Source organism: Mchenga conophoros, linkage group LG3 (genome assembly GCF_057382185.1).
Source record: "Mchenga conophoros isolate Kocher_MC1m ecotype Shallow Benthic linkage group LG3, M_conophoros_male_GT1.1, whole genome shotgun sequence".
NCBI lineage: Eukaryota > Metazoa > Chordata > Actinopteri > Cichliformes > Cichlidae > Mchenga > Mchenga conophoros.
In genome coordinates this window covers 13,317,563-13,446,690 of record NC_140528.1, presented here as the reverse complement: position 1 = coordinate 13,446,690, position 129,128 = coordinate 13,317,563, and the positions used below count along the sequence as shown (strand labels likewise).

At 42.2% G+C, this 129,128-nt stretch overlaps 3 protein-coding genes and 2 long non-coding RNA genes across 9 annotated transcripts in view; 2 read left to right on the top strand and 3 right to left on the bottom strand.

Annotated features, from left to right (window-relative positions):
- Nucleotides 1–1,711, top strand: part of LOC146577325 (NACHT, LRR and PYD domains-containing protein 12-like) — a 39,089-nt gene extending 37,378 nt beyond the window's left edge. Inside the window, exon 14 of the mRNA XM_085253223.1 lies at nt 1–1,711. This exon is cut by the window's left edge and continues 948 nt beyond it. The gene's annotated coding sequence lies outside the window, so the exon portion shown is untranslated.
- Nucleotides 1,712–7,774: 6,063 nt separating this feature from the next.
- On the bottom strand, nt 7,775–113,697 carry LOC146577322 (uncharacterized). Of its 3 annotated transcripts, XR_014889390.1 has the most exons (4): nt 113,683–113,697; nt 111,476–111,581; nt 8,164–8,349; nt 7,775–8,029 (listed from the first exon to the last, which is right to left on the bottom strand). XR_014889390.1 is itself a non-coding variant. In XM_085253279.1 (3 exons), the coding sequence occupies exons 1-3, from the start codon at nt 36,815–36,817 to the stop codon at nt 7,989–7,991; spliced, it is 333 nt and encodes a 110-aa protein (XP_085109405.1). In that variant the 5' UTR covers nt 36,818–36,887; the 3' UTR covers nt 7,775–7,988. The 3 variants fall into 3 exon arrangements, 2 of the variants coding, with proteins under 2 accessions (XP_085109405.1, XP_085109414.1); XM_085253279.1 differs by lacking the exons at nt 111,476–111,581; nt 113,683–113,697 and adding an exon at nt 36,731–36,887 and having other exon boundaries at nt 8,145–8,349; XM_085253288.1 differs by lacking the exons at nt 111,476–111,581; nt 113,683–113,697 and adding an exon at nt 36,731–36,881.
- Nucleotides 63,788–86,834, top strand: LOC146577324 (protein NLRC3-like). Of its 3 annotated transcripts, XM_085253229.1 has the most exons (11): nt 63,813–63,880; nt 65,382–65,452; nt 65,514–65,643; nt 65,899–66,000; nt 66,993–67,071; nt 67,233–67,419; nt 67,548–69,369; nt 69,865–70,038; nt 82,417–82,590; nt 85,725–85,771; nt 85,920–86,834. In XM_085253229.1, exons 3-11 carry the CDS (start codon nt 65,525–65,527, stop codon nt 86,453–86,455), a joined length of 3,240 nt encoding a protein of 1,079 aa, XP_085109355.1. In that variant the 5' UTR covers nt 63,813–63,880; nt 65,382–65,452; nt 65,514–65,524; the 3' UTR covers nt 86,456–86,834. The 3 variants fall into 3 exon arrangements, with proteins under 3 accessions (XP_085109359.1, XP_085109355.1, XP_085109364.1); XM_085253233.1 differs by lacking the exon at nt 65,382–65,452 and having other exon boundaries at nt 63,788–63,880; XM_085253238.1 differs by lacking the exons at nt 69,865–70,038; nt 82,417–82,590; nt 85,725–85,771; nt 85,920–86,834 and having other exon boundaries at nt 67,548–69,373.
- On the bottom strand, nt 105,681–106,193 carry LOC146577323 (uncharacterized). The gene is made up of 2 exons (XR_014891646.1): nt 106,110–106,193; nt 105,681–105,784 (listed from the first exon to the last, which is right to left on the bottom strand). It is a non-coding gene; the product is annotated as an uncharacterized LOC146577323 (long non-coding RNA).
- Nucleotides 113,698–126,744: 13,047 nt separating the features above from the next.
- Nucleotides 126,745–129,128, bottom strand: part of LOC146577321 (uncharacterized) — a 4,001-nt gene continuing 1,617 nt past the window's right edge. The window contains exons 4-8 of the long non-coding RNA XR_014889382.1: nt 128,864–128,908; nt 127,996–128,025; nt 127,474–127,542; nt 127,192–127,266; nt 126,745–126,796 (exon numbers count right to left, since the gene is read on the bottom strand). This is a non-coding gene — a long non-coding RNA (uncharacterized LOC146577321). The remainder of the gene's footprint in view (nt 126,797–127,191; nt 127,267–127,473; nt 127,543–127,995; nt 128,026–128,863; nt 128,909–129,128) is intronic.

The window sequence follows — 129,128 nt, the reverse complement described above, 5'->3', positions numbered from 1 at the left end:
GCTGTTTGTAAGCTTGTAAAGCTGCAGTCAGCTGAGACTGAAGAAGTCACCTGATCAGTGAGCAAACGTTTCTGAAAACGTCCAGATGAACAGAATCAACCTTTTGGGATCAGCCAGCAATGCAGCATCATTGTTGTTCAGCTTCAGAGGTTTGCAGGAATGAACTGATGACCAGAAACAGCTGCAAAGTCCAAGAAAATACCAGCTGGAGTTCAGCTGCATTTGAAGAAGTCAAAGAAAAGTAAGGATGGCAAAGGGCGACGTTTTCTTCCAAAGAGCTGCAAACATGGTCGACGCCTCATTAGAAGAATCATCTGGACATTTGTGAGGAACTCTAACCAAGAAAGCAACGTCACACAGATCCAACAGACAGTTTCCATGACTGCAAGTGTTGAGTGGAAAAATGCTACATTGCATTATTGCATCCTCTCACCACAGGAGGCGCTGTTGGCACCACTGATTGCTGATCAGCTGTTCTCTGATGATCTGATTGATACTGTGAATAACGGGACTCACTGAACTCTGTGACACAGTGGAGATTACAGAGTTTAACTTCACCCTTTAAGACTGACCACAGAACCAAGTCCGCCAGAGCTTTTGTTATATTTTTACATGCTGTGGAGCCATTTGTGGGAGCATTTCAAGTTGCTATACATCAATACAACTGTTATAGCCCTAATTTTAATAATATGTATGCATTAAGTCCATAGTAACTACATAAACTGCAAAAAAAACCTCTGCTCATCCATCTCTGTGTGTATCAGGATACATTTGGTTCATAATACACAGAAAAATCAGAGTTATTACCTGTAATAAATGTGAAAGATTCCTGCAGTGATAACCAGGCAGGACTGAAACACATCCAAGCTGTCACCACGGTAACAGCACCGTCCATCCACGGGTGAGGGTGGAGCAAAAAGAGGGACTTTGACCATTTTATACTAAAAACACTTGTAGAATAAGGAGGGGATGTTTTTCTCATTATTAGTTCATTAGAAGTATATAACCAGCTTTGCATTAAGCATAAATTGAAGTTTTTGACCTTACATTATTCTTTGCATTACAGTGATGGTGATAACTTTAGTTTGATCTTTTCTTACAGGTACCAGAATAATAACATGATTTTTCATTGCAGATGTAACCATGATCATTCCATACACATTGCAGTTTGTTGCTTATTCTAGAGTTGTGCTCAAGGTAATTAAAGGTTAAAAGCTACAGCCAGCGTGATGTCTGGCTGATCTATGGAAAGGCTTTGAGCTTGGAAGGCCACACGCGCTTACACAGCACTTATAAGATGTTATTCTTGGTGATTTTGTGCTTAGTCATGTTTTAATATGTTTTAAGTAGAAGTAGCTGATCCAGCAATATTCATTTAATATTATATACTTGATTTAGAGCAATACACACTGATGGTCTTAACAAATGAAAGAGTCCTTGTAGCTGCCATGTTGTGTCTTAGCAGGGTACAGACAGTTCCAGGAGACGGGGGCAGCGTCTGCCCTCGGGAAGGAGACAATGTTATTCTTTGTGTTAAATAAAATTGTCAACATTGATTGTATTACACCTGTCACTACGCATGAGGGGGCGTTCTAATACCCTGATTTCATAAAACTATGGTGATGTGTTTTTTGAGATGAGATCTGAGACTGTCTGCATACAGTGTCCATCTCCCACGTGTGTGTGATCATTAAATCATCGTTTGACTCAACCCGACCGGACCAGTGTTGTTATTGTGGGTTTTTCCTCTGGTGTCCATCTCCAATATTTTGAACCTTAACACACTCAACTAATGTTTCTAATATGAAACAAATAAGCCCACATTAATGTGAGCGTTTATTAAATAATAATAATGATGATTTCCTCCTGATCTCATTTCCACAGCAGAGAAAACTGTGGTGTATATTGAGGTGGAGGGTGTGGTCTGTGGCTCAGGTGTAGAGTGAGGGTGGGGTGCACCACAGCAGCATGCTGGGACTGCTGAGGGTGGAGGAGGGAGTGATGATGACATCAGAGCTGCAGCACAGAGACCAGTGAACACACAGTCTGTTCATCTTTGCATAGATACAATATACAGCACAATATTGAATGACAGACACGCTGTGGGAGCTTCCACAGATACACTGACGTCAGCATCCAGAGTCCTCCTGCTGCTCCCCCCTCAGAGCCCCGTGATCAGCACCAACACATTCAGTTAGATGACAGAGTCCAGCTGCAGCTAGAATCAGCTCCCCTCTGTGAACAACAGCACAGCGTCAGTGTTTCACACTCAGTGAAAGGAGGAAACAGCAGAAGAACACCATGTGTGCTACGTTTCCCAGGACACACTACAAACTGCACAAATACAGAGCAGCACGTGGAAGGACCTGGAGCTGCATTTACAGAGCTGCAGACAGCGTGATGTCCTGTATGGACAGGTGGAAGGAAGCAAGTCCTCAGCTGGAACACTCGTGTTTGTCCACAGACAGGAAACACAGCAGGAAACTTCCTCACAGAAGTGCAGCTCATGGATAACACACTTCCTGTCAGTCAGAATGAGGCTGCAGCCAAACACAGAAAGGTGTTTTTGTCCAGATGAGCCCAGAGAAGAAACACGAGTGTTCACAGACATCAGAAGCTCAGAGAGGTGAAACATGAGGTTGGAGTCCTCGTCAGCATCCAGAAGAGCTGCTGTGAAACCCTGAGTACTCATGACAGACTCTGATGGCACAAACACATCATGATTCAAACAGAAAGACAAACATGGAGCTCCTGATCCTCCTGCATGAGAACAAGCTGACATGAGCGCTGTGTCTGAGAGTGTCTCCCTGTCACAGTGACAATAACACAGCTGCTGCTCACAGTCATTAAACTGACCTGAGGTCAGCTGTGCTCCTTACATATGAACCATGTGACCTCACATCAGTGCTGTGGATGACTGTAGTCATAGAAGAGTAGAGCTGTAGCAGGTGGTGTGAGGAGGAGGTGGTGTATTCTAGTTAACGCAGTACTGAAACACTCCAGCAGAGGGCGCTGTTAAGTCCTTATTGTAACACAGTTACTGTGTGCAGTTAGACTTCATACATAATCTGCACTTATTTCCATCAGACATGCTGTCAGTAAATGATTGGTTTCTATTGATTCTACTTCCTGTTGACTGGTTTGATGACAGTGAAACAATCACAGCTGATTGTGTGATGATGTAAACTGTCACTGTTACATTCAGTGTGTGTGACATAATGTTAGTGCAGGCTGATAACAGCCTGGTTCTGTTAGAAACACATGAACGTGTCCATAGATCAGTGTGTGTTTAACATGAGAGCTTCAGCCCTGCTGATGTGTTAAATAAAGACATGCAGGAAAACTGATGAGACTCTGAAATAACTCTTTATATTTATAATGTAACTCTGCATCAAAAGAACAACAAAGGATCCCAGACAGGTTTCTGTCAACAAAGACCATTCTGATGTTTCTGTGTTTCTAACACTTTGACATTATTAGTAAACAGACTGCAGTGAGCAGCATTTATAAAGAGCTTCTATATAAAGATATGACAGCTGTTTGACAAGTTTATCACTCTGTGTTTGGACCTGATCAGTCCAGCTGTTTACTTGAAACATGTTCATTTACCTGTTCTGTTATATTCATGTTCTTGTCTCTGTTGAAAACACATTTTAATGTCCCTCAGATTTTTCTCCCAGATGAATAAATATAAAAATGACACAAACTGACTGCAGCTACTTTTTGTCCTTTCTGTCAAAAACCTTCATGTGACTCATGAGAGACACGTTTCAGCTGTTTGTGACAGATCAGAGGCCAACAAGTCATTTATAACACTTTCCATCATTGTTTAAAGTTCTCAGTGTTTCTGTGTTGCTGCGTATAGGATCTCCCAGCATCATCACTGTGCTGTCCAATCATTGTGTGCGAGGTTACCCTTATAGTGCGATGTGTGTTTGCACAAAGAGAAGCATGTGTGTCAAATATAAATAAGCACAGAACAGAAACAGCTGCTCGTTTCTTCTGTTTAGAGTCAAGTTAGTGTTTTGTGTCTTTGTTTGAGGCCTGATGTCGAGCAGAGGTGTGTGTAACTGCACTGCTCTGTTATATGTGTGAAGTGTGTGCTTCTCTTCAGCATCATCTTTGTCACTGCTGATTCCTTTGTGTCATCATGTGTTGAGAAGAGAGAACAGTTATAACGGAGGAGCAAAAGGAAGCCCTGAAATCTGCATCAACAAGGAAGTGTTGGCTCACCAGTGATCCCAGCAGAGCCACTGGTTTGGCTCCAGTTGTTCTAGATTCAATGATGTTGTTGCTACAGATACATGTCAGCATCTTTATTGAATTTAATATGAAGCAGAAATGGTGTCATTAGGAGAAGAAGAGGAGAACAAGTCCGGCGAGGAGGCAGCAGCTCTTAAAGATGAAACAGCAGCTCAGCCCTGAGCTCAGAGAGCTGCACATGAAAAAGCTCCTCAAGCAGATCCTGTCAGAGGTTTGTCATCAACAGGAGGAACTGTTCACATCATAGGATGAAGATGCTGTCAGCTGGATGAAGAAGGTTATTTAATGCAAACGTTCACACTGAAGTCAAATTGTTGTCGTGTTGAACAGATTCATGTACTGATCGTCTCCAGAATGTTAGAAGAGCTTCAATGAATCATTAGAAACAACTTACAGCTGCACAGCTGTGTCAAACACATCTGTGTGTCATTGTGGGATTGTTGTGTTTCTACATGTGACACACGTCTAAAACATGCACACAATCTGAACACAAACAGGGACTCATGTGTTCCCACAGCCAGATGCTGAGAGCCATTTCCTTGTAGTCCTGTGTCTACATACATGAACCATTAGATGTTATTGGAATGATTGTCAGCTCTGATAGTTTCATGTGTGTTTAGCTGGACGCTGTTTGATCCTCGACATGTTTAAAGGTGTCCAGTCCTGAGACACTGGGGCTGGAAACAGCTGTGATGTCATTGGACTGTCACACAGACAGAAGTGCATGAAGCGAGCAGCCGAGGAGCCGCTGATGTTTTGGATTCAACAGCATTTGAAAGGTCGACACAGACACATTTGCACACAGAAAGCTGAATCTGTCATATGCCACAGTGAACTCACTGTTCAGTGTTTTTCAGGAAGCTTCTTAACTGCCTCTGCTGCCAAACAAGCAGCTGATGTCCTCGAGAAGAAGCTGAAGAAGTCTTCAACAACAAATACAGGAAGTGGACTTTCAAATACTAGATTCACTTTAGACTCACAGAGAAATGACTCAACCAGCTGTGTTTGACTCTATGAAAGGTCAGTGTGTGTCTGCACACAGACTGTTGTGTTGGACTGTTATTCAGTTGTCTGCTGAATGTTTTCAAATGTCTGCATCTCAGCTGTGATGAGGCTGGGGGTCATGGGAGGCCACCGTAGCAGCCTCTTCAACATCATGACATCATCATAAATGCTGCTGGACTGTCTGATGGGCTGACGGTGAAAAAGCCGTCGGGAAGGAAACAGAAGACATTTCAGAGGCTGCAGCAGATTTCTTTGATTCGGGGCCTTTTTCAGCTTTATTGGACAGAGCAGTGAAGATAAGTGACAGCAAAGCAGAGAGAAAGGGGGCGTGGCCCGGGTCAAAGCCAGGCCAGCTGCTCTCCACCTCGTGGTCACCTGCTCATCCTAGTGAGCTCCACCAGCAGCCCTTTCACACACTTTACACTGTCAAACACTGTGTGTGGACCTCAGCTAACAACAGGCTACATTTAAGTCTGGACTACATGCTTTTATATTGTTTTTATTCCATCAGCAGCTCAACATCATGAGCAGCTTTGACATAAAGACATCAAACTCAAGCTGACTTTAAACTACTTTTAATACAGGGGCTCAAAAACAACAACATCTTTATTATATATCAGGACACAAAGTCATTTCATCTCAAAGGGAAACAGCTTTATTTGGAATAACCAGCACTATCAACTGGTTTGGGATCTCCACCAGTTTCATGTCTTTGCAGCTTCTCCAACAAAGTTCCTGTAAAATCAGCATGTTTGTCTTTATTGGTTTGATAGTGATTGATTATTCAGTCCCAATCTGCTGTCATCGAAAGAACAAAATGATGTTTCTATGAGTCACAAAGCTCCAGATGTTGTCGGCTTCACAAAGAAAACAAAGAACTTAAACACAAAGTGTTTGGAGCCAAAATGTTCCCAAGCTGCTCTTTTTGAAATGGCAGAGGTACAGTGGTGTCTAACAGCACACTGTGGAAGGCAAACATGTTATTGTTGGATGAAACTTCATGAATCCTTTGTAGATTTGAGCTGTTGGAGCCTTTCTTTTCTCTTCAGGTGTACAGATGCTGAGGAGGCAGGTGAAGCAGGTGGAGCTGTTGTGATGCTGGCAGAGGGTGTGTCTTAGTAACTCTGTGAGGCAGAACTGGATCCAACATTGTGGATGTGTTGATGTTGGAGCCATTAAGAGTCTCTGGCCACACTGTAGGATTTCCCTTTGATCCACTGTGGGGGCATTTTGGAGTCTGTCAGTGAAACTCTTCATGTTTGTGTTTGACTCCAGTTTATAGAAACAGAGAAATGTGTCATGCTTTTGTTCGGCCTCCACAAATACACACATTTGTTCATTGGTTGGACTTTTTGGAAGGAGACACATTGAAAACCATGTTAATAAGATCTTGTTGTTTCCTGTGGATCCGACACAGAGAGTGGACTTCAGACAGAAAGCGTGGAAGAGATTTTAGAGGCCGTGTGTGGCAACAGGAAGTTTCTGTGTGTTTGCTGATCTTACATGTGGAAAACAACACGTGATGTTTGTGAAGTTCTACAATGATCATTGTTCTCACAGCATTTTGAGTGGGAACAGTTCAAACTGGGAGTAGTGGGAGTTATTTACTGATTGAAACAAGCTGAATGTTTCTGTGACGATGAAGATCAGCAGCTCAGCTGATCAATGAACTGACATCTATCAGTCGTTTCATGAGATGAAGTCATCAGCAGACATTTGTTCTGACTGTGTGATGAATGTCAGAACGTCAGGGCTCTGCTTTAGTCACTGCTTGATGATCATTGGCTCATTGTTGAATCCAGGGCCCAGTCTGACCTCTGACCTTTGCTGCAGGTCTTCTGTGTTATCTCCACTTTCATGTCTGATCTTCTGCTGTATCGTCCAAAATAAACATCTGGATCATTTCCAACACTTCAGCAGATCTTTAGTTTGGGCAGTGCAGCACAGAATAACACATATTGTACTATACTGCCCACTTCCTGATCTTATTGGATCTGTGTGTGAGGTTGGTGAAGGAAACACATGTTTACTGAGTGAGTCGCTGCCATTAGGAACTAGTTTTTATATCACAGCCTGGAAATCACACAGGACCATTTCTGCAAGTGAAAAGTCGTCATTGGAGGAAAATGATTATGTAGTTTGTGCGACTGAAGAATTGTCCCAACTACATGTGCTGCTGACCCTTGACCTTTTCTTTAGGTTCACAGAGGAGTCTGTGGGAACATCCAGAACTGAGGCATCTTGTGTACAAACGTGTTCAGACCAGATGTCAAATGATGTCAGATGTCATCCGTGAATGGATGCAACTGTGGATCGTTCCAATAAAATGAGGCAGTTTTGTAAGTACAAGCCCACTACAACCCATCATCAACATTTTAAATTACATTATACATCTTCACTGATATAAAGCACCACTATTTTAACCTGATTCACTTTTTCCACCCTAACAGTTCATTCCTCAAATCAAACAAGATATTTGACCCTAAAAAAATGCATCAACAAATAATTTTGTAATAAAATATTTATTCTTCAACTTTTACAAGTGAAATCAAACAAGTGTGTTTAAGAGTGAAACCAGAGTGGAAGCTGCTCATATAGAGTCCAACCCAGGCTAAAGTAAGCTGAGTAGAGCAGCACCATCAAAGTGTCGGCTCTCTGAACACGGTGCAAGATCGCCATCTGCAGGACAAAACTAGTTTTTCTCGCCCTCCTCGTCAACATCAAGATGATGTCATCGTACAGCAACTGATTCCCTGTCCGTCTGGAACAAAGCATTTACATTAAAAAAGACATTTACAGAAAATACAAACACCAACAACACATCTCATCATCACATGATATTTTATTATTTATTATATTATGTATTTTTATTGTACCATCAACATCAACAAACACCAGCATATTTTCTTTGAGATTGAGTAGAGTGGACCTTTCCCTTGGTTCACTTCCTGCTCGCAGCATCAGCTGACCTCTGACTTCCTGGTTAAGGTCTCTCAGCGTTGACTGGAATATCAAATCGGACTCACACCATGTTCTTGTAATGTGGTCATGTCTGTCCGCTGTTTGAAGAGCATCTCTGGCCTAAACACAATAGGAAGAACAACAACACGGCAAAAAAAACAACACATTTCCATATTAGATGAAGGGCACCGTAACTGGAAATGGTAACATTCATCTGATGCTGCTTTGGATTTATCTTCTGTTTTAGATCAACTTTGATCACTTCGACCCATCTTAAGTCCATTTGTTCTAACTTCTCACTAACATCTCGTATGATTTCAGATCCCTGCTGTTCCCCAGCTGCCCTGTAGGTGGCCTCAGTGTGTCTCACACCATTTACAGATGATTACAGGTCGTTTACAGTTCAAACAGGTCCAACATAAGAAATATGCAGAAAATATCCTGCTATAACAGTTTGGGTCAAAGTGCAGATGTTCCAGATGTTCTGAGTCTGTCTGTGTTTCATGTTAACATGTAGATGTTGGACCAAAGTGAAGCTTTTTGATGTGACAGCAGGAATGTGAAGTGTAACTCTGAGCTGTAGGAAATGAAACTAAACGGACTTTTTCTCCTTTATTTATAGGAAAGTGTAGGAGAGCAACAGATGAACAAGCGTTACTGTAACAGGAAACATCAGAGGACCTTTATGTTCATCATCATCACTGTTTCCTTGTTCTGTCACAAACACACAACACTTCCTGCTCTCTCTCTGATGGATCTGATTGGCTGTTTCATTCACAGGAGGTCAGGGCGTCACACAAACAGCTTTAACTGCACAACGACACACTTTAAATCATCTGCAGACAAACCTGTGTGTTTGATTTATGAAGAAATAATAAAGACGTGTGTACAGCTGTCCATGAAGCAGCTTCTCACACAAACTCTGACACTTCAGCCACTTTAATTCCTGCAAAGCTGCGTAATAAAGAGCTGTGACTGCTATGAGCTGCTGATGATGACTGCATGAAGCTCTCAGCTGAAGCTTCTTTCATTTATTTTAATGTTAATGTCGCCTTTTTAAGTCTGTGTGAGGATTTTAATGACACACATTAAAGGAGCTTCTTTGATTAGAACCAAATTCATGTTGATTTTCAGCCTGAAATGATAAAAACTTTAATAATTCTGTTTATAATCATCAACCTGGAGACTAATGAAAAGTATAATAGTGAAAGAAAGCCTTTATTATTTGAGTAATGCCTGAATCTGCTCAGAGACAACACAGAGGTGTTGATGACAGTTTGACATTAACTGAATTAAAAACAAAGTGCTCTTATTGTGAAAATCTGCCTCCTACTTCTTTAAATCATTTTTATGTATTTTTTAACCTCACAGTGAAACATTGAGGCATTAATCTGACACAGTTTGATCAGCAGCTGTGTTTTCACTGACGTTTCACTTTGATTTGTTCAGACTGAGCAGAGAGGATCGGTTCTCTGTGTGCGCACTGCTGAGAAACACAAGCTCATTTCTGCTGCTTCATGAAAAGTGTTATGGAGGAACAAGAAGTTCAGCCTCTAAACTCTCAGCGTGAGGACTGAGTGAAGAGTTTCAGAGCAGAGAGTTTTGGCTCACAGCTTTTAGCGTCTACACAAAGAGACGATTACGCACTTGATCTGAGAACATCTCCACCTCCTACAAACAAACTCTCCTACGAGCAGCTGTCACAACCACAACAGGCAGAAGACTGGATTTCTTCAGGTCAGATTTCATGCAGTTTGCATAAATTGTGTGTCACAGACTTTGTAGTTCACATTTGTGTGACTCGTTTAAATCTTCTCCTCCTGAAAGTGAAACTCTTACAAACACATCAGGCCACAACCTGCTGCAGGTTAATGATTGATCTGAAGGCAGCTGACCTTTGAGCAGGAACTTGTGAGTCTTTTATTGTGTTTAGCACTGCCAAGTGCTGGCCTCTGCTTCCACCATCACATTTACACTGGTAGGTTCAGCACTGCTGCCTGCTTCAGACTGAATCCAGCAGCACAAAGACACAAGTTGAAATGAATAAAATCAGCATCTATTCCTTTATCACTGCTTTGTTACAGAGGAGAACAACGCTCCAGTAACGCGTAATCCCATTATTTTTTTGAAGTAACGAGTAAAGTAAGGGATTACTATTGCAAAATCAGTAATTAGATTCAACCCATCACAACATAATAGTAACAATAAAACAAAGGCAGTGGAGCGTTCACCACGAGCTTCTACAAAAGTGCACGTTCATTTTAATAAAACTGTTTTTACAGCAGTGTGTGAACATTAATATGTTGTAACCAAACGTTTTGTTACACCAGCTGCACTGAACCTGTGGAGACTGGAAGTTATTTGCTGCTGGTTTGTTCAGACCTGTTACTGCACACCTTGCATAGTTTGCATAGTTTCCTTCACTGCATGCAAAGAGACGAGGCGGGTGGAAACCTGCGACCCTGATCACATCACCAGTCCATCACAGTCAAACACTCACGGCTGTAATCTATTTCAAATCAAAGTGTTTGCACGGTGAGAAGAAGCTGGCGTCGCTGGGGGAGCGTGCGCCCGGCTGCACTTAAACACAATCTTCATTGGTGCTGTGAAACATCCACGTCTCACTTCATCTGCAAAGAAACCTGATGCATCGCTTTGGAAATATTTGAAATCCCTCATTTGTCACTATGCACGACGAGTCGACCGGCTGACCAACCTCAGGTTACGCAGCGAGTGCTGAGAAGCAGCTAAATGGCTGCAGTGACTTTATTCCCTGAGTGGGTGTGTGTGAAAGCCAAAGGGGGGCTGTGTAAGAAACAAGGGGAGTCTCTGTTGTGCTCACAAAGAGGAAACCAAGATCTGGATTTTATGGCCGAAAGAAGAAAACATCTTTTCAAAGTTTCCCAGGCCCACTGTGGAGACGCCCACAGCTCCCAGTGACACTGACCCACACTGACACCACCTCCATTCCTCACTGTGATAGGCCGGGAGGAGAAGATCCACACACACGGGGTCAGCTTCCAGCAGGGGCCACGATTATGCACAGAAGGAAGACGGGACACGGCCGGTCCTTCAACCATCGTATGGATGTAAGAGCCTAACACAGGTAACACAGGTCACAGCAGCAGAGCTGGTAGCAGCTTTGTGCGCTTGTAGAAAACTCAGCGGTACTGCAGAGGTTGTGTACTTTACCAGGGAAACGTATGTATTTTGTGTGTGGTTGAAGATTTCCAGGTTGTGTGTTCTCCTGTTTTATTCAGTTTATCAGAAGTCAGCAACTAAAATGTAAAAGCAGCTAAAAAGAAAAGACAATGATAGCATTGTGTGCACAGTGTGTTACAGAGCTGTTGGTGGCAGTCCAATCCAATCCAATCTTATTTATAAAGCACTTTAAAATAGCCAGCACAGGAACAAAGTGCTGCACGGAAAATAAGTTAAAACAATAGAACAACAGAAAACAGCAAAATAAATAAATAAAACACATAAAACATCAAATGAAAACAAAACAAGATAAAACAGCATCGAATCACCTAAAAACAACTGAAATAAAAACCAACATCTCACGTGGTGTCAAAGCTCAGGGTAAAGAGGCGGGTTTTCAAGACTTAAAAACAGGTAAAGAAGAGGCCTGTCTGATCTCCAAAGGAAGCTCGCTCCACAGTTTGCAGCTGCTACAGCAAAAGCAGGATCTCCTCTAAGTTTACGCCCAGTCCTGGGTACATGCAGGAGCAGCTGATCAGCTGGCCTGTATGAGGCTGTCGCAGCTCAGAGAGATGAGATGGGGCGAGGCCATGGAGAGCTTTAAAAGTAAATAAAAGAATTTTAAAATGAATCCTAAAAGAAATGGGCAGCCAGTGACGTGAAGCTAAAACAGGGGAAATGTGCTCAAACTTTCGAGTGCCAGTTAAAAGACGAGCTGCAGCATTTTGACTAATATATGATGCGCTGACCCCAACATGAAGGTCATCACAGTAATGCAGCCGAGTGCTGACAAAGGCGTGGATCACTGTCTCAAAGTGCTGCCGTGAAAGAATTGGCTTTGTTTTTGCAGCTGCCTGAGCTGAAAGAAGCTAGATTTGACCACTGCCTTGATTTGACCACTGCAGGTAGAATGAAATGCCAGCATGTTGTTCACACTTCTTACCCGAGCTGTTCTCCAGCGCATCCGTGAGTGTGGCTGTGAACAGAGGAAGCACTCGAGCAGAAAGTGCTCGTGTGAATGAGTTCAGAGTAGAGCAGCAACAACTCGTGGCGTTCATTTAGAGAACGAATATGTTCATGGTTACTGTATCTCCTCAGCCGAGCCGCCCTTCGTGCCCCTCCCACAGCCACATGCTCCGTCAGCCTGCCTGGCAGAGAGGGAGGGGGGCGTCTGGCCTAGTGCCAGGCTCTCTCAATATTTTATGAGAGGGAGGGGAGGGAGGAGGTGCAGCGGGTTGGTTGGGGGTTAAGAGACTAGCTACACTGAACTACGACGGGGAAACAATTATCCTCCCTGCTGAATTTATAAGTTTGCTCACTTACAGAGAAATGAACAGTCTCTGATTTTTACCTGAGTTTAGAAACATCGAACAAAAAACATATCAGTTATGAACAGATCTGCATGTCCCTGAATGAAGTGTGTGATCCTCTACAACCCTGGATCCCACAGACTGGCTGTGGGACTCTCAGCATATAGATGCAAAGGGCGTCAGCATGAAGCTCGGTGACTGTGGGTGCAGCAGTTCTGACCATGATGTGATCAGTCAGCCTCATGGGCGGAGGATGATCACAGGAAAGGTGCTGGATGGGCCCAAACTCACACAGGAGGAGCTGGTTAATGGTGAGAAGGCAGGTGGATGACAGTCACCACATACTGGTAACACTGGTACAGGATTGAACTACTGCAGCACCCACGCGGTTTAGCATGTACAAGCCCGTCTGAGGTTTGACCGTCTGGATGATTGGCTGAAGGCTGAGAAATGCTGAGTGTGACACGCCAACATCCCCACAGTCAAACACACAGTGGTGGCCGTGGATGGGTGCAAACAAAGCAGGGGCTGAAGAAGAAGTGGGCTAGCCAGCATCCAGAGCCTCCTTTACTAAATCTGTGGAAGCAGCTGTAAAGAGGAGTGGGCCAAAATCCCTCCGGACATGTCGGCACTTTTTGATCAGTTCAGATTCTGGGAGATGCTCTGATATAAAACATGTATAGACCAGAAACGAACAGAAACATCCGTTATTGTCCTGATTGGGGAAATCCCGGTGCTCCAGCAGCAGAGTGACGGGCAGGAGCAAAGTCTCACACAAATAAGAACTACGAGACTTACAGTAACAATAAGAGCTGAACAACATGGAACAGCAGCAGAGTGACGGGCAGGAGCAAAGCCTCACACAAATAAGAACTACGAGACTTACAGTAACAATAAGAGCTGTACAACATGTAACAGCAGCAGAGTGACGGGCAGGAGCAAAGCCTCACACAAATAAGAACTACGAGACTTACAGTAACAATAAGAGCTGAACAACATGTAACAGCAGCAGAGTGACGGGCAGGAGCAAAGCCTCACACAAATAAGAAACACGAGACTTACAGTAACAATAAGAGCTGAACAACATGGAACAGCAGCAGAGTGACGGGCAGGAGCAAAGTCTCACACAAATAAGAAACACGAGACTTACAGTAACAATAAGAGCTGAACAACATGGAACAGCAGCAGAGTGACGGGCAGGAGCAAAGTCTCACACAAATAAGAACTACGAGACTTACAGTAACAATAAGAGCTGAACAACATGGAACAGCAGCAGAGTGACGGGCAGGAGCAAAGGCTCACACAAATAAAAACTACGAGACTTACAGTAACAATAAGAGCTGTACAACATGTAACAGCAGCAGAGTGACGGGCAGGAGCAAAGCCTCACACAAATAAGAACTACGAGACTTACAGTAACAATAAGAGCTGAACAACATGTAACAGCAGCAGAGTGACGGGCAGGAGCAAAGTCTCACACAAATAAGAAACACGAGACTTACAGTAACAATAAGAGCTGAACAACATGGAACAGCAGCAGAGTGACGGGCAGGAGCAAAGCCTCACACAAATAAGAAACACGAGACTTACAGTAACAATAAGAGCTGAACAACATGGAACAGCAGCAGAGTGACGGGCAGGAGCAAAGCCTCACACAAATAAGAAACACGAGACTTACAGTAACAATAAGAGCTGTACAACATGTAACAGCAGCAGAGTGACGGGCAGGAGCAAAGCCTCACACAAATAAGAAACACGAGACTTACAGTAACAATAAGAGCTGAACAACATGTAACAGCAGCAGAGTGACGGGCAGGAGCAAAGCCTCACACAAATAAGAAACACGAGACTTACAGTAACAATAAGAGCTGAACAACATGTAACAGCAGCAGAGTGACGGGCAGGAGCAAAGCCTCACACAAATAAGAACTACGAGACTTACAGTAACAATAAGAGCTGAACAACATGGAACAGCAGCAGAGTGACGGGCAGGAGCAAAGCCTCACACAAATAAGAAACACGAGACTTACAGTAACAATAAGAGCTGAACAACATGGAACAGCAGCAGCGATGGAAACAACCTCGTGTTTGTTGGAGCAGGGATGGTTAGAAAGAGACGGCGCTGCTTTGTGCACGTACGATATTTATGAGTACGAGTAGTGAGTTTAATGATATTTCAATTATATGACAAATATCCAGTGTTGGGGAGTAACGGAGTACACGTACGAGTAACTGTATTCTGTTACAGTTACTGTTTAAACAGGTGGTATTTAGAATACAGTTACTTTGTTGAAATAAATGGATTACACTGCATGTTGGGGAGTAACGGAATACACGTACGAGTAACTGTATTCTGTTACAGTTACTGTTTAAACAGGTGGTATTTAGAATACAGTTACTTTGTTGAAATAAATGGATTACACTGCATGTTGGGGAGTAACGGAATACACGTACGAGTAACTGTATTCTGTTACAGTTACCGTTTAAACAGGTGGTATTCAGAATACAGTTACTTTGTTGAAATAAATGGATTACACGGCGGTACTTTCCTGTTTCTTTCTGTCGGTTTGGATCTGCTGATGAGCCTTTGGTCTATATAAATAGACTGACTATGGCATAATCATGACTTTTGTCATCACAGAAGTGATGGGAACATTCAAAGACTAAAAATAAAGCTGTGGAAGAGCAAATAGTGTGCACAATTCATCTGATCGCAGAGAAGCAGTGAAAAACCCACAGAAAGTAAAAGATAGACGTCCTAAAAACTGGTGCAATTCAGTATAATATCATTGCATGTTTTGTTGCAATGGAGCAAACAACAACAGTACACTACTTTGCTGGGACTAAAGTATCTCTAATATAACATGGATGCTGTAAAATGTGATTGTGACATCCTTGACGTATGCACAGGAGTACAGAAGTAAAACAGCAGGAGTGTTAGCTCTACAGAGGAAAAGACACGCCTGTTACGTCGCTTACTACCTGCTTCTTGTCACCACATCGCCCGGTAGGATGGTTTCGACTCTCTCTGTAAGTGTACATCTCACTCTAGACTCTGGCTAACCCATTCTCTCCTCCCTCCACAGCTTTCCTACCAGCCCACCTATGGCTGTGCCACATCATACTGTTCACGGTAATACCGGTTTAATGTTGGGCAACGATAAAAAAATAAAATATCGCGATAGAATATGGGTAAAGTGCGCATGCGCAGTGCCTTTGTTTTCATACCCACATGGTGGCGATAGAGAATGAGAAGGGGGAAAGTGGATCGTTGAGTGAAACACATGAACCAGAATTGGTTTGTAAAAATGCTGCAACTTCAGTGGTGTGGAACTGGTTTGGTGTTTGTCCGTCAGATACACAACAAAGGACTATTTTTTTGTAGAACATGCAAGCGGCCGTCGTTATTGCCATATTTTTCGGACTAAGGTGCTCTTAAATCTGGGAGTAATCTGGGTCCTAAACTCCGTCCTTCAGGACCCAAAGTCAAACGAACACTGCGACATCACTGAGAGTTAAAAACGGTCTAAATTCTTTCATCTTTAATAAAACGATCAGTGTTGCTGCTTTACCAGGTGTAACTATGAAGTTTAACATCCAGGCATCCATGAAAACAGAATTTATTATATTTAACGGACTTAGAAGTTAACAGGAAGTTAGCGGAAGGTAGCGGAAGGTAGCTCACTGGTTTTGCTAGTGCCTAAGCATGATATAGCATGTTCTGACTGAGAGATTTCTGAAAAAATTAAAACGTACAGCTCTGCTGTCACTTCCAACATAAATGAAGACAGGAAACTAAACAGCAGTGACGTTTGTAGGGTTACTGAAGTTGGGCTAGCTGGTATATAATGATGTGCTACGTGATCGCTAGCGACACAGCTATGTTAGCATAAACACAGTGAAGCTGGAGGACGAACACTAACACTTTTCCACTCGATAAAAGTTAACGTGAGGGTTCCTGATGGTTAGAGACAAATGCAATCGCATGGCAGGATGCTGTAAACCACAGGTGTCGAACTCCAGGCCTCGAGGGCCGGTGTCCTGCAGGTTTTAAATGTGTCCTTGATCCAACACAGCTGATTCAAATGGCTAAATGACCTCCTCAACATCTCTTGAAGTTCTCCAGAGGCCTGGTAATCAACTGATCATTTGATTCAGGTGTGTTGACCCAGTGTGAGCTCTAAAACCTGCAGGACACCGGCCCTCGAGGCCTGGAGTTTGACACCCCTGCTGTAAACCATAGGTGTCAAACTCTGGCCCGTGGGCCAAATTTGGCCCGCAACCTAATTACATTTGGCCCGCGAAGCCATATCAAATTACTATTAGAGCTGGCCTACTGGTATTATACAGCTAATATATATATTGTTTAGTATTAAGCTTTGCTTGTTCCATATTCAGTTTTTCAGCAAAACGTGTTTGAGTCCATAAGAAAAGATTCATTCTTATATCTGGAGGAATAAATATATTTCAATAAATATTAACGTTAGCCCGCGACTTTGTTCCAGTTTTGAATTTTGGCCCACTGTGTATTTGAGTTTGACACCCCTGCTGTAAACGGACCAAACTTCAGTCAGGAGAACAACTGAGATAATCCATCCACAATACGAGGTTAGTCATTAATATACTGCAACAACATGGGAATAGAGCCGCTGCCAGAGAATTCAACATTAATGAATCAATGGTAGAGAAGTGGAGGAAGCAAGAAGAATGAGTTTAATAAAGTTTGATTTATCTGACTGCTTTGTTTCGCTTAATGTGCCTTATAATCCCCTGCAGCTTATGGTCTGAAAAATACGTACTGCAAACGAAATCATTTGAAGAACTTGTTACATTAGCCTTGAGAATAGTTAGCTTCATAACTTGGCCAGCTCCAGGCCTCGAGGGCCGGTGTCCTGCAGGTTTTAGATCTCACCCTGGGTCTACACACCTGAATCAAATGATTAGTTCATTACCAGGTGTCTGGAGAACTTCAAGGCATGTTGAGCCATTTAAATCAGCTGGACACGTCTAACACCTGCAGGACACTCGTGGCCTGGGTTTGGACACCACTGCCATAACTGAATACTGAAAGAAACTACAAGTCACGATCAGCTTCCTCATCAAGAACATCGTGAGAAGTCAGTGCAGCTGAGCAGACTTACTCAGGAGGAGTGGTAGAGAAGGACTGAAGAATGGCCACATCAATTCTCCCTGTGCGATAACACAGGTGGATCCTGCAAAACGAGTGTGTTGTCTCTAGTACAACATATAACAATTCTGGGTTTATCTCTGGACTCCATCTCTTTTACATCACTCTGTCAGAGGCCATAGCTGTGAGTGCCTTCAATCGGGCATACTGGGCATTTGCCTGGTGGGCCGACAGTGATTCTTCGTATTTATGGGTTGATGGGTTTTGTTTTGTTTGTTTGTTTTGTAACAGCATGAGCAATGAAAGGTGGTGGATTGGCCAGATGCTAGCCGATGTGTAAAAATAACTCAGTTGTTTGGTGGTGGCTATGGCAGAGCTTCCACAGCCCTGCTCACAGCATTCCTGACTCTTTCGCCTGCACAAAACAGTCCCCTTTAGATTATACCTTCGGCTACTGGGTATGATGGCTCAGCCATCCTGGTGGTCTGGCTTGGCTGTTTAAGAGGGTTTCAGCGCTGGGTGGTTTCTTCAGGCGCTTCCTACTGTTCTTGTGAGGATTGACAATACCACCATGGGGGCTTATATTAGCCATCGGGGAGGGATGCATTCACGCTAATAGCAGCAAACATTTCCTCTCTCTGAGTGCAACACATCCCAGAGTCAGAATGGGGAATGAATCTGCGAGGCGTTGTGTTATATGGTGATTGGGCTTTGCATCCAGCCACTGTAGAACAGCTTCAGCTGGAGCTTTTAGCCACTACATAGAGCAATAATCTTCACTAAGCTTGATCTTAGAAACACGTTCCATCTGGTGGACATTGGGGAGGTGACGAATGGAAAACTGTTTTCAACACTTGGACATTTCAAGCGTGCCGGGCTGACAAATGCCTCAGTTGTTTTCCAGGCTTTAATCAATAATGTGCTCTTTGTATGTGCACCTGTTTGACCTGCAGATTTTTTTCCAGAGAACAACTAGAACAGGAAGCAAGTCAGAGTTCTTCAATGACTATGAGACACTAAGTCTAGTCTTGGTCTTGGTAGCCGGGGATCCGTCCACCATGGCCTCTGATCCTGGCTGCCAAGTGGCACACATTGCATGCGACCCCTATGGCGCCCACTGCAGGTGGTGGGCCTGCATAAGAATGGGCCCATGTCCCTTTTTCGGGTTGTGCCCAGCCAGGCCCCATGGACCAGTGCCCGGCCACCAGATGTACAGCTTCTGGCACCCTCCCCGGGCCTGGCTCCAGGGCAGGGCCCTGGTAACACTATCCCAGGCAGGGTGAACTGTTTCCTTGATCTTGCACTCATAGGGGTCTTCTGAATTAAATTGAATTGAGGAGCAGACACAGACTGTTTTATATGAGATCCTTCTCATGCACTTCAACAGTCTTATTCATCATCCAGTCTTAAATGATCCTGTTATGACCAATGACTGCTCGACTGTGTCAAAGAGCTACTTCCACAGTGTGGAGAAGCCATAATTCTGACTCCACGCCAAATAAAAGGGGGAAACCCTCCCAGGGATTGACACCTAACAGTTAAATAGTTAAAGGATTAAACTTCTCTTTCCTTTCTTTAAACAAAAAAATATTTTCAAAAAACTATTCAAAGGTCCCAAATATCTTATTTCACTCACAAGGCAGACGAGAGGCAGCTGTGTCATTATGGCGTTTGTATCCTGCTGCTACTGGGACCAGTTACAGTTCCTTTCACTAACACACACACACACACACACACACACACACACACACACACACACACACACACACACACACACACACACATTCTAGTTTTGATATCTTAGTGAGGACACCTAGTTGACATGATCCTAGCCGCTCACTGTAACCATCAATAATGGATGGTTAACGCTCAACCTAAACCTAACCATAACCTAACTGTAACCCTGACACTAGAACCACATTGTGAGTCTCAAACTCGTGAGGCACTTTTGTCCTCATAAATGACTGTTGGTCCCCACAGAGACATCTAAACAGGTACACACACACACTTTCATGTATTTTTGTCCACAGTATAAAAGCTGTTTGGGGCTGGGAGGAATTAAGTCCGTCCATGGCAACTTTCCCCGACTGCCTTCCACATTCTTTGAGTGCTTGCCTTGTCTGCTCGCTCTGGCGCTTTAATGACTTCCTTCAAATGGTACCAACACTTCAGCAACGACTGCAACATCATTTTTTCCATCTTCACAGCCCTGGAAGCATTGGACAGTATCATCTATTACATGGAAAATATTAAAACAGCTCAGCTCACAAAAGCAGGGAAACCTTGGGTGCAAACATGTGGAGACCACTCATTCATTTGCTGCATGTTGCCTCTGCTCAGTGTCTGCTCAGTACAACATGGATCTACATGTTCACTCCTGCACTGGCCAAAGCTGGTACTGCTTAGACTCTTTGAGTGCTAACATTGGTGCTCCAATCATTTGGTCTGGCTCTAACGGTGTGATTCAGACTGAGCAGACCTGGTGCATTTTGAATCAAAACTGCAGAGTCATTTTACTATTATTTAATAAGGAAGAACAGAGACCACGACCACGTTATATCAGTAAAGATGTTGTGTCTGCATGAGAGTAGACTGTCTCTGCAGGCAGCATCACACCCAAACAGAGCAGACAGCCTGTTCATCCTGAGCTCGCCAAGGTCACCAAAGGTCAGGCGGACAAAAACCTGCAGTCTTAACAAAGCCACAGGCAAAGACACTCTTTATTATCAACTATCTAATAAAACGCAAAACAGCCAAGAAGTGAATCTGCCATGAATTTCACAACTTTACAAGCTAAGAAATAGACACTGAGCTTTATATTGATTAAATATGTTAAATAGATATTAAATTAAATACAGATCCTGATAAATGCCTCATTAATTTTTCATCATAGAATTACTGTTGAAACAACCCCTTATCCATGTTTGATGCCCTGCAATGGACTCACAGCCAACTGTAGAAAGCAGCCCAATCAGAGGCACTTTTTCTTTGACCCAGTTTATACTAAGTGGAGATATTATCTGAATTTCAGGAGTGGGACCACACCTCATTCACGCCGCCTCAGTTTATATATGCCCCCTTCACCAATACCCTCGGTTCTCATTTTCATGCCCCCCAGGAGCCGCTGCCGATCCTGTTTGAGGCCTTCCCCACACTGCAGCACCAGTACACGCTCCCTCATCCATCATCGCTCATCGTAACTGAGGATGTGGTCCCAGCTAGTGAAATTGCTTGTAAAGATGTTAATGTGATGAACTCACCAGCTATTGGCTCACTGACATCCAGTACAAGAAGGCCAGGCTTACCAAAACATACAGTTTGATTTGTGCGCTCTGCTGCTGCACACAAATACTGTCCAACACAAGGAATTCAGCCTGGATTTACACTCTTCCCAGTGTCCTATGGCAGGTCAGCTCTATCACAGGCAAGGACAGCTCTGACGCTTCAGAAGTGTTATCAAAATAAATAAATAAATAAAATAGAAATAACATAGTAGTTTGGATCAAAAGCCAGACTAAAATAATACGTTTTAAGACGCAATTTAAAAGACTGCATGGACTGGGAGAGACGAATATAAAGAGGGAGGTTACTCCAGAGTCTGGGAGGTACGACAGCAAAGGCCCGATCACCTCTGGACTTCAGACGAGACCTCGGTTGCGTCAGGAGCGTTTGATTGGAAGATCTAAGTGCCTTATTAGGGATTTACAAATGGAGGCGCTCGCATAGATAGCTGGGAGCTAAATTGTTTAAAGTTTTAAAGGTAAGCAAAAGAATTTTGAATATTGGTACGATAATCAACAGGGAGCCAACGTAGGTTGGCTAAAACTGGTGTGATGTGGGCATAATTTCTAGTTCCAGTTAAGAGACGCGCAGCTGCATTTCAAACTAACTGGAGCCGGTGAATAGAGGAAGGTGGGAGGCCCGAGTAGAGGGAATCACAGTAGTCTAATCTGGAAGTGATAAGACCATGAATGAGTTTTTTAAGGTCCTTCAAAGGGAGGTATGGCTTTGCTTTAGATATCTGACGCAGCTGGTAGAAACAGTTTTTTACCACAGAGGAGATCTGTTTCTCGAGTTTGAAAGAGCAGGAAAACACCAAGGTTTCTAACAGTGAGTGAGAGATGGCTACCAAGGGGCCCTAAGGCATCAGTAAGTTGTTCCAGCGGGGTGTGACTATCAAAAACTATAACTTCTGTCTTATCCTCGTTCAGTGTGAGAGACGTGACCACGTTTGTACCTCATTTAGACAGTCAAACAGGGGTTCCAGAGACGTAGAGACATCTGATGTCAAAGGGAAATAAATTTTTATGTCGTCGGCGTAGCAGTGAAAGGAAATGTTATATTTTTTAAGTATTACTCCCAAAGGCAGCATGTACAAGGAAAAAGAACTGGGCCGAGCACAGATCCTTGAGGCACACCACAATGGGGCAGAGGCCGAGGAGTGTTGCCCCATGGCTACGGAAAACGACCTCTTTGACAGATGAACCAAGATAAAGCTATAACTTTAAGACCAACGACATGTTCTAGAGATGAGAATCTTGTGGTCGACTGTGTCAAAGGCAGCAGTCAGATCTAGTAAAACTAAAACAATGGCCCACAGGTAGAAGAAGATCATTAAAAAGCCTAACTAACGCTGTCTCAGTGCGATGGCGAGGTTTAAAGCCAGACTGACTTTCACTGATACCGTTAGTATCAAGGAAGGACTGAAGTTGTTTTAGAACCACGTTTTCCAGAATTTTGGATATAAGAGGGAGTTTGGAGATCGGTCTGTAGTTAGAGCACTAGGGTCAAGATCCTTTTTCTTTATAATGGGTTGCACGACAGCGCGCTTAAATACTGACGGTGCACAACCTGATGACAGGGATACATTTAGTAAAAGTTGGATACAGGGACCGATAGTGTGCAAAGCTTCCTTAAGAAAACGAGAGGGAACGATATCACGGGGGGAGTTAGAGATGATCACTTATAGCTGTTAAATGAGAATAAGACAGTGGATTGAACTGTTGAAGGACAGTCAAGCATTCAGGGACTGGAACAGGGTCAGAAACTAACAACGACTCAAGATGAGAGAGACGCCCTCAGAACTTAAATTTTGTCAGTGAAATATTTAAAAAAATTATCACGAAGTACAGGAGAGGCATCCCTACAAGTAAAGGGGCAAGGGTTTATCGAGGAATTACAAATACTAAAAAGGGCTCGGGGATTATGGCAGTTAGACCAAATAATACCAGAGAAGGAGGCAGATTTAGCAGCTTTAACAGACTTTTGATACCTAGATAGACATTTACGAAGCATGTCCAGAGAGACATGGAGTTTATCTTTTTTCCATTTTCGCTCAGCGCGCCAACATCCACGCCTAAGGGCGCCGGTAGGGTCATTACGCCAGGGTTGGCGTAACAATTTGGCACTTTTTGTCCTCAGAGGTGCCACCGAATTAAGAATGTCGGCGCATGTAGTATTAAGAAGGTTGGCAAGTTCCTCCGCTGATAAATCTGCAATACCATTAACATCAGAAAGAGGAGAATCAAGAAAAGCAGCAGTGAAATGAGCAAGTGACTGAGAGCTCATCGAGCGCGTTTGCCGTAGAGAACCATCACTATACAAATCAACATTGTTAATAACAGTATTAAACAAAACCGGAAAATGGTCCGAAATCCCGAAGTCCTTAATGTCCGTGATGCAGATATCCAAACCACGGGACAGTACCAAGTCGAGTGTGTGACCTTTTGTGTGAGTTGGATCACTTACGAACTGGGTGAGATTAAACGAATTCATAAGAGCAAGGAAGTCTTTGACTAGTGAGCCGTCCTCGCAACAAACGTGGAAGTTAAAATCACAAAGAATTAAAATACGATCATAGTGTAAGACGACACTCCCCAGTAAGTCAGCAAATTCAGAAATAAAATCCGTAACAAATTTCGGGGGGCGATACACCACAGCGCAAAGAAATGAGGTTCAGTTCAGTTCCAATAACTGCACCTCGAAGCTGGGGTACATGATGACAGCGGCCGACATCGAAATTTGTTTTTAAAAACTGAAGCTAGCCCTCCACCTCTGTCAGTGGACCGGGGTGAGCTCAGAAAGGTGAATCGGGTTGGTTCTGAGAAAGAAAAGAACTCACCAGGGCAAAGCCAAGTTCAGTCAAGAATAAGAAGTCCAGCCCGGATGAAAGATTCAGCATACAGAGTCCTGAAGTTGGCAGCATGGTGTTCAGAAAACAGCCTGGGACTGAACACTAAGAAAACCAAAGAGGTCATTGTCAATGTCAGGAGGCACTGACTTGGCCCCCCTCTACATCAACGGGGAGCGTGTGGAGAGGGTCCACACCTCCCGGTTCCTTGGTGTCCTCATCTCTGCTGACATCTCCTGGACAGACAACATCTCAGCGGTCGTCAAGAAGGCCCAACAGCGGCTGCACTTCCTGAGAGTCTTCAGGAAGTACAAGCTGAACTCCAACCTGCTGTTGACATCACGGTATGGTACGGCAGCTGCACTAAGGCGGATAGAGGCTTCAGAGTGTGGTCAAGACAGCACAGAAGATCATCGGCTGCCCTCTCCCCTCCCTGATGGACATTTATTCCTCCCGCTGCCTCAGCAGAGCAGCAAGCATTATCAAGGACAGCTCCCAGTCCGGTTCTAACCTGTTCAACCTGCTTCCCTCAGGGAGGCGCTACAGGTGCATCAGCAAGGAGACCCACAGACTCACAACAGTTTTTTCCACCCGTAACCTGAACTCACACATGATAAACACAGTTCCACCCCCCAATGTAGGACCTCTATACACAGACTACACAACTATCATCACCACAGTGCAACACTTAATTTACGTGCAGTAACCCACACTGTAATATATCGCACTATGTTTTGTTTCTATATTTGTAGATAGTGCTGCAGAACTGTGCAACTCACCCCCCTTTCTTTCCCACGTCTGCACTGAATAGGAGATGCTCTGAAGCTTATTGTGCATGTGTGTAGTGACAATAAAACGCATTCTATTCTGTTTTTGTTCACATGCTAAGTTCAGCATTCAAAATCTTGGTGTAATGTTTGAGTCTTCTCTGAGTTTCAACTGTGTAAAATCTTTATCTCACTCCTAACATTTCTAAATTGTGAAACATGGTCTCCTCTGCTGCACTGGAAGAAATTATCAATGCGTTTCCATCATTGCATTTAGATTAATGTACTGGCCTCTGTGCTGGATTAGAGAAACCACCAAGGCTCTGCACCAGTCTACAGCTGACTCTGTCAATTCTTTTAAAAAGCACTTCAAAACCTTTTTGTTTAAACAGATTTTCTGTTGAGAAGTTTTTTAAAAATTTTAAAACTACAGGTTTATGTCATTTTGGCACTTAATGGGGTTTTTTTGTGACGGTTTGTCTGTGAAAACGTCCTCACAATCACTAAAAACCAAAGAACACCGCCCCCACAGTAAAGCGGTGGAAACATGGGTCACTTTTCTGCTAAGAGCACAACATGACCTCCCTGCATGGAGGGCCAATAGACAGGACCGCGTATCGTACTGTGACGAGGAACCTTCGTCCCATGAAGATGGATGTTCAAGCATGACGATGATCCAAAACATCGTGTCGAGGTAACGAAGCAGTGGATGAAAATAAGAGTGGCCTATCGAGTCTTCCACTCATCACCTCCAGCTGGTGACGGCAGATGGCTGCCCCTCACCGAGCCTGGGGTTACTTCTTCTTCTCTGTAATGTTGTAGGGTATTTACCTTATAAATATGAAATATATAAATATGAAATATGTCAAAACAAAGCAGAGACAGCGATCAGTGATAACTGATTCTCAGTGCTGCTGCTGGAGATAAGGATGTACGGTAACCTTCAACATTACACATCCTGTGGACACATACTGTTTGATCTATTGTTAGCATAAAGACGCTGACAGGTGCAGATGAATGAGCCCCTGATTTCTTCAGCCTACAGCAGACAGACTGTCAGGAGTTAGCTGTAGGACTGCAGAGCGTATGCTTGGTTTCATGTTGTGTTGTTGTTTTTAGCCTGACAGATGCCAAATGATCTGTCTGATCAAACGGGCGATTGTGGAAGAACACAAGCGCTTTGTCCTCTGGAGGCTGCTGACCTTCTCTGGCCACACAAACTGCTACACACTCACACTGACATTAACCTGTCACTGTGGTACACCACTCTATACTTCACATATCTTGGTTGTCCTCATTTACACGACAAACTCTTAAATAGACACACACAGTGACACTGTACGCCACCCCGAGAGGCCCAGCGTGGCACGCTACTGGTGTGTCACATGCTCAGAGTCTAAACAGCCTCTGTGAACCCACACTGCTGCAAATATGTCGCCAGCACCTCCAGATTCAAATCAGTGTGTCATTGAGCAACAGAGGTTAGCAAAGGTGTCCCAGTCCAAATATGGTGTAACACCAGGAACGTGTGGGACATTCCTTTCTTATGACTTCATAAACTCAGCTACTGGGAGATTAATCCAGCGTGGTGTGGCAGCTTTGATCGTAGACCAAAAATGTGCAGTCCAAAAAGATCCCAGCGTAATCAAAACAGGCTGTCCTTTGGCGTCCACCGGGCAGTGTTTTGTAAATAATATGTGTTTATCATCAAGAACTAGTTTTAGCTGTTCTACATAAACAGCATATCCCAAATATCATCAAAACAGAAAATTAGAATAAGAGCTTTCAAATCTAATTTATTGGCACAATTATTTCAATTTACTTTGCTTTGGAAACAAATGTGCTGTGAGGGCTGTTTAGATCACATGTTACATAATGAAGTAATGAATGTCATTTCTAACTGTTTGATTTTATAAAGTATGTTTGATAAATGTGAGGTCATGTCCACTCTGGAAGAGACATGTTAAAAAATGACCATGGCCTGCACGACTTCACATTTGATGTTATAGTCAGTGTGTACTAGTGATGGGATTTCCGGCTCTTGTTAGAGAACCGGCTCTTCAGGTTGTTTTGTTGCAATAATTTACATTATTATTAACAATAATATAAAATTATGCACAAAAGGAATTACTAATGTAAAAAAAAAAAGTGGTTTTATTTATATATGTTTATATATAAATATATGCGGTGGCCCCTAGAGACAAAACACGTACAAACTCCAAAACACATTTCTAGCATGAACTGAACTTCCAAAACAGAGCTACTAGATCACTTAAATTACACAATTGAAAGCATGAAAGCATGTGTGTATTGTTTGTGTATTTATACACAGGCACTCATATATAGTCAAATAATTTTAAAAAAAGTTCATTTACCTGTTACTACCACACACCAAATCCGGTCGTTGGTACTTGCTGGCTTGTGTAGCCACGAGGTAACAAAAGCTCAACACTGCGCCCAGCATCCTGGGGCACTTCTGTTGTCTTTTGTACGTGTTTTGAGTTTTTATGTGCTTCTGAGTTTTTATGTGATTTGAAGTTTGTACATGCTTTGTCTGTAGGGGCCACCGTAAATATACTTTTATTCATTCACTCCACATAAAATGTAATAAATAAATCATATAATACAAAAATCAACTATTCACATTTCAACTTTTAACTATTTAAATTTTCAGCTTTTTCCTTTTACAAATTTAAAGTGAAAACAACACAAAACACTGCAAACCACAAAACAATTAAATAGATTAGGAGCCGACTCGCGTCGTTCATGTCAGAAATCCGGCTCTAAGAGCCATTTCGTTCGCGACCGACCCATCACTAGTGTGTACATGTTTCTATTACAGCAGTGCAACAGTGTTCAACCCAACGTATCTCTGTGAAAGACAAATAACTGCAGCTGAATAAAAGCTTTATTGCTGCCTAATTCATCGCTACGTGTACCTCCGTCCAAGATAATGGATGGTTTGTCATCTGCTGGTGTGTCTGCAGGACAAGCATGTAATAGGATCAGTGGGGATAAATTCATGGAGGAGAGGAGAATGAGACAGACCTAATGCTAGCTAATGAAAGGACAGCAAACTAACACAGAGGAAGAGGTCAAGGCAGATTTCTTTGCAGGGTGAGATGAGGAAGGGAGGAGAGTAACCACTGTGATCACCCAGAAGAGAATGACTCAGGTCTGTGTCCAGTCTCCCCAAATCAGCATGACACAGCAAACTCAGCTACATAAATCTCTGAATTACCAGCTGAGCCACTAATCCAGGCGGTATGACACTCGCCAAACTGCTAGTTCTGTGATATTTTACCACCGAGCATAAAAGTGCTTACAGGAAAGGCCAGGAAAGAATAAGCCATGAATACAGAGTTTAAATCATAAGAATATTTTATAACGTTTAACATTACGCAGAAGCATTTCATATTCATGAAACGCTTTCAATTAAAAGAAAACATCGAAACAGGTAATAAGGACACACCCAACATGCTCAACACCCACTTTAGTACTTCCTACTCAGCAGTTTCAATTACTGGTTAAAGCAAATGTGTTAGAAACTTAAAGCACGTAAAGAATCTGCTCAAGTCAAACAAGACATCAGACACACATCACCAAGAAGGCAAGTTTAAAGCAGTCCTACAGAAAGGTTTCAAAACTCACTCCCACAGCTTGATTCCAAGGATGTTAGATTCCTATCGGGCCTTTTCTACTGTTAATGTTTAAGCTAAATGACAACTTTGTTTGTCCACTGTCAGCATTCGAAACAACTTCTACAGGGTTTAATGGAGCACACAGATTTGACTTTTTACAAAAGCACTCAATGAGCTGTAGTAATGAAGAATTGTATCACAGTATGTTTTGTCATATCCTGTCTAAGATGTTTTTTCTTGCATGAGCCTAAGCACTCATTTATACTCGTATCCAGTGCAACTGATTTCGGTTTTATGCTTCCTAAAACCCTTAAAATTCCTTGTCAACGTCTTTTAGTTTAACCAATCCTAAAAGAAATCAAGCTTTGCTGCTCTACTCTATTTCCCGTTCCCTGCAACATGTGTGTGGATGCTGAATGAGACGGGTGGAGGGATGAGCGCTACATGGTTGTGTTTGAGCAGGAGGGCCGGATGATGAATGGGCTTTTATAGACATGCTGTTCGTTTACAGAGGCTTGTAGGCGATGATCTCTTTAGTGTAATATGAAAAGGAAACAGACACATCGTGATATCACAAACACAATCCTACATTTGTGCCAACCTAATAAAATAATATGCAGTACTGTGTGAAACTCATCAAGTGGCCTGAACTAAAAGTTCTCCAGCAAGTTTAGTAGCATTGCTACTTGAGATTGTTCATGTTGCAGCCAAGAACTTCACTGATGACTGCTGCCATGGTGTAAATCAGCTGGTTGGTTCCAGCGATGGTCACACTAGGGACTGTCCACTGCAGTAAAAACTAGAGATGGCACGATACCACTTTTTTATGTCCGATACCGATATCATAAATTTGGATATCTGCCGATACCGATATGAATCCGATATAGTGTTTTTTAATCAACAAAACTGTTTTTTAAAATATCTTGCTGCATTTTGTATAAGTTCATACTCAAGTTTAAAACAACAACTACACTAAAGCTATTCTGTTATACCTGTATGCAAAAAAAACATTTCATAATTCAGCAACACTGATCAATCTAATAAACTTAAACCTACACCATCCTCCCTATTCTGGTATTTTAAAGAGTACTTAGCGTAAATATTAAGCAACCTAACTAATAGGGTTCCAACTCCCAGCAACAACAAAAATAAATAAATAAAAAATAGGGAACCACCCCTCACGCGCCACCTCATGATGCTTAATCGACGTAATCAACCTTAATTTGATGCAGTGTGAAAAAAAATGCACAGAAATCAATTATTTTTCAAGAAATATTAAATAGATTCAACATCTTTCTTCAACAAAATTGCAGACTGCACAGATGGTACCTTCCCAAAGGAAAAAGTACTATAGCTTACTAGGGTATATATATTAGACTTAATAGTCACTATATACAGTAATTGACTTCTATTCATTTTACATCAAATTAAAACTTTGGGTGTCAGATAATTATTTATTAAAAGCTCGACATTTTAAATGAGAATAAGAAAGAAAAGTATGTCTTTGTGCCCCCCTTTCCCTGTTCATGCCCTATCGGCCCCCCTGACTAAACTTTGCTAGATCCGCCCCTGCACAGTTACCAGCCGTCAGCTACGTAGAAAAAGATCCTGGTGTAGAAAGTAATATTAAATACATTCTAACAACAGCTTATCAAGCTTAAACGTGCTGCTGTTGTTCAGCCGCTGGTTTCCTCTTTCTGGCGCAAAGTGGACCAAAAACAAACAAGAGAGACGGACTCGAGACAGAAAAGCCGATCAGCTGATCATTGATCAGTTTCATGATTGAAGTAGCAGCAAGAAGAGGCAGTCGCTTGGTAAGCTTAACGCAGGAATGCTTTACAAACATTCAGAGATGGACTTACACACTTGCTTTACTTCTCTCAGGATAACTTTGTCGAAGATGAAATGCCGGGTTGCTAGCGAAGCTCCACATGCTATCCAGACCACCGACAGGTCCCGCATGCCACAGCCGCTCTATCACGTGATGCATACTGCTCCAAGTGCTAACGTTCTGAGGTGAGTTACGGCGTGTTGCAAGTTTTGCGAGGTGCTTTCGTGATATTTAATGGATCGGATTACATTTTTTATTTTTCTCCGATATCCGATCCAGTAATTTAGGTCAGTATCGGACCGATACCGATACGTAATATCGGATCGGTCCATCTCTAGTAAAAACTCTGCATTATCACTCCGTTACCTGCTGCAAGCACTGCCACAGTCTGATTTTCTTTCATCACTACCTGAATTGTTTGACTAAAAGGAAAAAGAAATGGCAGATGTCCTTCTCTACAGGGGAGAACTGTTGGCAAACTGTTCACCACCCCCCAACCGCCCTGTCTGTCATCACTCCACTAGCATTGCTGTTTGTAATTATATTCACTCCACTTTTACACACCTATACATAATATCCTAAAAGCCACAAATCAATTAGAACCCTGCTCTGTTTGGTAATGAACTGTGATAAAACAAATATCCCCTGCCTATGAAAAACCATAGGCTTCCCAAGGGAGTCATGAGTTCATAATGTTCATGTTCATAAACACTGAAAGCTGACATGGAGTAGGTCCCAGGCCCTGAACTCCATAAGCAAGAAAATGGATTGATGTATAAATACACACACACATATATACAAATATATTAGGGGTGCAACGATACACAAAATTCACGGTTCGGTTCGATACTTTGGTGTCACGGTTCGATACAAAAAAAATGTTCATGTCTTTTTAATTTGTCATTTATTAAAATTATAAATATATATTTTAACTCAAAAGTACAGTTTTTAAATTTAATGTTGCTGAAACACCAAAGTAATAAAAAATAAATAAATCTATCTGATGGAGGAATCGCTCATCTTTGGAAAAGAGAGTTTATTACAGAGAAATGTCTCTTTCAAAATAAAAGCTCTACTATACGCTTCTTCTGGGCTATATTCTCAGCAGCATATTAAACATATCAGGTCCCCATAAGGAGAATCCTGTGCTAACGGCTGTCTAAATGACTCGGGTAAAGTTTGTAGCATGCTGCTTGTTGTTTTGTCTGCTTCCACTTGTCTTTGCACCAGGATGATGTCGGAGTAAATGTGGAGTCATATTCGTTGTGTTCCCACTAGTGCTGTCAGCGTTAATCTGAAATGACCTTAACGCCACAACACGGCAAATCTCCGTTAACAAGCTACCGCGGATCGCCCCGTGCGTGGGGCTAGACGGCCAACACGTTAACGAGCTAACTGCGCTAACGCACTAGTTCCCACCCATGTAATTGAGCATTACGTGGCACATCCAACATACTGTTTTACTTTAGTCCATGACGCGCTTACCTTCAGGGTAGAGCTGGGCGATAGAACGATAATGATATGTATCGCGATATAACTTTTACTCGATAGAGAAATTAAATTATCGCGATAGACCTCGCCGCTCTTGTCCTCTTAAAAAAAAGGAAAAAAAAAAAAAAGGTCAGCCAATCCAAATTAAGTAGCGCAGAGCCGAACCAATCACAGCCGCAGTGTCACGTCGCGTGACTTGTTACGTACAGCACAAGTGCCAAGTCGCACGTGTGTTTGTTTGGGAAGCAGCCAGCGGGTAATGGAGGAAATGAGTGTGCCGACTAGAAAAATCAACCGAGCGTGACCGAAGAGAAAACAGATGATGGTTCCAACGCCGGAGAGATTGTCGAACGGAAGAGCCATAGAAGTTCCGTAGTGTGAAGGTATTTCGGCTATTTCAAGTCTGACAAAAAACAGAGTAGCGTGCACTGTAAATGTGCCGAAAGCAAGTCTGGAAATACAATAAACTGGTGCATGCGTCACACTGTGCGCCACGTTATTGTTTCGGTGCAATGAATTTCTACAATACTGTTAATTCTACTCTCTGCAGTGTTTAAATGCTTACATATACACACAGTTACTGTCCCTCCACACATACGACTCGGTTCTGCTTCTATGCCCCAGCTTTGTTAACTTTTTCCCACCGAGGCTTCTAGACTTCTGATTGGCCAACATTTCTGCACGGTTAGGAATCTAGCGCCACCTGCTGCTTTGGCATGTTCATAGCAGCGTTTTCCTTCATTTCTGCCTTTATGTGTGGACGGGATTATTTTTTAAAACGGAAAATCTCAGTTTTCAAAAACACCCGTGTACGTGTGGACGTAGCCTCAGTCTCTGACTGGAAGCGCTAATTCGTCATTCGGCTTTTGTCAGACTAAAGTAACTGTTAAAACTGTTTGAAAAGCTCAGCTATACAACAAGGAGAGATTGAGAATTTCCTTTTAGTTCTCAGTTTATTTGATATTGACAAAAGTTAGTCAGTTTTGTCTGTTCTTCTGTAAAACAAACTAAGATTTATTTTTAGAATTAATATTTTGTTTCTAAGTGGAATCGACAATTTAGTCTGTTTCGTTTGTTCTATTTTGAAACTTAAACGCTTTAGCGGCTGCCTTTTGTGTAGTTTGCAATATTTGCCTTTATTTATCTGAAAAAGTCTCATGTTCCTTAAGTACATCTACCCTGTTGAACTTATTATGGGAAATAAATATTTAAATAAAAACAAGCTGCTGATTATTTCACATTTTACTTGTGCGCAACGGCACATTTAAATCTTACAAATATAGTTATTTGGCTTATATCGTGATAGATATCGTTATCGCCTGAAATGAAAAAAACATATCGTGATATGAAAAAATCTTATATCGCCCAGCTCTACTTCAGGGTCATACGTCACATGAAAACCAAAATAGTTCCAAACACCAGATCTGAATGAGGGTGGGGGAGGTTCAATTTGCCATGTTGCAACGAGCTTAGCTTCTGTCTCGCTAGCTTGCGCTGCGCTCAGTGGATCTGTGCTCGACAGTGCAGCCTAGGCGGAGTAGTCGAACACAGATCCACTGAGCGCTCAACACAGACAGCATCTGCAGAAGGAAAGTTGATAAAATAAATTACAAATGTTGTATTGTTCGATACATATGCGTACCGAACCGAAAGCACTGTATCGAACGGTTCAATATCGATACCAGTATCATTGCACCCCTAATATATATATACATATATATGTGTGTGTGTGTTTCTGTGGTTCAGCATTATGATGCTGAACCACAGAAACACACACACACACACACACACACACACACACACACATATATATACATATATATGTGTGTGTGTGTGTTTCTGTGGTTCAGCATTATGATGCTGAACCACATCATAATGAATAAATTTCCGAAATCCCGGAGCAATGCAAATTAGCCGGTGCGAGGTAAGGAGCTCTGTCATTGGTTAGACAGTCTTAGCTTTGCACCTATACCAAAGGCCATTCAGCCTCTGTGTTTACACTCTGCCTACACAGATGTTGGACATGAGACGACACAGGAAAAGGATTTTTGATGTGAGGTTTTTATTGAGATTTTATTTCTTTTTTTTCTGATTTGAAGTATTTATTAATGGAATAATAATTTATTTTCAAATACTGATTTATAAATATTTTTTTATTTTCAATTAAATTACTAGATAATAAATTACTTTTGTATTGAATAAATAAAATAACTTAAAAATGAATTTGTAAATTAATATTTTATCGCACAATTCATTGTTTAAGCAAAGAACTTTTTATTTCGATGCGCTGGATCTTCTGGTCCTCTGCACATAAGTGGATTTCCATTTAGACTTTATATAGACAACAACTCAAAGTGCTTTACAACAAGTCACATTCACCCATACGATCATCTAGTGCTGTACTTTAAACACTTTAAACACAAACACAGATACTGTGGGGAGAGGCCACAGAGGCACAGGGAGAAAACTCACACAGAAATCCAACAATTAAAGAGGAACCTTCTCGATGTAACACTACCATCCTGCAAGATGACCTGGTCCTGGGCCATCTTAATAAGCATGCTGTGCACAGTAGTTTCATATTCCTGCCAGAACAAACACCAGACAGTTTGTACACAAGGCTCAGATTCTCGCTTTGCCAGATACAGACAATAGTTTAAGATCCTAATGTCTCTGCACAGCTCTGTATGTACTGAAATATCCAACCTCAGATATTTCCTGCTCACACTCTCTGCACCGCCTTAGACAACAAGTAGTTCATGCTATACATAGCATTGACTTTTCATTCCAGCCATGTGCACTCATCAGGGCATCAGTGCTGCCGTAGTAACCACACTAACACTTCCTTGCACCTGTTGAAATGGCCTCAGTCTGATCGTGCCCTGAACAAACTCACCTTTAACATCCCACACACGGACTAAATATGTGCGTGTCAATAACACGTGACAGGAGAACATGCTGGTTGTCTGTCATGGGGCTGAATTAGAAACAGAGCAGGAACTACAGTTTGTCAGATTAAGACTGATCAGGGGCCCGTTCTTCGTACGTCGCTTACTACATCCAAGATCAAATCATCGCGCTAACCGTGAGCTCGCTAATCCGGTTCCCCGAACACACCTGCTGTTGACGATTAGTACAGCTGGACGCAGTAATGTGACATCACTGGGTGTCGTAAAAGGGGCTACGCATCGATAGTAGAAACATTGATCGGCAACCCGCTGATTGGTCGGCGAAAATGTCGAAGGGGCGCGCTCGGTATTTTCCGGCAGCAGAGCAAGAACTCATGAGTGAGGGATTTCAGGAGTTTCAGAGTTTAATCAGAACGCAAGAGAACACTGCAAAGGCTGCAAAAGCAAGGAGAGAGGGCTGGCAGAAAGTTGCTGACAAATCAAACTCGTAGGTAATTTAATAATAATAATAATAATGGATTGGGTTTATATAGCGCTTTCCAAGGCACCCAAAGCGCTTTACGATACCACTATTCATTCACTCCCACATTCACACACTGGTGGAGGCAGCTACGGTTGTAGCCAGGCTGCCATATCGCGCCATCGGCCCCTCTGGCCAACACCAGTAGGCGGTAGGGTAGATCTATCATATGACACTATATTGTCCAATATCATATGGCATTATATTATATTATAATATGTTATATTATATCCCCTTTCACATTAGAGCCACAACAGGACCCACAAGAACATGGGAACAAGTAAAAGTGGAATACAGGAGTATTCTACAGAATGGTAATATTTATCTCTTAGATTGCTTTGCGTCTCTTGGCAAGGTAATACTGGCCTGTAATACTCTGTTAGTTTGTTCATAACAGCAACCAAGAAAAGGGCAGAGGAAAAAAAGACAGGTGGTGGTCCTGCACCCCCTCGTCAACAAGTTGGTTAAGTAAATAATACCCTCACGGGAATATCGATATCTCTCTATGAGCACACTGTCGCGCTGAGCTAAAGGATCCTGTCTGTCCCGCAATATACGCTGAATTCTGAGGACTCTCCTTATCAATCTTGCACCTTCCGCAATGGGTTGGTCGCGTATACGGACAGGACATGGCTGCGACAGGCTTCCCAAATCCACCTTCGCTTTTATAGCCGTGGTCTCTCATCTTGATTACACGAAGTAATTTACAATTACTACTCTGAAATATGAATTACATCTGTAATAATCACATACATGTAATAGAATGTTAATAGTACATTTCCTTTTTTTAGGAAATGACCTGTATGTATCTGTGTGACATCAATAAAAGGATCAAGTGCTGCATTATCTTTAGTTACATTGATGTTATTTATTTATGGTGAAACAGTGGTGGAATATCGCTGTTGCTTTCGTATAAATGAAGCGGACATACCTGCGTGGCCGCGATCTAATCCTGTTTACATAAAGTAAACCTGCTCCCGAGCAGGTTTACGCTTACGGCTCTGTTGCTATGACAGCAAGTCCCGGATGAGCTTCGGGGAACCGACTGATCCAGGATCACGCGAAATCGTCAACAATCTAATCCGGCTAACCTACTTAGCGAGGTACGAAGAACGGGCCCCAGGTCCAACATCCGCTCCCAGCACTATTTACACGTTTGGTGTCACATTGAAGGAAACGCCTACTGGCACAACCTGCATGTGTTAAACTGCTCCTGCGTGTAAACAGCGTGTCACTTACGGCTTTTTGCATCACAAGGACGCGCACTGGCGTCTCAGGGTGACTCAGATGTTTGCTGAATGAGGTGTAGACCGGACTAGGCGGGACTCATTTCACCAAAACACGAACTTTTCCACCCACCAGTGTTTATCTGTGTGCTTATTTTAAAGAATTATTCCATCGTTATCAAATACGAAGCATTACATGCACGTCGAGCCGTTTCTGCTGAGTCAGACACCAGTGCTCCCGTGTGCTGATTCTCGGGTCCATCTTAAACTGGTGTGTTTGCGAATGAACTTCGGTAAAACGTTACAAAGTTACCGGGCGCGCAGAGGGTCTCGGAGGCGTGTCGTACCTGTCGGGTGGTCGCGGGCTCCTCGTTCCCGGTGGGTGAAGGTGTTTCTCCTTCAAGCGATGCTGGGGTGACCGGAGAAGAAGCCATGTCCCCCCGACATCACCTCTCACTAAGCACCGCTCCTACTGTGACTTTCCTCGGTGTCCTCCAGCTTGCAATACGCTGCCTGGCGCAGTTTGCACGGACGGTGGACCGGTTGCGTCGCTTGTTTCCTGTGCGATCAAAGTGAGTCTTCGGCTGCACAGTGCAGCCACTGTCCCTCCTCCGGCCGGCGGACTAGTCCAGGCGAGGCGGATGACGTTGTCCCGGGTCTCGCTCGCTCTCGCACATGCAGGACTTGGCCCAGTCTGTCTTCTTCTGCCACACTCTGCGCTCTGCTTTTCACTTCATGTCTTTTTGTTTTGTAAGGTGGCTAACACGATCACTCCTCTTCTGCCTGCAGGACTCTGTGACTGCTCTGTGCTGTGGCAGCACACTCCAGCCTGATAGTTCATTTTACAGCTTTTGGCACTGCCTCGGCTCGACAGACACAATCTCACCATGTCGGCACAATATACTGAGTGCAGTCCATAACATGATTTTATCTCACTGTAACTTTTAAATCGACCAAATGTTGCGTAAATGACGTGTCACGTGACTTGAGCACATGCACACCCCCTGTCCTCACAGCAGACATTCATCTTAGCCCCCCCCCCCCGTGTTTTGAGATCATTGCTGCAACAAAAGGTTGCCACAGATATTTCTACATGAAACGTACTGATTCAGTTGGCACATATTTAACTATGGTTGGATGAGACCTGCACTCTGTTTTAATATAATGTTGTTTTGTTTGAGTGGCTGAAATAAAGCTAATAAAATAAATGAATACTAAAATAAAGCTGAATCACATCACAGGAACGACACAGCCCTGTTCCTCCAGGCTGTTAACCTGTGAATCAGCAAACATGTATGATTTATTGTCATTCATTTGCTAAACAAACTTACCTCTGAACTTTGACCCTGACAATTCAATTTTATTTATATAGCGCCAAATCACAACAAAAGTCGCCTCAAGGCGCTTCATAGATACAGAGAAGAACCCAACAATCATATGACCCCCTATGAGCAGCACTTTGGCGACAGTGGGAAGGAAAAACTCCCTTTTAACAGGAAGAAACCTCCAGCAGAACCAGGCTCAGGGAGGGGCGGGGCCATCTGCTGTGATTGGTTGGGGTGAGAGAAGAAAAACAGGATAAAGACATGCTGTGGAAGAGAGACAGAGGTTAATAACAGGTATGATTCAATGCAGAGAGGTCTGTTAACACAACAAGGGAGATCCAGGTTTCCCAGCTGACGAGCAGAGGGCAGCGGCTTCCACTCGTTTGAGCAGTTTGTTGCGTGACCTCCTGTCTCTCACTGAACTAAAATGCCTCCAAACAACAGCAAAATAGATGGCACTCACTCCAACGTCTTGCAGCAAAAACATTAAGTGATGGGAAGAACAGGTGATGGATGAGCTGCAGATGTAACCGGTGTGATTCTGCGTTGTGTCTGATAAAAAAGGTAAAAGAAAGAAAGACCTCCCAGTAAATAATTTGCCCACTCCAGCTCCTACGACCAAATACAAACAGTGGGGAAGAGGGTTAGTTCAACCCACCACAGCTCCCAAGCTAGCAAGGAGTATATATTCATGCTAGCATTTATGGCGCCTAAAACACATTTATGATACACACATACGACACACTTATAACATCTAACAAAAACAGGCTTAATAATGACAATAATCGAACTAAAATTGCAACCAGAAACATCCAGGTGGCTAAATATGCATTATATGTGTGTTTTAAAGTGTTGGAAAGAAATGACACCCACCTCTCCCACAGGGGGATTGTAGAAAAGGGGAGAAGCAAAAGGGGTACACTGTATTTATAGGATTGCACCGAAGAAGAAGAAAAGAACGAGGAGGGGCTCTAACTGATAATGAACACAACTACAGGCTTGGAGGTCCTAAAAGTCAGGTATAAAAGGAGCAGTTTGGGGGTTTAGAACACATTATAACAATGTGATTTATGACCCTGTTACACAGAGCCAGCAGAATGAGCTGCTGCCACCACCACAATCAATGGTGACGCCAATTTAGAAAGAGCCCCAGTTGATTCCACTCTTGCCAGATGCTGAATACACATCGTCTAAAAGTGTGTGCCATTGACCAAAGGAGGAGTGGGCTGTTCACACATGCCTGTGTTCTTATGGAGCAGTCTTTGAGGATGGCGAGTCCAGAGCTGGAGGTTTAGATCTAAGAGAGTGATCCAAAGTCAGGAGAGGATTACACCCAACCTTCAGAGATCTTCCTATAAGCCAGAACTGGAAGCAGAGCCACCTTTGGCTATGATATCTTTACTGGACCCAGTAAGTCCAGTCAAGGTCAAAAACGTGGTCAGTCCCCCATTTAGTGCCATAGATCTGAAACATAGTAAACAAAATGCTAGTAAAAAGTTACAAACATGTTCAAGTTACATGTCTACAACTCCACAACAGACATACTTTGCTACTGGTGCCAAACAGTACTGCAGTCTGTAGCTTTCCAGCCATCCTTTGAACATCTTTGAGTTTAATGTAGCCAAAACTGGATTCAGTAATCAGTGTTTATTTACAGAAGCCGTAGAGTATGGCTGCCACATGTGAACATCAGTGACGGCTCATTTAAACTGTAGGAACGATTAACCCAACATCAGAAAAATACTTCATTTTACATTAATGTGACAAATTAACACTGCTGGGACTTTTCTGGTCCTACACTGTTCATGTCCAAGTCAACACATTGTAAGATTTACACGTGGAAGGTCATCTAAGCTGCTTATGTGGAGATTACCTTTCCTTTAACAACGACCAGTTTCTTCTTTTCAGTTTTCAGTTTTATTTGTCATATGCAAGTTAGCACAGGGTCAACATTGCAATGAAATGTGTTTGACGAGCAGCAGTCACTCGGCAGCTTGATACAGTAGGAGAAAATATAATAAAATAAAATAATAAAGAAAATAGAAAAATAGTAAGGAGCAAATATTAGAGAGACATGGTAAAAGAGAAAAGATGACTAAATATATTTGTATCTATAAATATATGTACACTAGTGATTAAATAAGAAAATCTTGAAGAGAAATATGACGGGAGGGCAGATGGGACATTGCACAGGAATGAGCAGCAGAAAATTTCAGTATTGCACTTTTAAATATAAATATCAATGACAATAAAGTGGAGTGACCAGTGCAGATTAAACAGAGTACTTGTGAAGCTGCAGGTAGCTTCTGAGTGCTGTGTTGTGTGTGTTTAAGTGTTGTGGTTGAGGTGTCGTATGGCTTGGTGGTAGAAACAGTTTTTGAGTCTTGTAGTCCGAGCAGACAGACTCCTGTAACGATGGTAACAAGGAGAACAGCTGATGTGCTGGGTGGCTGTGGTCCTTGATGATGCTGTGTGCTTTATGGAGGCACCGCTGGAGATAAATGTCCTGAATGGCAGGAAGCCTCGTGCCAGTGATGTGCTCTGCTGCCTTCACCCTCTGTAGTGATTTACGGCTGCTGGCAGAGCAGCTTCGTACCAAACTGTGATGCAGCTTGTCAGCAAGCTCTCGACTGCACACCTGTAGAAATTTGAGGTGATGTTGGCGTTCATGCCAAACTTCCTCAGCCTCCTCAGGAAGTAAAGCCGCTGGCGAGCTTTCCTGATTGTTCTCACCTCAAACACATTATTTACCCATCCAGGTGGAACATGTAGCTGTGCTCGGTTTGACAGCTTTCATCCTGGCAGCAGCGTCAGCTGAAGCATACAAGGCACACATAGATGTCACTGAGCTGGAGCTCTGGGAGAGACGTCGCCACTTTCAGGCCTTTAAACAAAGCTGTTGGAGCACAAGTCCCAAAGATTTATAGTTTCTCTTCATGTCTTCATTGTTCCTCCATGGAGAGATGTTCCAAGTAGCCTTGGCTCGAGACAGGCGTCCTGCAGGACTACCTACCAACTGTCCACTGTTTGCAGTCGTGGTAGAGTAATGTTGCCCACCAGTGACTGAAAACCATGGATTGGAGAAGAATGACAGAATTCAGTGACCTTGTGGGGCCATAACAGAGAAATGACAGCAGTGTAGTGGATCAAATAAAGAGTGATGATGTTATATTTGTGACTGTAGCAGGACCAAGGCTCAAAAGGTTGCAGGCGTTGTTAATTGAGCAGAAGATGGACGGCATCAAGCCCTCTCCTCGACAGCTACAGGATCACAGTCTGCAGGTTCAGTTATGCAACGTTTTAGCATCGATGCGTGAAGTTAAGAGCAGACAGGGAGGTTATTTTTGCACTGGGCTGGAATGACTCAGTTTACCTGTCAAAGGCTATCACGGCTGGGAGAAAACCCTCAGCATTAGTAAAGAAGGACCACGGTGGCCTCTGGGTAGAAACACTGCAGAGTTCATGTGGATACGCTGCTGCATTAGGTCAGATAGAAATATCATAAAGCATCATTAAGTAAAAACGTTTATCAAGAACAAATGTTTAAATATTGTTAACGTGTTTCCCAGAAACATCTGTAGAGACAAAGAGCTTTCTGTTGTTGCTTCGAGGAAACAAGCTCTTCTTTTTAGTTTTGTCCTGGTATTTATTCCAGGACGGACTCATCCACTGAGCAGTGTTTGGGTTTCTTCGTTTTCCTCGTTCTGGATGCAAACTATTACAACTCGGGCTTTATTTCAGTGACAATGGCCTTAAGCTGCAATACAACAGGAAGTTACTCATATATAGTAATTTCCCAGACCATATTAAAAATCCATTAACAGGAAATACGAATGATGGGACAATGCCACAGCATGGACATTAGAACAGTTGGGAAAATTTACCTGGAAAAAGGTGAAAATGAGGCTTCATTGAACTGGAATTACAAAGACCAGGAATGTGAGATCCACCAGCCACAACTGAGGGTTTTTACACGTCATATCCTCAAAGTAGAACTACAGTGATCAAAAGAATCGACTTTAATGTTATTCTTTCTTTATTTATGTCAGATTTAACCCCCCAAAAAGCTTTAATCTTTAACTAGTCTTTGGACGTAGCTACAGTACGGTCAGCTTGACAGTTTATGGGTAACATGTGGCCACCAGGCACTGCGACACACTTCCATGTTATATTACCTTGGCGTCCAGTAGGAATACAGGAGAATCATGTGAGGAATCTAAGAGTTGTTTCTTAATTCAATTCAGTTTTATTTACACAGCACCAAATCACAACAGCAGTCGTCTCAAGGTGCTTTATACTGTAAGGTAGCTCGTACAATAATACATACAGAGAAAAACCCAACAGTCATATGACCCCCTATGAGCAGCACTTTGGTGACAGTGGGAAGGAAAAACTCCCTTTTAACAGGAAGAAACCTCCGGCAGAACCAGGCTCAGGGAGGGGCGGGGCCATCTGCTGTGATTGGTTGGGGTGAGAGAAGGAAGACAGGATAAAGACATGCTGTGGAAGAGAGACAGATGAACCGCTGAGTGTTGTCCCGTCGAGGTGGCTCTTCTATGTTGTGCATTTATGGCACCAAACCACAAATGCAAAGGAAGAAAGGGTCGAGGCACAGCACCCAGCTGCCTGACAATATTCAGGCAACGTCCAAAGCCCCACAAAGGACCTACCCACACCCCACTGGCCCCGCCCAGATCAAGGAGCTGTCACAGCAGACAAAAATGTGAAGTCCGCACATAGTCGCCATGGCACCCACCAACCCACCACACCATCCCCCATGGAGCTACCAGGAGAGGCATACTGGCCCACTGAGGATCACAGAGGAGCAGACCCAGGGGGGCTGACAGCACAGCCCCCACCCACCAGTCCTGCAGCTTATTTTATCTTGTCAGCGTGAGCCCCACCTAAAGGGGACAGAGGGATTAGTGAGTTGCATTAGTGGGGCAGGAGAGAGTGAAGCAGGGGAGCCAATGTCACTGCGATACGACTCCTCAACACCATCCAGCCTGCCCCACCACTCATAATGAGTCCTGCTGTGCTCTGTAGCAATGATGCATTTTATGTGTGTGTGCCAGGTTAGTGCTGTGGATTCAAAGGAGCACAGTTCCACTAAACAGGAGATCAGGATAAACCCCAGTAACCAACCCTGCCCCCGCCATCACATATTCTCAATCCCAGCAGAGGCCAGCCCCACAATGACATGCCACACGTGATACACAGCCAACATTACTGTTATAATTACATGTTTCCTTTATTACTTTCCTTTCAACCTCTTTATGTTGCACCTTAAACTTTCTTCGGTTGCTACAAGCCACAAAGTCCTTTATGGTTTGTCTCTGTTGTGTGGAGGGCTGTTTTTAAGAGCTCAAAAATGGGTGTATCAGAGTCAAACAGGCAGCACAGTGGAAAAGTGGTTGGCACTGTTTCCTGACAGCAAGAAGGTTCTGGGTTCAAATCCAACATCTAAGCTGTTTGCATGCTCTCCCCATGTCTGGGTCCTCTCTGGGTTCTCTGGCTCCCACAGTCCAAAGACGAGCAGTTAGTGGGGTTAGGTTGATTGGTGTATGTGCCCATGAGTATGAGTGTACACGGGTGTTTCTCTGTGTTAGTGACAGTCTGACAGAAGGCTGCATCCCTCAGCCTCATGTGGGCTGTGTAGCCCCTTTACAGCTGCAGTGAGAGCTCAGACCTGTTTCTGGTGGGTGGTGGACTCCTCCAGGGCTTCCCCTGATTCCCCTTCTGCCACAGAAGACTGTGGCCTCAGAAACTCATATCTGCTTTTTGCAAATGAAGCGAACCTGTTGGCTTCATCAGCAGGGGCGGATGTAGAAGGGTGGCATGGGGTGGCAAGTGCCACCCTAAAATGATCCCTTGCCACCCCAAGTGCCACCCCAGTTTTGCATATGACAGTGTTGTTTATTAAAATAAGTTTAACAGTTTGAGCGTAGTTACAGTCAGCAGTGAATATAAATGCTAGAACTGGATATATTCCATAGTGTCCCCCCTGCATCAGTAACAAATGGTTCAGCCCATAGCAGGTCGGCTTTTTTCTTGTTTTCAGCAGCAAGCGATGCTTATGATCGTGCCAGAGCACATTTTGAACAACACCATGGGAATTTCGGATGTTACACAGGTGGGTGGATGTTACACTGTGGAAATGGAAGGAAGGTGAGTGTTATTAACCCTCTGTGGTCCACGGACACGCTGCACCTCCAGATCACATGACTGATGTGAGCTGACACAGCAACAAGCTGCAGCAACGCTGAGTCTGTTTCAGCCACATTGAAAGTTCGGACTTCAAAGTTTTTTACCAAGGGCGTAGATTGTCACGGACGGAAGTGACGTGTCCCCACCAATAATTTGATCTCTTCCAGTAAAGAAAATCAAACCCGATAGAAAGAAAGAAAACCGATCTGTCAGCGTCTCTATGGAGTGCCAGGACTGCCATAATGCATTAATTAAATACACCATTAAATAATTAATTAAATGTGGCAATAATTAATTAAAATTGGAATTAATTAATTAAATAGTTATGACACATGTAATTAATTATTTATGTATTTCACATTTTAATTAATTATTGACACATTTAATTAATTATTGACACATTTAATTAATTATTTATGTATTTCACATTTTAATTATTGACACATTTAATTAATTATTGACACATTTAATTAATTATTTATGTATTTCACATTTTAATTAATTATTGACACATTTAATTAATTATTGACACATTTAATTAATTATTTATGTATTTCACATTTTAATTATTGACACATTTAATTAATTATTGACACATTTAATTAATTATTTATGTATTTCACATTTTAATTATTGACACATTTAATTAATTATTTATGTATTTCACATTTTAATTATTGACACATTTAATTAATTATTGACACATTTAATTAATTATTTATGTATTTCACATTTTAATTATTGACACATTTAATTAATTATTGACACATTTAATTAATTATTTATGTATTTCACATTTTAATTATTGACACATTTAATTAATTATTGACACATTTAATTAATTATTGACACATTTAATTAATTATTTATGTATTTCACATTTTAATTAATTATTGACACATTTAATTAATTATTGACACATTTAATTAATTATTTATGTATTTCACATTTTAATTATTGACACATTTAATTAATTATTTATGTATTTCACATTTTAATTGACACATTTAATTAATTATTGACACATTTAATTAATTATTGACACATTTAATTAATTATTTAATGATATATTTATTTATTTCATTTTGGCAGTCCTGGCGCCTGGCTCTCATCATGAAATAATTTTATCTGTCAGCCTCACCCATCAAACTCAGGGGGCGGGGTTAACGCTGCCCATGCAGCTTCTCTAACATTTGATTGGTTGCCGTGCAAAGTAAGTCAAAACAGGTCGATCCTAGATAATCGATTGCTTGTGTAGACTTGGGGCAGCCAGGTATCCCAGAATGCAGATCAAATCACAGGCAGCAATGGTGGTGGTGTAGTTTTAAAATACCCCGTTTTTCTGTCACCAGCTACACTTTTAACAGTGTTTTAGCCGCGAGTGTCGCGCCGTACGTCTGGTCAGGTTGTCAACATAGAACATGTTTGCAAAAGTGCTCAGATGTTTTCAGAGATTTCACTAGCTCTGCTAACAGTTAGCATGCAGAGTGCACCGAGGGGGTTACGTTAACCGGTTTGTTTACATATTCCACTCTCCGTGTTCCACATGTTGCATTCGCAGATTCTCATTTTCACCGAACGATCGACATTTTTCTCACGAAACCAGCGATCAGCTCAGCAGACCCTCAGTTTACCTGCATGCATCCTCCTCCTCATCTGTCAGCTGTTTAACACCTGCTGCTAATTCAAGAAACACGCCTACGTTACCTGGTGATAGTCACAGTTTAACTGGGCAGCCGGTGCTTGATATAAAGCACAAGATAAGTAAATATAGTGTTTTCCCCGAGCGCAGAGCTGCTGGAGCTTGTTTCCTTACAGAGCACTTTATAGGCGAACAGCTTTATCAGCGGCTGATGTCCAATCACCGGCACACAGCTTTGAAACCTCAGCTGAGTTTTAGCTCTCAGTGGTTAAACGCTGGACTTCATTCACTCAGGTTCTGTCTGTCGGCTCACGTTTACTTCGCTGTTTTATTTACAACTGAGCAAATCGGTTTGGCTGAGGTTAAAGTTACGTTTCATAACTGCATAGTTTCACAGACGTTTAATGGTTCACATGTGTTAGACTGAACTATCATCTAAATATCATCTGTTTTTTAATAGTTATTCAACTGTATTCTAAGCACCAGCTGTCTGTTAGAATGTGATTTTTTCTCTCTCTCTGTTGGCAGAGGTATAAAAATGCGCAGGAAAATCTGACGTGCATGGCAAACTTCACCGACGATATTTAGGGAGGAATAAACACACATCAAACATAAATGAACCATTTGCCTGTCTCCATAATTGAGAGCATTTTCTCTTCTTATGTCAACACTCTCGCTCCTTTTTTTTTTTTTTTTTTTTTTCTTTTTCGGTCATGTTATGTTTACCTGTCAAAGGCTTGTTACAAACTATGAAACACATTGTGCAGACTTCTGGATGTTAGAAGAAAACTAATACTGCTCATGAATGAGACTAAAGGCAGGAAGGTGTCCTTTAAAACTAAACATGTTAATAGGACCTCCCTATTTATATCATAGTTTATGATATAGCACGTGTATTTCAGTAATAGCTGAGGCCACTATACGTGCTGGCCTCATATCAAATGTGAAGGCAGACTGAGTCTATGTTTGACGTTTTTTATATCTAATCTTCCTTTTCAAACATTTAAACAGCAGCGAGTCTGCAGCTGAGGGAATACAAACTCAGGTTTGCTCGTTTCTTGGATTCATTTGGTGATTTATTAAATGTATAACTGTTATTCTAATCTGCTGCTGAGTCTCTTACACTTTTCTTTATGCTGTATATTTTCACGTCTCTGGAATAGTTGGAAGTTAGATAGTCAGCTGGGAAACTTTGTGTTAACTCATGGAGCTGAGGATATCGTGGACATGCTGACCTCGCTGCGTGGTGTACAGAGCGAGGTCAGCATGATTAATATTCACAATAAAAATATTAGCCGAACATCATGAAGTCTGTATGTGTTTCATAGTGTCGAACAACCTTTGTACAGTTAAAGCCAGCAGTTACTACATGACGGAAACACCAACGTTATCTCTTTTATGTGTTTATACACAGGTCACGCTGATTACTGAACAAAAACCCAAAGATCAGATGTTAAACAGATTTATTTGCTCTCTCTCCTCCTTAAACATGTTTTTAATGTTAGTTATAATTCAGACTGAAACACGTAGGACACATAAGAACATCAGGAAATAAAACACCGATAAATATAACCTCAGTAAAAGAAGTCAGCGGGGGTTACTACAGCTGTGTACCGGGGCCTGCGCTTTGTCGGTGGGATTGCTTGCGAGGCGAGCGGGTCTATCCCACGCTTTGCCGTGAGACTGGGCAGACATCTCCGAAATCATCGAAGCACTTTTGCAAAGAGGCTGTATCTTGACAAACCGACCAGACACATGAAGATTAAACCACTACATTCTCGGCTAAAAAAATATTAAAACGGTATTTGGTGACACACACACAGGGTTTTTCAAAGCTCAGTTCTGTTAGCTTCCACATGCCGGTTGTTGTGCGCTAGAAACAATGGCCACCAGGCCAAAGCAATGGTTTTGACTCGATCAGCGTTAACCCCGCCCCCTGAGTTTGATGGGTGAGGTTGACAGATAAAATTATTTCATGATGAGAGCCAGGCGCCAGGACTGCCAAAATGAAATAAATAAATATATCATTAAATAATTAATTAAATGTGTCAATAATTAATTAAATGTGTCAGAGAAAACGGCAGCCTCGAGCAGCCCGGATATTAGTTTACAGAGGCTGTTAGAATTATATGTCTAATGTTAAAATGTTGGTGACACAATAATTTCATCCTAATGGCACTGACGTATTCATAGGGTTCATTTTTGAGACAATATATCATGAGGTAGTCACGATTTTGCAAATTTTCCACCTTGTAGTGCAGTTTGCACAGTTTTAAAATGCACTCAGCCTACAAACATTACTGACGAGTCAGGATCTGCACAAAGTGACAGAAACACTGAAGCAGCTGCACATTTTATTCTTATTGTCATGTTTGTCCTGTTTGTCAGGTGACAGAAGAACCAACACAGAGCTCAGAGAGCAATGGTGACACAAGGTCACAGGTGAAACTGGAGGATGACCTGATGGTTCATGACTGTATTTGAAGCACATGTGTGACTGCATGTATGTGGAGTGTCTCACTGTTATTGATCAGGTGACAGAGGCAGCTCTGCCATGTAGCTCAGAGGTGGAGAGGAGAGCTCACAGGTGACTGTAGATTAACTAGTATTTATCATGACAGTTGTCAGGCTGCTGATGTAAACTGATTCATTAGTGTATGTTTGACAAAGAATCTGAATTGACACGTCTCACTTTTTATATGACACGAATCCATGTGTTACTTTATCAGGTGACAGTATGTCCTAGTGCAGTCAGAGGGGAGGAGCCAGGGCCAAAGGTGAGGCCCATCAAGCACAGAATAATAATTTAATCTGAGGATAAAACGCAGGTACTGAGGCTGAAAGAAGCTTCAGTGCTCTCAGAAGACTAAAAACATGCTAAGGTCAACAATGACTCAAACGAGATGAAACAATGCTGCTGTGTGTCCACCAGCAGAGACTGGACAGTATAGATGGAAACCAACATGCCAGCAGTTTGTCTCTGTTAGTGAGAGGAGCAGGCCTGTGTTTGGCTGCTTCACATAGTGGACACTGAGTTGTTGTGTGAGACACCAGTAGGATTAATGTCTGTTGCTGTAACAGCAGCTCATGCTTAGAATAAAAAGCTCACTGATCTGATCGGGGCAACAGTGCCTAAACTGTTGCATCATTTTGCTGAGAGATCTTTTACTTTGTGGTCATCTGAGATCATCATCAACTTTATTTATAAAGCACTTTAAAACAACCACAGCTGACACAAAGTGCTGTACACTGGAACTGTAAAATAAAATTACATGAGATATAAATAAAAACAAATAAAAGAAGAGTGAAATCATTAATTAAATAACTACTTCAATTAAAAAAGAAACTAAGTCTCACTGAGGTTAAAAGCCAAGGAATAAAAGTGGGTTTTAAGACGTGATTTTTTTTTTTTTTTTTTTTTTTTTTTTTTTTAAATGACATCAGAAACAGCAGTATGTGACATTACGTGATGGCAGAGCTTCAGTTCATCCTTTGTCATTTTTTTTTTTTTTTTTTTTTTTTATAAATAGGACAGGGGGAATGAATGAGAGAAAGAGGGGGAGAGGAAGAAAGAAAACCAAAGGGGAGAAGAGACGGTGAGAAGGGGGGGAAGAGAGAGAGAAAAAAAAAAAGAACTCCTGGGTCACCTGTATGGAGAAAAAAAAAAACAAACAAAAAAAACAAACAGAGGAGACAGCAAACAACAAAGAGCAACATAATAATAGAGAAAACAAAGCACCATCACAATAAACTAGCTAGTCATAGATATCAATATTTACTAAATAATAAACGATATTGTGCAGCACGCAAGATAGACAGCGCACAGTGTGCTTTGAGGCAGCAGCCAAGAAAGCTTTAGTCCGCTTCTGTGAATACCCATGTGTGCATACCTGTGTGGATCAGCATGCTTGCATTCCAAAGGTTTCTCCATGTAATGATCTGCTAGGGAGTGTGGGGGGGCCACAGCCCCATCCTCCAGGGTGTGAAGCGGGTATGGAGGAGATCAAAACTCCAGACATCCAGAGGCCCCCAGAACACAAGAGACCATGGAAGACCAACAGACGTGATTTAAAAGTGGACAGTGAAGGGGCCTCTCTAACGTGCATGGGCAAATGATTCCATAACTTGGAGCCACAATAGAGAAGGCCCCGCCCCCTCTGAGCTTCCTCCTGGATCTCGGTACCTCCAGGAGCAGCTGGTCAGCTGACCTGAGAGACCGACAGGGTGTGTGGGGATGAAGAAGCTCAGAGAGGTAAGGCGGGGCAAGACTGTGAAGGCATTTAAAAACAAACATAAGAATTTTAAAATGAACTCTAAAAGACACAGGCAGCCAGTGCAGAGAGGCCAGCACGGGGGTTATATGCTCTCTTTTTTGAGTTCCTGTTAGGAGTCGTGCAGCCGCATTTTGAACCAGCTGCAGATGTGAGAGCAACGACTGACTGACCCCCACATAAAGTGAGTTACAGTAGTCCAGGCGGGAAGAAATAAAAGCATGGATCACTGTTTCAAGGTGCTGCCTCGAAAGAAAAGATTTTACTCTTGCCAGTCGCCTTAAATGATAAAAACCGGACTTCACCACTGCTCTGATTTGGTTGTCCAATTTAAAATCACTGTCCAACTTAAAACCAAGGTCAGTAGATGAGTAGTTTTATGGACAAAACCCACCAGGTCATTCAGTGTTCCCTTAGTACACTGAGTTCCCTTGTCTAGTTCGCGTCTATGTGTATCCTAAGTTCCTATATCCCCGTGTTCAGTCAGTGTTTGTGTCTGCCCTGTTCCCACGTCTCTGTTCCCTTTGTTATAGTGCCTGCCCGTGAGTCTGTGTTATGTTTCCTGTTTTACTTTGAAAGTCCATGTCTGATGTTAATGTGTCTGGTTTTGCTTCCTCTTGTCTCGTTAGGCCTGATTTGCCCCAGCTGTGTTTCCCTCCTGTTACCCATTCCCTGATTGCTCCCTCTGTGTATTTAAGCCCTGTGTTTCTCTGTGTCTGTGTCGCGATCTACTGTTTTCACACAGCCACACCTAACAAGTGCTAATGTATCAGAGATGTTGGTGTACTATAACTGAAGTAATGATGTTAAGTCCTTAAAGTCATATTCTTTATTGTCATGACTGTATTTGAAGCTATTTTTATTTTTGTATGATACCTGATTTATATGAAACATGGCTGCAGTAAACTAAAGTCTACAATACTTAGTCAGCCATTTGCTTAATAGTAATTTAACATTATATCATTCACATATAATATAATTCACATCGCACAGAGACTACAAGCCCATTATCATCAATGGAGCTCCAGTGGAGAGGGTGCAGTCCTTCAAGTATCTTGGTGTCCACATCTCCTCAGACCTGACACATTCAGGTCCAGACCAAAAAGGCTAGGCAGCGCCTGTATCACCTACGACAACTGAGGAAGTTCAGGGTCTCTCCAAAGATCCTCAGGATTTTCTATACAGGCGCTGTGGAGAGCATCCTCACACAGAACATGACATCGTGGTTCGGGAACAGCTGTGTGAAGGACCAAAAAGCTCTCCAGAGAGTGATCCGTACAGCAGAACGCTGCTGCAGGATTGCTCTCCCCCCGCTTCAGGACACCTACACCAGGAGATGCCGGACTAGAGCAGATACTGAAGGACCCGTCCCATCCTGGCAACAAACTGTTCCAACTTCTGCAATCTGGTAGAAGGTTCCGCATCATCCGGGCAAGGACAGAGAGACTCAAGAGGAGCTTCTATCCCCAAGCCATCCGTGCCCTAAACACACACACCCGCCCGCTCACATCATCTATAACTGACTGAGACAGGACTCTTCCAGACACTAAACCAAGGCACAATGTACATTTCAATTCCTTTAATTTTAAATATGTTTATATTGTCTATCCTGTAAAATAGTCAGACGTCTATTCATATTAATGTACAGAATTCACCTGCTTGCTGCTACTACTGCACATTCACCCAGTGTATATGCTATATATATATAATACTATATATATATATATATATATATATATATATATATATATATATAATACTATATATATATATATATATATATAGTATTATATATATACACTATATATATATAGTATATATATATATATAGTATATATATATATATATATATATACATATATATATATATATATATATACTATATATGTGTATATATCACTGCTGCCTGTAACTACGCTCAAACTGTTAATGCGATCTTATTTTAATAAACAACACTGTCAAATGCAAAACTGGGGTGGCACTTGGGGTGGCAAGGGATCATTTTAGGGTGGCACATGCATGCCACCCTTCTAGATCCGCCCCTGAAGACATCACATGTTTGCAAAAGTGCTCTAATGTTTTCGGAGACAACCCCTTGGCTTCCGTACTTGCGCATCGCTGTTCCACTGATGTATTGTTGTTCTAGTTAGAGTATTGTTGTTAGCCTATAGCCTATCATTCAGCATCGCCTCACTCAAAACGCGCAATGGGTGCTTCGACTTACGAAAATGTTCGACTTACGAAAGACCTTCGGAAACGAATTAATTTGGTAAGTCGGGGTTCCACTGTACCTTACAGTGTAAACAAGTATGACTAGGTGTCTGTTGAGTCTCAAGTAAGTTGCCTGCAATGATATTTAAAGTCCAGCAGGTGTCAGTATGGAGCAAAACAGCAACACTGTGTCGACACAGTATCGGTACAGTTTGGGGAATGTGCTGAAACGCTTCACGAAGCCTCATCTACCCATCACTAAACAAAACTAACCTCAAACCTGAAATCCTTAGAAAGATATGCAGGGAGACGTGAAGGAGACGACACAGACGAACCAGCGACGAACACGAGACAACACACACTATAAATACACAGAGGGGAAACTACACACAGGAGGGAGGCACGGCCGATTCTGATTGACAAGACGAGACAGGGGAAACGCAAACTGAACACTCTGGCATAAGACACAGACCTTCACAATAAAACAGGAAATGCAGAAGGAAGCCACATAACAAACCCTAAAACTAGAACTCAGGAAACACTAAAAAACTAAGGAACCATGAGAAGGAACCAAAACTCAAAAAACACTGGGCCACCCACCCAGGACCATAACACTTCAGATCTGAGCAAGCACGCTGCCATGGGAACGTGACATTGACAGAGAAACCCCCGGTTCCTCCCCCTGACATGACCGCTGTGGGCAGACCTCCACCCGCCCCACTCCGGAGTGGAAACACAAAACATTATTTTATGTCATGTGCTGGAATATACAGGAAATAGGTTTAAATGTTAAACACATTTCATCAAGTCAAAAACAGCTATAATATAATTTAATCTTTTCTTGATGCATAAAATAAAAAGATTAAAAACAATAAAACAATTAAAAGAAAGGCTTTTTAATTTGATTCATTTCTATATGATGGATTATGCAGAAAAAAGTCTCGGGCTGAAACGTCTACTTTCTACTTTATTACGTATTCAAGTCGTGTTTTTTTAAAGAGTAAAGTAACCAAATACTTTTGAAAATAAGTAATCAGTAAAGACATGGGATTACTTAGTAACTGAGTACTTATTTCCAGTAACTTGAGCAGCACAGCTTGTAATGAAGTAAATGTTGTGTATGATGTGAATGAAAGAGAGCCTGGTGAGGTGAATTAGTCTTTACGCAGCTCTGTTAACAACATGTTGTTGCTGCTGCACAAAGATCAGGAATGCTGCAAACTGAATCTCTGCTGCAGGCAGTGACTCGTTTTTCTAGTTTAAACTTCCCTGGAAGATTGTTCAACTTGAAAACAGCCAACATCATTATCAACACCTCTCACTGTAAACTCAAACCATAAAACCCTTAAGGATCCACGGCCTTATGGTTCTTTAAACCGATGATCTTAAGCTCATCAGAACTGAAAATGAAGACAACCAGTTGGCTCAATTCTACCGAGTGCAGCTACATTTCAAGCTTAAATACATTTCTCCTGTAACTGTGTTTTCTTGGCCTCCATCAATGAAATACTGCACAGTTTATATTTAATAAATATGCAAACATTTTAAAAAGAAAACATGTTTAAGATAGTGTAAGTACTGTTGAATATGTTAATGGCAGGTTTGATGAAATCACAAACGTGGTCAGTCTGATGTATGATCTGATGCAAACTGCAGTTCTGTTAAATACTGTGTTGACATGTTGATGCGTCACAAAGATCAGGTCTGCTCCAAATGAAACTCTGCTGCAGTTACCAGTGTTTCCAGTTTAAACTTCCATGGAGACTGTGTGCTTGGCTGAAAACAGCAGCATCATTGAAACACGTCTGATTGTCATGAATATGATGTGAGAGCGAGCAGAGAGCTGATGCTGACTTCAGTAAAGAGCTCAGCTGTGACTGACTGTGTGGATTATATATGTTATACCTGGAAGTGTCTCTGCATGTCTGTGACTCTGGATTAATGTGATCCGTGAACAACTTTGTGACGTCTGCATGTTAGTGATGGTCTCACAGTAAAGTCTAGAGTATTACATGAAACACAACCTTATTGACGCCACTGATTTGTGTGTTGTTTCCCAGAACACGCGACTCTTAGCAAGACATTCTTGGAGATACACGTTTACCTCGTAAAGTCTGGTTAGCGTTGCTGAAAGGTTTTAATTCAACCCAAACGATGATGCTGAAATAAAAGTCCGAGACAAAACTGTTTGGTTCCAGTGTGTCCAAACTCTGATCTTGTGTTTCCTATATTAGAGCTGGAAAGCTGCTGAACACGTTTCCATGTTAGTTCCTGCAGCAGCCACTGAAACAGCATTTCTACAGTCCAGCACTGATTCAGCTCATAACAAGGTTCAGGTTGGTTCCTGCTGTAGACTCTAATAAAAAATGTCTATCTATTACAAACCAGACAATTTTTCTTGGATTGATGTTTTGTAAATGTCCACAGCAGTAGGTGGAGGAGGAGCTGGGGCCCTCAGGCAGCAGACTCTCTTTGTAGGACCAAGAAACCAATCAGAAGGAACTCGGGTTAAAGAGAGCGAGGAGGATTCAAATGCAATGATATCCTGCTCAGCTACAGCTGACGGTCAGTGAGAAACAGCAGCTCATTAAAAGTTTTTAAATTACTGACAGACGGAGCAGCTGCTATGTAAAAGTGCAGGTTAGATATTTGGAGCCATCACTGAAATCCTCGATCAGCTCTGCTTTTGACCCCACATCTAAAAATGTCAAAGGACAGTTGGTTTGTAGACGTCAGGCTCTGAGGTTTACCAAGAGAGTCTAACAGGAAGCCCAACAGTGCACGTCAGAACTTCTCTGACACTGTTATACCAGAAATGTCCTTACCTGGTTGGCAAACCCACCAACCTGACACACCTGAAGTCTTTGGCACAAGTCGTGTTGACTATGTTCACTCAGGTGCTTGGTCTTCAGACCATGTTGTGATTGATGAACCTGACTTGACTCCTACCAAGACTGACTCAGATCTCACTGCACCACAGCCAGTAAGGTGGAGGCGCTCTGACAGAGAAAGACATCCACCTGAGAAGTTTCCTTATGAGGAAGTAGGAGAGCCGCTGACCTTGGCTATTAGCTCCTTTTCTCAAACCTCAGCTGTTGCATTCTCCACAACTGTTACTCCACCACGTCCACGTTGGTTAACGATGCATGAAGGGACTCGCCCGGTGGCGCCAGTGTCCGGCAGCCTGGCCTCTGTCAGTGCGCCCCAGGGCAGCTGTGGCTACAATGTAGCTGCCATCACCAGTGTGTGAATGTGTGTGTGAATGGGTGGATGACTGAATGTAGAGTAAAGCGCTATACAAATGCAGGCCATTTACCATTTAAGTCGTGTGGAAATGTGGAGAGTCTGTGAGCTGCATTCACAAACAGGTTGGATCACTCTGAATGACAACGATTAGAGGAGGGTCTTCCATCAGTACCAAGCTCTGCTGATTTTCATTAATAAAACTTAAACCTGCTCAGTGAAAAACAGAGTGAAATCAGACAAGACTGAGTCCACTTTTAACTTTGTTTCATCAGATTTAACAGGAACTCATCTGAAGATCAGCCTCCTCCCTGTACGGGGAAAATTCCTATCAAGTCTCCACCTGTCCTGCTTCAGGTGAAGCCCCGCCTCCTTCCAGGAATCACCTGTGTGTCTGTGTTTAGTGTGCAGCTGTGGAGCTTGTTGTTGGTGTGTGAAGAAGCTGTAAGTTTGCTCTGTTTCCTCCTTTAACAGTTTGTCTTTAGGAACTTTATGAGCAGATCAGGAAGTGAGACGTTTGTATTTACATAAAATAAAACCATTGAGATGATTTGATGATTGGCTGAATCCACTCTGGTTATCAGTCAGTAACTCTGCACTCAAACATTTGTCTTTGATAAACAGTTTAAAACGATCTGAATGAAACTTTGGATCCAACATCACTGGTGGAACAATGATCGTCCCTTTAACTGGAAACAGATGAAACCAGTTTGTTCTTCAGAAGCCGACATTCAGGTTTTACTGAGTGACGTCAAAACAACATGAAGCTGCTCCAGCTCAGTTCAGGGTCACTGCAAACAGAGATAATCAGAAGTAAATACAGACTCTCTCACACACCATCAATATTTAAGGATGTTTTCACTGCGGTTTAAATCCTACATATACTTGATGTTGATGCAGGAGTAAAGCCTCTCAGAATCAAACACATTTAAGCCTCTGTGACTCAGGACTGTGTGAAGTGCACAATCGAACACTTTTTAATCTGTTTCAAGTTAAACACAATGAAGTGTTCAAAGGAAAAACATGTTACTATGTGAATCCTGCTTGATGGACCAGAGCAGAGCCTCCCTCTGTGCTCTGTTCATCACTCTGTCAGTCTGAGTTATTCATGAAGCACAAGCAGCTGATGATAAGCTGGTTAATGTTGGCACACACACACACTGTGACACTGTCAGACATGAGGAAGTGTGCAGGTAAACTCTGCTCAGAAATGACAATGAGGAGCTACACAGACTGATGGAGCTCATAGAGTGAGACGTTTATTTTACATGAAGTAAACCTGATGTATGATCTGATCTGTAGATCAAACTGATGTGTTTAATAACCTGTTGTTTAGGGCTGGGCGATATGGCCTCAAATCCATATCACGATATATTCTTCTGTATAACATATTTTCCACACTTAAAATCCTTTAATTTCCTCAAAAATCGAGACTGTGCCTTATGTATGAATTCTGGTTGTGCTTACTGACCTCGAACCGATTTTGGCTGCAGAAATCTGTTAAAAAATGTTTTAGTACAACTTTGGTAAGCAGCACTGCTTGATGGATCGTCAGAGCATTACGGCTGCCGTAGTGAGGAGCTTCACGGAGTAATCTGGGTCCTAAACTCCGACAACTTCAGGTCCCAAAGTCAAACGAACACAAAGAGTTAAAAATGGTCTAAATTCTTTCATCTTTAATTAAATCATCAGCGTTGCTGCTTTACCAGGTGTAACAATTAAGTTTAACATCCAGGTAGGGCTGCTCAATTAATCGAATTTTAATCTCGATTACGATCTGGGCTTTCAACGATCATTAAAAATGACTGAGCCGATTATTAGCCCCTCCCTCGTGCTTTACTCTCGCGCTGCTCCGTGTGGCAAATCGAGCGCACCTCTCTGCATTTCGAACACGTGTCACAACAATTAAGAGCAGCGGCCTCCAACCTTTTTTGCTCCACGGACCAGTTTATGCCGGACAATATTTTCACGGACCGGCCTTTAAGGTGTCGCGGATAAATGCAACAAAATAAAACTAGTGCCGGTACCGAAAAAAAGATTTATTCATAACACACGTGAAAAGACCCAGGAAAACTGAGTAAACGATAAAAACAATAACAAAATAACATGGAAAACCGATAAAAACCCTGAAAACCATACATTTCACACCTGAGCCTCAACTCTCGCGGCCCGGTACCAAACGACTCACGGACCGGCACCGGTCCGAGGCCCGGGGGTTGGGGACCGCTGATTAAGAGGACCCGAGGGAAGCTCGGAAAGCCAAGCAGAAGTTATTTGGAGAGGAGAGTGACTGCTGTTGGTTGAAAAGAGGTAAAAAAAAACTTCAGTGGTGTGGAAACATTATGGGTTCAGTCAGACGTGGATCAAGTAGACACAGTGTGTAAACTTTGCTACGGTGTCGTAGCTGCACCACAGAGCAACACTGCAAAGTTCACTAAACATAGATGTTTAGTGTTCAGTTGAATGTTCAGTTCAGCATTCAATACAATCCACCCCTCACAACTCATCAGGAAACTGACAGACCTGGGTATCAGTTCCCTCATCTGCAAATGGTTACTGGACTTCCTGACCAACCGCCCCCAACATGTCCGGCTGGATAACCGCTGCTCATCTACCATCACAATGAACACCGGTGTACCACAAGGCTGTGTGATGAGCCCTTTCCTCTACTCCCTCTTCACCCACGACTGCAGACCTGCTGATGGTTCCAACACCATCATTAAGTTTGCAGATGACACCACGGTGATTGGCCTCATCAGTGACAACGATGAGGCCGCCTACAGGGAGGAGGTGGATCGTCTGGCTGAGTGGTGCGACAGAAACAACCTGCTGCTTAACACCAAGAAGACCAAGGAGCTCATCGTGGACTACAGGAGGAATGCTGACCCACATCCACCCATCCACATTAAGGGGACGGCTGTGGAGCGTGTGAGCAGCTTCAAGTTCCTGGGAGTCCACATCTCCGAGGATCTCACCTGGACGACCAACTGCTCCAAGCTGGTCAAGAAGGCTCACCAGCGCCTCTTCTTCTTGAGGACTCTGAGGAAGAACCACCTGTCCTCAGACATCCTGGTGAACTTCTATCGCTGCACCATCGAGAGCATCCTGACCAACTGTATAACAGTCTGGTACGGGAACTGCTCTGCCTCGGACCGGAAGGCGTTGCAGAGGGTCGTGAAAACTGCCCAGCGCATCGCCGGAGCACCACTTCCTGCCATAAAAGACATCTACAGGAAGCGGTGTCTGAAAAGGGCTGGGAAAATCATCAAAGACCCCAGTCACCCATCACATGGACTCCTCACCCTCCTGCCCTCTGGGAGGCGCCACAGGAGCCTCCGGACTAAGACCACCAGGTACCGGAACAGCTTCTTCCCCACAGCTGTCAGACTCCTGAACTCTGCCTCCTGACATCTGACCCACGTTAAACTCATGGACTGAACATACACACACCCACAATGGACAACTGTACCCTCAAACACAATAATAACATGGACTGAACCACCACTCACAACCACTAGCACTTTATATAGCCTCTGTAGAAACTATCTACACCCTCACTTATCTTAACTGCACTACTGTATAGCTCTGTGTAAATAATCATTCTGTACATTCGATAATCTTTAATCCTACAACTGTTTACAACTTGCATAGTTCCCATTTCTGTATAGCTGTATATCTCAGATTCTGTAAAGTTATTTATTTCATATTCTGTATAGTTTTTCATATTTATATCCTGTTCATATCCTGTACATAGCTTGTACTCACTACAGCCTGTACATACTTATAGTTATAGAATATTCACAACATACTTCATACCGTGTACATTATAACATACCATAATAGACCCATTTCTGTAATATACTCACATATCTATATTATTGCTAATATATATTGTAATATATCTATATCACTAAAGCACTTCTGGATGGATGCAAACTGCATTTCGTTGCCCTGTACCTGTGCATGTGCAATGACAATAAAGTTGAATTCTAATTCTAATTCTAATTCTAATGTTTACATTTTTCATTTATTTTTATATTGCAAACATTTGCACTGTTATCAGTATTTGCACACTATTTAATATTATTTTTTGACAACCTTTAAAGTCATTATTCAACACATTGTTATTGTTAAATAAATATCGTCAAATAATCGAGATCTCAATTTCAGTGAAAATAATCGTGATTATCATTTTTGCCATAATCGAGCAGCCCTACATCCAGGCATCCATGAAAACAGAATTTATTAAATTTAACGGAGTTAGAAGTTAACAGGAAGTTAGCTCGCTAGTTTCCACCTAAACATTTCATAGCATATTCTGACGGAGAGATTTTTGAAACTAATTGAAACGTACAGCTCTGCTATCACTTCCAACATAAATGAAGACTAAACAGCAGTGACGTTTGTAGGGTTACTGAAGTTGGACTACCTGGTATATAATGTTGTGCTACATGATTGCTAGCGACACAGCTATGTTAGCATAACATTAGCACAGTGAAGCTGGAGGATGAACACCAACTTTTTGGCTTTCCCCATATTTCAAAAGTGCTTCATCTCTTTGTTATGACTGTCGTCCGCCATAATTGCAGATGATAATTGTTGTAGCTGCTGCGATTCTTTCGACCAAAACAGGTGCAGCTTGATGACATCATCAACATGCGGTATAGTCACAATCTCTATCTTTGGCCAAATTTATATTGTTTCTATCGTATATCGTTTCTATGGCCACATTTGAGCATACAGAGTAAGCAAATATGTACTTGTAATGTGCTCAGATAATTTCAATAAGTGCTTACAGAAAGAAAATTAATGTAGCCTCTAACTGCAATTGATTTACATGGGACAAACAGACCAAGCACTATGGCTCATAATACAATTACACCTTACCTGTTTGGACTATATTTTTATATTTCATTTTTACTTGCTGCCAGGAACATTTGGGGCCTGTTGGGTTGCACCTGCGCTCACATCACATCACAAAATAAAATGTATAAAATAACAAATAAAATAACATATGATAAAATAACGTGTTAAATGGGTGGAAATCCCTAGATCAATGTTTATATTAACACTCATGAATTGACTCTGTCGGCTATGTTTTGCCATGCATGCTCCCTTTCTTTTGCAGCTGTGGCTGTGTTACTTTTTTCCGCGGAATTTGCATGTTATCGGCATATGCTGCCATCAGAATTTCGGCCTCAAGCGCTGTAAAATACATTGACCGCGCCTTCTTTCCCTCCGTCTCCATGGTGACTCGCTTAATCTGTGCTCCGCTTATCAGGGCTTTATGTATCCTCGTCCGCGCGCTTCACTTGGGGTTAAAGCAACTCCGTGTTGACTGAACTAATTGTTATCAGCCTTTCTGGAACCGAATATTCCGAGTTGGACAGTTCGGGGTTACTCAACCCTGCGTATCGTTTTTTACTCTGAGTTTTCTAAACCGGCTTCCTGAAATAGGGCCCTGGTCTCAAGTCGTTATCAACAGTGTATCAATGCATTCCTGTGGGTGGAGATAGAAACACACACCCAAAAAGAGCTCAGAGCAAGAATAAAAGAGGAGGAGACAGGATCAGAGTGGGACAGTGGAGCTTATTGTTGGTGTCTCTGTGTGAAGAAACTGTAAGTTTGCTTTGTTTCCTCCTTTAACAGTTTGTTTGTTTCTGTGATGTTTGGACCTGATGTCCTCTATCACACCGACACTCTCTCTCCCCTCTGTTACATATGTGACAGAGGGGAGAGAGAGTCTCTCACTCAGAGAACCAAGGTTACAATGTAACCACACGTTCAGCTCTTGTGTTTGAAGACAAATCCTCATGATTATAGATTATTGATTGGCTGGAATCAAACAGTTTGAAGAACATTTATTCGTGTGGTAGTTTCAGCTGCTGCTCACAAATCTGATAACAGGAACAAGTTAGTTCCACGAGGAAGACGTTCGTCTGGGCGCGTTGGCCTCGTCGGTCATGTGACCGTTTTACTGTTTGGGCTCAAACTGATACGAGTGGTTTAGCAGGTGTGACAGGACGATGCTGCACAGCCTCATTGTTCAGGTGTGAGTCAGACTCTGAGTCTTTATACAGTCCTGTTTAACAACATGTTGTTCCTGTTGATGTGTCACAGAGATCAGCTGTGCTAAACTCTGCTGCGTGCAGCTACTAGTTTCTCTAGTTTGGTGATGGAAACGTCGATGAGACTGTTTCCATCACCAAACATCACGAGGAACACCTCTGACTCTGATTCTGACTCTGTGCATAAAACCACAAATATCCCTTCATGTCTGTTCATCTGATTCTGTAATGTGAGAAACTTTGATGTCTGAGTTTTGTTCTATCATTAAAGGATGTTGGCTGCTGTGTTTGCACATGCTCAGTGTGACAGGATGTTGGCTGCTGTGTTTGCACATGCTCAGTGTGACAGGATGTTGGCTGCTGTGTTTGCACATGCTCAGTGTGACAGGATGGTGGCTGCTGTGTTTGCACATGCTCAGTGTGACAGGATGGTGGCTGCTGTGTTTGCACATGCTCAGTGTGACAGGATGGTGGCTGCTCTGTTTGCACATGCTCAGTGTGACAGGATTGTGGCTGCTGTGTTTGCACATGCTCAGTGTGACAGGATGTTGGCTGCTGTGTTTGCACATGCTCAGTGTGACAGGATGTTGGCTGCTGTGTTTGCACATGCTCAGTGTGACAGGATGTTGGCTGCTGTGTTTGCACATGCTCAGTGTGACAGGATGTTGGCTGCTGTGTTTGCACATGCTCAGTGTGACAGGATGTTGGCTGCTGTGAAAGCTGAATGCTCTGTGGTTAGAAGTGATGTCACACATTAGGATAACTGTGCTCGCTCTCTGTCAGAGTACCAGGGCCTCACTTTGACCACATGACCCTCAGTACACAGCATGATGTGCGCTGTAAACAGGAAGTAGAGGAGCAGGACTGAGGTAAACCTCTGAGGGATCAAACTGAGACTGAGCTCCAGATGTTTCCACATGTTTCTGCTCTGCGTGTGTTTGATGATTATTTCAGGTATAGATGATGAAATATGACCAGTCTGATGTCAGCCTGCTTCTCTGACAGCTCCTCACCTCTCTGTGCTGCCCCCTGCTGGCTCTGATCATTACTGACTGAGTCCTTGCTGCCACTTTATTAGGTACAGCTTGCTAACACAGGCTCAGACCTGCTTTGCCTTCAGAGCTGCTTTAAATCTTCATGGCTCAGATTCAGCGAAGTGCTGGAAACATCCCTCAGAGTCATGTGATCAGTGACGTCTGCTTTCAGCACTGACAGATAGACAGGATATATAATAATAATAATCAAATGCTGATTTTTTTTCAGCCCTTTGTCTGAATGCTAATCCAGCTGTGTGTGTTTGTGATGACAGTAAATAAATGTCAGACTTACAGCTCCTGCTTTACTGCATTAAAGTGATCAGATGAGTTCAGCACTTTGACATGGATGGTAGTGAAAGCAGGAAATGACAAATGTAGCACAGCAGCAGCGTTTAACAGAAACTCTGGGATGAACATCATTCATAGAACAACTTCCAGCTTCTTTTGCTCGGCTACAGTTTGGATGGATTTGCATTTAAAGATGCAACAAGACTAAAATGGTTAGGGTCAGGAGGTCAAAGGTCAGGGCTCCTGTGGGTCTGAGGGCGGCCTCACGCTGGAGAAGGATGAAGGCGTCTGACCTGAGCCAGTGTTGGACATGAACACATCAGCACTGCTGTCAGTGAGCCTAACGACAGCCGTTAGCATCATTTCAGTGTTTCAGTCATAAAAACACTTCCTGTCTCTGTGGTGGTTACAGTGACATCATGCAGTTTGTGCTTTGACCTCCAGAGGGCGACAAATCAGCACAGACAGAGAGCTCCATTCAAACTTTGCTGCCATCAGGAATAATTCTTCAAATATAATCATCAGTGTTTGAGCAGTTATGATATCAGGGACAATCTAGACATGTGTGACAATACTGAACATGTCACATGACACACCTCAAACATCATGTGATCCACTCTCAGTCTGCACTTTCATTCATGACTTCAACAGGTTGAAATGAGCTTTGAAGAAACATTCAGTGAAATAAATCTTTCATGGATTCATGTGAGCAGCAGATGAACTTTGTACCAACAACATCTTCAATAACAGAGTCTGAATGAAGCTCAGGTGTTGATGCTGCTCACTGATTGGACGCTTGCTTTCAGCTCTGCTCTCAGTCTTTACTGCACAGGTGAAGGTAGAAAGTGTGACTGGATCTATAGACTGGAAACAGAGAAACATGCTGAACATTTGAAGCTTTGCAGCAGAAATGTTCATGTTACAAATACAGCAGAGCTGATCTGGGATCAGTGTGTTCACACCTGCAGCTACAACAAGGTTTCATGTCTCCACACGTCAGCATGTGAACTTTACTCTGACTCAGTCTGAGCAGTCAGACGGCATATTTTTAAAGTTAACACATCAGCACACACAGAGCTGAGCCCCTCCCACCTGTGCTGAGTTTCAGGTGGAGCCCCGCCTCCTTCCAGGAAGCAGCTCACCTGTGTGTCCGTGTTTAGTGTCCAGGTGTGGAGTGGAGCTTGTTGTTGGTGTGTGAAGAAACTGTAAGTTTGCTTTGTTTCCTCCTTTAACAGTTTGTCTTTAGGAACTTTACTGTTTGTTCAGCTCGTGTTTGATTTCTTCACACAACAAACTGTGTGTGTTTGTATTTCCGGTCTCTCCATTAAAGTCAGTGTGTAATGTTTCCTGGCTAACATCAGCTGTGTGCAGCTTAGTTCAGCACAAATCTGCCGCTCCATAGTTCACGGTAACGGACTCACAGCTGGACCAACGAGGCCGAGTGTGTCCGCCACTCTGAGCTACGTTCGTGTTTGTGTACTTGTAGTTTGTACTTTGAGTTCACTCAGAGCCCACAGAGGACGCAGCGTACGTGATGACGTCACAGCCCTTTACCTCCTTTACTGTCACTGTGATTAATATTTACACACGAGACACCTGACAGCATGTTAATGCTAAGCTAACGCTAAGCTAGCCAAGAACCCAGAGTGAGTTAAAGCTGAGTAAACACTGACCCCAGACCAGCACCGTGATAAAGTGAGCTGCTGCTGCTGCTGAACTTGAACAGGTAACAAAGTGATGAGCAGTCAGGCTGCAGGTTTCTACCTGTTCATGTTTCTACAGTAGAATCACTTTGAAGTGTCTTTGTGCTGTTTCATCTTTGATTTGTGTTCATAAACACTCAGAGAAACATCACGTGACCTCATCAGGATCTGTGTTGGTGTGTGGGGCTGTACCTCAGCTTTATGTTGTTACATGCTCATTTGTTCATTTTAACATCAAAGTAATGTTATGAGGAGTAATGAAGTAACGTACTCCATTACTTTTAATCAAAGTGTTCTGTGTAATATGTGTAATAATGACTGTTTTGAGTAATGACCAACACTGATCACAACAAAGAGGAAATGCCTCCAACATGCACAAACATTTGAGCCACAACATGCAGTTAATGTGCACAAATGTCTTTGATATGCTGCTCAGTGATGGTGGTGACTGTCAGAGCAGAGCTACTGAGAATCAATAAGTAATATCAATGATGGGATCAGAATCACTAAATTCTTCTCATCCCTGTCAGTATCATACATGTGCTGTATAATGTGATAAATGTAGAGGTGCTGGCTGTTCTCTCACTCTGCTGTTTAGCTGTAAAGGACGCCTCCCTGCCTTTGTCTCATTCATGACCTTTAATAGTCTCTTCTAACATGCAGAGATCTGTATGATCTGTTTCATAGAGTCTAACCAGCCTGTACAGGTAACAACAACAGTCACTGCATCACTGACACACAAACGTCATCTCTGTCAATAACAACATTCATACATGGAATAAAAACACATCAGTGGATCATTGCTGGAGCTGATGTTTGTGCTCCTGGTGCAAAGGCTCTCAGTTTCCTCCTTGAAATAACATCAGTGGTGGGTCAGCGACATGCTTTCTTTCCCTCTCAGGTTTAAATATCTGGGACTCTCCACCGTTTGGTTTGAGAGCTGAAGAAGCTTCTTGGATGAAACGTCTTCCAGAAACTTAAAGACGTCTCTTTTCTCTCCAAGCTCCTTAGATCACATGACCTGGATGACTGAACCTACAGACATATTGACCTGGTTTCATGGTCACATGACAGGTCAGAGGTCAGTTCCTCCTGTTAATGTGAACTCACTGAGTGTTTGTGGTTTACCTCTCAGACTGACTGAAGATGATGATGGAGGAAGAGGAGGACAGAGCAGAGTCTGCAGGGTCCAGCTGTCCGTCTGTGAGGAGTGACTGGTCCAAACCTCTAAATCCAAACTTCAGTGCTGAACCTGGAGCAACGAGGTCAGAGAGCTGAACTCACTGAGTAACAGAAATAATTCTGCACTGACATTATAATCAGTGTTGACTCTGGTTGATTGTCTGACTGTGTTTGTGAGCTGAGAGGAAATGAAAATGAGTTTGTAACAAAAATCAGTTTTGTCCAGTTTTCCTGTAAAAAGCTGAACTCTAATCTAAGAGGATGTTACTGACAGGAAACAGCTGCATTATCTGCAGTCTGTGTGATCACAGCTGCTTCAATCATGTTTGTGTCTGCAGAGGTCAGAGGTCACAGTCTGCAGGGTCCAGCTGTCCGTCTGTGAGGAGTGACGGGTCCAAAGGTGGAAATCCAAACTTCAGTGGTGAACCTGGAGCAACGAGGTCAGAGAGCTGTGATGACTCCTTTACATGTTTGTGTTTCCTGGATAAATATGACCTGAAACATCCTCAGATTGTTACAAAGATTCATTAAAAAGAAAACAATGAAAGAGAAAAGATCCAAATGTTCGACTTGGTCATTTGCTGTTTGAGGACAGTGATGCTCATATCTGTGGGGAAAGTGTGACCTGAGTGGGTTCATGTTTGTCTTTAAAGAACAGAGCTGCTCTGATTCTCTTTGTGTCTGATCTGTTAAACAGTCTGAGAGGTCACACAGAGACCCAGCAGCTAAAGCCTGGATCATACTGGCTGCTGTTACTCCATCAGGACAACACTGAACCACAGTGGTGTGGATGTAGTGGATAAATCCCACCATACTGATGCTCAGAGTTAACCACAGGGAACAAAACCAGATGTTACCTTCAGATTGTGACCTTTGGAGTGGACGATGCAGATTTCAATAGAGAATAAATGTTGTTGTTTTTCAGCTGTGAAGAAAGAATCTAATTTTCTGAACTTAAGAATTTATGATGCTGGAAACAACATGGAGACTATAACACAACATTTCCACTGTGTTCATAGAATGAATGTAAAACTGTCAGACATTCATTAAATATGCAAAATGTCTACAGAAGCATCAGAGGGTCAGACGTGAAGCACTCAGTGATTTTGATCAAATGACTCATCAGTTATTGATCTGTACTACACTGATCTACCACGTTAGTAAAGCTGGTGTTCTGGTGGTGGAGGGAGACTCGGATCATGTTCTGGTTTTGGAGCAGTGATCTGCTGATGGTTCAGTTTGATGAGCTTCTTCAAAATCATCCCTGACATCACCACTGAAAGGACGTCCATGAAAACAGACTGAAAATTACTGATATGTTCACAATCTGAGAGTTTAAAACTTGACAGACTTGATTCAGATGAAGTTATTTGAGCAGAAACTCCTGGATCTTTATCCTGTGTTGATCTAATCCTTCATGGTTCCTCCACAGAGTGGACCAGCAGAGCTCAGAGGTTCCCAGTGGTCAGTCTGCCCAGCAGCATCAAACACAGCTGGACTCCATATTTATGGTCTGTACATGTACAACAACTACTGTTACATCTGTTCTGTTCACAGTCGTCTCCATGCTGCTCTTTGTAGACCAGTGGATCGTCAGTGTGTCCAACATGGATCTGATGTTTGGCTCCATGATTTCAGTCTGATTGGCTCATTCATAAATATTCTGTTCCAGCTGCTGGAGGACAACATCATCACTTTTGTGAAGAACGAGCTGAAGAAGATCCAGAAGGTTCTGAGTCCAGATTACCCAGAATGCTTAGAGAGTCAGAGGAGCAGCAGCAGAGAGGCGTTTGTGAAGATCACAGTGGACTTCCTGAGGAGAATGAAGCAGGAGGAGCTGGCTGACCGTCTGCAGAGACGTAAGAGGATTTATCTAAAGATTTAAGCTGCTGGATAAATGAACATTTTCCAGAGATGGAAGATGGAGCAACATGTTTTAAAGATTAGTTCTTTTTGGAATTGAGTGTTTATTTTTCTTCTCATTCAGAACTTCAAGCTCCAGTTTGTCATCGTAACCTTAAATCCACCCTGAAGAAGAAGTTCCAGTGTGTGTTTGAGGGCATCGCTAAAGCAGGAAGCCCAACCCTTCTGAATCAGATCTACACAGAGCTCTACATCACAGAGGGAGGGACTGCAGAGGTCAATGATGAACATGAGGTCAGACAGATTGAAACAGCATCCAGGAAACCAGACAGACCAGAAACAACAATCAGACAAGAAGACATCTTTAAAGCCTCACCTGGAAGAGATGAACCAATCAGAACAGTGCTGACAAAGGGAGTGGCTGGCATTGGGAAAACAGTCTTAACACAGAAATACAGCCTGGACTGGGCTGAAGACAAAGCCAACCAGGACATCCAGTTCATATTTCCATTCACTTTCAGAGAGCTGAATGTGCTGAAAGAGGAAAAGTTCAGCTTGGTGGGACTTGTTCATCACTTCTTTACTGAAACCAAAGAAGCAGGAATCTGCAGCTTTGAAGACTTCCAGGTTGTGTTCATCTTTGATGGTCTGGATGAGTGTCGACTTCCTCTGGACTTCCACAAAACTACAATCCTAACTGACCCTAGAAAGTCCACCTCAGTGGATGTGCTGCTGATAAACCTCATCAGGGGGAAACTGCTTCCCTCTGCTCGCCTCTGGATAACCACACGACCTGCAGCAGCCAATCAGATCCCTCCTGACTATGTTGGCATGGTGACAGAGGTCAGAGGGTTCACTGACCCACAGAAGGAGGAGTACTTCAGGAAGAGATTCAGAGATGAGGAGCAGGCCAGCAGGATCATCTCCCACATCAAGACATCACGAAGCCTCCACATCATGTGCCACATCCCAGTCTTCTGCTGGATCACTGCTACAGTTCTGGAGGATGTGCTGGAAACCAGAGAGGGAGGACAGCTGCCCAACACCCTGACTGAGATGTACATCCACTTCCTGGTGGTTCAGGCCAAAGTGAAGAAGGTCAAGTATGATGGAGGAGTTGAGACAGATCCACACTGGAGTCCAGAGAGCAGGAAGATGATGGAGTCTCTGGGAAAACTGGCTTTTGATCAGCTGCAGAAAGGAAACCTGATCTTCTATGAATCAGACCTGACAGAGTGTGGCATCGATATCAGAGCAGCCTCAGTGTACTCAGGAGTGTTCACACAGATCTTTAAAGAGGAGAGCGGACTGTACCAGGACAAGGTGTTCTGCTTCATCCATCTGAGTGTTCAGGAGTTTCTGGCTGCTCTTCATGTCCATCTGACCTTCATCAACTCTGGACTCAATCTGCTGGAACAACAACAAACAAAGTCCATATGGTCTATATTGTTTTGGAAACAAAAACCTGAAAAAGTAAAATCTGTAGAGAAACACTTCCACCACAGTGCTGTGGATAAGGCCTTAGAGAGTCCAAATGGACACCTGGACTTGTTCCTCCGCTTCCTCCTGGGTCTTTCACTGCAGACCAATCAGACTCTCCTACGAGGTCTGCTGACACAGACAGGAAGTAACTGGCAGACCAATCAGGAAACAGTCCAGTACATCAAGGAGAAGCTCAGTGAGAATCTGTCTGCAGAGAAAAGCATCAATCTGTTCCACTGTCTGAATGAACTGAATGATCGTTCTCTAGTGGAGGAGATCCAACAGTCCCTGAGATCAGGAAGTCTCTCCACAGATGAACTGTCTCCTGCTCAGTGGTCAGCTCTGGTCTTCATCTTACTGTCATCAGAAGAAGATCTGGATGTGTTTGACCTGCAGAAATACTCTGCTTCAGAGGAGGCTCTTCTGAGGCTGCTGCCAGTGGTCAAAGCCTCCAACAAAGCTCTGTAAGTACATTTGTATTCATATGCTCGTTGACAAAAAGCAGGTGTGATCAACTAAAACCACTAACAAAATAACCCCCAAAACCACAGTTATGAGTGCTGGTGTCTGAAAAGTGTATACAACTGTTCAGTGATAATCAGTACTCATTTTGTTCAATACTGAATACCTGTCGGCATTTCTGAAATTTTTCTGGGTGTAACTGTCATCAAAGTTACATCCAGACCTGGCCTTGAGTTGTTATCTGAGTTTTAATCATGAACTCTTCTTAAACGATGACAAAATAAAGAAATTTGGCACGTTTTGTTGATACCAAAAGCCTATTGAACTATCCACTGTTCTTTTACTGCTCTGTTCTCTGTTCTCTCTCTGATTGTTTCCACATGTTGCTCGTTACTTTCTTGACAAAAAGAGAATGGAATATTGCTAAATGTTATGTAATCTCATTACACTTGATCAAAAGTAAGTTTTTTTTTAATTGTTTTTCTGTTATTTTTCAGACTGAGTCTCTGTAACCTGTCAGAGAGAAGCTGTGAAGCTCTGTCCTCAGGTCTCAGCTCTCAGACCTCTAATCTGAGACAGCTGGACCTGAGTAACAATAACCTGAAGGATTCAGGCGTGAAGCTTCTGTCTGAAGGACTGAAGAATCCACACTGCAAACTGGAAACTCTCAGGTGAGATCAAGCATTTTGTAATCAACTGGCAGAATTAGCAAATTAATAATAAGGTAATCCTTTAATAAGAGGAGATATGGGGGTGTTCTGATGTGCAAAGTACTCTTATGTTGAAAGATTCTAAAACAAGAAGTAGTTCCTGGGAACTGCTTTCTGTTTTATTGCTGTCTAAGTTGAAACTTGATGATGAAAATACTGATGAGTTTGCAGAGTTGAATCCACAGAACACAACACAAATATTCTTACACCCGACAATATGTACATAGTCATGGTGTTGGGTGCTGAAGATCATAATTAGAAATTTAATTATAAATTTCTTTAAATGCACATTCAGGTCTGTGACACTCATTCAGACCGTGAGCACTGGCTCTGTGCTACATACAGACATTTCTGCATCCTTGCCATTCAAAGGCACTTTGTTATATATAGTTTATATATGTAGTATTCAAAACTGAACTGTAAGCTTGGTGTTTTTAAAGGAAGCAATTTTAATTCAGTGTTTTCATTAGTCTTAATTTTATACATTTACTACCACTAAGAAGAGGACAGACATGACCTTAAGGCCTGGACAAGTTTGAAACCTTTTGTCCTTCACAATGGAAAATGGGTATCACTTTATCCAGCTTCTAATTTATAAATTCTGCACTCAGCTTTGCCGTCTCCAATATCACTGAAATTCAGCCAGATGCTGCTCATTTTATGCTTTCACTTTTTCCTGACACGCTTGAATTTAAACCTGTGTCTGTGTGTACCAGGCCTGTACCACTAAGGTTGCTTTCTTCTGAACGTTTGCCCCCATCCCTTTCTTTAAATAGTGGCATGATCCCAGGCTGTCTCTTAATGTGATTGGCCACATGATGTGTCCATCAGAATAAAGTCCCAGCCCTGCTGCCATGGAATATCAGCAACCCTGAAAATTCTTTAATAACTGATATATGAAATGATCTCAGGGGCTGAATTTGGCCGACGGGCCATATGTTTGACACCCCTGGTTTAGACAGTTTAGCATTCTATGTTCTACTGAGTTAACTCCAAGCTGAGTAGCAAATCAGCTAACTGCAGCCACAAGCTCCGACTGGTTTTCTTTGTGGATGATGATGTATTCTCCCTTTACTAGGTTCACTCAGGTGTTCCACTCATGGTTGTTATTAACTTCCTGTTTTATTTTGGTAGTTTTCATCTCTGGTGTCAAAGGTTTAGTTTTACTTCCTCCCCTGACATTGTCTACATGAGTTTCAGCTGTACAAGGTTTTATTGAGTGTTTATTGATTTGACGCTTCTTTTTATTTAACTATTATTGTTGACTTCTAAACAATTGTTAAAAAGTATTTTCATTGAAATATCAAATAATTTATTACTTTATCAGCTAATGCATTATACTTCTCTAAATAAGGGTGATAGTGTGGCCTGTGTGGGTTGTCTTCAGATACTCTGCTTCCTCCCACAGTCCAATGTGAATGAGGCCCAGCTGTAAAGTCACAGCAGTCACACTGTATGTGTCTCATTGTCACTTGAGTTTAGGCTCCATGCATCCAGCTGGTGCTGCAGAAAAAGTAAAAATGTTTCTGTGGTCATGTCCAAATTCATGGGCTGCATCCTCCTGAGGCCGCATTTGTAGACCGATTACGTCACAGCGACGCGCCGAAGGCTTTCCAAATTCGTAGACCCCTCCGAATGCAGCCGACAAATGCGTCCTCCTTTTCCCCGAATTTGAAGGATGGGTCGGGTGTGTCCTTCGTGGCCCACCATATCCCAGAATTCGTAGCGCGGCCCAGCCAAACTCCAGTTTCCAACAATGGCGGCTGCTGCTAAGTTTTAAAATTACTCATACTAATCTTTCTGGGTCACAAAATAAACTTTTAACATATTTTCAGGTGAGAAAGTAGCTGTGTAAACATCAAATATCTGCTCGGTTTATCAAGATATCGCATCTTTGCTAAAGTGCTTCGACGTTTTCGGAGACGTCTGCTACCCACCAGCTCGATAGCTAGCCGGGAGCTCGAGGGTTACTGATGCGGCCGAGAACGGCACAACTCCCGGCACATCATTTTCAGACCACCACGGAGTTTCGCTGCTCGGGTTAAACGTAATATATAAGTCACTTAGACAACCTAAAAATGTTATTGTTGGGCTTTTTTCAGTGTTTTGTTTGTTCGTGAGTAAATCGGTTTGGCTGAGATTAAAGTTATTAGATTAGATAAAATAAAACTTTATTAATCCCCCGGGTGGGTTTCTCCTTGGTTTTTACACAGCTGACTAAACGTCAAACAGAAAACTGATTAAACAGAAGTGTGAGATGGCCGAGAGTTTACTCCATTGTCCTGTTATATTTTAGACAGCAAGGAGCAGACGGCTGAGTTTATTAAACTCCACCGAGACAGCGGTGACGCTAATCAGAAGGCTAGACCGTCCAATTTCACGGCCGTTTACTTCCGGCCTACCCGATCTTCTGAGGACCCGGCCCACGTAGACCGCGAAGGCCGGGTCCTCAGGAGGATGCAGCCCATGAATTTGGACACGACCTGTTTGGTTCTAATCTGCTGCTGAGTCTCTTTTACAAAGATAGAACTGCAGCTAATCATGCTCATGTAGCCAGTTAGTAAAAACCCAAGTCACCGTCAGACTAGGGTTGCCAACTTCCTGGGACACCTCGTGGGTGTCAGACAACAACAAGGTCAGACAACAGGGCCGGGAGACCCAGTTGTCTCCACCCTTCCAAGTGTGGTGAATTTTTTAGCTCTTTTTTTGTGTGTGTGAAATTATTTTTTTAACCATTTGACTTGAAGTTGATTTAATGATGCATATTCTTTGTGATATGAACACATGGGAAACAAATGATCATTTAGCCATTTATTTGTAGCGCAAAATGACAACATTAACACAATAAAACAGGTCTCTTTCTTAAACAGAAGCCTGTCATCATGCTTAACTTTAAAGAATATAAGTTAATCTTTCTTTAAAAGAACTCTGTCCTGCTTAACTTAAAATTATATAAATTTATAGAAAACAATAGAAAGAAAAACATTCTTATAACAGTCCACATGAAGTGCATTTAGTGCAGCTGGCTTCAGTTGAGGTATTATTTCAGCTTTTCTAATGCTAATCAGCTGCTCGCGTTTGTAAACCTGCTTGTTCCCATGATTACGCATCTTAACTCATCATCATTATTAATCTATGTATTACTTTTATGTATTAGTCATCTATTCGTTGTAATCATCTGTCCTTGCAGTTGTTTATTACACAAAATTAATTATATTATCACACTTCTGGCCACATAGAGTTGATATTCACTGCACATGCCCACATTAACCTTAACCAGAGGGTTTAAAAACAACAACAATGTCTACATACCATATCTTCTGCTGCCATGGCCTGGTGAACAACAAATTGGTTAAGGGTTCCCTGAGCTTTCATGCCACTCATGTGCCCACCACTAGAAGCATGCTGCCAGTCCACCATGGCCTATGAAAAAAGTGCAACGGCACACAGTGCAGTGCGCTTTATAGGTGTTATCGCGCACTTTTTCCAGCGAGGTGTTTTCATTTTCCCATTCCTCCCTGCACTTATGCAGCCTTTTTTTTTCTTTCTCGGTGGGGTACAAACATTGCTGGTCGAAGGTGTACTGTCGTCCGAGACTTGCACCGCAGTGTCAGCGTTTGTTTCCCTGTTGGCCATGCTTCTTTTTGTGGTCATCTGTTGTCTTCTGGTATTTTCTCAGCGAGCGACCTTTCCTCTACCAATGAGATAAGTGGTAATCTGAATTGTCATACTCGTGCGTAAGGTCATTGGTCACAAAGCAGGAGAGGGGCTGGGAATTATGTTTTCAAACAAAGCGTTAATTCCATTAACATTTATAGACTAATTTTGATTCTCTCTGTATTACAGGACAAAGTGCGTCCCTTTGGAGCTCAATACGGGACGTGTACTTTTTTTTTTTTTTGCCTGTGCCGTTTGGCTCTTTTGCATCAGAATTATTGTCTAAAGGCAAAGAAAGATGCCCAACGGATTTACTTTACCAAATTGACCATCCCAGCCTTGCCATAATGGTCTATTTGATTCACCTTTTATTGTTTATTTTATTTTCACTTGCTGAATACGGGACAGACTTGACTGGGGGAAAGAAGGGGAGAAAGAAAGAGGGAAAGAGAAACAGCTGAGAAGAGGGACGGGGGAGAAGGGCAAAAAACAAAAACCAACAGAATGGGGAGGAAAATAAGAAAAAGAAAAAGAAAATGCATCTATCGATCACCTGTTGAGAAAGAAAAAAGAAAACAAGCAGAAGAGAACAAGAGTAATAGAATAAACAACATCACGGTGATATATGGGAATATGACAGTAAATACTAAATATTAAACATTACAGGGAGTGCAGAATTATTAGGCAAGTTGTATTTTTGAGGAATAATTTTATTATTGAACAACAACCATGTTCTCAATGAACCCAAAAAACTCATTAATATCAAAGCTGAATGTTTTTGGAAGTAGTTTTTAGTTTGTTTTTAGTTTTAGCTATTTTAGGGGGATATCTGTGTGTGCAGGTGACTATTACTGTGCAGAATTATTAGGCAACTTAACAAAAAACAAATATATACCCATTTCAATTATTGATTTTTACCAGTGAAACCAATATAACATCTCCACATTCACAAATATACATTTCTGACATTCAAAAACAAATCAGCGACCAATATAGCCACCTTTCTTTGCAAGGACACTCAAAAGCCTGCCATCCATGGAGTCTGTCAGTGTTTTGATCTGTTCACCATCAACATTGCGTGCAGCAGCAACCACAGCCTCCCAGACACTGTTCAGAGAGGTGTACTGTTTTCCCTCCTTGTAAATCTCACATTTGATGATGGACCACAGGTTCTCAATGGGGTTCAGATCAGGTGAACAAGGAGGCCATGTCATTAGTTTTTCTTCTTTTATACCCTTTCTTGCCAGCCACGCTGTGGAGTACTTGGACGCCTGTGATGGAGCATTGTCCTGCATGAAAATCATGTTTTTCTTGAAGGATGCAGACTTCTTCCTGTACCACTGCTTGAAGAAGGTGTCTTCCAGAAACTGGCAGTAGGACTGGGAGTTGAGCCTTGACTCCATCCTCAACCCGAAAAGGCCCCACAAGCTCATCTTTGATGATACCAGCCCAAACCAGTACTCCACCTCCACCTTGCTGGCGTCTGAGTGGGACTGGAGCTCTCTGCCCTTTACCAATCTAGCCACGGGCCCATCCATCTGGCCCATCAAGACTCACTCTCATGTCATCAGTCCATAAAACCTTAGAAAAACCAGTCTTGAGATATTTCTTGGCCCAGTCTTGACGTTTCAGCTTGTGTGTCTTGTTCAGTGGTGGTCGTCTTTCAGCCTTTCTTACCTTGGCCATGTCTCTGAGTATTGCACACCTTGTGCTTTTGGGCACTCCAGTGATGTTGCAGCTCTGAAATATGGCCAAACTGGTGGCAAGTGGCATCTTGGCAGCTGCACGCTTGACTTTTCTCAGTTCATGGGCAGTTATTTTGCGCCTTGGTTTTTCCACACGCTTCTTGCGACCCTGTTGACTATTTTGAATGAAACGCTTGATTGTTCGATGATCACGCTTCAGAAGCTTTGCAATTTTGAGACTGCTGCATCCCTCTGCAAGATATCTCACTATTTTTGACTTTTCTGAGCCTGTCAAGTCCTTCTTTTGACCCATTTTGCCAAAGGAAAGGACGTTGCCTAATAATTATGCACACCTGATATAGGGTGTTGATGTCATTAGACCACACCCCTTCTCATTACAGAGATGCACATCACCTAATAAGCTTAATTGGTAGTAGGCTTTGGAGCCTATACAGCTTGGAGTAAGACAACATACATGAAGAGGATGATGTGGACAAAATACTCATTTGCCTAATAATTCTGCACTCCCTGTATTGTGCAGCACATAAGATCAACAGAACACAGTGTGCTTTGAGGTAGGAGCCAAAAAGGGTGTAGTTTGTGGGTGTGATCACCCGTGTGTACACCTGTGAGCATGGATGCGCCACAGCCCCGTCCTCCAGGGCATGAAGCAGGTATGGAGGAGATCAAAACTCCAGACATCCACAGGCCCTTAGAACACAAGAGACCAAGGAAGACCCACAGAGGGGCAGCCGCGCCACTGACGTGTACTTTTGTTTCTAAATACGGGACGATTCCGTTATTCAAGGGACGGTTGGCAACCCTACGTCAGACACAGCAGACATTTAGTGATGATCTCACTGTATGTGGTCTTTTAGCGCCTCCTAGTGGTGAATTTGTGGAGTGGTGTTAGTCTGGGTGAGGAGTGTAACTATTGAGTGACACAGACCGAGCCTGCATGCTGGTAGCACCTTAGCCACAGCTCGGGTGTGGAAAAGCTGAAAAAGAAGGATTTCTAGTTTGTAACGAGGAAAAAACTGAGAGGACTGAGTTAAAGAGAGGCTGGAGAGTAACACAGAGCAGCAATGAAAGCTGTTCACACAGTTTAGACAGTTTAGCATCAAATGTTCTAGTGAGTTAGGTTAGCTCCATGCTAACGAACAAATCAGCTAACTAGCAAACCAGCTAACTAGCAGACCAGCTAAATGTAGCCACAAGCTGCGACTGTGGTTTTATAACGAGAGCATCAGACACTCAGACTGGTTTTCTTTGTGGATGATGATGTATTTTTATGCTGATCCTTCATGGTGATGTTGCCATTCACCCACTGCTCCTGGCAGTGTTGCCAACTCCTCAGTAAGGAAAATTGCTATTGGCTGTCCTAAAAGTTGCTGGAAGGAGGTCAGTGTGAATGGACTGTTGTCATTGGTCTGAATGTGTCACTATAAACATGTGCTCTTCATTATTGTGTGTGTAGAACAACAAATAAAACCAAATCCCAAAAAGCTTCAAGTCAAAAACACATGAAACTTTGAGGGTTTTTCCCTAGGATGAGGAAGCAGACTCGGCCCCAAACAGCTGGATATATGGATGGTTACCACAGCAACCACAGCAGTGCGCTCTGAGTATATTTAGTTGTATAAAGGTGTTTGTGGTGTGTTGCAGCTGAAGCAGCCTCATGTATGTTGACACAGGGAGAAAATAGTGTGAGGACACTGTTCACAGCAGTCACAGCTCGCTGCCTTCAACAGTCTCTTCCTTCCTTGTTTAGATGTCACTGATATCATCTTCTGCTCTCACACTGACCACCTGTTGGAGCTAACATGCTAACATGGCTAACAGCAGGATCACTACATGTAGTCCTTAGTGATGGAAACTGGAACCATGAAGTCAGTGATGCTGGAATAAGCATCTCCACAGTGACACTAATGGTCACTATCATGACTCTTTGATGATATTCTGTGAAACACTGACAGAGAAAAGTGTTGGACAAATCTGAACAAGTCTACTTAATATACACGACTGTCCATAATTTTGATGGACACATGTTTTGGAGAAACGCCCTCCCTCCTGCTGCTCAGTTCACTCCGCTGTTCCACTCATGTTTGTTCATTATAACCTGTTTTATTTTGGTAAGTATGGTCTCTGGTGTCAGACGTTGTCTGGATGAGTTTCAGCTGTGTCACATGACCCTCCTGTGTTGACCTCAGCTGTATAGATGGCTCTGTCCTTCCCTCAGTCTTTATGTCAGTGTCAGTTTCTCCTCCTCATGTGCTGCCGGCCTCTTTTAGATTCTCTTTAGTTTGTTCCTCGTGTCCTTTCATTCCTCAGTTTAAGACACCAAACTCATCAAAGGTTCAGTCTGCCTCCTGAAACACTCCCATTCATGACATGAGACCAATACAAGATGTCCTTGGCAGCACAAACACTGTTTTAAAAGCAGCGATGGGCAAAGCCAGGCTTCGTCAAACTGAAACACTGGAAGCATTTGTGCCATCTTGAAGATGCTGTTCTGTGAAACGGGGACACAGACGAGCCCAGCACAGTTCACAACACAACTACAGACACACAATACATCAGTTTAGTCAAACATAACAGACTGCTGTGTTTACTGTAATAGGCACACAGGTTTACAGCTGTTTGTTGGCCTCATGTTTTGCTCCCAGCTGTGAAGCTTTGGATGCGTTATGTTGACTTTGAGGTTTTCTGGGAGTTTGTGTCATCAGTTCTACACACTGTCAATCAAAGTTACAAGCTGGCGTGGCGTTAGCTTTGATTTGGAATCACTTTGAAAAAGATACATTTCCATGAAAAGATTAAATGTCTTTTCTTTCTTTATACAAAGTTTGTCCCATTTTCACAGGCTCATTCTGACCAATCAGAAGCCTCCATTTCACGCACATCTTTAAGTCGTCCTCAGCTGAACATCTTCTGAACCATTAAAAAACTTTCCTGAACTTTACCTTCTAACACTGGCCTGATGTTTCACTGTCAGTCTGGAGTTTGGCTCATAGTGAACCTGCACAAGTCCTGTTGGATTTGACAGACTCAAAAAGGAAAATAGAGCCTGGAATCAATGTGTTTTTCTAGCTTTCCTTTTTATAGGATCAGTATTTTCTGTATTTCTACACACAGTCTGTGAGTAACAGCTGACAGTGAGGATGATATCCCTGAATGCAGTACATCCTATTTTCTGTTGTAAGTAGAAAAAAGTAGAGCGCAGACAGAGCTGAAAACTGGGGCCCGTTCTTCGTACATCGCTCACTACATCCAAGATCAAATGACACATCCAAGACCAAATCATCGCGCTAACTGTGAGCTCGCTATTCCGGTTCTCCGAACACACCTGTTGTTGACGATTAGTACAGCGGGATGAAGTAATGTGAGATCACTGGGTCGCCCAACAGGGGCTACGCATTGATAGTAGAAACATTGATCGGCAACCCTTTGATTGGTTGGCGAAAATGTCGAAGGAGCACGCTCGGTATTTTTCGGCAACAGAGCAAGAACTCTTGAGTGAGGGATTTCAGGAGTTTCAGAGTTTAATCAGAACGCAAGGGAACACTGCAAAGGCTGCAAAAGAAAGGAGAGAGGGCTGGCAGAAAGTTGCTGACAAATTAAACTTGTAAGTAATTTAATAATAACAATAATAATGGAGTGGATTTATATAGCGCTTTTCAAGGCACCCAAAGCGCTTTACAATGCCACTATTCATTCACTCTCACATTCACACACTGGTGGAGGCAGCTACGGTTGTAGCCACAGCTGCCCTGGGGCAGACTGACAGAAGCCAGGCTGCCATATCGCGCCATCGGCCCCTCTGGCCAACACCAGTAGGCGGTAGGGTAGATTTATCATTTCACACTATATTATCCAATATTATATTATATTACATTATATTATATTGTTATATTATATCCCCTTTCACATTAGAGCCACAACAGGACCCACTAGAACATGGGAACAAGTAAAAGTGAAATATAAGAATATTCTACAGAATGGTAATATTTATCACTTATATTGCTTTTCGTCTCTTGCAAAGAGACCCTGAAATACTCTGTTAGTTTGTTCATAACAGCAACCAAGAAAAGGGCGGAGCAAAAAAAAAGACAGGTGGTGGTCCTGCACCCCCTCGTCAACAAGTTGGTTAAGTGAATAATACCCTCACGGGAAGATCGATATCTCTCTATGAGCACACTGTCGCGCTGAGCTAAAGGATCCTGTCTGTCCCGCAATATACGCTGAATTCTGAGGACTCTCCTTATCAATCTTGCACCTTCCTCAATGGGTGGCTCGCGTATACGGACAGGACATGGCTGCGACAGGCTTCCCAAATCCACCTTCGCTTTTATAGCCGTGGTCTCTCATCTTGATTACACGAAGTAATTTACAATTACTACTCTGAAATATGAATTACATCTGTAATAATCACATACATGTAATAGAATGTTAATAGTACATTTCCCTTTTTTAGGAAATGACCTGTATGTATCTGTGTGAAATCAATAAAAGGATCAAGTGCTGCATTATCTTTAGTTACATTGATGTTATTTATTTATGGTGAAACAGTGGTGGAATATCGCTGTTGCTTTCGTATAAATGACGCGGACATACCTGCGTGGCCGCGATCTAATCCTGTTTACATAAAGTAAACCTGCTCCCGAGCTGGTTTACGCTTACGGCTCTGTTGCTATGGCAGCAAGTCCCGGATGAGCTTCGGGGAACCGAACGATCCAGGATCACGCGAAATCGTCAACAATCAAATCCAGCTAACTTACTTAGCGAGGTACGAAGAACCGGCCCCTGGTGCCTGTTTGATTTAGTCCTTGAAGCAGTTTTTACTGTTTTTACTGAGATCTTCTAATGATGTTACAGACAGTGTGTGGCTCTCTCTCTGCTGATAGGACTGAATGTGTGTGGAATAAACTGAAGCAGTGATATAAAAGCATCATTCAGCCATTAAAAGGGTCAAAAAGACCAGTCAATGAAAAATGGGAATTCCCGAGACTGGCAATGCCTGGAAGCCGCAGGTATGCCACCTGTGGCAACTGAGGTCACGTGATCTGAGTGTTTGAACCAGACGTTGGAGCAGCGTTTCCAAACATCTGCACTTCAGAAGCTCCAAAGTGTGGAAACGTCACTGTGGAGCGTCTCATCGCTATCTAAGAGATTTTCTTGCCTCTGCAAAGCGAAGCTTGCAAACAGCACCATAGTTTGTCAATCCCAACCAATCAGAGCGCTCCTTATGTCACGTCACATGACTCGTGTGTTTTCCTCTTTGATTAGCACCCAAAGAACTAAAGAAATGTTAAAAGGATGTTCAGCCAATCAAATCCCTCCTAGCAACAGGAAGTCTAGAGAGGAAATGGAGCAGAGAAGGAGAATCACCAGTTTAAATGTCTGAGTTTTAAACTGGTGACCCTCTAAAGAGGCTTTTATTGACTCTTTCTGTTTTCTTTACAGCTTTTTTCACCATTTAAACTGTTTAATATCAGATTTAGAAATAACTTTTGGACAGTTTTTCTACATTTGCACTAAAATGTGACATAAATAATGACTTTCTGACTTTACGTTGGACTAATCTAACGACTCAGCCTGGCTATGTTGGACTGGGTGTGGCAGCAACTCCCAGTTTGAGTTCAGGAGACAGACACCCTCTCTACTTTGAAGATCAGCTGCAAACTTTTCTTTTTGATAAAGCTTATAGTTCGAGCTGGATCAGGTGACCCTGAACCATCCCTTAGTTATGCTGCTATAGGCTCAGGCTGTTGGTGGACTTCCCATGATGCTCTGCTTTCTTCTCCCCTCTTTTCACTCCTGATGCTTTTATATGTCACTACTGCATGTCCTTAACTTTTGTCTCTCTGTTTTGTTCTTGTCTCTCTGAGCTCATCTCTTCTCTTTCCCCTCACCCTGCAACCAGTCATGGTAGATGCTCCTCCTGGAGCCTGTTTTCACTGGGAGGATCTTTGTGTCAAAGGGAGTTCTTCTTCCCACCATCACCAAGTGCTGCTCACAGTGGATTGTGTCGCGAAATCTATCAATGTAGAGCAGTGAGACGAACCACGGAGGCCCCAGAGAAGTGCAATCAAACGATGAGCGTATTAACACACAGGAGAAAACATCAGCCTATGTCTTCTGACAAAAATACATGTTGTGGACACTTACAAAGCAGTGGGGTATACGCCCCCCCATGGCATCAATAAAAATAGTCAGAGTAAAATAGGTTCCAGACATTAGTCACAGTTAATGGTACATCTTGTACATCTTTAATGGCTATAAGCAGACACAGAACTTCTCTTTTCTGTAACACCTTCCATACAAGGTAATAAACTTCAAGCCCTCATGTCTCTGGGGCTAATTATTGACTCTGGTCATCTGTTGCCAAGTAGAGTAAAATATAGTGAGACACCAAATGAGTTAAGGCCTCAGGCCTGACACATTCCTAGATTATATGTATTGTAAGCATGCATGCAATCATCCTGTTCTAGTTTCCCTCAGCATGTATCACCTGGACAGTCACGCCAGTGAAGCTTAAGACCCTTAATGAACCGAACATCAACTCAAAATAAGCACAAATATGCAATGTGTATGAAATACTTCTGACCGTACTTGTAATAAAAGTTAACATAATGGAAGGATCCTCAAATGAACATCTTCAATAGAAAACTTTAATGCAATATCAATACTGTGAGAAATATTATTAGATGGAATAATGCTGTAAAGAACATTATTAATGCAGTTATAATGATGCAGATTATATGGCAGCAATAAAAGAATTTCTGTATCTCCACAATTGTCTGATGTTTGGGGCTTTCTCTCTAATGTTGGAGGCTGTTACCTTACACTGTTAAACAGCTTCAGATGACTGTTGTTGTCTGTTGGGTATTGTCACTTATAAATAAAGTTACATTGAATGGATGTAAATGGATAGATGTTATTGTGACAAAGAGAAAACGATTGTTGACAGATAGATTGTTGTTTTGTGTGTCTGCAGCCTGTCAGGCTGTCTGATCACAGAGGAAGGCTGTACTTCTCTGGCCTCAGCTCTGAGCTCCAACCCCTCCCATCTGAGAGAGCTGGACCTGAGCTACAATCATCTAGGTGACTCAGGAATTAAGCTGCTGTCGGCTGGACTGAAGGATCCAGGCTGGAGACTGGACACTCTCAGGTATGGAGAGAAAATCTGATAGAGGAGGAAGAGCTGGAAACATTTCCTGTGTCCTTCACTCACTTCCTGTTTGTTTCCTGCAGATGAGACATGAACAATCACACATGCAGGAATATTTTCAGGGACAGACACACTAGTCTAGCTGGATAGTTCATGGATATTTATGTAGGGGTCTCCAAGGAGTCTGTTTGCAGGAACATTTAGGTCACAGGTGTACCTGAGATAGATGCCAGTGTACCTAATAAAGTGTCAGCTAACATTTGGAAATGAAAGCTTAAATAATGACAAACTCTACATTCACAGCTGAATTCACAATAAATTTGTTCTCAAGTGCACATTTTTCTGTTATTGTTCTCAAACAACAGAATGAGAATGAAATATTGATTCTAACAGGGCCCATAAACTTTACTAACTAAACATTACTGTGAGCAGCTCCTCCATCACTTCAAAACTGTCATCAACACCACGGACATACATTGGGAGCTGGGCAGTGTCGGTGATGTCTGTGGTCTCATCAAGAGCGACTGAGTATACACTGAAACATTTGGCTTTCTCACACAGTTGGTCATAAATGTCACTTGACAGGTCAGAAATGCGATCTGCTGCGGTGTTGGCAGAAAGGCTGATGTTGCTAAACTGACCTTTCTTTCCCGGACAGACTATATTTGCAGCCTGCAATATGCACTTTTAGACAAATGCACCTTCTGTGAATGGCTTCCCTGCTTTAGCAATCATCTCACTAACCACGTGGCTCCGACTGCTGCATTATTCTCTTTGGTTGCTTTCTTGGAGAAATCTTTCTGCCGCAGTAGATCTGTTTTAAGACTGGCAACCCGGTTCGCTCTCTCGTCTCCCTGGTATTTTGCATCCAGCTCAGCATGTCTAGTTGTGTAATGACGTTTCAAATTGTATTCCTTGTGCAGCGCAACTTTCTCTGTGCAAATAAGACAGGTCGGGGTGCCCCTGTGTTCAACAAAGAAATATTGCATTTCCCACTTTTCCTGAAATTGTCGGTGCTCATCACCAACCTTTCTCTTCACCGCAGGCTTTGAAAAAGACATGTTTGGGGCTATGTGACATTTATAATTCTACTTGGTGTCACTGTCGCATTGAAGTTTCAATCAAGCGTTTAGCCGACGGACGGGGAACGTCTCAACGCGTAGAGAACGTCATTTCTGCTTCTTGTTCTTGCAACCGTAGCACGGCGATCGGCAGATAAAAAGCCGGTAGCAGTCTCCTTTGTTTTTACGCTCGATGTTCATGTCTTTCATGACGACACGAACACCGTGGCGTTTGCAGATGGTAGAAAGTGCAGGGATAGCGAGCGCAAAAAAGGCGACTGCTCACGGCGCCGGGCTGTTGTTACAGGAGAAAGAAGCGGAAATGACACCGTGACATATAACAAATAACATCAGCTGTTTCTGATGTTAGTTGTTTTGACTGCTTTTACATTATATTGAAATATATGTAATGTTCATGTTTGCTGCAATGCAAACGCAGTGATGCAAATAAAAACATGGAGCCACAAATTACGGTGCGACCCTATAATTAGTCCGGGTTACCGGGGACTGTTGTTGCCGATGAACAGGTGTCGCTATGTGACTGCAGACTAAATTGGGCTGCATTGAGTTCATGACTTTTCTTTTATCCCGCCGCCTACGCATCACTGTGAGAGTTAATATGAGATCTCTCTTTGTGGAAAAATAACTTTAAATCCCACTGACGTGTGTATAAATCTATATACGTATAATGTCCCGCTGGGCAGCAACTTAAAAAAAACAACTTTTTTTGAAGTGTTGTGAACGCAGCGCGCTGGGGCGAATGTCGGCGTTTGCCCAATAGAAAGGAGGAAGCCAGCCAGGCACAGGAAAGAAAGAAACACTCCAGGGCAACGCTGCTGGAACTTTGACTCATTGAGAAATGTTTCCCTGCTTGCATCAAGCCCGGCTGGTGTCCCCTGAGATCCATATCCCACCCTGATTGGTGGGTTAATTCAGCTCCGCCCACAACACTGTAAAGTGTCATACATTATCAAACTAACATTACATTTTCATATTAAGGTGGGGCCAAAAACTATCATCCTGCGGGCCGCAATTGGCCCACGGGCCGCGAGTTTGAGACCCCTGGTTTAGGAGGACACCTGCTCTGTGTCTGGTTAAGTATAAGAGCCCTTTGTTAGGGGGACCGCTGGACTCTTAGCACCAGCTTTGGGGTCACAGGGTCACATCTGGAACACACACACACACACACACAGACACACACACACAGACACACACACACACACACACACAGACACACACACAGACACACACACACACACAGACACACACACACAGACACACACACACACACACGCACAGACACACACGCACAGACACACACGCACACACACACACACACACTATGCACAGACTGGTACTCTTTGTTCATACCTGTGTAAGACGTCATAATGAACTTGTGCATATTCATGTAAGCTCAATAAAGAGCAGTGTTACGAGGGAGCAGACGAGAGCGACTGAGGTCAAGTGAAGGAACGGCGCTGTCACAGTTCTCTCCCTCATCAATTGTCTGGTTCCAGCGGTGGGTCTGTGCTAGACGACCCATCACCAGCTTTTTCCACTGGTTACCAGTACGTGGTAGAATCCACTTCCAGATCTGGTTGTCTTTAAATCTGTGAATGGATTGGCTCCATCTTATCTCTCTTTAACAAAAGAATCCAAGTGGAGCCCTCAGGTCTGCAGATAAGCAGCTTCTGACCAGAACTAGACGTAAAAACAGAGGTGAGCTTTATCGATGGCTGCAGCCAAACTCTGGAACAGTCGCCCTTCACATCAGGTCGTCACCAACACTGGACGTTTTTAAAAGCCGGTTGGAAACACATTTGTACTCTGTAGCTTTCAATCCTGACCAGTCTTTATAGTCATTACTGTGTATGTTTCCTATTTTCTCTCTACTCTGTGCAGCACTTTGGCTCAAGCTGTTTTTAAATGTGCTGATAAATAAATGTAGATTTCTTTGAATAAAACAGTGGAGCCGAGCTTTGAGCTCAGTGTGTAACAGTGTGTGTGTGAGAGCCATGTAATGTCCATGTGTGCATGCTGACTGTGCTGCTCTGACCCCCCTCCTCCTTTCAGGGTGGAGCCTGCTGGAGTCCGATGGTTGAGACCAGGTCTGAGGAAGTGTAAGTGTGTTTTTAATGGGATTCATGAAAACAAAGCAGCACACATTCAACCATCTTCATCATGTCAGGAGTCATCATCAAAGTGTCAATCAATGAACAGATGATGGATCAATAACTGCAGCTGGATTGTGTTTGTTCTCTCCATCAGATTCCTGTCAACTCACAATCGACACAAACACAGTGAACACAAAGCTCCAACTGTCTGACAACAACAGGAAGGTGACACATGTGGAGGAGGTTCAGTCATATCCTGATCATCCAGACAGATTTGATGTTTATGAACAGCTGCTGTGTAGAAATGGTCTGACTGGTCGCTGTTACTGGGAGGTCGAGTGGAGAGGAAGAGTTTTTATATCAGTGAGTTACAGAAGCATCAGAAGGAAAGGAGGCAGTGATGACTGTTTGTTTGGATACAATGATCAGTCCTGGAGTCTGTACTGCTCTGATGATGGTCCTGATTCTGTCTGGCACAATAACAGATCAACATCCATCTCCTCCTCCTCCTCCTCCTCCTCTGTCTCTAACAGAGCAGCAGTGTATGTGGACTGTCCTGCTGGCACTCTGTCCTTCTACAGAGTCTCCTCTGACTCTCTGATCCACCTCCACACCTTCAACACCACATTCACTCAAACTCTTTATCCTGGGTTTTGGTTCTATACTGGTTCCTCAGTGTCCCTGTGCTGAGTGGAGTGTAAAGAGTGTCTCCTGTTACAGAAACACTCTGACTGTTGAACAGATAGTTCAGTCTGTACATGTCTGTCTCTTTCACTCACAAACACGTTTTCAGATTCATGGATTCAATCAGTTGATGTTTGAAACTCTTCTAAATGATTCCTTGTAAACTTCTTCAGTCACAAACAAACAGGAAGTGATGTCACATGTGTTCCTGTCCACACAGCAGAATGAGTCTATTGCTGACAGTGATGTACAAACAGAGTGAGCATTTCTGAGGCCCAAAATAAACTGAGTAGTTCACTGAATGAACAATGGACTGTGAGCTCAGTTCCTTCATCATTAGTATGGATTATATATGTATATGTATTATATTAGTATCATATATATCAGGTGCTGCTGCTTTCAGTCATTGTGCAAATGTGCTGTTTGTAAGGTTGTAAAGCTGCAGTCAGCTGAGACTGAAGAAGTCACCTGATCAGTGAGCAAACGTTTCTGAAAACGTCCAGATGAACAGAATCAACCTTTTGGGATCAGCCAGCAATGCAGCATCATTGTTGTTCAGCTTCAGAGGTTTGCAGGAATGAACTGATGACCAGAAACAGCTGCAAAGTCCAAGAAAATACCAGCTGGAGTTCAGCTGCATTTGAAGAAGTCAAAGAAAAGTAAGGATGGCAAAGGGCAACGTTTTCTTCCAAAGAGCTGCAAACATGGTCGACGCCTCATTAGAAGAATCATCTGGACATTTGTGAGGAACTCTAACCAAGAAAGCAACGTCACACAGATCCAACAGACAGTTTCCATGACTGCAAGTGTTGAGTGGAAAAATGCTACATTGCATTATTGCATCCTCTCACCACAGGAGGCGCTGTTGGCACCACTGATTGCTGATCAGCTGTTCTCTGATGATCTGATTGATACTGTGAATAACGGGACTCACTGAACTCTGTGACACAGTGAAGATTACAGAGTTTAACTTCACCCTTTAAGACTGACCACAGAACCAAGTCCGCCAGAGCTTTTGTTATATTTTTACATGCTGTGGAGCCATTTGTGGGAGCATTTCAAGTTGCTATACATCATTACAACTGTTATAGCCCTAATTTTAATAATATGTGTGCATTAAGTCCATAGTAACTACATAAACTGCAAAAGAAACCTCTGCTCATCCATCTCTGTGTGTATCAGGATACATTTGGTTCATAATACACAGAAAAATCAGAGTTATTACCTGTAATAAATGTGAAAGATTCCTGCAGTGATAACCAGGCAGGACTGAAACACATCCAAGCTGTCACCACGGTAACAGCACCGCCCATCCACAGGTGAGGGGAGGAGCAAAAAGAGGGACTTTGACCATTTTATACTAAAAACACTCAACTAATGTTTCTAATATGAAACAAATAAGCCCACATTAATGTGAGCGTTTATTAAATAATAATAATGATGATTTCCTCCTGATCTCATTTCCACAGCAGAGAAAACTGTGGTGTATATTGAGGTGGAGGGTGTGGTCTGTGGCTCAGGTGTAGAGTGAGGGTGGGGTGCACCACAGCAGCATGCTGGGACTGCTGAGGGTGGAGGAGGGAGTGATGATGACATCAGAGCTGCAGCACAGAGACCAGTGAACACACAGTCTGTTCATCTTTGCATAGATACAATATACAGCACAATATTGAATGACAGACACGCTGTGGGAGCTTCCACAGATACACTGACGTCAGCATCCAGAGTCCTCCTGCTGCTCCCCCCTCAGAGCCCCGTGATCAGCACCAACACATTCAGTTAGATGACAGAGTCCAGCTGCAGCTAGAATCAGCTCCCCTCTGTGAACAACAGCACAGCGTCAGTGTTTCACACTCAGTGAAAGGAGGAAACAGCAGAAGAACACCATGTGTGCTACGTTTCCCAGGACACACTACAAACTGCACAAATACAGAGCAGCACGTGGAAGGACCTGGAGCTGCATTTACAGAGCTGCAGACAGCGTGATGTCCTGTATGGACAGGTGGAAGGAAGCAAGTCCTCAGCTGGAACACTCGTGTTTGTCCACAGACAGGAAACACAGCAGGAAACTTCCTCACAGAAGTGCAGCTCATGGATAACACACTTCCTGTCAGTCAGAATGAGGCTGCAGCCAAACACAGAAAGGTGTTTTTGTCCAGATGAGCCCAGAGAAGAAACACGAGTGTTCACAGACATCAGAAGCTCAGAGAGGTGAAACATGAGGTTGGAGTCCTCGTCAGCATCCAGAAGAGCTGCTGTGAAACCCTGAGTACTCATGACAGACTCTGATGGCACAAACACATCATGATTCAAACAGAAAGACAAACATGGAGCTCCTGATCCTCCTGCATGAGAACAAGCTGACATGAGCGCTGTGTCTGAGAGTGTCTCCCTGTCACAGTGACAATAACACAGCTGCTGCTCACAGTCATTAAACTGACCTGAGGTCAGCTGTGCTCCTTACATATGAACCATGTGACCTCACATCAGTGCTGTGGATGACTGTAGTCATAGAAGAGTAGAGCTGTAGCAGGTGGTGTGAGGAGGAGGTGGTGTATTCTAGTTAACGCAGTACTGAAACACTCCAGCAGAGGGCGCTGTTAAGTCCTTATTGTAACACAGTTACTGTGTGCAGTTAGACTTCATACATAATCTGCACTTATTTCCATCAGACATGCTGTCAGTAAATGATTGGTTTCTATTGATTCTACTTCCTGTTGACTGGTTTGATGACAGTGAAACAATCACAGCTGATTGTGTGATGATGTAAACTGTCACTGTTACATTCAGTGTGTGTGACATAATGTTAGTGCAGGCTGATAACAGCCTGGTTCTGTTAGAAACACATGAACGTGTCCATAGATCAGTGTGTGTTTAACATGAGAGCTTCAGCCCTGCTGATGTGTTAAATAAAGACATGCAGGAAAACTGATGAGACTCTGAAATAACTCTTTATATTTATAATGTAACTCTGCATCAAAAGAACAACAAAGGATCCCAGACAGGTTTCTGTGAACAAAGACCATTCTGATGTTTCTGTGTTTCTAACACTTTGACATTATTAGTAAACAGACTGCAGTGAGCAGCATTTATAAAGAGCTTCTATATAAAGATATGACAGCTGTTTGACAAGTTTATCACTCTGTGTTTGGACCTGATCAGTCCAGCTGTTTACTTGAAACATGTTCATTTACCTGTTCTGTTATATTCATGTTCTTGTCTCTGTTGAAAACACATTTTAATGTCCCTCAGATTTTTCTCCCAGATGAATAAATATAAAAATGACACAAACTGACTGCAGCTACTTTTTGTCCTTTCTGTCAAAAACCTTCATGTGACTCATGAGAGACACGTTTCAGCTGTTTGTGACAGATCAGAGGCCAACAAGTCATTTATAACACTTTCCATCATTGTTTAAAGTTCTCAGTGTTTCTGTGTTGCTGCGTATAGGATCTCCCAGCATCATCACTGTGCTGTCCAATCATTGTGTGCGAGGTTACCCTTATAGTGCGATGTGTGTTTGCACAAAGAGAAGCATGTGTGTCAAATATAAATAAGCACAGAACAGAAACAGCTGCTCGTTTCTTCTGTTTAGAGTCAAGTTAGTGTTTTGTGTCTTTGTTTGAGGCCTGATGTCGAGCAGAGGTGTGTGTAACTGCACTGCTCTGTTATATGTGTGAAGTGTGTGCTTCTCTTCAGCATCATCTTTGTCACTGCTGATTCCTTTGTGTCATCATGTGTTGAGAAGAGAGAACAGTTATAACGGAGGAGCAAAAGGAAGCCCTGAAATCTGCATCAACAAGGAAGTGTTGGCTCACCAGTGATCCCAGCAGAGCCACTGGTTTGGCTCCAGTTGTTCTAGATTCAATGATGTTGTTGCTACAGATACATGTCAGCATCTTTATTGAATTTAATATGAAGCAGAAATGGTGTCATTAGGAGAAGAAGAGGAGAACAAGTCCGGCGAGGAGGCAGCAGCTCTTAAAGATGAAACAGCAGCTCAGCCCTGAGCTCAGAGAGCTGCACATGAAAAAGCTCCTCAAGCAGATCCTGTCAGAGGTTTGTCATCAACAGGAGGAACTGTTCACATCATAGGATGAAGATGCTGTCAGCTGGATGAAGAAGGTTATTTAATGCAAACGTTCACACTGAAGTCAAATTGTTGTCGTGTTGAACAGATTCATGTACTGATCGTCTCCAGAATGTTAGAAGAGCTTCAATGAATCATTAGAAACAACTTACAGCTGCACAGCTGTGTCAAACACATCTGTGTGTCATTGTGGGATTGTTGTGTTTCTACATGTGACACACGTCTAAAACATGCACACAATCTGAACACAAACAGGGACTCATGTGTTCCCACAGCCAGATGCTGAGAGCCATTTCCTTGTAGTCCTGTGTCTACATACATGAACCATTAGATGTTATTGGAATGATTGTCAGCTCTGATAGTTTCATGTGTGTTTAGCTGGACGCTGTTTGATCCTCGACATGTTTAAAGGTGTCCAGTCCTGAGACACTGGGGCTGGAAACAGCTGTGATGTCATTGGACTGTCACACAGACAGAAGTGCATGAAGTGAGCAGCCGAGGAGCCGCTGATGTTTTGGATTCAACAGCATTTGAAAGGTCGACACAGACACATTTGCACACAGAAAGCTGAATCTGTCATATGCCACAGTGAACTCACTGTTCAGTGTTTTTCAGGAAGCTTCTTAACTGCCTCTGCTGCCAAACAAGCAGCTGATGTCCTTGAGAAGAAGCTGAAGAAGTCTTCAACAACAAATACAGGAAGTGGACTTTCAAATACTAGATTCACTTTAGACTCACAGAGAAATGACTCAACCAGCTGTGTTTGACTCCTTTGACTATATGAGCAGGTGACCACCTCGTGGTCACCTGCTCATCCTAGTGAGCTCCACCAGCAGCCCTTTCACACACTTTACACTGTCAAACACTGTGTGTGGATCTCAGCTAACAACAGGCTACATTTAAGTCTGGACTACATGCTTTTATATTGAGGAGATTTTTCACTGTTTTTATTCCATCAGCAGCTCAACATCATGAGCAGCTTTGACATAAAGACATCAAACTCAAGCCGACTTTAAACTACTTTTTAGAGATGGCACGATACCACTTTTTTATGTCCGATACCGATACCAATATCATAAATTTGGATATCTGCCGATACCGATATGAATCCGATATAGTGTTTTTTAATCAACAAAACTGTTTTTTAAATATCTTGCTGCATTTTGTATAAGTTCATACTCAAGTTTAAAACAACAACTACACTAAAGCTATTCTGTTATACCTGTATACAAAAAAATATTTCATAGTTCAGCAATACTGATCAATCTAATAAACTTAGACCTACACCATCCTCCCTATTCTGGTATTTTAAAGAGTACTTAGCGTAAATATTAAGCAACCTAACTAATAGGGTTCCAACTCCCAGCAACAACAAAAATAAATAAATAAAATATAGGGAACCACCCCTCACGCTCCACCTCATGATGCTTAATCGACGTAATCAACCTTAATTTGATGCAGTGTGAATAAAAATGCACAGAAATCAATTATTTTTCAAGAAATATTAAATAGATTCAACATCTTTCTTCAACAAAATTGCAGACTGCACAGATGGTACCTTCCCAAAGTAAAAAGTACTATAGCTTACTAGGGTATATATATTAGACTTAATAGTCACTATATACAGTAATTGACTTCTATTCATTTTACATCAAATTAAAACTTTCGGTGTAAGATTCGGATAATTATTTATTAAAAGCTCGACATTTTAAATGAGAATAAGAAAGAAAAGTATGTCTTTGTGCCCCCTTTTCCCTGTTCATGCCCTATCGGCCCCCCTGGCTAAACTTTGCTAGATTCGCCCCTGCACAGTTACCAGCCGTCAGCTACGTAGAAAAAGATCCTGGCGTAGAAAGTAATATTAAATAAATTCTAACAACAGCTTATCAAGCTTAAACGTGCTGCTGTTGTTCAGCCGCTGGTTTCCTCTTTCTGGTGCAAAGTGGGCCAAAAACAAACAAGAGAGACGGACTCGCGACAGAAAAGCCGATCAGCTGATCATTGATCAGTTTCATGATTGAAGTAGCAGCCGGAGAGCGAGAGGCAGTCGCTTGTTAAGCTTAACGTGGGAATGCTTTACAAACATTCAGAGATGGACTTACACACTTGCTTTACTTCTCTCGGGATAACTTTGTCGGAGATGAAATGCCGGGTTGCTAGCGAAGCTCCACATGCTATCCAGACCACCGACAGGTCCTGCATGCCACAGCCGCTCTATCACGTGATGCATACTGCTCCGACGTGCTAACGTTCTGAGGCGAGTTACGGCGTGTTGCAAGTTTTGTGAGGTGCTTTCGTGATATTTAATGGATCGGATTACATTTTTTATTTTTCTCCGATATCCGATCCAGTAATTTAGGTCAGTATCGGACCGATACCGATACGTAATATCGGATCGGTCCATCTCTACTACTTTTAATACAGGGGCTCAAAAACAACAACATCTTTATTATATATCAGGACACAAAGTCATTTCATCTCAAAGGGAAACAGCTTTATTTGGAATAACCAGCACTATCAACTGGTTTGGGATCTCCACCAGTTTCATGTCTTTGCAGCTTCTCCAACAAAGTTCCTGTAAAATCAGCATGTTTGTCTTTATTGGTTTGATAGTGATTGATTATTCAGTCCCAATCTGCTGTCATCTAAAGAACAAAATGATGTTTCTATGAGTCACAAAGCTCCAGATGTTGTCGGCTTCACAAAGAAAACAAAGAACTTAAACACAAAGTGTTTGGAGCCAAAATGTTCCCAAGCTGCTCTTTTTGAAATGGCAGAGGTACAGTGGTGTCTAACAGCACACTGTGGAAGGCAAACATGTTATTGTTGGATGAAACTTCATGAATCCTTTGTAGATTTGAGCTGTTGGAGCCTTTCTTTTCTCTTCAGGTGTACAGATGCTGAGGAGGCAGGTGAAGCAGGTGGAGCTGTTGTGATGCTGCAGAGGGTGTGTCTTAGTAACTCTGTGAGGCAGAACTGGATCCAACATTGTGGATGTGTTGATGTTGGAGCCATTAAGAGTCTCTGGCCACACTGTATACCTCACCCCTGACGTCGTTGCCCACCTCTCAATTTTAAATACACTTAGTCATTGAGGGTTAGCAGGAGGGACTATGCGCTTACCTGCTGCTCCTTGGCAGGTAGCTCCATGCCCTCCTGGGTTTTAATTGCACCTTAGAACACATATGCATCAACACTACAATGAGCGGGTGGAGGGAGGTTTGGAGTCTTCTCTCACCCCCATTCTCTGCGGCCTGCTGGAGCGGGAGGGCTAGTAGGAGGAGTTGGCCGTCCGACTGCGGTCTGGGGTGTGGGGCCTCCCTGCTGCTGCGGAGTCGGGGTGGTCTGCCTCTCCCCACCGCAGGGAAAAGGGTAACACCACCTGGGTCTGGGTGCAATTCCCCCCTCCAGGGGCAAGGGTACCTAGACCCGGTTTGTAGAGTATGCTTGGGGAGTGTGATCGTGTGTACAGCGTCTCTTTATGTCTGTCTCCACGTTGGTTGAGTGTGGAGTGAGTGCATATGAGAGCATGAGGGTGGGAATGGATGTTTGTGTCTGTGTGTGCCTGTATGTCTGTGTCTATATGTCAGGTTGGGTATCAGACGCCACCTCTCTGGGGACACCTCAGGCCCTCCAAGGTTTGGAGGCCTATCTCCACCCACCACCACTTCCCCTGCCGGTGGCGGACTCCCTCAGGTGTCGGTGTGTTGGTGGTTCTTTGTGTCTGGGGGTGGGCGTCCGGGTACACACCGGCTCACTCCTTGGCGGCCGCTTGTCGGGGCCTGGGGCCTGGGGCTCGCTCGGGCCCCTTTGGAGGTGGGGTGCCCCCGGCCTCTCGGCCTAGGGCTCGGTCACTCAGGCGCAGCTGGGGGCCGGCGGAGCTCACGGGCGCGTCACTGCAACTCCCCCTGACTTCTGCTCCGCGGCTGCTGGGCGAGCCCTCATCTGGGACTCTCCTCAGCTCTTACTGGGACAGTGGCGCGGCTGCCCCTCTGTTGGTCTTCCATGGTCTCTTGTGTTCTGGGGGCCTCTGGATGTCTGGAGTTTTGATCTCCTCCATACCCGCTTCACACCCTGGAGGACGGGGCTGTGGCCCCCCCACACTCCCTAGCAGATCATTACATGGAGAAACCTTTGGAATGCAAGCATGCTGATCCACACAGGTATGCACACATGGGTATTCACAGACGCGGACTAAAGCTTTCTTGGCTGCTGCCTCAAAGCACACTGTGCGCTGTCTATCTTGCGTGCTGCACAATATCGTTTATTACTTAGTAAATACTGATATCTATGGCTAGCTAGTTTATTGTGATGGTGCTTTGTTTTCTCTATTATTATGTTGCTCTTTGTTGTTTGCTGTCTCCTCTGTTTGTTTTTTTTGTTTGTTTTTTTTTTTTTTTTCTCCATACAGGTGACCCAGGAGTTTTTTTTTTTTTTTTTTTTTTTGTCTCTCTTCCCCCCCCTTCTCACCGTCTCTTCTCCCCTTTGGTTTTCTTTCTTTCTCTCCCCCTCTCTCTCTCATTCATTCCCCCTGTCCTATTTATTAAAAAAAAAAAAAAAAAAAAAATGACAAAGGATGAACTGAAGCTCTGCCATCACGTAATGTCGCATACTGCTGTTTCTGATGTCATTTAAAAAAAAAAAAAAAGAAAAGAAAAAAAAAAAGAAACTCTTCATGTTTGTGTTTGACTCCAGTTTATAGAAACAGAGAAATGTGTCATGCTTTTGTTCGGCCTCCACAAATACACACATTTGTTCATTGGTTGGACTTTTTGGAAGGAGACACATTGAAAACCATGTTAATAAGATCTTGTTGTTTCCTGTGGATCCGACACAGAGAGTGGACTTCAGACAGAAAGCGTGGAAGAGATTTTAGAGGCCGTGTGTGGCAACAGGAAGTTTCTGTGTGTTTGCTGATCTTACATGTGGAAAACAACACGTGATGTTTGTGAAGTTCTACAATGATCATTGTTCTCACAGCATTTTGAGTGGGAACAGTTCAAACTGGGAGTAGTGGGAGTTATTTACTGATTGAAACAAGCTGAATGTTTCTGTGACGATGAAGATCAGCAGCTCAGCTGATCAATGAACTGACATCTATCAGTCGTTTCATGAGATGAAGTCATCAGCAGACATTTGTTCTGACTGTGTGATGAATGTCAGAAGGTCAGGGCTCTGCTTTAGTCACTGCTTGATGATCATTGGCTCATTGTTGAATCCAGGGGCCCAGTCTGACCTCTGACCCTTTGCTGCAGGTCTTCTGTGTTATCTCCACTTTCATGTCTGATCTTCTGCTGTATCGTCCAAAATAAACATCTGGATCATTTCCAACACTTCAGCAGATCTTTAGTTTGGGCAGTGCAGCACAAAATAACACATATTGTACTATACTGCCCACTTCCTGATCTTATTGGATCTGTGTGTGAGGTTGGTGAAGGAAACACATGTTTACAGAGTGAGTCGCTGCCATTAGGAACTAGTTTTTATATCACAGCCTGGAAATCACACAGGACCATTTCTGAAAGTGAAAAGTCGTCATTGGAGGAAAATGATTGTGTAGTTTGTGCGACTGAAGAATTGTTCCAACTACATGTGCTGCTGACCTTTGACCTTTCATTTAGGTGCACAGAGGAGTCTGTGGAAACATCCAGAACTGAGGCAGTGCTACAGATGCTTCAAATAAAGTGGTGTATTATTCATGTTTTCTATGGATCACATCCAGTATCCTGATCTAACGAGCCCCCTTCTTGTGGATTTTAGAGCCTCTGACTTTTGCTGCGTCTCATTTCAAGCACAAGAGCAAGAAGTGGATGAAGAAATGGGGCGAGTGGGGTCAGTGTGGTGCATGTCAGCTGTGCTCACACATGCTTTCACAAAGAACATGTGTGTTCATCGGCAGCATTAAGGTGCACTTTAGTCTTCATAATAATAAAGTATTCTGACTTTATTCTTCTGAATGCTCACAGTCATGTTGCAGCTCTGCTTTGCTTTAAGAAAATGTTCTACCAGGATGTTACTTTCCTAAACGTGTTCTCCAAATGTTCCAAAGACTTTGTTCTAAGTAGTTCTACATGATAAAACATCCACACTAAGTTTAAGAAGGACACACAAACACCATCTGTCCTTTCATCATGTGTACAAACGTGTTCAGATGTCAAATGTACCGTGAATGGATGCAAATGTGGATCGTTCCAATAAAATAAGACAGTTTTGTAAGTGGATCCCAGTTTGAAGTTCATTAAAACCTATAAGAACATGTTATTCAAACCAATTTTATCCAACAGGAAGAAGCATCAGGGGAACAGGAAACATTCAAACATGTTTACTGTAAGAACTGCACAAAGGAAGAAAACACAATCCTACACACGAGCACTTTAAAATGGACATTTAGCTTTTCAAACATCAGGGAGCTGCATTCTGATCAGACTGAAAGATTTATAGAGATTTATCCATGTGCTGCAAAAGGATTTGATATCAACATAGATGCAGATTAGCAGGAGCATTTTCTTCATATTGATTTAGAGTTCAGTACCAGGAATATGTAGAATTAACATCTGTGTGCATGACGAGTGATGAAAATTCAAAGTCAGGCTTTCAAAGGATGTCAGAATTGGTGTCTCTATCTGTGACTGTCCCAGAGGAACCTACCTGAGGGATTATTACAGATCTGTCTATATAGAAAGACTTGCATTGATTCACAGTGTACAATTCTTTCTAATCTATTAACATCTTCCTCCAAATCCTGTTTCTGCTGTTTAATGACATATGTCTGAATACAGACAGTGGAAAAATGTCAGTTTTAGTTTTACTGGATCTCAGTGCAGCATTTGATACAGTTGACCACAACATATTACTCAAACGACTGGAGAACTGGACAGGTCTTTCAGGAACTGTACTAAACTGGTTCAAAACATACTTAGAAAACAGGAAATACTTTGTATCAATAGGTAACTTCACATCCGAGCAGACAAGTATCACATGTGGAGTTCCCCAAGGTTCCATCTTGGGACCCTTTCTGTTTAACATTTACATGCTCCCACTGGCACAGATTATAAAGAACAACAAAATAAACTGTCATAGCTATGCAGATGACACACAAATATATATCACAATGTCACCAGGAGACCGAGGCCCCGTACAATTTTCTCCAGCTAAACAAAAACAAAACTGAGGTAATAGTCCTTGGCGCCAAAGAAAAACGATTACAGGTCACCAGAGAACTTCAATCTATACATCTAAAAACCACAAACCAGGCGAGACATGTGGGTGTAGTGATGGATGCAGACCTAAACCTAGAAAAACACATTAAGACAATAACAAAATCAGCTTACTATCGCCTCAAGAATATTTCAAGGATAAAAGATCTGATGTCTCAACAGGACCTGGAAAAACTAGTCCATGCATTCATCTTTAGTAGGCTTGATTACTGTAACAGCATCTTTACAGGTCTACCTAAAACATCAGTCAGACAACTACAGCTCATTCAGAACTCTGCTGCTCGAGTCCTCACTAAGACCAAAAAAGTGGACCACATCAGTCCAGCTCTGAGGTCTTTACACTGGCTGCCTATCCGTCAGAGGATAGACTTTAAAGTTCTGATGCTGGTCTATAAAGCTCTGAATGGTTTAGGACCAAAATACATCAGTGACCTCCTGACCCAGTATGAACCTTCCAGATCCCTCAGGTCATCTGGATCCGGTCTTTTATCAGTTCCCAGAGTCAGAACCAGACACGGAGAAGCTGCATTCAGCTTTTATGCTCCTTATATCTGGAACAAACTCCCAGAAAGCCTCAGATCAGCTGAAACACTCAGTTTATTTAAATCCAGGTTGAAGACTCACCTGTTCTCAGCTGCATTTGAATAAAGCACCAAATCCACACTTTTAAGCTTAAATTTCAAAACTTACATTCAACTACTGATTTTATCTACTGTTCTGATTTTATCTGTTTTGATTTTATATACTGTTTTGTTTGTTTGTTTGTTAATTAGTTAGTTCGTTTGTTTGCTTGTTTTTGTTTCTAATGTCTCTGTAAAGCACTTTGAATCACCTTGTTGTTGAATTGTGCTATACAAATAAACTTGCCTTGCCTTGCCATCAGAAGGGCTCAAACCTCCTGCTGTTTCTACTGGACCATAAATTCTACTTTATGATCATCTTCAAAAATAAAAACGTGAGTTTATTTGTGAACTCTGTGAAATGTGTCTGATGTTTAGTTTGAACCAATCCTGTGTCAGCTGCAGCCACATCATTGCCACACATACAAATGGGTGTGTTCCTGTTTAGACCTGCTGGCTGTCAATGGGCTTCATTCCATTTCAGACTGCCGGTGGTCGGCTGTGATCTAAACTCAACATGGCTCCTGTGTTAGAAGAGCCTCTGATTTTAAACTTTGCACATTTAATAGTTTCTTTCCAACACTGTGGAGCTACCAGCCCAGTATATGTAGCCACAGTAGATGGAGTTATCAAGCTGACTGACAAACATCAGGACTCATGTGATCCCTACATGTGGACCTTTCACAGATGGATCCAAGTGCAGATTCAACTCTGCATTACATTTGACTTCAGCTGTTACACACTTTCTAGCTGTGTCACTTCCTGCTTTTTGGATCAGATAGTTTATTCATGTCCACAAATGTTTGGCTGCATGTTTTTATCATCTATATTTCCAGTCTTCATACAGCCGATATTTCATGTGAACTCCAACCTGCCAGCTGCCATCATGTTTTCAGGGTTCATTCAGTGTTGAAATGTAGGACAAACAGCAGCACATGTTCTCTAAATGTTTGCAGTCATTTTAAATGAAGCTGATACTACATGAGACATTTTCCATATTTACTGTCTTTGAACAGAGAATAATAAAGCCAGCAAACATATACAGGCTGTGCAAATACAAACTTCTGTGGTGCATTTGATGACCTGCAGAGGAGAACAAGTCGGGCTTTTCAGCCCTAACACAACCTCTTTGTTCTCAATACTACAAAACCTTCAAAGGCTGATATGCAAGTTTGCATGAATCACCAACACAGTTGTGTTTGTTTCTAGTATAGTTATAAATAAGCTGATCAAATATCTGCTGACTGATTAGATCCAGTATCTGTTACAGATGAACTGGATATCACAGCGCATGTTGTTGATACGTCATATCAAACTAAACCGTGTTGCTGGTGTAAATATCCTCCAATAAAGTCAGATGAGGGCTGCTGTTGCCAGGTAACGATGATGTCACACTGGATCTTCTGATCTTTAGCATCGTAGCGCTCGGAGTCTGATGTTGGCTCATGTGTTGTTAAACACCAACATGACGTTCTACCAGAGGTGGGACCAAGTCATTGTTTTGCAAGTCTCAAGTAAGTCTCAAGTCTTTATCCTCAAGTCTCAAGTCAAGTCTCAAGTAATGTCAGGCAAGTCAGAGTCGAGTCTCAAGTCACTGGTGTAAAAGTCCAAGTAAAGTCACAAGTCTGAAACTTTGAATTTCAAGTCCTTTCGAGTCTTTAAAAAAAAAGCGAAAAAATAATGTTGCAGTTATGCTAAATGTAAATATTAGACCATGTAATTTTAAAATCTGTGTTTTTCTCAACACATGACAAAATAGTGAACTTAGAAAATATACACAAATTGTGAAATTGCACCTCTTTAAAATGCAGCTCAATTAAACCTAGCTCCAAGAATAATTTTCACCGACAGTTCTGAGATACGCTGCATGTTATTCTTGGATGCGGTTGTAGGACCAGCTTTAAAATCGCATGACAAAAATATCATACACATTAAAAAGAACTGCATCACCAACGTAGCCTGGACAACATTTGCTAGTTAGATGAAGTCAGTTATCTCATTGTAGCATATTTATATGCATATTTATAATCATACGGTTCTTGGAGTGAGTGCATACACTCGTGAAGTTTAGTAACTTCAGGTCACTGCAACAAGTCCAGGTACAGTTTACCGACGGATGGGTACAGGACCTTGAAATGCACCGAGTAGAACGAAAGACCATCGTACGTATCATAAGTTTACCAGTCTCACAAATTGTCGTCATAAATACACATTCGTTAACCGTTTATTAATAGGACCTTTGAGCTCAAGGGTAATTAATTAGTAGTGGAAATCATTTCTGGTAGCATCACAGAAATGTAGCAGTGACAATAATATTGTATGCTGTAATCGTACTGGGCAATTAGTGATACAAAAAACCTGTTTTATCCTGTGAATAAAAGTATATGTTTTTGTTAATGTACCATAATAACAGAAGCGAAACACAATATTGTGTCAGGACAATTCACTATTTATGCACAATAAACAAAGGAGCATAGCGCGACAATTTCTGTTCAGCGCCAGACTTGCTTGTAACCTATATCACTAATTATGTTATGAAAATGACGTATTAACTACTAAAAAATACTGACCTTCGTGTAAATGCTTGGAGCAGACTAACCTGTGAGCTGGAGTGTTCTGGGACGTTATATTTGATCTTTGAATGGCTGCAATCCAGGCCATCCGTCGCGTCTTTGTTACTTCGGAAACATGGCTTGAACAATTTCTCTTCAACGACGTAATCCGATAACAACCGATCTCTTTACCCGTCGGCTTCCCGTGGCTGTCATGCGACCGGCTATTGCAGTTAATAATACAACGGCTTCTTGACATTTTTGTGTTTCTTTTTATCGCTGTGTGACTGATTTCAATTGAAAGCCTGCGTGCGCTACTACCGCTTGCCACGAGTTCCCAGAATCCTTTGCGGTTCTACCCGTGAATGACGTCACATTTTCAATCTCTATATAATATGCATGTTAAATTTTATATTTTGGGTAAAATATCAAGTCTTTTCAAGTAAACCGGTTCAAGTCCAATTCAAGTCCCAAGTCATTGGTGTAAAAGTCCAAGTCAAGTCACAAGTCTTAGAACATTTTTTCAAGTCAAGTCTAAAGTCATAAAATTAATGACTCGAGTCTGACTCGAGTCCAAGTCATGTGACTCGAGTCCACACCTCTGCGTTCTACTAGTCAAGGCCTCACCTTAACCCACTGATGCTGATCACACAGACCCACTAATAGAACTGTTTTATCAGGGTTTGATGCAGCGTCAGCATTAATGTCACATTTAATCAGACCACATTTACATTACAAGCCCACTACAACCATATGAAACTCCAAAGTGTTCAAAATTAAATAAATAAATAAGTCATGATGAAATAAATAACTATGTGAATAAATAAGACACAGATATGTAATGTGAGAATGATATTGTGAAATAATTGAACACATTTTGAAAAAAAGCTCATTATTGTGAAATATATTGCATTCTGCTATATAAATTTACTTATTATTGTGAAATATTATTTCATGATCATTATTTTTCACAATAACAGAGATTATTCCTGAGGCATTTTATTTATTCCCAGCCATTTTTAATCCAAAATGTCCTTTTTTTCAAAGCCAGTCTTTATTTCAAAATCCCGTTTTTCCCAATGGCCTATTTATTTCATTATTATTACACATTATTTGACCACGAGCAATCTTTTCTGGTTTGACGCCGTCTTTGTAGCCAGAAACCAGCTCTCTCCTCGGCTTCCTCCACTACACGCTTCCCCCACGCCAGTCTCCTCCGTCACTATAAAGGGGAGAGTCATGAGCTCCATCACCCTCACCTGTGCCGTCCAACGTCCCGCCACCAGCCTCCACTGCAGCAGGCCAGAGACCACACCCCTGCCACAATAAGTAAAAGTATATCCTTGCTGTACCCTTAATGCTAAATGTGCTAAATTAACCGCTGCCTTTGCCCCTTTGGGATTATTCTTATGTCACTGGGATGTTGACCTTTGACATTAGAGAGATGGGCAGACATAATTAGTGTATGAATTTTAAAGTAACAGGTAATAAAGAGAGTGCAGCAAATGTAGTCAGGTTTATTACTCTGTATCACACATGAGTGCCCGAGGGAGGCGGGGCTGACTGGGGAGACACAGGAAACAGAGAGACAGGGCTGACTCGACATGAAACGATGAAACGTGGGACACGGGAACAGAAACTAAACACAGGCTGAAATGAACACTGAGGGAGGGAGAACTAAGATTACTGAGAGCCTGATAAATAAGAAGAACAAAAACCAAGAAAAACAAGCGTCAAAGAAAACCAAAAACACAAAGCATTGGGCCAGGACCCACTGCTGTGACATTTATATGTGATAAAAACATTAAAAACTGCTCAGATGTTGAAATCTTTCTACGTATACTTTAGGTTCAGCTCTGCAGCCTGGCATTTGGTTAAGCATGATTCAAACATTTGATTTTGTTTAACTGGTTTTAATTATAGTTGCTTTTTGTGAACATTTGTTGCAGCATTTAAAAATACATCATTTATTTTCAAACTTTTATTTGATTTAGAGCATCATATTTGACCAACGTAAATGTTTTAATTTCATATAAAATAACTGAAACAGTGAACTAAATATCTGAAATCTTTCCTTCCTTAAAAGTTATAATCCTACTTAAGTTATAGTGCAAACGCTTAAGCAACAAATATACTTGATGCTAATTAATTAATATTTCCCTTTGATGTTGCAACTATGCGGTCTCTTCTGTCTTTAAACAAAATAATATTTTCCAGTTACAGAAATCATAAAGTCCAAACTAAAGTGCTACTGTTGCTATATGCATTTTATATAAATCATGGATGATGGTCCTGACATGAAGGAAGAGAAAGTTACAGGTTGCATCCTTTGACTTTGTCTCCGTGCCTTTGGGCGATTTTCAGAAGGACAGATGTTTCTGTTCAATTCTTAAATCAATTTTTTCAAACACAAACACTATTTTAAAGCTTCTAGAGAGTAAAATATTCATGATAATTATAATAACAATAATAAAAACAAAAGCTCTCAGATCCATCAAACCAAGCAGCAGAAAGAACAATAACTGAAGAGAAAACTTTAACCTTGTAGACTTCATTATGTTCCAGCTGCTCTACAGACGCTGTGACCTCGAACTTAAGCAGGTCGTAAAGTATGTGCAGCTCAATAACTTCATAATCAGACCCTGTGGTATTTAGGCAGCAGAACAACTAAGAATAACAACTACAAATAATGTTTTTAGGTTTCTGTTGTACTGCAAGGTTCTGTACAGGAGAACCAAACCAAGAGCAAATATTACGTCTCATTTACACCTGAGCACGAAGAGCCATCAACATTTAGCAAATTGAATCATCTTTGTTTAGATGCAAGAAGAATCATATAGAAATGAAAAAGTAGAAATAGAAATCCAGAGCAAAGATATCCTCTAATTCAGCGTAGCACATGTGCAGCTGCTGCGATTCACGTAAGCATTCGGCTCGTCGCTGTTGCAGATTTTTCTCTCGCTGTTCTGGCTCACAGCGCTGCAAACACAAAAATAAATATCCCCAAAGGTGTGAAAGGGAGCTAATTAGTAAGAGTATTGTTACTCTCCGCAGGAGTAGTCCAGCAGTAGAAATCAGTCCAATAACAAGGTGTGTAACATCTAGCAGGGTGACAGAAATACCCAGGGTAACTTCTAAGGACCTCAACGTCTCTCTCACATTGTGTTTTTTAAACATGCTTCCATTTGTCACTTCAGTCTTTACTCTGAAATACAGGAAGAGAAATCATGGCTGAAACAATTTCTCATGAAACCAGGGGTGTGGTCCAACAGTCAGTTTGGTGAGGAAGGTTCCTAACTGAGAGAAGTGACCCAGAAGTATCTGTGTAGCAGCCACAATGAATCCAGATCATGAGCTTTATTAACTGATCAAAGTCTCTTCTTTCATCTTCTGTATCATTCAGTTTGCATTGGTAATGCCCATTATTGTAATGCTTTTTTAAGACGAGCAAAACTTTATTTCACTTTGGGTTAGCTGGGATAAGTGATGGATGGAGGGAATTTTACTTCAGCCACAGAAATCCTAAACAGGAAGGAGGAGCAGAGTTACAGTGGATCACTATCCAGCAGGGAAACAAGGTTTATTTCAATTTCTTGGCCATGAGTGAGATTTACTGAGTGGGCAAATTAGGGAGACGACACCATCAGATCCCGAGCCCTCCATGTGTTAATCAAGAGACGGCTGCTGTGCTACATCCATAAATAATGAATAAATTAGGAGCTAAAGCTGAAAGGACAGTTTATTTGTACCATCTTCACGTGAACACATTCAAGAACATCACAGATGAAGAAACATTAAAAACTTCCACACTACATAAAGCAAGAAAAATAGTTTTTCTTTCAGGTGGTTTCAGAAAAACAGAAACATCAAACATCTCCAAGACTCTCTTTGAAAGAACTAAAAACCTTTGTTCTCATGGTCCAATCATGAGTGAACTCCCCGATGAAGCCTTGTGTGCTAAAACATGTCAGAGTTTTAAAGGTTAAACATGAGTTTCCAAAACGTTTTGCTGGAGAACAATGAACTATTTGACTGAGTTTCAATCATTTACAGACGAGCAAAACCAGGACAGAGAAAAAAGGACAAAACTGACTCAGTAAAACAACAGAAAAGAAGATCCCATGTAGATCTGTATTATGTAGAAGTTCAGCCCAGCAACCAGTTCAGTTCAACACAAGTTTAAATGATTCTATCTGAACTCTGTGGAGCCTGATCTCAAGCTTTTTGAGTCCGACACAGAAACCAGAGGATCTTTCTGTGTCTTCAGATTCACTGTGATCCAGTGATGGGAGTGATTTCAGCCCTGAGTGATCGCGCTGATGTTTGCACAGAGCAGACAATGAGGTGAATGTTTGGGCACATTGGTAACAGTGAAACAGTTTATTAGTAACGTGGGATAGTTTGTGTGCAGAGTATGAACTGAGATTCCTGAAGCTCTTGTCACACTGGTCACAGCTGTAGTTTCCTTCCATGTGTCCACGTTCATGAATGTTACGATTACCTGACTGTGAGAAGCTTCTCTCACAGTGTCTGCACTTGTGTGGTTTCTCTCCTGTGTGGACTCGTTTGTGTGATTTAAGGTCCCTTGCAGTGGTGAAGGATGACCCACACTGATCACAGAGGTGCTTTTTAACCCCACTGTGAATCAGTTCATGTTGTTTTAACTCACTTGTTGTGGTGAAGCTTCTCCCACATTCTTTGCAGTATTTCAGTTTGTCTCCAGTGTGTCTACGTTGATGTACTTTTAGGGTCTTTTGCTGACTGAAAGTTTTTCCACAGAGGTCACAATGAAAGTCTTTCCCACCACCACAGTGATGACAGGGTTGAGAACTGGATCCATCTGTGTCGCTCTGCTTCTAAATAAAGACACAAAGACAGTGTAAGTCAGTCCTTCAACATTTGTATCCTGAACGTCGCCTGAAATAAAGAGCATCTCTGCAGACGTCCAACTACATTTGACTGTTTCAGTTAACACACTCAGTTTACTGGGCTGCAATAACTACAATACTACCACCATAATACTACAGTAATACTAAAATCATAACTGAAAGGAAAATCTGAATAATCACTCAGAGCTGCTTTTCCATGCAGTAGAATTGCTAACATGCTAACACAGTTTAATGAGCAGAGTTGTTCCAAACAGTCAGGCTAAAATGACAAGATAACAATATAAATACATACCTCACAGTAGCTGCACTTGTAGAGTCTCTTTCTGGTGTGGATCTGTTGGTGTCGTCTCAGGTGACGTGGAGATTTAAAAGTCTTCTCACACAGGTCACATTGATAAGGTCTCTCCTCAGTGTGGGTAAACATGTGTTGTTGTAAGTGTGCGTCTGTTGTAAAGTATTTGCCACACTGTTCACAGCAGTACACATCATGTCTGGTGTGAATGCGTAGGTGTTTATTTCGGCTCCTTCTCTGGCTGAAAGTTTTTCCACAGATGTCACAGCTGTACGCCTTAATTCCAGAGTGGGTAACTAGATGACTCTGTAAGCTGCTACTGCGAGTAAAAGCTCTGCCACACTGATCACAGCTGTACGCTTTAACTCCACTGTGGATGAGTTGGTGTTTTTTTAGGGAACGCTTCAAGGAAAAAGACTTTCCACACTGTTCACAGCTGAACGGTCTCTCTCCAGTGTGGATGACCTGATGCTGTTTTAGTGAAGCCTTCAGAGTAAAACCCTTCCCACACTCGTCACAGGTGTATGGCTTAATTCCAGAGTGGGTAACTAGATGACTCTGTAAGCTGCTACTCTGAGTAAAAGCTCTGCCACACTGATCACAGCTGTACGCTTTAACTCCAGTGTGGATGAGTTGGTGTTTTTTTAGGTAACCCTTCAAGGAAAAAGACTTTCCACACAAGTCACAGCTGAACGGTCTCTCTCCAGTGTGGATGACCTGATGCTGTTTTAGTTTAGCCCTCACAGTAAAACCCTTCCCACACTCGTCACAGCTGTATGGCTTAATTCCAGAGTGGGTAACTAGATGACTCTGTAAGTGGCTACTCTGAGTAAAAGCTCTGCCACACTGATCACAGCTGTATGCCTTAATTCCAGAGTGGGTAACTAGATGACTCTGTAAGTGGCTACTCTGAGTAAAAGCTCTGCCACACTGATCACAGCTGTACGCTTTAACTCCACTGTGGATGAGTTGGTGTTGTTTTAGGGAACGCTTCCAGGAAAAAGACTTTCCACACAAGTCACAGCTGAACGGTCTCTCTCCAGTGTGGATGACCTGATGCTGTTTTAGTGAAGCCTTCAGAGTAAACTCCATCCCACACTCGTCACAGCTGTATGGCTTAATTCCAGAGTGGGTAACTAGATGCTTCTGTAAGTGGCTACTCTGAGTAAAAGCTCTGCCACACTGATCACAGCTGTACGCTTTAACTCCACTGTGGATGAGTTGGTGTGTTTTTAGGGAACCCTTGAAGGAAAAAGACTTTCCACACAAGTCACAGCTGAACGGTCTCTCTCCAGTGTGGATGACCTGATGCTGTTTGAGTTTAGCCTTCTCAGTAAAAGCCTTCCCACACTCGTCACAGGTGTGTTTTTTCTCTCCCTTTCTTCTGTGAGGTTTGTCGGCCTCCTGAGAGCGCTGACTTCTGGCTCCATGTTGGTCCTGCAGTGACAGAGATACAAACAGAAGCAGTGAGTGAAATGCAGTCGTGGAACAAACTCAACCTTCAAACTCCATTAACACTAGTTTTAAACCTGAAGGTGGAGCGTGGCACCAAACACCTTAAAGGTCTCTTATCCCCACCTGCTGGTAGTTCTAACACATTACATCCAACCTGCTGTTAAAGATAATTCATGACTGTTCAAACACTAAAATCATGCACACACACACACACACACCCACACACACACACACACACACACACACACACTATTTTATAATTTACATTATTTTGTTGTTTCCTATTACATATTTCTATAATTTGTATAGATTTATACAGAATTATTCAGTGATAATAAATCCTATGTTTGTTTATTCTAAAGGAACCCCGTTAGCTTCCACAACAGATGTTGCTCGTCTTCCGTCAAATACTCACATAAAATATTACACAATAAAGTGGATTCAAGATATCCACATAATTTCACTCTTACATCCACAGTGAGGTTTCACAATTGTTCAAATATAAGCAATCAATAATAATAATAATAATATTTCTCTGTCAGCCTTCTTGGTTACGAATCGTCTTCTGCTCCTCTGTCATGCGGCGTCCCACAGGGCTCAATTTTAGGGCCACTGGGTTCTATCCTTAGAAGGCATGGGATCTCATTTCATTGTTATGCCGATGACTGCCAACTTTATTTGACACTAAAACACATGGATGGCATCTCCATAAAACCTCTCTTGACTTGTCTAGATGACATTAAAGCTTGGTTGGCTCTAAACTTTTTAAATTTTAATGAAAAGAAAACAGCTGTTGGTGTTTGGACCCAGTGGTCCCTGTGAGTCCTCCCCTGTTGTTTTAGGATCCCTGGAAGTCTATTTTAAATCTGTGGTTACTGACCTTGGTTTTAAGTTGGACAGTGATTTTAAATTGGACAACCAAATCAGAGCAGTGGTGAAGTCCGGTTTTTATCATTTAAGGCGACTGGCAAGAGTAAAATCTTTTCTTTCGAGGCAGCACCTTGAAACAGTGATCCATGCTTTTATTTCTTCCCGCCTGGACGACTGTAACTCACTTTATGTGGGGGTCAGTCAGTCGTTGCTCTCACGTCTGCAGCTGGTTCAAAATGCGGCTGCACGACTCCTAACAGGGACTCAAAAAAGAGAGCATATAACCCCTGTGCTGGCCTCTCTGCACTGGCTGCCTGTGTCTTTTAGAGTTCATTTTAAAATTCTTATGTTTGTTTTTAAATGCCTTCACAGTCTTGCCCCGCCTTACCTCTCTGAGCTTCTTCATCCCCACACACCCTGTCGGTCTCTCAGGTCAGCTGACCAGCTGCTCCTGGAGGTACCGAGATCCAGGAGGAAGCTCAGAGGGGGCGGGGCCTTCTCTATTGTGGCTCCAAAGTTATGGAATGATTTGCCCATGCACGTTAGAGAGGCCCCTTCACTGTCCACTTTTAAATCACGTCTTAAAACCCACTTTTATTCCTTGGCTTTTAACCTCAGTGAGACTTAGTTTCTTTTTTAATTGAAGTAGTTATTTAATTAATGATTTCACTCTTCTTTTATTTGTGTTTTATTTATATCTCATGTCATTTTATTTTACAGTTCCAGTGTACAGCACTTTCTGTCAGCTGTGGTTGTTTTAAAGTGCTTTATAAATAAAGTTCATAATGTTGATGATAAATATCAATAACATTGAGGCACATTACACAAATTTCAAAAACAAATCATGTCTTACAATATTTACAACAACTAAAAGCTCTGTAAATCGGCTTTTAAGTGTTCATTGAAGTTTTGAATAATTCTCTAATTTTTTAAGGCAACTTATTCCACTTAAAAGTTGCTCTAAATGTAACAGTTTTACAAAACGTTACTTTTAACTCGAGCATTTACTAAATTGCAGCTTGTTGAAAACTGTGTAATATGATGATGTATTTCATCTGGATACTGCAGCTGAGCAGAATAAATGTGGTGTGTTTAACAGAATTGCTTTCTTTAGAACTACAAGTAAGCCATAGAATATTTTAGCCTGTACAGGAAGCCAAGAAAGGTTATTATGCATTTGATCAATATTAGTATAGTATGAACATCTTCACACTAATCTGGACGCCTTATTCTGGACTAACTGAAGTCTGTTAAGATCTGTCTTATTAGCTGCTGACCAAATGATTGAACAATACTCCAGATGAGACATTACTAGTGCATTAATGACATCTTTCATAATGAAGAAGTGATACACAAAGAGCATTTCATAGCCATAGCTATGCCTTGTCGGCAGAGTTATGTGACATTAGTGATGTTTGTACTTTCAGCGTTAACTTGGTTTTAAAGCCTTTAAAATATACGCCGTTCAATAGTCGACCTTAATCTGACAGAGAATGTGATGATTTTGTGGATAATTAAAGTCAGTAATATATCCACAAACACAACAAGCTGAAAGTCAGTGATGCTGCTCGGTTTGCAGTCCTGAACATCACGGCACAAGCAGGATTCACTGCACTGTTAATGTTAGCTGTGTTATATTGCTGCCTCTGTTCGGTGGTGTCGAGCCAAACGCACTTTAACGTGTGTTTGAACGAGCTGACGGTTCACTCGTTAAGCTGAAAGAAAGATGCTTTAATCACAGCAGTCACACATGTGTCCACTGCACCATCTGGAACTCTTCTTGTTTACACTCGTAATAACACAAACACTAAATCCTGCTTCTCTGGTGCTGTTGTGTAGCAGTGTGTACACCTGAGACTGTCACCTGTCTGTCTGTCCTGCACTCTCTCTCTGTTTCTTTCTCTCTGATTGTGGAATAAAAGTATGAACATGTGTTTATAAGTTACACTTGTGTTTGAATCCTGCAGCTTATCACACATTTGATTTCCATGTGTGACGACTGCAAGTGTCCAGAGTGAGGACAGACTGAGGGAGCCACTGCTGCACATCATCTGTGAGGCTTTGCAGCCCTGATGATCCACCAGGACAAACTCAGCAGTGTGTGAGGAAGAGGAGGAGGAAGAGCCAGCAGCACAGAAATGAAGCCCAACAATCATGTTTCACAGTCCTGTGGTCTCAGCCTCAGATACTCATCAAATCACACAGAGCTCATGTAGAAACAAATGAACTAAATATGTTCTCCTTCATTTCTGTCAAACAAAGCTGTATGAAACGTTTCCAGCTGTTAGTATCATGGTTGCTAGGCAACCTGGGCAGCGCGACGGAGGCTAGACGTCCCATTTCACGAGCCTACGAGCCTCGCACTTCGGCCTTAGCGGTCTTTGAGTACGCGGCCCTTGAGGACTTTAAAGCTGCAGAACCTGAATCGGGATACAGCCATGATGATCTCCAGCCTCGTGCTCGCCAACATTCTCACCTGAGTTAAGAAGACGATCACTGAAATGGTCTCAGCAGGTCCTTTGATGACAGCAATGAAATGCAGCGGTAAGGCTTTTTGGGGATTAAGTTCGTTTTCATGGCAAAGAAGGACGATGCAGTTCATCTGATCACTCCTCATAACATTCTGGAGTGCAGGCAAAATGCTATTATAAAAACTTAAGCAGCAACTTCTCCAGGTTCCAATATTTATGCAATTCTCAAACCTTTTGGCCACGACTGTATAACCTCTTCTGAAGTTTAGTGGATATTATACATGGTTATGCTCAGGATGTGTCGGCCAGTTTCCACTGGAAACGCCTTTTGGTTAAACTGTCAGCGAGGAATTTGCATTTGCACTGTTACATTTTTATATAACTTTAATGCACATAAACAACAGCTGCTTGTTTCAGTGAAAATACATTGATGGGTTTTTAATAAAGTTGTGCAGCTGTAAAGTATTTTGTCTGGTGTCAATTATATCGTCAGCTACATCGTTATGGCAAATGTTCAAATGTATATGGTGATAAATATCTTTGGTCATATGGTCCTGCTCTGTCTGTCACCTTCTGTGTTGAGCTCATTGTTTCCTCTGTAGTGGCTGAGCTGAGTCCAAGTAGCTGAAAATGTTCCTCTGCTGCTCCGTCAGACTCTCCTCCTCCTGCTGATCAGCTGGGACACAAAACAGATCTTTGTTAGGCTCCACACTGCACTGAAGAGTCAAAGTGTCTCATATGTTCATCTGACAAGTAAAAGAACACATTTTTGTTTCCCGAGGTGGGCAACTTGTTGGAAACAAACACAAAAGGTTTGAGCACTGATACCTGCCATTGCTGCCATTGAAAGATGCAACGCCAGCAATGTGGATTGTCAAGACTCAAACCAATCATCAAGCAAAGACAACAGGGATCAAATGTACCGCATTTTGATCCGGGACGTACTCTGCATGAAAACAAGCGCTCACTCTTCCTGCTCAATAAATGACAAGGGCGGAGCCTTATACCACGTGATACAGAAGCTGTGCCGTGTGATGCTAAAATTAGCAGGGAAACAACAACGGAGAGCACGTCAGGGATGACGAGAAAGTGACAGGAGAAAATCCGTCCCGGTCAACCACCCAAACATCAATAACGGGAACCTTATACAGCGCTTCCCTATACACGTCGAACTCCCGCAGGCACAAAGACATTACGGAGGCTATCACTTATCACCTGACCAAAGATATGGCTCCATCAACACTGTGCAAAGCGAGGGATTTAGGAAAACGATCAACACCCTAGACAAACGCTACACAGTGCCGTCCCGCAACTATTTTTCTATTGTTGCACTACCTGCTCTGTACACGCAGCGTCGAGCAACGGTGGAGACGGAATTTCAACCAGGACAACATTTTGCTGCAACAACAAAACGTGAGACATTTGTTGTTTTATGTTTATTTATTGTTATGAGAGAATCATGATCTCAATTCTAAGCCAAAAAATCGTGATTCTCATTTTATGCAAAATCGTGCAGCCCTAACATTAACACAAAACTATTGTTTCACCAGAGAAACACACATGAAGAGAGAGAGAGAGACAATAACAGCTACCAAACAGTCGTCATAATTCGTCACACAATGAGAAAAGGACAAATCAACAAGTAACAATGACTAATTAATATTAAAATCTGTAACATAATGTATTGTTTGGAGTTTAGTCTGATTGGTTCAGGATGAGCTGCCATTATCCAATCACACGTCTGCTTACCTGCATCTTTTCTCTTTTTTCTAACCTGAGCACCTGATGGCTTTGAACTTTTGTTGTCCATCTTCCATTGGTTTGAATTTTGCGCTCCAGTACAAACACAAATCCCCCAACCCGAGGATCAGCACAATTAACCTAACAGACCTACACCTTAGTTCACAGATTCACTTTGTCTAAGGTTGATTTCTGGGATTTCACACAACCCAGGATTCAGATCGTGAATCCATGATGGGCTTGGATTTACATCATTATAAATGAAATGTGCTCTACTTGGAAGCAGCCAGCCCCGCCCCTTTTGACGGGTTGTGTGAGACTTTAAATCATCAAACTGTAAATTATAAATTTAAATTGTTATTGATCCTTTACCCCGAGTCCTAAAGTGTAGATTTATTTTCTTACTCTTCTTATATTTATTGTTTGTTTACTTGCACCGCTGTAACTGCAGCCTCGTCGTCTCGTCTCTCTATATGCTGGACTGTCTGTGGCGGAGATGACAATAAAGTTTACTTTGACTTCAGCAGCGCGCAGGCGCACCGAGGGCTCTCGCGCTCACTTTATAGAATTTAGAAAAAACATCGGTGCAGCTTATAAGTCTGTATCATAATATCTGTTTGTTGTTTTTATTTTGTTTTACGAGTTGGTTATTAGATGCCGCTCCAGCCAGCCAGAGACTCCCCGCTGCCCCGCCCTCTCCTCCCTGTGCCGCCAGCAGCAGGCGCACCTCGCAAACGGAGGGCGCCCTTACTCCCAGCAAATGGCTGATAGAAAAACGATCGGTGCCTACGAATTTCCCAATATGCGCTGGCATGACGTCGGGGAAGCATGGGTACGACCGATTATTTCATTTTTTTCTTGCCCGTGATGCCCCCCCACCACGATGCATTCTATTGGTTTGCACACTTACACACACCCAGCTGTGGTTTCCTGTTTTGCTGGACTCTGGAGAGCCCCGCCTTTAACGCTCTTCTCTCACAGAGAGCAACAGAAAACTTGGAAAAACTCCAGATTGACTGAACTCAGTTCAAAGTTACCTTGACACCTTTAGATGTGAGACGTAGTGATGGTCCGCTTGAAGCTGACGCTCCGGTGCGTGTGTCAGAAAGATCAACGCGCTGCTTCAGAAGCACCGTGTCGAGGCTTGATTCGTTTGGCCAGAGTCACGTGATCAGTGACGTCTGAAGCTTCGTTTAGAACGTACCTTTTTTTAAATCGAACTTTATTGAAACACAATGAGTATACAACATACAAACAGATGAAGTTTACAAAAGAACAGAACATGAACATACAGAACCAGGAGTAAAAAAATGATGATATGAGTAGGCGAAAAAAAATCAACATATTGTAACGTGCAGTGGAGATGAAGCCAGCCGCGGAGGTGTGCAGGTGGATAGCGAATGAGCAACAGCTTCTGACTTTCCAAAAAGTACTCATTTATTTACAATATCAAAAATAAAAGTGCTACCTCTACCACACATTACTAAAGAGCACACTAGTCCGCGTACACACGGGAGCATCCATTACAGGAGGAGTGCGAAGAAGAACAAAAAGGGGGTGACACCAGTCGTGAGACAGGAGGCGCCGCCATGTGGTGATACACTGCATTACAATAGCAACTGTTACAATATAAATATTGTTCTGAGAGGCTTTTTGTTGGTTGAGTCTGAAATTGATTGTATGTACAATTCATATCCTTATAAAAAGGCAGAAATATGGTGGTTTATTAATAAACTTACATTTATGGATATAAAATAGCTAAAAGTATTAACATGCCTCAGAGAAATCACTAATAACACTAAGGGCTGGACGGATTTGATTTGCATTCTTCAAGAAGAGTGTGGTGTCATCAGCTAGCTGGCTGATGATGAGCTCCTTATCAGCTGTGCTGATTCCTTGTATAACAGGTCAAATCTCGGGGTGGAGTCTTAATCATTTTAATTGAGCTATTGCCATTCGTGTACAAGGTTTTGATAGCTGTACAGAAAAATGCCAAATTTTTCCAAAGAGTGGAAAATAAATTGATGTTCAATTGTATCAAAAGCCTTTTAAAAATCCAGGAAGAGAATGAAGCTATAGTCAGATACCAAATCAGAGTAATCAAGTAGATCTAAAACCAGTCTCATGTTCTTAGAAAGGTGTCTGTTTCTCATAAAGCCTGATTGTGTCTCATCGATAATTGTGTCCAAGAACTCTTTCATTCTGTTAGCAAGTACTAAAGCCATAATCTCATAGTCATCATTGAGCAGACAGATGGGTCTCCAATTATCAATAAGAAGTAAGTCTTTGTTTGGCTTTGGAATAAGTGTTATGAGACCCTGAGTAAGAGTAGGAGGGAGGATGTTATTCTCTACACTTCCTATGAAAAGCTGCAGTAAGAACGGAGCCAGGAGATTAGAAAATGATTCATAAAACTCTGCAGTTAAACCATCTGTGCCGGGAGATTTGTTGGCCTTAAGTGCAGAAATAGGATTACAAACGTCCTCCACAGTCAGAGGGCTGTCACAGTGACTTCTATCTTCCACAACAATAGTTTTTAGGTTTTTAATATTATTGAGAAACAGCGTTGAGACATATATATATATATATTCTACTTTTCTAAATGATTGACTATTTCAATGGAGAACCTAAATGACACGGACCCGTGTTTGTTATTACATATCTCTATTTTGAATGTGACAAGTCTATCATTGCCTGTTATTCATAGGTATTAACAGAGTTTTTGGCCTTTTTTTCCTCTATAACAGTTAATTGACTCTTTACAGTGGCCTGCTATGGTTAATAATAACATGTTCAGTCATGAGTGAAATCAAAGCTTTTCTTCACTTTAGCATTTAACATTCCCAACAATACAATGTGATACCTTAATTAAAACACAGCTAATAAAACACAATTTTCTTAATGCAAACATCAGTGACTCAACATTAGCAACCAAAGGGTTCAGTCTGCAGCTCACACTCATGTGAAGCTACAGCCTCCCCCTTTAGTCTCTGTCATCCTTCTGCTCCTGCACAAACAAAGCAAGACAAAACCTCCACCCTTCTTCTACAGGCTGGGTGAACTTTAATCCTAAAGTCGGCACCGTTTTTGTCTCAGTATCAAGTCAGTTAAACTTTTAGTCGTCAGTCCATCACAGTCCAGTCACATGCATACATCCACACACATTCATACCAGATATTGCTGATAATGGAGTCTCACGCGCAGCCTATTCGAGCCTCCATCACCAGAATCGATAAGAGAATCGATAAAGAATCGAATCGTTAAACAGAATCGAAAATGGAATCGGAATCGTTAAAATCTTATCAATACCCATCCCTACTCCTGGAACATTTTAATCCTTCAATTGAAATTGAATGGGTCTACAACAACTACCATCCTCCTATCTCTATCCTGGTTGCAGCAGGGCTGGGAAATAACCCTGAAGTGATAGGTTACCAGGCAGGGTACACCCTGGACAGCTCACCAGTCTATCAGATAGAAACACACAGCCGTTTACATTCATGGATAATTTAGCCCAGGACCTTCTTACTGTGGAGCAACAGCACTAACCAGCATGCCAACAATGGAGGAAATACAGGAAAGCTATGATTTCCTGTATTTGAGGCAGAATTCTTTTGTTCTTGCCCTTGACAGGTTAATCCACAATAAATAGCAACAGCATGCATGTGGTGTGTGTGTGTCGTTGTCTGCCTCTTATAACTCCAGTGATTTTCCTGTAGTTTGAAATCTTATGCGGTGTTGACACAATAATTTGTTGTAAACCAGGAAATTCCCAACTGTGGTAGAAAGCACAGCTTAGCCTTAGCAAATGTTCAAAGAAAAGTCGTCACTTCCTGATTTCTGCTTCACTGATAAATATTGTCACACTGGGGTTTTTGCAAATGATATCAGTGAGCACTGTGTGGCAGCTGGAGTCAGACAACTGAAGCTCCCACAATCAAGACCACAAACAGCTTTCAAAGGAGATTTGAAGCTTTTCTGGCAGCAAGCTTCATGATTTATGGGACTGGAACTGGAACAGAAACTACCTGATCACCAATGGTGAGCTGGCATGGAATTATTTTTATGACATTTTATCAAAGTTATAAATAAGCATGCCCATTAACACATAGTGAGTGAGCATGTTGTCTTCCCACGCAGTGAACAGCGGATGCTAATGTTTTTGTCACTTTTTACAGAGTCAAACTCAAAGTAAGGTCAGTGCTTCCACGCTTTAAACGCTGCACGCTCACACTCTCTCCACACTCGATAGATTATCCATTGTTCATCTGCACACAGCTGCGGTTTTAGTAACGCAGTGTGCTTACGGGAAAGTAACAGTAATCTAATTACCTTTTTTGCAATAGTAATCCCTCACTTTACTCGTTTCTTGAAAAAAGTAATCGGATTACTGCCCATCTCTGGTTGGAGCTGTGCACTTGTGGGTTCCACCTTGTGTACACGTTTATCTTTGCTGTGTGTACTTGTACCTCTGAGTGGAAGCTGAACGAAGAAGTTACTATGTTACGGGTCCCAAGGATGAAGACCTCGATGACAAATATGTTACCTGTAAAAGCAGGTGAAGAGCAGAGTAAGGAAGACACGATGCGTCTCTGCTTTCCTCCAGAACGTGTCTGAGTCTGATTTATTTCACACAAATAAATGCTATAAAACACTAAACATGAGCTTTCAATATACTGTTCAGCTGCTTCCTCATTCACATCAATTACATTTACTTATTTCACAACATCAGTGAAATATACTCTTTTTAACTGGTTCAGTTTCTCAAGTTCACACTTCTTTCCATAACAGCTACATCCTTTTATCATATCAATAAACACATCACATTGTCTTCTGCAGTGTCTTACTGGCTAAACAGTTCTATTCAATAACAGCATTGGTAAATACATTACATTTGTTCCCTCCAGTAATTTACTGGCAAAATCACTATTTAGTGCATCATGAAACACAGCTTGTTGAATCAACCCATGAATGCCTCTGTTAGCTACACAGAGTTGCTCAGAGTGCTTGTGTTACACTAGCTAATCTACTCAGTCACTTTAACAGAACTATTAACATTCACATCTCACAGAACTGATTTGATTGGAGCATTACAACACGTTTGCACAGAGCATAGGAGCGCACTGACTCTGCTTCACGAGCGCTCCACCTAACGAGCGGGCTCGCGGTGCGGTCGCGCGGGACACTCCTCTGGTTTTCTCCCGTGTTTACATATAAATAACTTTGGCGGACCGCCTTAACTCTCCCATTCACATTAACGTGGGTAACCATGGTGACAATAAACAACATTTTCGGTGCGAGCACCGTGTACCGACCTGTAAAAGCAGGTGAAGAGCAGAGTAAGGAAGACACGATGCGTCTCTGCTTTCCTCCAGAACGTGTCTGAGGAAGCAGCGGAAGGTGGGCTCCACTTACTGCTCCCCGAAACCCCGGAGCAAGCACCAAAGTTCCGCCCTCACTGCTTTCTAACATAAAATGAATCCCTGTTACATGGATTTTCTATCCTCTTAAAGAAACTGAAAATAAATACATATAGCAATGAAAAATGTCCCGTTACATGAGTGTTTTACACAAAATAATATTCATGTGGTCATTCCCTCACAGGGGTGCCACAACTACACTGCTGTTTTGACAGAGACACAGTGTGTTTATCTAACTTGGCTGAAGCCAAAGTTCTCCAGACAAATTCAGTCTGTTTCTGCCAAGTGTGAACTCACTGGATGAGCGCCAGATACACAGAATCAAAAAGGGATAAATTACTTTTCTTATGTCATGTTCCCGTCACAAACTGGCTCAAGGAGAGGGGAAGCAGGAGTCCACAGATGAAATGTTCCTATAAATAAAGTGGAATTTATTCAAACTTTACCAAAACTTCAACACATCAAATACAAGCAGTTCAGCAGGGAGTGGATGTGTGTTGCATGTGCCAGGTGGATGCAGAGAGAGGCCAGGGCCACGTTCAAACCTGAACACGCTGCACAGTGTTTTGTTCCATTTGTTAGGGATGAATGAAATGCTTCCTTGAAAGGATGTGTGCAGTCACCAGTGGGCGTGGAAGCATGTGCGCCCTCATTTGGTGGGTGTGCAAGAAAAGTCATCCTGTCACACAGCAATGCCTACATAAATCACACCACTCTGCTTAAAATAATAATGTTTAGTGAAGCAGGTGAAGCAAAGGGCTGCTTTTAATAGGCTGGCAGACCCAGGTGTGCTGCTTTAGCTGCTGAGCCTCTTATGACAGAACAGCGGAGAGTGGTAAGAAGGGAGGAGGGGGTCTGGCTGTGTTTGTGAACGATAGATGGTGTAACTCTGGGCATTTCTCTATCAAAGAGACGCTATGCTGTAAGGACATTGAGCTGCTAGCGGTTAGCATGAGACCGTACTATCTACCACGAGAGTTTACACACGTGATTATGATAGCTGTGTATGTCCCGCCCTCTGCTAACGCTGCAGCAGCCTGTGAGGTCCTGCACACTGTAACCAGCAGACTCCAAACACAGCACCCTCAGGCCCTTTTCCTGATCTCTGGGGACTTTAAAGATGATGTAACCATTTAATTATGGTTACATAATGAATTATGTAATTAATTATGCAAAATGCAAAACGCTCAGCTGTGTCTCCAATCAAAGCTCTGTAACTTCAGAGGTGATGTTCATATGTTGACTAATGGTTTTCTTTCATTTTTGATGTACTGCAGAATATTTGTATAAAATCCAGGCCAGGAAAATCTCCTTCATGTGTTTCTGTGTTTTGTCTTCAGCTACGTTGACACAAAGGCCTCTGCTGTGACGCTCACACCTTTGATAAAGTCTGGAGAGTGTCAGCTTCCTGTTTATAGATACAAAAATATGTAATGTTGTGAACTCTGGCCGCAGCGGCGCAAGAAAAAGGAGAATTACGGGAAGCACTCACAACAGGTAAAATCAAAATAACAAAGTAAAGTAGGATAAAATAAAAACCAACAAAAGAACAACACAATATACTTCCCCGTACTGTTACTGCTAACCTCTGTTAACCTAGTAACTCTTACCTTCTAACTGACAGCTGGTCAATAAACGAGCTCCATAAACGCTCCATATTCACCTTTACATGGAATATAAAGGGAAAAGAAGAAACACAGTGCTGTGTCAGCGTTAGACATATAGATATATCCTTGCTTTTAATACATTTGAAGGTGGGTGGGAGAGGTGCTTCTCCGCGTAGTCTACGGTCTCTTTGGGATCGGTAAAGCTTTTCCTCACATCACCATGGGTCACTAACAGCTTTGCAGGGTATAGCAGTCTGTACCTGACGCCGGTCATCCCACGTAGTCTTCCTCTCATATTTGCAAATGCGGCTCTGCGTTTCCAACAGAGGGAGGGAAATCTGGGAGGATGTTTATTTTAAAAACCCTTATACATCAGGTTCTTGTTCTCTGCAGCTTTCAGCAGAATTTCCTCACCAATGTGGTAGTAGTGCAATCTCAAGATGATGGGCCGAGGAAGATGACTTTGTTTGGGACGCTGGCGATTCACTCTATGTGCTCGATCGATGAGTGGCTTCTCCTCGAGAGATAGCGCCTCCGCCAACAGGTGTGAACCAACTCAGTCATCTTGGGTCCCTCTGTGCCTTCTGGTATTCCTGCAGTTCTTAAATTATTCCTCCTGGAGTGCCTCAAGAGCTCCACATCTCTCATCTAACTTCTTTACCTCCGCAGACAAACGCTCCACAGTGGCCTGGAGAGTGGCGATGGTGTCAGAGTGGTTCGAGGCACAGTCCTGCAGTTCAGTCAAAGTGTTATCATGCCTGGCCACGTCGCTTTTTATGTCCGAAATTGAGGGCTGGATGCTCTGGTTCAAGGATGATATCTCGCCTCCTATGGTGGTAGAAATCTCTAATATGCAAGTGTCCAGTGCTAGTTAGTTAGTTCTAGTTCTAGTGGTTAGTGGGGCTTTATTTGATGATTCTAGTGTGTGTTACATTGTTGTCATATTGTTGAGTTGCAGAGCTGTACAGTGTTACAGTTTCTGTAGAGTCTGGTATAAGGAACTCAGATCCCTCTGTGAATAATGTTCACTGAAACTGATCTGTAGTTAATGAACTAGTCAGGATTTACACTAGAGAATGTTTCTGCCATTACATGGCCTGTATTTGTAGAGCGCTTTACTCGTCCCTAAGGACCCCAAAGTGCTTTTTTGCCCAAGGACACAACGACCGAGACTGTCCAAGCCGGGGCTCGAACCGGCAACCTTCCGATTACAAGACGAGCTGCCAACTCTTGAGCCACGATCGGCCCACATATTGTTGTCTTTTGTTGCAGACACCAAGTGTTGAGATCCTGTCTCAACCTCCTACATTCTTCCAGCAGGTTACACATTATTTTTTGTATTTGGAATCAAATATATGTGTCAGTTGGGCCTAGTGCAGGGGTCAGCAACCTTTAACACCCAAAGAGCCTTTTGGACCCGGTTTCCACGCAAAGGGTCAGGGTTCGGGAAAACACTGGGAGCCGCAAATACTTTGTGACATCTAAAATGAAGATAACACTGTGTATATTGTTTTTACCTTTATGCTTTGTGTGAACAACTACAGTGTGTTGCTTATGAAATCCATGAAGTGCTACAGAGAAAATTACATTTGATTTATGTAATGAACACATTTTGAGCTCTTAAAGAAATATAACAAAGGAAAGCTGAACTACAATGATCCATGTAGCAAACACAAACTGTTATATCGCCTTTGGGCTTTTGGAGCCTCGACCTGACTTTTAAAAAATAATTGGAAAAAAGCTCTATGCTGCTACAAAATGAAAAATAGATATTTGCAAAATTCTGCCTAAGTATGTATTTTACCTGGTTACTGCGTGTGGTGGGCGTGGTCTGCAGCGCAACCATGTCTTTTGTTTTAGATATGTTCAGCTGGAGATAAGACTCCTCCCACCACTGAACAAAGTCATCAATGACTGGGCCGTGGTTAGTTTCACCCTCTTTCAGTAAGCTGACAATAACAGAGTCATCTGCATATTTAATAATGACCCTGTTTTCATGTCTGCCCTGACACATGTTTGTATAGAGAGTGAATAATAAGGGCGATAGGACGCAGCCTTGAGGAGAACCTGTGGAGGAGAACACTGGGTCAGACAGAACCCCATTTATTCTCACTCTTTGTGACCTGTCAGTTAGAAAATCTAAAATCCAGCCCAGCAGGTTTTTCCTGATTTCAAACTGTTCTAAAAGTCTTTTAATTAAAATATGGGGCTGTGTTGTATTAAAAGCCGAAGAAAAATCAATGAAAAGAAGTCTTGCAAAAGTCCCTTTACTCTCTACATGTTTAAGAATCAGATTTAGTAAAGTCAAAAGTGCGTCCTCCACTCCTCTGTTGGGCCTGTATGCAAACTGCATTGGATCCAGCTGACCTTCAGTCTCTTCATAATCACATTTCTGAGGATTTTTTCAAAGACTTTCATGACAACTGAAGTGAGGCAACAGGCCTGAAGTCGTTTAGATTTAGGGACAGGAACCACGACTGCTTCTTTGCAAAGAGAGGGCACATGTTGTGTTTGCAAGGATTTGTTAAAAATAACCTGAAATATAGGCCTGAGTTCATCAGCACAAGATTTAATTAGGCGGCCACTAATATTATCAGGACCTGGCTCTTGTTCACATTGACTGTATGAAAGGCCTTTTTAACATCGCTGAGTTCAATGATAAAGTGCTGAGTATCTCTCAGTTTCTGTTTCAGTTCCCAAATATCCTCGCTGAAATCAGAAGAACTAAAACGAGCATAAAACATGTTTAAAGCATTTGAAAATCTCTGTCTGAATTAAAACATCTAAAATGACCTGACTGCTGCTCTGGGGGTTTTGAAACCCTGCTATGGTTTTCATACAAGTCCAGGCAGACCCAAAAGTTTTTGCAGCAAATTTGCTTTCAAGAAGGTTTTTGTCTGTTTTGCTTTCAACATCTCGATTTTCATTTCCTTGGTAGCTGTCTGAAAATCGGTAACAGCCCCTCTTTAAAGGCCTGTCTCTTTTTCCTTAAACAGGATTTGACACTTTTAGTGACCCATGGCTTATTGTTAGCGTAAATTTTAACGCGCTTACGGGGTATAATCATGTCTTTACAAAATACTGCACAGGAGCTAGTAACATCCACCAAAGCGTCGAGATCATCTCCACAAGACTGAAGACGGGGCTGTACGAAGTCACTTTATCTCTACAGGACTGTAAGCTGTCGTCTGTGAGGCGTGAGCGTGTTTGTTTGAACACAGTTCACGGTGGAGAACAGCTGCTGACATAATGTGGATCCAAGATCCATAACTGGCCTACCTGGGGCTGAAAGTCTCCATAAATGCAGGCGTTTCGGCGGCTACACCGGCTTCCACGAGTGTGACGCTTATTTTGAGAAAATAATAGAATATAAATGTATTTTTATATTTCAATATCACAATAATCTTCCAATGTAGAACTACAAGTTAAAAAAGAAGTAACATAAATCAAATCCACTTCAGCTAAATACTTCTCATTTATTTCCATCTTACATGCTGTGACTGCAGCCATTCCCACATCTCTGTGAATGGGACTCATGGACATGGATCAGTGGTTGTTGATCAATGGTCCTGAGAATCTGCATAATTAAGATGAAGGAACGGAGCTCCCAGCCCATCGTTCCTGCAGCTGCTTTCAGTCTTTATGCAAATGTCCTGTTTGTAAGACTGAAACCTGCAGCTGAGACTGAAGACGTCACCTGATGATGACGACACGTTTCTCCCACAAAACGCTGCGTCCAGATGAACAGAAGCAACAGACTCACTTTCCTGGATGATTGAGATGCATCAAGACTTCATTGTGTGTTACTTCTCATTCAGCACAGACACATTATTCCTGTTAGGTCATGTCAGCTGTCACTCAGTACAAGCACAACTGTGAACAACACAAACTTCTCTTCAATGTGTCACAGAAACACTAAGTGTGAGAGCCTGTATGACACACAGGACAGACTGTAAGCTCTGCTGGCTGCACAGCACTTTGTAGCAGTTTTCCAACATGTCCTCCACCCGTGATGTCAGTGGTGGGACCCCAGTCACAGCACTCAGCACCACCTCCTTTAAATGGATTTTATAGCAGTTCCTCCCGTTACTCGCTGCAACGCTTCTTAAATGTGTTTTTGCAGGATAAAACACAGCAGGTGGTGTAGAGAGGACGTCAGCTGACGGAGCAGAGGGAGGCAGACTGTGGATAAATGACAGAGTGAGAGGAGAGCAACCATGACAGAAGCACAGGTGTGGCAGATAGAAGTGGCTTTATAGACACTTATTGTCAGTCCTCGTGCATGCTGTGGAAATAAGTGTCTGTGTCATGAGGTGACATGTGAGCTTATCTTTGGTCAATAAAGCTGAACGACCAGTTTTCACTTTGCTTGTTACGCTTGTTTAGTGACGTCTGGGTTTCTGTGGAGCCCGAATTTTGATGAGTTCTGGTGAAATCATCTGAGATCATCTGAGCATCGGTGAAGAGTCAGCAGAGAAAGTGTGGGACAGAAGTTTGCTTTGGACACATGGACTGAAATCAAAAAGTAACAAACAGGATTTCCAATGGACAGTATGGAGAAGTGAAAGTACACAAAGGCTGTGCTGGAACACGTGTGTTACACTTTTTGACAGCTGAGAACAAAACACAATATTTTGCATCATCTCTGCAGTGTCTCTTCTTTCCTCTGCTGTTGTGCTTTTAGCTCCAAACTGTTTCAAATGGTTTGTCAGCAAGCTGACCTCTGACCTCTGCAGTACTAACTCCTGACCCGTACAAAGAGCGGGCGTTTCTGACCTTTGACCTGCAGCTGTATGTCTCTCAGTCTCAGTTCTTCTCTCCGTCACTGATGGAGCAGGTGTAGTTGCTGCTGACAGTCAGTCGTTTGTTTTCTCAGAGTGAGGCTGAAGTCTGAACTGTTCAGAGCATCAGGTCTCATCAACGTGCGCTGCTGTAACGCCGCTTTGTCCTCTGAGATCACCAGGTATGAAACCTGAGTGCTGACAGAGCAGCATGTTCCCCCTCATTCACCTCCACCACCACAGCCAAGGCATGCTGGGAAACTGAGGACACACAGACGGAGAACTGAAGTGTCTGCTGTGTGTTCATCTCAGAGTCCTCACAGGTGACACATTAGCTCCAGAACACCAAGCCAGGTGTTTGAAGCCTGACAGGGATTCTTCCCATCCAGAGGGAGGATTTAGCTGCACAACAATGAACATTAGTGTGTAGTTTAGAAACACAGACTGTGCCTGCACTGCATCTAGTGAAGAAAAGTGTTACTGCCAGAGAACGAGGCTCCTTTAAACCAGCTGATATTAAGGTTGAAAAATCAACAATAAGCTGATGTAATCAACGTTTCACAAAATGGTCAGCAGCTAAAATCTGGAGCCGTTCTTTGGTGGTAATTAACAGTTTGTTCTTGTTAGCTAATTATGTCATTAAAGGTAGCAGCAGAAGCCTTGTGTTGAAAGCCCATTCACTCACACATTCACACAGTATGTGTGTGTCTGTGTTACACTGTGGACATCCCTTCTGTTGGAGCGCCATCTTGTGGCAGGTTTAAGAAATGTTCTTCTTGTAAATCCAAACTGATGCACCTCCATAGCAGACTGTGGAGGCTTTCAGTGACATGAAGACTTGATTTATACTGTCATATTCTCCTGTTACACAAAGCACAGCACGCTGAACATGGATGAACTGAAACTCCCAGCATCTGACTGAGGAAAAGCACAAATCATTCTCACACTGACTCCTGCTTGATTTTAGATTTGCTTTCAAATCCTCACACTTTCATATGAAGCACTAAATGGGCTCCAGACTGTTTATCTCAGCTTCCTGTCAAACACACTGCTGCTCACACCGAGGCTCAGTTTACTCCTCCAGCCTGGCTTAACCTGCTGTCTGTTAAAAACAGTCCCACACTCCTCTGTTTAATCCTTCTGATCAGACTCTTTGATTTTGTATTGTTTTTACCTGAAGTTGTGTTTTTGACATGGTTCTGTCTGTGAAATAAAGCTCACACACACACTGCTACAGTCCTTCATACACTTAGAAACGAAGCTGCTCCTTTCCTCAGTGCTGACACATAAAGAAGAGTTGGTTTTATATCCAACACGTCTCTGTTCCAGAAAACAGCTTCAGCAGCCTCTGAGTCTGAACTTGGAGTTGGTTATAAGCCACAGGCCTGTGTGCACAGCAATGAGGAAATATAATGCAGTAAGTGAAACATGGATGTGTGGAACAGATTATCCCAAAGGTTGATTCTGTTCATCTGGACGTTCTCAGTGAAACATTTGGTCTCTCGGTCAGGTGACTCCTTTAGTCTCAGCTGACTGCAGCTTTCCAAACCTTTGTCACTGGATCACTCACTTCATCTCCAACGTGTCCCTGACACAGACAGCTGGAGCCGTTACAGCAAAATCATTGATCATCGTTTTTAGAACATTAGCTGGTGTTGGTGGGCAGGCTAGCAGTGCTAATTGTTAGCACTAGTTCTGCTGCTCTCCCTTTGTCTCTGTTATTGTTGGTCTTTAGTGAACAATAGAAAGTGTCTTCATGAGACTGTTGCCTAATGTTCAAATGTAGATAACACCACCTGCACCAACCTGTTACACAGCACAACCCTCTGGTGTAGCTTTGCCCATACGGTAAAAAAATATATTTTAAAATACATTTTAAAATATATTTATATATTTAAAATGTATTTTAGCACATATATTTTTTGGCCATTTTTTGTATATTTTGAAATATATTAATAAAATATATTTCAAAATACAATTTAAATGTATTTAAAATCATTCAAAAAAATATAAATTTAACCCTTCATATATTTCTAAGAAAACACATTCACATGTAACATCTGAAAGAAATCTTTATTTGATGTTTAAAACATACATATAGCATATCAATCAAGCAAGGAATATTCATTTTATAAGTTTATTCTCATTACATACTTAAACATTCTAAAAGAAACACACACACATATACATATATGTGTATATATATATATATATATATATATATATATATATATATATATATATATATATATATATATATACACACAGTCTCAGTTCCCCCAGCTTTCACTGCAATCCTCAAAGCCCTTCTGGACACGCTGGGAAACCCCTTCCTTACCCCCACTGTAACAAACAAAAGTCCCAGTTCTATTACTTTTATCAGAGTTAAAATAAAAATGTGATTTATGTTAGCTGGCTTCATTTAGCAAACAGATATTTCTGTTTATACAGATACAGATATTAATACAGATATATTTTACGCATAATTTACCTCTTTTTTTTTCCTAGATGGGAAGTCTATCCAGTTCACATTACAGTAATGCTAACACCCCTTTTGGTCGTCTCTCCTTACCTTCCAGCATTCATAAATCTGTTGACCTTCTTTGTCTGAGACCAACCACTACAATGCATCATCACCTATTTGTATTGGTAACTTACTTTACAACCTATTTTAATGGTTGCAAAGTAAGTTACTTGTGGTGTATGCAATTTTAGATACACAGAAAGTCTTCACTTACTATATATGGCTGTCATAGTGTCCTTATCAAGGGCAGTTCTTCACTCTGCGCCGATGTCCGTTTTGCTCTGTCCTCCTATAAAAAGCATGAACATTTGAGTGTTTGACTAGTTTTAGATTTCCAAAAATTTGATATTTGTACAACTAAACATTTGAACTACAATTATATGCTATTGAGCGATACTTTTATGGGTAATTTTTGGTAAAGAAACTGGTGACAGAGTTGTAGGCTTTTTAAAGTACTATTAGCTAACCATTTGAACTGACTTTCAAAGCTGATTACCTTTTAAATTGCTGTGGATCAAAACCTCCAGTGGGAAGGCGGCCATTAGAAGAACACGCACCATTGAACCTGAAAATAACAAAAACAAACAAAAAACAGAACAATATATAAGAGTCCGGTAGGGTAATAAATCTCTTCTGAAGCAATATAGTTATTTTGGGTGAAAAACAAAACATTCCTCTAAAATATATATACTGACATCAGCAATCAACATCATGATTGTAATTATTTCCTTTTTAGTACATCTACTGCTGTTTGCATGTGTCAAGCACTACGACTGTATCTATGCATATAAATTCACCATATATATCCAGCAAAAATGTTTTGTTATAGGAAAACAAACAAAGGCATTCAATCAGAGGTGAGAAATTAATTGGGAATATGAATTATAGGTGAACTATTCTTTACCTACTAACAATCAAGCTTCTTTAACCAAGAAGCTTGAAATATTTGAATGTAAAATAAAATAAATAAATAAATAATAATAAAAATAACATGATGTAATTAAAATGCACAACTTACATTAAGGAAATCTGCATTTGTATCCACAGGCTAAAAGTAAAACAGTAAATGTGTTAGTGATAGTACAGGTATTTGTAAAAAAAAAAAAAGAGGCAGTAACTGTGACGCTTCTAGTGGGATGCTAAATGCAGAGATTTATATTTACAGTATAATACTGCATGTACGGGTAGCTGTGTTGTGAACTGTAACTGAATATTAGAGAATCTCAGAGAAATTAAATGTATTTATTTTTTGAATTTATCAATCATAAAACTGTGTGTTTTGAAGGCCTGTTACGATAACGACTTTTTGTTGGTCGGTATATTGCCCCATAAACAATTGCGACAAGTTATGTCATTGTCATTTTAAGACCATTTTATGTCTTTGAATGTATAATCATAATATAACACCATAAAAATGCAAGATCTACACACTTTCAATTGACAAACCAACATCTAATTCTTAAAGTATTTAGATCATTGAAATTAGGAATCAAAATATTAGATACCTTAAAAACTTGAATAAATAGTAAGTTTTCTAACAAATAGAAAACAATGATATTTAATGTTATTGTTTTGTTATCATTATATTTTATTTTTGTAAATATAATGGCACATAAATTACATCATCAACAATTATTGAGGTCATGTACATGTACTGTGTGTTAAGTCGATATATCGATTATTGTGATAGGCCTACTGTTTTGGTATCATAACGAGCTTGTCAAACATGCATGACCACTAAACAATGTCTAAGCAGTAGTATTGGTCTGAATGACAACAAACATAACTAGTGTTTTGGAAAATCTGTTAGAAAACAGTTATTTCAATAATTATGATTAGCATGTGACACAGACACCGCATAAAAAACTACAACAACAAATACTTACTTTAGGAGGATGGGGGAGGGCAGCATGAGGTTGAGACTTTGACATCTGTAAGAAACAAATTCATGTATTACAAACAAGTCACTTAAAAATACATTAATGTGGCAGACTGTTCCCTGTTCAGATGCAGTGTATAAGTACAATCAGGGCTGTCACAACAATGGGGTGGGGCCAAGTGGCTGCAACCCTAGGTACAATGTGCAGGTATATATAATTACATATAATATATGTGAATAAAGCAAGAATCTGTTTAGGTTAGTCACTGTGC

Bases quoted from the DNA above. Each gene is read 5' to 3' on its own strand.
- LOC146577322 (XM_085253279.1), bottom strand. From the start codon at position 36,817: ATGGCTTCTTCTCCGGTCACCCCAGCATCGCTTGAAGGAGAAACACCT. The intron at 8,350-36,730 runs GTACGACACGCC...TATTGTGTTTAG, and splicing joins AGCCCGCGACCACCCGACAG to GCCAGAGATGCTCTTCAAAC. The intron at 8,030-8,144 runs GTACAATAAAAA...GCTTTGTTCCAG, and splicing joins GGTGTTTGTTGATGTTGATG to ACGGACAGGGAATCAGTTGC.
- LOC146577324 (XM_085253233.1), top strand. From the start codon at position 65,525: ATGATGATGGAGGAAGAGGAGGACAGAGCAGAGTCTGCAGGGTCCAGC. The intron at 66,001-66,992 runs GTCAGAGAGCTG...GTTCCTCCACAG, and splicing joins GGTGAACCTGGAGCAACGAG to AGTGGACCAGCAGAGCTCAG. The intron at 82,591-85,724 runs GTATGGAGAGAA...TCCTCCTTTCAG, and splicing joins TGGAGACTGGACACTCTCAG to GGTGGAGCCTGCTGGAGTCC.